The sequence below is a fragment of the Ahaetulla prasina genome, chromosome 2, assembly GCF_028640845.1.
Source record: "Ahaetulla prasina isolate Xishuangbanna chromosome 2, ASM2864084v1, whole genome shotgun sequence".
Taxonomy (NCBI): Eukaryota; Metazoa; Chordata; class Lepidosauria; order Squamata; family Colubridae; genus Ahaetulla; species Ahaetulla prasina.
In genome coordinates, this window is record NC_080540.1 from 75,349,491 (window position 1) to 75,483,949 (window position 134,459).

Here is a 134,459-nt window from a genome sequence, read left to right on the forward strand (position 1 = left end):
CATTGATGAGTAAAAAGAAGGAAATAATTTTCAATGCGTTTTTATTTTTGTCAGCAGCTTTGTTTTGGATACTATTTCTCAGGGGAAAAAGTGGCTCGCACACAATATTTTTATTCTCAAATGTTTAACAAACTATATTTTTGGAATAAGCCCCCTTGGATTAAGGAAATGCAATGAGAGCATGACTGAACCAGTCAGGAAAACAAATTATCAAAAATGCTGGCAAATAATATATTTAAGTTGCACTTCTGTTTATTTTTGCAATCCCAGTGTTAAGCAGTTTGATTTTGGCTTAACATATATGAACCTAACCTTATTGTTTATTCAACAATCCACAGTTAAATCGTAATATATCATAATTTATTCCACACTTAGGAAACTTAATTCAGACTTCTGATTTCCCATCAGTAAAACGAAATATTCCAGATGTCAAATGTTCCAGACTTCTCAATTTACAGCCATTTAGCTGAAAAGCCTGATCATCTTTCCATAGCCATGAAGCAAAGGACAGCTGAAGTAGGCACTTTCTGGTCTTGAACTGTATGCAGACAGCATCGCATTTATTTAATGTTCAAAATTAGTTCTTGGGTTTGTTTGTTTGTTCCTCCACCTGATTTCCTTTTGGTTCAGCCTAGAGATAGGAACTTCATTTTTCATTGATTATATGTAAGTAGCTTAGCTGGCACATTTTTAATTATTTATCATGAACTACATTGTGTATAACTGATTACCATGAGCAAAGGTCCAAGTTTCCCCTTCATGTCAGTCTCTGGAAAAGTTGGGGAAATGGACAGTTCACCACAAGAGGGCCTCATATCTCACTCCTCTTTATATTATCAAAGAATAAGGCTGAAGCTGACATGATTTGCAAACTAGCAGCTTCTACTCCTTTTTATGAATGGATGCTGTCTCAAATGACATCATAGCCTCTCCATTCCACCCCTACTTTGGAGTCGCTGCAGTTCACAGGTGTTTGGGTGCTCTTACAGTAAAGGCGGCTGGTTTGAGACAGAATAGTGGATATTCTGAAGACAGCCACACATTCTTGAATAGCACTGAATATAGGAATCATCAGGACAGGTGAGTTCTGCTGCATTTCTTTGAATGGGATTTTATTAGAAAGAACATGCTGGGCTAGTTCTCTGTGTTAAGCATTTCTCTTTATTTATCACTATATGAATTGGTTTGAGGAACCGATAGATTAGGTTGGACACTACCAATGTATACGAACATTCACTACTGGAATGTGTAATCTTTCCATTTTGAGGAGATGAGGTGCACTTTTATATTTCATGGCAACACTTTCTTACACTAAAGAGAGCAAGCAGTGTAAAACAATTATAGGAGTATCGAAGATCGTGGACTCCCTGTTAAAATTTGAGAGTATTTCATTTCAGGAAACATTTTTTAAACCAGCAATTGGGTTAAAATGTCTTTTACACTTCTCTAATTAGTATTCATAGAACTGGGAGATTGGTAATGCAATCTTATGCAGGTTAATTCACACGAAAATGCTTAGTGAGGTTTTCTTGCAAATGCATTTAGGAAGAGAGCCTAAAACTTCAGTCCCATGCGGGGGTAGTCAGAAGAAAGTTCAACTGTGAATGTATAGATGTATATGTGTGTAAGAGTTCACTTACAGTCACAAATTATCAGTTTTGTCTTTGTTACCACGGGTCTTAAGTATTCTGTTTCTCAAATTCTGAAAACTCAATCTTTCAACCCAGTTAGACCTAGTCTCAGCATGGAAGCTGAACAGCAAATAATCATGCTTTGATATGATACAGTATTAAATAGAAATGTGTAATAAATGTATAGAAGCCTATAACCTGCACATAAGTAATAGACAGATTGCATATTAAAAAGGCATATTTAAAGGAAATGTAACATTAATCATAGTATCCAAATTTCCCTTAAGCATGCCACTAAGAAATATTCTGATTCTGTGAGAGCTAACATTTAATATCTCTTTCCTACACATACACAGGGCAAACATAATCACTTACAATCTGACTACTAAGGCAGCCCAATTATCTACAAATATTGTAAATCAGCAGATATATAAAAAGGGATGAGTTAGAAATTCAGTATTTATTTATTTATTTATTGGTAACTTATTAAATTTGCTCTGCTTATCTTTTCCTTTTAATAGATATTTTTAATAGACATTTTTCCTTGTAACAGGTATTGTACACACACACAACACACACACACAATATTTTCTCTTTTTTATTCTCAATAGTCTAAGCTATGTAAATAATAGAACGTTAGTGTTTTCAAAGACACTATATAAACATCAATGTATGGAAACCAGACAATGTACTAAGATTTATAACAACTAAATAAGGGGAAAAACATGTAATAGTCCTTTTTTCCTGACCAAGTTACAAGCCCTTTGCTGATATGCATCTATGTTTGCATAGCTGAGCTGTGTAATGAGGAAAGGGGAGGTGTGGGGATCTCCAGAACAGTCAAGGGCACAGACCACTTTGGGTCTATTGGAGTTCTCCAACTGCGCTCCTGAACAGAGAGAGACATGAGTGTGGAAGCTAGAAACATTCACTATTTGCAGTTTCCAAATTTAGCCCTGGAAACACTCGCTAATAGACATTAGGACAAATACACAGCAGCTCTCAGTAAGAGAAAGTGACACATTTCCACAGCTGTTCTTACATCAACCTAATCATGGCTTGTTTTAATTGTGCTTTGTTGAATAAACCACAGTGGGAAGATTGAAGCCATGAATTGTGACTTATAAATCATGCTGACTTGATAACACATATTGTGCAAAACAAAAACTAACCAAACAGCATCTTATCTTGGTGTAATGGGTGAATCCAGCCACTTAGAGGTGGGTTCAGCAGGTTCTGACCAGTTCTGGAGAACCGGTAGCAGAAATTTTGAGTAGTTCGGAGAACCGGTAGTAAAAATTCTGACTGGCCCCGCCCCCATTTATTCTCTGCCTCCCAAGTCCCAGCTGATCAGGAGGAAATGGGGATTTTGCAGTAACCTTTCCCTGGAGTGGGGAGGGAATGGAGATTTTACAGTATCCTTCCTCTGCCACACCATGCCCACCAAGCCACACCCACAGAACCAATAGTAAAAAGAAAAAAACCCACCACTGGGTGGGTTTAGAATCACCACTGATTCTAAGTGTAAAACTGGCCTGTGTGGTTCAGTATTTTGAAAGTTCTGATCCCAACAGAAGCAAGAAAGATCAGGCTTGCAGGGGGGGGCAGGCACTAAGTGAATATGAGAAAGCAATGTTAGGAAGCAGTGAAAAAGGCCAGTGCAGTTCTGAACTACATTAACAAAAGCATTACAGATAGTTATTGAGTTACAACTGGTCGTTTAGTGACCGTTCAAAGTTGCAAGGTTACAACAAACCCCCTCCCCCCAAAAGGAGTTTATGACCCAGAGTTCCAATATCTGGATTTATTTTTTGCAGCATTCCACAGCCACGTGATCACAATTTACAACATTTTTGCCAGAAGCTGGTGTTTACTTCTGGCTTACAGCAAAACACATCCCATAGAGCACAATGGATGCACTTAACAACTGCAGTTTACGCTTAATGACCGTGGCATTTGCTTTATGACTGCATTGCTTGCCATAGCAAAACAAGGTTGTGAAATCGGGCACAGTGACATGGTGGCCCATTTTGCAACCGTCAGGACTTATGACTGAAATTGCAGGTTCAATTATGGTCATAAATCAAGGATTAGCTGTACTTCCAGGGAAGTGTTTCCTTTATATTCTGCATTGGTAAGGCTTCATTAGAGAGCTCTGTCCAGTTTAGGGCACACACTTTAAATAGGACACAGAAATGCTGGAGCAGGTTCAGAAGAGTTACCATGGAAATAAGAGATCCGGAAGCGAAGTCCTATGCAGAATAGTTAAAGAAAGGGACATGTTTTTACTCGCAAAAGAGAAGACAAAGCAGAGATATGGCAGGAGTCTACAAATATCTAAAAAGCTTTCACATGAAAGAGGAAGGAAGCCTGTTCTCTGTTTCAAAACGAAAGAAAAACCTATGAGATTCTGGCTGAAAATTAGGAAGACTTGTTCCTCTTTTGAAGCAGTGCTTGGAAACATGGCAGACTCCTCTTTATTAAAGGTATTCCAAGGGATTTAGATGGTCGTGTTGGGAATGATTAACTGGGGGTTGAAGTAGATGACTGGTGAGATCCATTCCCAACCCAGGCATTCTATGATACCTCCTATGAATTTGGAAATAATCAAATTGGGTAGAGTCAGGTGCAAACTATCTCCCAAAGTCCTTGTGAAACAAAAGATTATTTTTATCTTAGGAAACTGTAGTTATTTTCATTTAGAAGGGGAAAAAAATACAAGAGTAAAAACACTAAACCGGTGGCTAGTTTCTTCCAAGACATTCTAATAAAACAAGAAGCCAAAATTACAGTATACTCTCTGATCAGTTTGTCATATGATACAGTGGGGAATGCCTGGCTAAGTCTATTTTTATTGCTGTCTCCACTAATGCTTTTCTTTAGAGTCCTGCTTTTAATGATTAGGTTAAGAATGTCTATAAAGAGGCTTAGGAATCCTGCTACTCATACCAATCCCAATTTTATTAATAATTAAAGTGATTTTGTCAGGGTGTATAACTTTTTTAACGTTTTGGTTATTCCATTGCTAAAGACTGTTCCTTCTGACATCGAAAAATAAGTTAATGTCTTATCAACATTTATTAAGTTCCTTTTGGATTAGGTATAGTGCTGTAAAGTTTAAACAGCAGAGCAAACCTGCTCAGTCATACAATGAAGCAGTGCTGATATCAGTGCTATAGTCTGCCCTATCAGGCCCTGAGCTTGAAAATCTGAATATAGGGAACACCTATCATTTCACTAAATGGCTGGGTTTACACATTGCACTAAAACATAGCTGTATTTTGTGGAATAAGCCACAAGTGGCTGGGTTCATGCAACATATGAGACTGTAACCTGTTTTCTAAGGGCTCCCTGTACAAAATCAGCTAAATCAGTACCAGGGGTATTCTCTAAATTAGGCAATAATAAGTTCCAGCTGCAATTTATTATGTTTCTCCTTCACACTGTATTAATTGGTTGTGTTATCCTTTCAGAAAAGTATTAATGTATTATTTCAACCCTCCAGAGCCATTAATAATCCAAATGTAATAAAGTGTGTTTCTTAAAAGCTGCATTTCAACAAAGGTAAAAATCGAGGATGCAATGGCTTAGCAATTAAAGACGCTGAGCTTGTCAGCTGGAAGCTGCCAGCCAGGGTTTGAGACCCGAGCACAACACAAAGGGGTGAGCTCCCGTTTCTGTCCCAGCTCCTACCCACTTATCAGTTCAAAAGCATGAAAATGCAAGTAGATGGTAATCATTTTGGTGGGGAATGCTATAGTGTTCTGAGCACCTTTGGCATATAGCCATGCTGGCCACGTGACCAGGGAAAATAACAATAGCATTTAGACTTATATACTGCTTCACACTACTTTATAGCCCTCTCTAAGCGATTTACAAAGTCAGCATATTGCCCCTAACAATCTGGGTCCTCATTTTACCAACCTCGGAAGGATGGCAGGCTGAGTCAACCTTGAGCCGGTGAGAATCAAACTGCCAAACTGCTGGCAGCCGGCAGTCAGCAGAGTTAGCCTGCAATACTGCATTGTAACCACTACGCCACCGTGGCTCTTCGGACAACGCTGACTGCCTCAGCCAAGAAGCAGAGATGAGCACTGTGTCCTAGATTTGGACATGACTGGACAGGGAAGCCTTTCCCTTTCCTTTTTAAAAAATCCATCACCTAGAAAGCTTGGATTCTCAAACTTTGCATTGCCATAATGACTTTCTAAGCTTTCCATTAGGACTGACCTTTCTCATCACCCTGATAGCACAAATCCCAGAACCTGCTCAAGATTATACAGAAACCCATGAGAAATGCAAGAGTTTTGGAATGTAGGAGACATAAAGATATCCCCCACATAAAGAACTCCTCTTAAATTGGATAGCACTTCCTGATAATAAAAGGTTAGAAAATTTGATCCCGGTTGAGATCTGTAGGTATCAAGAGAAATAGCCTGATGGTGCAGTGGATTTTAAACGTGTATTAACTTTAATGATTGGGTCCCTTTCAGAAGCAGCATCTGTTTTTTCAGGCTCACCCAAATTACTGATGCTGTAGGATCTGAAAGATGTCTGTTTTTCACTGACATTGGAACTTAGTTCCTTTTGGAGTAAGCATTACAGAACTAAGTTGGCCTTGGGACAAATTGTACTGGTACTCAGGTAACTGGAGCTCCATTTGAATTCAATCACAGATAAAGGGCTAAGTCTGAAAGTACTTCGCCCTTCCATTCCATTCCATTTGCTGAGTTAAATTCTTTGCCCACAGACAACACAGCGTTTCAGCATTGCTGCCTAGTTGCACAGAAAGGCAAAATAATCTGTAGTTCTGTAGTGTTTCTCTGATTTGCAAGTACTTGCAGAAGCCTGGCCTTTTGGGAAGAATCCTGTGGCCAGAAATTACTCATCATTAATTCTACACAACACCATAACTATCAAATGTGAAATGTTTTATTGATCAAAATATGTGTTCATTTATCCTAACCACAATTCAAGTGTTCAGCAGACAGTAGAATCCTCTCTTAATGTTTTCTCCCAAGCACCTGGTTTTCTCTCCACCAGCACCCCTTTCTGCTGACCTCTTCTTGGTGATGGTTTACAGAAGAAGGAGAATTTATTGATAAACTTGGCACCTGGATTCTTTCTGCTGTCTCTTTCTTTCTAAATACAGACCTCTAGGGGATTACAGGGGGGAGGAACCTTTGAGGTAAGCAGTCTGTAGGAAAGGGAAGGGAAGTGGGGAGGGAAGGGAAGGGAAGGGAAGGGAAAGGTGTCAGGCACATTTGTCCAATAAAAACATCTCAGTGGACTTTTGGAGGCCATTGAAGAAGGCTGCCATGAAGAATGGCAGTGGGAAAATTCAGACAGCAATAGACATAAAAAACACAAGAGCAGCGCAAACTGATATCTATTTTCTCTTAAGTACAGAAGCTATGTTCACATGATGCTGTAGCTTAAAATGAAGCTGATTGGTTTGTGGTTTACTCTGTTGTGAGAACACACCCAGTAAGTTTACTGGTTGTGCACACTTAGAAAAGTGAGTTCATTAACAAAATGCAGGTTACAGTCATACTATAAGTAAAAGTGTTACATGAACACAGAACCCTGTGTTAACTGGGGACTTCCCGGAATAAATCAATTTCTATCTTAATTGTTCTTTATATAATTGTTTCTGATTGTTTCCCCTTTTTATTATTAAAGATTATAAAGGATGTTTCACATACTGCCAAAAAAAAAAGTATCCATTCAATGAACAGCAAGGGTGAGGCATTCTATAGAGAGTGAATATTTCAGAAAATAAGCATCAAAGATCAATGGGAGCTTGTACAAAGCAGCCTCCCTGACCCAGTTCCATGGCTACCTGAAATGTTCTTCTTTCTCACAGTATTTGCCTCAGAAGTCAAGGAAGCAAACAAAATTTCAGCTGGCACTTCAGGGCTTTGTAAGCGTTGGAGACCGATAGAAGAATTTAGCTTCAGGTTTGCAGGTCTCAGATCCGTTTTGGGCTTTGACCTTTTTCTTGAGAAGTCTTTGTGCATTAAGTTAAGCTTAGTTACCTCAGTTACAATTTGTTCAGCAAATCATTTTTAGTAGTCTGAATTCATAGCACACCCAAAGCCCAAGGCGTGATGTCTTTTTCTATCTCTGTCCATTATTTCATGCTCAACAAAGGTGTCTGATGCATTAATATCAAACAAAAAAGAGTTTGATACTGCTCTGGGCCTTTTCTTACATTGATTTTTCCACAAACCGGCTTCATGGATCCTGAGATCCCATAGTTTTAATCTTGTTTTGCTGCATAGGACATAGCTGATTGTTCACATATTATGTTGAGCCGTAAAATTTCATTCACAAACCACAATGGCCAGTCAAAACTAAACAAACTACACCATATTTTCTCAGTTTACCATAACTTACAAATGGCAGTGACTACACTGAAACAACCAACTAAGCTACGTCTTAGGTTCTGTTGTGTATCTAGCATTTACAGCAAAACATAAGGTGATTTTTCTTTGAATTAGCATGTTGTGGGAATGTCATTGGTTAATCAACTGCAGTTTAGTTAATCTCTTGTGCAAAGATAGCCATTATGGATTTCAGGAATATGTGAACCAAATACAGTATTCACTGAAAAAGAAACAAAATATGTACTATACAATGGTGGACTATCCATGAAAATAGATATTTGACTCTTAGCAGAGCCTCCTAACTTTCTAATAAATACATAAGGAAGAGTAGAAGCCTGCACTCAACCCTAGGTCAGATTTTGCATGAAGGTGGCTTCCATTCTTTACCTAGCCATAAAATGGCAAGAACTCCTGAATCAAAGGCAAGCAATGGGGATTCAACTCTTGCACCACCAGCGAAGTCTGGTCCAAGCAAGGAGTTTGTAACAACTGAGAAAATGCCTCTTATACAGCAAAAAGTTGCAAAACACTCTTACACAATGGCTAGACTCAAACTAGGTTGTGATGTGAACAAGAGTCTACCCCAGGGGGCTTTCTGACATCTGACTTCACCCAGCTTTCTTCCCACTGCCTCCACAGGAGGCAGGTCTAAGAACCTTGTCCCAAAATGTAACTCAAAACTTTGGCCACAGATTTTGAGATCTTTCAGAGACAGTGAAGTGGGACACTGAGGAATGATGCCTCCCCAGGGAGGGCAAAGGGCAGACAGGAGAAGCCTAGGCCCAGTAACAGGACACTGCTTCTAAGACTATGGAGCAGAGCAGACTGGCCCAGAAAGGGCACCTCCAAACCCAGGCCATTGTTTAGAGCCGTTCCAGATGAAAATATTTGACAAGAAACAGATAACAGAAAGATACCCTCCCTTTCTCCCTCCATCGCTCATTAAAATGCTTTCCCTAGACCTTGACAAGCCCTCCCACACCCACTTCTGCTATGCCAATTACTAGCCCAGCAGGAAGAAAGGGGGAGAACAGATAAGGGGAGGGCTTCTGATTAAAAGAAAATAAAGTCCAGCTTTCATGTTTCCAACCCTGGAATGAGTGGGCTCAGAGTGGGTTAGAAAAGAAATGGCAATGCCTCTGCAGATTGGCCACTCGGATCAAACACACTAATCATCTCCATACCATAAAAGGCTGGGGATTATATCTCCCCGCCCCCAGATGTTACCTTATGTTTGTTTGATTTTCAGAGGTCTTCCAAAATGCCTTTGGAGGGTACTGGCTCTGTCTCCACTCAGGATTAACAAAGTCAGTGGCAGGATTCCTAAAAAGAAAGGCAGGAGCACAAGGAGCTTTCCCTTCTCCACCACCTGCTCCACTTTTTCTCTCTAAGCTTCTTGTGTCCCAGACAGGCATCTCTCACAGCGGACATGATCTCCAGACCAGCTCAGCCTCTGTAGCCAAATGGGGGAGAGGGCGGATGGTGGATGGTGACCTGGCTTCCCTAGACAGGCGGCTGAGACCACCCAGGTTCTCTACAAAGGCCATTGTGCAGCCAGCAGACACCATCATGGGTTGACCTGATCCAGCTTTGAACAGATGACCCAGAGGGTGGGGGGTGGGGAAAGCTTCTGCATTTAAAAGCTGTGCTCTCTACCGCCTGCCCTTTCGATGAATAGATCACCCGTGACAGTGATGAGCAGATAATCTGATTTGGAAGCAGACCCACCTTCTTTCCACGGCCACACACAGTGTCATTGATTTGCCAAGCTTGTATTCTTCCAATCTTGACCAAATTATATTTTTCCTAAACCTCAAACAGTTTTCACGTCTACTATTAACAAGGTGAACGTTCTATTAATATGAATTTTTGGCTTCTGTCACAGGCTCGCTTCCTTAAAATAAAAAGTTATGCTCTCTGACATTTGAAACTTGCTATATTTAATAATATTTAAATATATTATATATATATTTAATAATAGCAAGCTGCTGTGGCCTAGAGGTGGAGCTCTTGCTTCACAATCAGGAGGTTGTGAGTTCGATCCTAGGTAGAGGCAGATGTAGGATCTCCTGCTTGGGTAGAGGGTTGGACTAGATGACCTGCAACTTCCCTTCGAACTCTGTTAATCTGTAATAATCTGCACTCTAATCCCAAATTCACCCCTGTTGAAAAGCCAGAAAAACTCATTGAATTAGAAATGACAATGCAACAAGAGAAAAGTATCCCTCTACCCTATACCACATTCAGCTTTTGGAAGAAAGCAATATTTTCTGCCTATCTCATACAGTCCTAAAGGGAATTGTTGAAAAATAGCAAAGATAGTCAAAAGCACAACCTTTTCAAGTCCCAGCAAAGCCAAGATCTTTGGTTCAGGTTTACATTATTCTTTTGTTTCAACCCTAATCCTTCAAATCGACCCTCATACTACTTCCAGCCAATCAGGGGTGTCCAAACTTGGCAACTTTAAGACTTGTGGACCTCAACCCTCAGCTTTGCTTTTGCTGGCTGAGGAATTCTCGAAGTTGAAGTCCACAAGTCTTAAAGTTGCCAAGTTTGGACACCCCTGCACTAAATCAACTGCAACCAAAGCCTGGCACACAATTCTTTCTGTCCCTGTGTGGCTGTGAGGTTTGGGCAACTAAGCCATTTTACTACTGGCTCAGTTTTGAGGCTTTTTCTGTAGCATTTCCTCTGGAGTGGAGGAGCAGGCAGTTTGTGTTATTCCTCGGCTCCTGGGTTTTATATCCTCTGCCTGCTGAAGGTACCCATCATACCTAGCTGTCTTTTATTTCTTTAGGTGGGTGGCTTTTTCACTCCTCTGGCACAATTAGCAAGGGTCATGGGAGGTATTGGCAAGACTGGCCATTTTTCTGTTCTTCCATTGAACAGTCAAATGGCCTTTGTATTCTTCCACTTACTGATTCTCCCCAAGTCCAGGGAATGGCAAAGAGGACACTTTTGCAGCTGCACGAAACTACTGCAGAGGGTCAAATTGATGACCTCAGTGGTTGTGTGAGCGTGCCCAGAGGCTCCTCAGGGCAAGATCTATGCTTATGTCAATGTCACTTGTTGTGGAGTACTTGCGTCTAAGACTGCACTGCAAAACTGACAATGCAAACAGCAATCGGACACATCAGATGCCATCAGGAATTTGAATTGTTGGACTAAATGTCAAGCCATTTGTTAGACAGGTGATAGGCGTCAGTTTCATCCTACATGATGGCATCCCTATGTAAAAGGGCAGAAGAATGTAGACCTTTCAAGGATTATGTTACCTTTGTTATCCTACTCAATTTTAAATGCACATATTTGCCTTTTATGCATTCCCTGTAATATTATTGATGCGTGTATTAATAATTTAACTCTCTTGGTGCTATTTTCAGCTGAGTCAGTGCTGAAAAAAGCAATATATACGCCACTGCTTTTTAGGCAAGACTGCAAGCAGTTTATTACCAAAGGGAATTGTCAAGACTATGACATGTTTAAGAAACTCATCTAGTCTTGTGCGAAGCCAATTTAACCTCTTGGGTTGTGTCATTCTCAAGATGTTCCAACACTGATCGTTTCTAATCCACTATGGGACGCTGCTATTAATATAATTGGAGAGACTGTGGCTGTTGCCATTTTGGCAGGCTACAGCTGCCATTCTTTGAACAACAATGGACTAAATTTGTAAGAGCAAGGTGTAATGATAGGGCATGGAGGAATGCCAATGAAAAAAGCTGTTATGATCCGGCTTGCCACTCTACCTTCCCTTCCAGCCCACTTGCTTCCCATTCACTAACATTTCCTTTTATGACTGTTACTTTATAAAAATAGATGATCTTCCTTAGTAACAGTAATGTTAATTGGGTATAGAGAGATTTCTCTCGACATAATAGCTACTTCCTACTATGGCACTGGCTTGTAAGTGTAATATTCTATTGCCTTTGATATCAATCAGCATGCATACATTTCAGGATAGCAGGCTTCTTATATCCAAGTATTGTCTGATGGTTATCAGTTAACCCTTAATAAATTGGATCGTTATACATGCCACCTTTCAACAGCAAGTGTTTTTGAAGAGCAATTGTAGCTGTAAAGATATTTGCGCCCATAAAATTAATGAAATGAGGATGGTTCCTACAAGCCCTTGGTACACTAGGAAAAGCAATTAGTTTCAGAGGAAGTGAATGAGTCAAGGAAAATGGTCTACAGAAAGAAGGAATTAATTTCCTTTCATTTCCAGCAACCCAGTTCAAAAGGGGCAAAGAGGCAGGTAGTACATTCTGACGGTGAAGGCTGAAGTATTCTCCTTTATGTGAGGGGTGGTCAAGGGAGAACTTTAAATTCAGCCTTTTGTCGTGTTGTTAGACGACTCGGCAGTAAAGACGGCTGTGTCTTCCAAAGCATCACCTTAAGAAGGAAATTATATGAAAACGGCTCTTCTTTTGTCAACTCTGTCAATGGATCCATTTTGTCAACGGATCATCCATTAAAGTGATAGGATAGGATAGGACTGTGATTGCTCCACACATTTACTGTATCTATGGTTATTATTATCACTGTAGTTTATTCAAAGACTGGGTTTGCACAACATTAGGAAGATCAGATGCATGGAAGGCTATGCTAAAATGGGGCTGGCTAATTTATAGTTTGGAATCTCATGCAACTGTTGAAATGGATCTGCGGATAACCATATAATCCGAAGACAACTGTTCTGGGTGACTAAGAAGCAGGAATTCCCAAGCAAATAGGGATAGGACTGTTGTCACTCAGACAAGGGTCAGTTCTTCAGTTTGTGTTTCTTTTTGGCTAAGCTCTTTTTCATCTCACTCATTGAGATACTAATGACTCACTTATGCAACTGTTGCCAGACATATTCTGTCTACAGTAGGTCTGATTCTGACCAACAGTAGTTTGCTGTGAGGCAAATCATATGGGAGGCTCCTTTGTAGTTTCTAGAATTTTAAGAGCAGTGATAATAAATCGGTGGCTAAACAGGAATCTAGGGAATGATGAATGGTGGTGACAATTCTGAAATAGGGACAGTATTAGCTGCAGCACTCTTGGAAGAAATTGGTTGAACTTCTTGCCAAAAATAACACAATCCCTTACTCAATGCAAGGGAGCATAAAAGAGCCACCAGTTTCTTCTCATGAGAGCAAGTCCAGGCATCAGTAAGTTAATCCCTACTGAAAAATAACAGCAATCAGGCTAATATTAAGTCTTTTAATGTAGAACAGGTAGAAGTGAGATACTGTTATTTGAAAAGCTCAATGTTGGCAACTTTTCCAGGTTTGTCAATCCAGATTTCATTTCTAGAAAGCTATTATTGTACCTTATCCCTCTGAAAAGTTCCTCAAGGAATAGGATCATATTTGTTGATCCATCTCATGTTTTCTTGTATTTGCATCGTCTGGGCTTCAGGTCCTCCGTAAGTGAAAGTCCTAGATTTGATAGAGAAATATGCTGTTAATATGGTTTTTATGATCAAAGTTTACTGAATAGCTTTTGAAATCATAGTCTTTCCACAGGTTCTACATCTGTATGTATGTCCAAAGTGTGTGTGTGTGTGTGTGTGTGTGTGTGTGTGTGAGAGAGAGAGAGGGAGGGAGGGAGGGAGGGAGGGAGGGAGGGAGGAAGGGAGGGAGATGCAAGCATACACACACACATTACTCTTTGCTATTTCTACTGGCTCTTTCCTGAACTACAGTCTGGAGTCATTGATATAATGCTTGAATTTCAGCACATGGTGTTATTCCTACCCATCTACAAGCTTGCAAACATTTAGGAAAGAATCAAGAAGTTAAAAGAATATTTGGAACAGAGGTAAAACTCCACTAGCATCAATGAGACCCTTGCATTAGTGATTGGTTAATACCAATAACATCCAGACTGTTTTAGGAGCACCTTTTCACCTGCAGTAAACTGAACAATGTGCTTTGAATATGAATATTACAGGCTCTAGTCTAGGCAGTGTATAAAGTCAAAATACAAGTCACGATTAAAAACTGCAAACATTGACAAATGCTACTGTAATGGCACAGATTCTCCTCTTGTTGCTTAATCAAAAATGGCATTTCCCCCAAAATAGTTCAACTATTTTCCAAAAGGCCATAAGAATGACACCATTGATGCTTCAGGGTGTAGGCTGTTTCAAAGGACGGGAGCAGCCACTGAGAATGTTTACTCTATGACCCATCATATTGTATCCTGACCCTTAGCCAGCCAGGTGAGAGAATTTACTTGGGCTAGACAATGTCTTCCTGAGTTAGCATCATATATGAACAGTGCTTTGATCCCAAAGCTGGAGGCAAATGATAAGAATTTGTGGGATATTGCACTTGCCTGGAATGAAAAGCTAAATGAAGCCTGTTTCCTAGGAGCATTTATATCTCTGTTTTATTGGTACAGCTATGAAAATGCCAGTCAGATCAGCATTTCAAAAGAGAAATCAGAAAAGAGCAAATCCTTTTTTTGTTAAGAAAGATGTGCTTCAATAGATCTATTGGGAAACATCTCATAAAGTAATATTCTCAACTTGGAACCTTTTCGAGTGGGTGGGAACTAGAACTCTTTGAATACCCCCAGGCAGCAGACAAGCACAGAATACAAAAAGCCATTGGGCTGCAGGAGCATTATCATGATTCTGATTAACAAAGGAGTTTTGTCAAAGTCTGATAGCTTATCAGGTTGAATTGGCCGTACCTTGATGCTTTCAGGAAGTGAAGTGATTTGTCAAGGCAGAATAACTTAATTAATAACATGTAATATGTTTTGAACTTAACAAAGAGACGGAATCCAACAATTGTGGTTTGTATACTATGGCCTTCTGGCTTAATATGTTGTGTGAGATCACGTGCCAGCTAAAATTAATATTGTTCTTAAATTAGACTTAGTATGATATACTGTATGAGCCCAATCAATCTTTCCTTTTTCAATTTCTGATTGGCAGCTAACCATATGCAGCATTCAGATCAAATTTAAGTAAATAAATAAGAGCATATTTTGGCTGTGTTCTCACAACATATTGATCTATAAGTAAGCCACATGTTGTGTGAAGCCAACCTATGCACCTTCTTTAATGGGTCACTAAAACATTGATTTCATTAAATACTGTTCAGGTAGTGCTCAACTTATGATCACAAAATTGGGGCAATAATTTCCATTGCTAAACAAGGAAATTAAATGAGTCATGCCTGGTTATACAATCTTTTTGCCACAGTTGTTAAGCAAATTGCTGTACTTGTTAAATGAATCATGCAGTTGTTAAGTGAATTCAGTTTCCCCATTGACTTTGCTTGTCGGAGCTAGATGGGACGATTGCAAATGCTAATCACATGACTCAGGTACACTCAGGTACACATCACATGACACAGGCACAATAAATACAGTATATAAATACATGATGGTTGGCAAGTGCCCAAATTTTGATCACATGACTTCATGGATGCTGCAACATAAGTTCACTTATTCAGGCCATTTATAACTTCAAACGGCAGTTAAATGAATGGTTGTCAGTCAAGGGTTACCTATAAACTGGGTTTGAATTAGCCTTGCATTTTTTATGCATATAAGGTCAAGAGCAACAAGGAAACCTTCCAGTCTGGGTAAACGCATTGTGTTTTAAAGCCCATTCATTCATACAGACAGGCAGAAAAACACACACACACCGAGAAATACAATTCAAAGCCCTTTTTTCCAGTGTGTCGATGAAGATTCTCAGCCATCAAGGTACCGTTGTCTGGAAGTTGAGTCAACTTCCAGCCAGACTTTTGGCCGATAAATTTTTCAAATACAGTTATCAGCACAAATCATCTGAATAAATTCAACAAAGATTTATTAAATATTCATACTGCTCCAATAATCTGGATGAGTACTTAAGAGTAATAATTTATTTTATCTCCTTGAATTGTTGACCAGAGTTTTGCAGCTCAGATCTGGAAACCCTACTCACATTTATTTACTCAGCATATGGCATATCATACATGGAGTAGCAATATACATTAACATTATTAGTAAATGTTAGTAAACTAGATTAGTAAACACAATAAAATATAAATGTTAAAAGGATCTACTCATAGTTCTGCACTGCTATACTAAATTTTGAAATCAATATTACATCAATCTAGTTTTTATCCCAAGCATATTCCCATTATTTTAGGATCCAAGACAGGGATGAAATTCAGCAGGTTCTGACAGGTTCTGGAGAACCAGTAGCGGAAATTTTGAGCAGATTGGAGAACCGGTAGCGGAAATTTTGAGTAATTCAGAGAACCGGCAAATACCACCTCTGGCTGGACCCAAAGTAGGATGGGAATGGAGATTTTGCAATATCCTTTCCTTGGAGTGGGGTGGGAATGGAGGTTTTGCAGTATCCTTCCCCTGCCACGGCCACCAAGCCACACCCACAGAACCGGTAGTAAAAAAAGTTGGATTTCACCACTGATCCAAGACTATCTTGGAAGACAACATACTAGTGACATGAGATATACGCTATGTAGTGATGGACTCTGGGCTTTTAAAATGTAATTCTGGATTACTGTGGTACTGAATAATATATTATCTGTTATAAGCTGCCCAAAGTCGCCTTATCAGTGAGTTGGGCGGCATCTAAATTTAACAAATAAGTAAATAATCATCAATAATATTTTTTTTAAATAATTCTTTTGTGCACTTTTACTGAAAGTGAAAGTGAAAAAAAAACAAGTTGTCTTACATCCAGGTTTTGAACATGCAGTAAAGAAAAGCATGGATAGAAAAAGGGATAATAAACCATATTACTATAAAATATCTGAACAAGGAGAAATGTAAAGACATTTATTTATTTATTTATTTATTTATTTATTTATTTATTTATTTATTTATTTATTTATTTATTTATTTATTTATTTATTTATTTATTTATTTATTTATTTATTTATTTATTTATTTGTCAAACACAACAATATATATAAATATAAGCATGAAATAACCATACAAATTGGATGCAACCAAACGGAACATTAGGACAGGAACGGTAGGCACGCTGGTGCTCTTATGCACGCCCCTTACAGACTCTTAGGAATGGGGTGAGGTCAACAGTAGATAGTCTTTGGTTAAAGCTTTGGGGATTTTGGGAAGAGACCACAGAGTCAGGTAGTGCATTCCAGGCATTAACAACTCTGTTATTGAAGTCATATTTTCTGCAATCAAGATTGGAGCGGTTCACTTTAAGTTTAAATCTATTGTGTGCTCGTGTATTGTTGTGATTGAAGCTGAAGTAGTCTTCGACAGGAAGAACATTGTACTAGATGATTTTATGAGTTATACTCAGGTCACGCCGAAGGCAGCGGAGTTCTAAATTTTCTAAACCCAGGATTTCAAGTCTGGTGGCATAAGGTATTTTGTTGTGATCAGAGGAGTGGAGAACTCTTCTTGTAAAATATTTCTGGACATGCTCAATTGTATTAATGTCTGAAATGAGGTGTGGGTTCCAGACAGGTGAGCTGTAATAGAGAATCGGTCTAGCAAATGTTTTATATGCTCTGGTTAGTAGTGTAATCTTTCTAGAGAAGAAGCTACGCAAGATTAGGTTTGCAACTCTTAAAGCCTTTTTTGTGATGTAGTTGCAATGGGCTTTGGCACTTAGATCGTTTGATATGAAAACTCCAAGGTCTTTGATGGAGTGAGGGTCATCTTCAAGGTAATGTCCATCAAGCTTGTATTTAGTGTTCTGATTCTTTTTTCCAATGTGTAAGACAGAGCATTTGTTGGTTGAGATTTGGAGTTGCCAAATTTTTGACCATTCCGACACAAAGTCAAGGTCTTTTTGAAGAGTAGCTGCATTGTTGGTAGTGTTAAATAGTTTAACATCATCGGCGAAGAGAACACAATTACTTATAATATGGTCACAGAGGTCGTTAATGTATAATATGAAGAGTGTTGGTCCTAGAACGCTGCCTTGGGGGACACCGCTATTGACAGAAGTAGGATTTGATAGGGCATTGTCTATTTTGACCACTTGTTTTTCTGTTTAACTGGAACGCAGTTATCCAATTATGGAGTGGTCCGGAGATGCCGTAGGATTTTAGTTTTAGAAGAAGTTTGTCATGTACCGCTGAGTCAAAAGCTTTACAGAAGTCTATGTAAATTGCATCTATTGCTTTGCCCTGATCAAGATTTGTAGTCCATATGTTTTTGCAGTGAAGAAGTTGTAAATTACAGGATAATTTTTTTCTGAAACCAAATTTTTTATTAGAGAGTAGGTTGTTTGTTTCAAGGTGGAGGGTGATGGACTGGTTGATGATTGATTCTATTACTTTGCAGGTGACGCAGCATAAAGAAATTGGTCTGTAATTTTCAACTACGCTGTGGTCTCCTTTTTTGAAGACAGAGATGACCATGGCTAGTGACCATAGTTTGGGAAGGATCCTTTTAAGGGTAAAGAAAGGCAGGGATATTCCATGAGAATTCTCTTATATTCATTTGTTTGTATAACTAGAACATAAAATGTTAGGCTCCCTGAAATATGGATAGTCACACACAGTGCATTTACAGTGGAAAAACCCTTGCTTTTAGCATTTAAGTCTGAAACATCTCCACTAAAATCATGGTCGTTGTCCCTCAAAATAAGAGTGATACTCCGAAAGCTAGTTAAATTGAAGAGTGAATTAGGAAAGGTACAAAAAAAGAAAAAGTACAAAATCCCCTTCTACATCACTGTGGTCCACACCTGTGATGTGGTTCACTTTTCTGGGGTTACAGTACACACTGATCCATAAATTGACCACATTTTACAGGATACTAATTTAAAACAGGAATGGTGATCTTAAGGTGATTTAAGGAGTCACTCTGTATGAGTTGGGTGGTTACATAAATTAGTTTAATGAATACATAAAATATTATTATAAAGTAACACTGGAGGATTTTAAGATGAGATTGGACAGCTATTTGTCTGAAATGTAAGGTTTCCTGCTCGAGCAGGGGGGTTGGACTAGAACAGGGGTTTCCAACCTTGGTCCCTTTAAGACTTGTGGACTTTCAACTCTGAGAGACTAGAAAGTCTCCAAGATCCTTTCTAACTCTGTTATTCTGTTATATGGTTCAGTGTATCATTTGAACTTAGGCCATGTCTTACTTAACTCATTTCAGATCTGAAGAGAAATCTACAGCGTTTTTTTAGATGAATTTTGTCAAAGAACTTAAGATAACTGCAGAATGCATCTATTGGCTTACTTTATACATTTGCTGTTCTATAGAAAAAAATCTGTTTATTAATGTTGTCTTCTACCATTTTTTTATGTAGGATCTATCTGAGCCTGGCAGAGGACCCAAAATAAAACAAAAACAAAAACAATTCAAAGGCTTAATTTCAGCATTTGCTAAAATGGGTCTATCGCTTTTATGACAAAGCTGATATTACAAAATGCTGTCCTAATGCCATGGTCAGCTGTGTCGTTACAATACCTTTTAAATCAGACAGACCTGCTTTCATACTATACTTTTAAATTCCTAAATTCATGAATACCTTCTAGTGTTTTCAATTCTATGAGCAAGGATGTTGGAAATGGAATGAATAAATGACTGAATGACTGAATGAAAGAAAAGTGACAGAATAATTGATAATATTTTTTACTAATTCCCTGTTTGTTTGTTTGTTTGTTTTTAAATCATGTAATATTTTGATTATGATATCTGTCAGTGTTTGGGTTTTTAAATCCATAAAAAAAAATAACTTTCTAAGAATTTATTTTCCTTTTCATTTCTGAATATCGCATAAGCATTGAAAATCATGCCAAGTTTGATAGTGCTGTTCCACTCATTCTTGGCTCCTGGAGAAAGCTAATGTATGGATAATATGGAAATGCTAATTGGCATATGTTATCAAGTACCTTCCTCTGTCCTAACAGCTTGTCCTCAAACACGATCTCATGTGTTGTGTTTATATTAAATGATGAACAGATGATAACATCAATCAGTAATGCAAAAGATCAGAAGCACTCTGCTCTTCCTGTTTCCTGTCTCCTTTTGAATAGAATAGAATAGACTTTTTTATTGGCCAAATGTGATTGGACACACAAAGAATTTGTCTTGGTGCATATGCTCTCAATGTACATAAAAGAAAAGATACTTTTTTGTCTGATAAGATCTGAACTTCTTTTCTTGCAGATTGAGAGCCAGAATCTATTTTCATTCAGAAGTCATCCCCAATACAAACTTAGGGGACAAACTTCAAAACAAACCTCATCCTTTCTATTTAGACAACCATTTTGTTTTTTTAAAAAAATTGGTAAGATTTTAAAAATTGATGTAATGGCATGCGGGAATGACCTTGGAAGAAGGGTGGGTGGGTGGCAGACTGGGGGGAAGAGATGCCGCCTAGAGAACAATCAAATTAAGGTGGAGAGGGAGTCTGCAGCTGCGTAACAGGCAGAGAAAGAAACTCAGAAAGGCTCCACCCTAACTTATCAGGCTGTAAAAGAGAAGAGGGAAGATAGACGATTTCACACTTACAAATTTCTGTTAATTTAGCCTTGCAATAAAATAGAATTAGCCCACCTGGTCATGTTTCCTGTTTGATCAGCCTAATAGCTGAAATAGCTTTAATATTCATTATCCTATATAAAAGAATAACAGGAATAGAGAGAAGAGAAGGAAATTACATGAGCAGAATGAGAAGCAGAATTTTGCCATGAAATGTCTCGCTCCTTCAATGGATGTCAAAGAATTTTGCCACTATGGGAGTAGATATGTAGAGAGATGCTCCCTGTGGAATAGAATGGAATGGAATGGAATAGAATAGAATAGAATAGAATAGAATAGAATAGAATAGAATAGAATAGAATAGAATAGAATAGAATAGAATAGAATTCTTTTTGGCCAAAACACACAAGGAATTTGTCTTGGTGCATGCGCTCTCGGAGTACATAAAAGAAAAGATACACTTGTCAAGAATCATATGGTACAACACTTAATGATAGTCATAGGGAAACAGTCAATATAAATCTTAAGGATACCAGCAACAAGGTTATAGTCATACGGTCATAAGTGGAGGAGATGGGTGATAGGAACGATGAGAAGATTAATAATAACGCAGACTTAGTAACTAGTTTGACAGTGTTGAGGGAATTATTTGTTTACCAGAGTGATGGCGTTTGGGAAAAAAACTGTTCTTGTGTCTAGTTGTTCTGGTGTGCAGTGCTCTATAGGGTCGTTTTGAGGGTAGGAGTTGAAATAGTTTGTGTCCAGGATGTGAGGGGTCTGTAAATATTTTCACAGCCCTCTTTTTGACTCGTGCAGTATACAGGTCCTCCATGGAAGGCAGGTTGGTAGTAATTGTTTTTTCTGCAGTTCTAATTATCCTCTGAAGTATGTGTCTGTCTTGTTGGGTTGAGAAACCAAACCAGACAGTTATAGAGGTGCAGATGACAGACTAAATCCAGGTTGTAAATCCAGGTTGGTTAAAGACAAACTCTGGCAGGTTAAAATTATTTTTAACTCCCTTTAAAGTAATGACAAAAATGATTGAACAAAAGTGAAAAAAACACAAGGAGAAAACAAAAACTATGATAAATAATTTTAACAGTAAACTGGTACAATATTGCATATACTTTATTTATTTATTTATTTATTTATTTATTTATTTATTTATTTTGTCATAACAGTATATATTTATCTCCTGGTTTGCCAGTTGCGCCCCTTCCTTGATCAGGATGCCTTGTGCACAGTCACTTATGCTCTCGTTACCTCTTGCTTGGATTATTGTAATGCTCTCTACATGGGGCTCCACTTGAGGTGCACCTGGAGGCTTCAGCTAGTCCAGAATGCAGCTGCGCGGGTGATAGAGGGAGCTCCACGTAGCTCCCATGTAACACCACTCCTGCGCAGACTGCACTGGCTGCCTGTGGTCTTTCGGGTGCACTTCAAGGTTCTGGTTACTACCTTTAAAGTGCTCCATGGCTTAGGGCCTGGGTACTTATGGGACCGCCTACTGCTACCCCATGCCTCCCACCAACCCGTACGCTCACACAGAGAGGGACTTCTCAGGGTGCCGTCCGCCAAACAATGTCGGCTGGCGGCCCCCAGGGGAAGATCCTTCTCTGTGGGAGCTCCTACCCTCTGGAACGAACTTCCCCCTGGTTTGCGCCAAATATCTGACCTTCAGACCTTCCGCCGCGAACTGAAAACACATTTATTTATTCGCGCGGGGCTGGCTTAAATTTTGTTGGTTTTTAAATTTATATTATGAATTTTAATGGGATTTTAGAATTTTAAACGTTTTTTAAAGTTTTAGGCCAATTGTGTAATAAGTTTTTTAACTCTTGTTTTTAATTGTATATTGTATTGTTTGTTTTTATTTTGGCTGTACACCGCCCTGAGTCCTTCAGGAGAAGAGCGGTATAGAAATCTAATAAATAATAATAATAATAATATAATCATTAACATGAAATAACTATATAATATATAAACATATATATGAGCATAAGTATGTAATAACTATATTAATTGGATATAATGAAGAGGAGCAATAGGACAGGGAACGGTAGGCACGTTTGTGCTAATGCTATTATTGGAATAGATATGTATTTCTATTACACTTATATAAACTGTCATATTTTGAACCCACTGTATTTTTTATAAACGAGTCCCATATTTCAGTATACTTGTTGATACAAAGTCTGTGCCTATAGGCAATCTGCTCAAAGGTAGCAAGTGTAATCTGATCCTTAATCCATTGAGTAAATGGGGCCATACACTTTCCAGGGCTGCAGTATCAGTCTTTTGAACATAGTTAACTGTTTACGTTAACTGTTAACTACATATATAGTTTAAGCAAATACTATCCTCTGAAAATTAGTTTTTGTCACATAATCATATCTATAAAACCTTTTTCCAAAAATTTAGCAAGTATTAGACATATGCTTTAAAGAAGCATTATCCTTATTGCATATAAAACATACAAAACAGCATTCAACAAAATGCTGCTTTTGGCAGTCCTTTTCTATACAAACGTAATAAAGGTAAAGGTAAAGGTTCCCCTCGCACATACGCGCTAGTCGTTGCCGACTCTAGGGGGCGGTCTCAAAGCTGAAGAGCCAGCGCTGTCCGAAGACGTCTCCATGGTCATGTGGCCGGCATGACTCAACTCCAAAGGCACACGGAACGCTGTTACCTTCCCACCAAAGGTGGTCCCTATTTTTTCTACTTGCATTTTTATGTGCTTTCGAAACTGCTAGGTTGGCAGAAGCTGGGACAAGTAACGGGGGCTCACCCGTTACACGGCAGCACTAGGGATTCGAACCGCCGAGTTGCCGACCTTTCGATTGACAAGCTCAACGTCCTAGCCCCTGAGCCACCGCGTCCCTACGTCACAATGTAATTACGTTATAACGTAATTACGTCACAAACGTAATAGAGCCCAATATATTCTAAGCATTAATTTTTTTGGTTGCAAATTGTAACTTGAGTTCCATTGACACTCTTGCTATAGAAATTAAGACTTTCCCATTGTTTAGGTAATACAGGAATTTTAATTCCTTATTCAATTCATTTCTTAGCATCTGCATATCAAATTGATTTATTGATTACAAATATCTATAAAAGAATAATAGGATTTTTTTTAGTTTTAAAGGATTTAATAGCTTCTAATATCTCAGGTATCTCAGAAGCTGAAAATACTGCTGGGCCAAAAAATGTTGTTAACAAATGTTGTAAATATTGCCATTGGATTACATCTGATAAAATATATCTTGACACAGCATATATTAAAAATTCATCTTCAGTTGGTCTATAGTCAATATCCCCATTTCCATCAAATTTTTTGATAACACTATCTTTTCCCCTATTATTTAAAGTAAGGTTGATTTTTCAATTTTGAAATATACATATGTAGCACCTTTAGTTGGATGGACATTATTAGAATTAAATATGCTAAAATTCTAGTATCTCTATAAATCCAGGTAGGTTAAGTAGAATTAGGAATGCCATAATCATAATCAAAAATATATTTGCTTTTGAATATACTTGCATTGGGTTGCAAGACTAATAAAGATACACGGATCCTTGTCTAACCTTGTACATTCTATAGGAAATTCTGTATTGCTACAATAGATCAGCCTTTTTTAAGGTTAAGCAAGGATTTCAGAAATAAGATGGTCCACAGAGGGAAAAGAAATATATAGTGATCAACTCCATTAAAAAAAAATCAAGTTTTGATTTAATGAAGAAGGTATGAAATTCAGGCTCAAAATAGTTGAGATATTAGCCAACTACCAGCATAATTCTAGTTCAGAAGCCAGCAAGCCCAGTGATGTTCCAGTAAGAATGACCAGAAACATCTGCACCATTGCATGTTCTCCTTTTGGGTATGTCCTTTGTAAGGATTCTTTTGTATTTCCCTTGCAGGTACTTAGCAGATGTCTTTCCTTGAGTAGAAAATGCATCTGTGAATAAGACTTTCTGACTGGTCTATGTGCTTTTGGCTGCAGAAGGGATGGTCAGATTGACTGTTAGTATGTGCTATTGCTTCATCACCAAGCTAGTCCTGGTGACTTGGTATGTTCTGCTAACGATTGAGAACACCTGTTCCTGGAGGGAAGGGGTCCCCCGCCTTCGCCTCTCATACCAAGGTAGGTATGTTTCATGTTACTCTTTCAGTGTGTTCTAAGAATTGTGGTTTAATTACATTGCAGAACACAATGAATTTAATGCAGATTGCTTCCCCTCTCTTCTTGATCTTACCCTTGTATACTGTTCCTCCTCTCTTTCTGGTGTTTACTAATCCCAACCTTCATTTTGTGACCTCTGCTGAAACTAAAACTTTCAGGAATTTGAAGATCTGTGTTCATTCAAGTCACAGAAAGGGATTTCTCTTTTTTCCTTGCATTCTAATTTCAGTTGGCTAGCAAACAAACCATGTGGGCCATTCTAGGTAAGTAGAACATAAATGTCACAATTATCAATTTTGTCCAGGTCCTTTCCAAATAACTGGACTGTGGCTAATTCCCACTCTTCCATAGTATTGTTATGTTCCTTGAGAGGAAATCTTAAGTCCTTCCTAAAAGAAATACTAGTATAACAGTTACAGGTAATCCTCGTTTAGTGATTGCCTCACTTAGTGAACATTTGCAGTTATGACAAAATGTAACTTTATGATCATTCCTCAATTCAAGGCCTTCATAGGTCCATAAAGGAAATGAAAGCTGAAGTAAAATCATAAGCAGAGTTGTAGTTTCACTTAGCACTGCTTCATTTAACGACTGAATTACCAGTCCTAATTGTGGTTGTTAAACGAGGACCACCTGTCCTTATATATGCAGTTCTTTTTCTGACATGCACACGTACATGCAAGCCAGCTCCTATCTGAATATAAATCCAAGTTACACAACTTTGTTATGGTACCACTGATTGATAAAAGGTCAGGCTTCATTTAAAAAAAAAGGAATTCAAGATAATGTTGGTTGATTTTTCTGCTAAAGTAAACATCAGTTAATTGGATGGAACATAGATACTTCGGGATGGCAGTGCTCTCTATAATTCTAGGGACTGCGTAGTAATTGATATGGGACTCAGCATCTGGAAGCAAACAATTATTGGAGAACTGAAAGTAGCTTGAGGATTGAACCATGTTTTGGACTGGGGAGGAAGATGGCAACCTGGAACTCAATATAGACAAACTTGGAACAACAACCTGGAATTCAGCTAGACACTCCAGTTATTGTTGCAAGCCATTGAGCTAAACATCTGCAAAACATTTGCTTTAAGATATATTGCTAAGAGTGATTTTGGCTGCTCATAAAAGAAATCAATAGATCTGGGTTTCTTTGAAAAGCATGAAGCTGAGGAGCAACCTTGGAGCCCCCCCCTCCCAATTCATGGTGCCCTAAGGTCTAGCAGATCATGTTAAAGATGCTTTCTTTTGATCTCTACTGAAGGAAGTTCCCAGCCTTAGGAGGATCATAGGGGCAGCCCAGACAATGGCAGGAGGTGTGACTCAGAGATATCAAGCCAAGTTCAAGGGTGAAAAGGATGACAGGGTTTACATTATGAAAGCTTCCAGTGACGCTCTCTGCCCTGGAGTAGAATAGGAAGGGGAGAGAGAAAGAAACAGATGGGCCTGCCAAGAGGAAATGAGACAACCCAAGGCAAGGGCTGCAAAGGAAAGATGTGCTTGAGAGAAGGAGGCCAAGAACAATAGCACACCAGGGCAGCGAAACAAATCCTTCCCAAGTGGCAATCAGGGAGACCACCAAAGCTGTAGCATGCAGATACAGAGATTCTCATGTAAGCGGCAGGCTGGCCGAGCAGAGGATGCTCTTTCTTTCCCCTAAACAGCAGAGGTGGGCTAGGAAAGCACACACTGCCAGACTGAGAAATGTTTCCCCATTTGGTTTCTGGTTTCACGGTCCAACTTTGTGGCCGTGGAAAGGATTTGACACTGTTCAAAAGCTTGCTTCCCGAACTTTGGGTCCAAATTAGTAGCAAATAATGAAAGGTGTCTAGCAGTAGCCCTCTCCAAGGCATTTGTGCAAGAGCCGTGGTGGCGCATTGGTTAGAATGCAGTATTGCAGGCTAATTCTCCCATCTGCCATCAGTTCAATCCTGACCAGCTCAAGGTTGACTCAGCCTTCCATCCTTCCGGGGGTTGGTAAAATGAGGACCCAGATTGTTGGAGCAATATACTGACTCTGTAGACCGCTTACAGGGGGCTGAAAAAACACTGTGAAGCGGCATATAATTCTAAGTGCTATTGCTATTGCTATTGCTATCCCCTATGCCCTCCTCCTCAGGTACTTCCTTTAGTAGAGCATCAGATCTGGGCTGTGAAGATTCAGACAAGCCAATAAATAGGATAGTTTTGTTCCACAACGACAAATGCTGTCTCGGGGTTGCCATACAGTTTAGGATGATGTATATCAACTGCAGTGCTGGATTCATATGTCTATAATAATAGCTTTCAATGAGTCAGCTCATTCTCAAGAGACATCCACTTCCACTAACAATTCCCTATGGAGCTTGCAACATTACTCTCTAATGGCCCATGGCTCTTATTTATTGTTCTTATGCTATCCACTACAGCTCACAAAGATGTTACTTTTAAAATTAGCTTTCCTGCAGTTGCCATTCTGGTGAAACAAGGCAGATCTCCGCCTTTCCGAGCTACTAAAGGGATAAAAACTTCAGGAATCTGTCATACTCAATGCTAGTGTATTTACAGAACTCTTTATTGTTGCTTTCCAACAATGGCACGCAATCAAGCCTCCATTGCTATTTTTAAATATTGTCTTTAGGCCCCTGGTAGGCTCCATGCTCTTTTTAGAAATAAAAATAAACAGATGCAGCTAAGGGTTTTTGTTTTGTTTTGTTTTGCTTTTTTTGAAAGGATGCCAAGTTTTCTCCCCTCTCTGAAAATATGATGGCAAGGAATGTCCTGCAGAAACGGGCTAGAGAGGAAGTCAGGTAGCAAAGCATGGATTGGTTTCCTCTTTGACCCCTGAATTGCTACATCCCCTGACCAAGTAGCACGTAGACCTTGATTGATACTGAATTCTTGATAGAAAGATTGGGAGCCAGGCAGTGGTGAAATTCAATTTTTTTTACTACCGGTTCTGTGGGCGTGGCTTGGTGGGTGTGGCAGGGTAAGGATACTGCAAAATCTCCATTTCCACCTCACTCTGGGACCAGCCAGAGGTGGTACTTGCCGGTTCTCCGAACTACTCAAAATTTCTGCTACCGTTTTCTCCAGAACCTATCAGAACCTGCTGGATTTCACCCTGGAGCCAGGGGAGAGGAGTGGGATGGAAAACAGGCCATTTGTTCTGTTTCCCCCTCCCAACACTTCCAACAAAAAGTCAGTCAAAGGCCTCCTTAAAGTTTATTTACACTTGGCTGGATTCCTTCTGGCACAGAGATGTTCTGGCCACGTCTCCCCAGGTGCCTGCCAAAATCCCTGGAGATAACTAGAAAATTATAGATAAAGCACGAGTCACTCACGAACAGATTCTTATATCCAGGAAACAGTTTGCCCGTGCAAATTCACTGCTTTGTCCAACACAAAAAGCCAGGAAGCTCCGCCTCCTGCTTTATAGCCCCTGTGGGTGTCACTCTGTGACTCATCATTCCCTTAGCCAGTCCCAAAGCCTCCTCTGCTGCGCGCGCCGGTCATGTCTGCGCAGTCTCGCATCAAGCCAAGATTGTTCTTAGGGCGTTGCCAAATCAGAAGAAGGTCCCGGGGGAATCAGGCCTTGCCAGCCCCTCCTCCTCTTCCTCCTGGGTTGGTGCCAGGGAGGGAGAGGGCCCAGGGGAAGCAGGCCTTGCCAGCTCCTCCTCCTCATTCTCTGAATCATCCTCCTCCAGGAGTCCGAGTCCAGGAACCTGGGTCACAACACCATTCAGAACTCATGATTTCAGTGCGTATCTGAAAGCTAATGTCACCAGGCCATTAAGAAATGAGTTTTCTCTCTGTGGAAAGGAAGAAAAAGCCTCCACTTTAGTAGGAGAGTGGAATGAAATGTCCTGAAATACCAAGTGCTGCTTAATCAGCTTGGTCAAAATTGAAAAGAACTAAAAGAGCTGAACTGATAATATCTTAAGAGATGAACCTCAAAAAATTCTAATGAAAAGCACCTCCTTCAAACTTTGTGAATTATCACAAGCGTTCCTTGGACTTGGGGCAACTGGCTTCTATTTGGAAGGAAGTTCATTTTATTGTATTCAAGGATTGCAACCTGAATGTCACTCGCAATCTGATGAGAATATATTGCTATATAATTGCAACCAAAAGGTTTGTTTTCCTTTGCGTAAGCAGTCTGCGGGCTTTAAAAAAACAAAACAAAACAGAGTTATTGATCCGTATGTTGATATTTTTAAAATTAATCTCTTTGGCCGGTTTTCAAAGATAAAGAAAAGTTAGATAAATGCCCATCCCTTTTGGGGGGACTACAAAGATAAAAATCACCATTTCTTTGTCTGTACTCTACCTTCTTAGATCTGCTGAGATCAAACAGCTCCCGCCTGCTGTTGAACTCAGAGACTGACCTCGCATTCCAGTCGCTCCTCCTGGATGAGAAGAGGGCTTGCCTGATGGTGGGAGCAAAGGACCGTGTAATTCTTCTGCACCTTGACAGTCCTAACAGGGAGCCTCAGGAGGTAAAAAAAAATTAAAAAAATAGGGAAGTTTACTATTTGGCCATGGTGAGGCTTTGCTTTGCTTTGCTTTGCTTTGCTTCTTAAATACTACAGGACATCTAATGTGATCATTGTGGTTAAATGCTGTGAGATGGATAAGCCCTTCCATGCAGGAGATGACGTAGTAGAACCAAGGTTCTCAGTCATTTATGAAATGGCGAATAGAAGAAGTTGGAATTCCTTCAGGTTATTCTGCATCATTTTTTCCCATTTTAATTCCTAAGAATTATGAAAAAAGGAAAAGAGAGAATAATTAAGGAGGAAATAAAGTTTGCACTTGGATTTGATTTCCAGTAGAGGTTTTTAATATTCCAAAGGCTTGGCAGGCAGAACTTAGGTTTTTCTGATAAGAAGATGCAATGAAGATTTTTTTTTTTTAAATGACTTTCTGAATTTCCCTAGTTCTCACTAAATGTCCATTCATTTTGCAACCATTCAAAGTTACAATAGTGCTGGATGAAGGGACTTAAGAATGATCCTCAAAATGCTAGTGGTTGCAATGTCCTTGTGGTCACGTGAACAAAATTTGGGCCTGCCTACATTTATAATTGCCCTTTCCTATGCTGACCTTCATTATCATCTTCGCCTGCCTCACCTCTGGCTCACCATCCTGGCCACTCGGGGGAAATGCTGTGAAAATTTCCACAGGCGGGTGGGTGAGAACTATGGGTGGGTGGGTGCCACACAGTATGCCTCACGCCACTACTGAAGAAGTCCTTCTTTTGTATTCCAGCCAGGTCCTTTTTTTTTTTATGCATGCCTGCCAGGACATCCTTTTGTGTGCCTGCCAGGGCCTCCTTTTGCATGCTGGCTGGATCCTTTTACATGGCAACCGGGTCCTTCTTTTGCATGCCAGTCATGACCTCTTTTTGTTTTGTTTTTTGCAAAAGAAGGGCCCAGTCAGCACACAAAAGACCAGTGCTAGCGCATGAAAAAAGGCTGACCCGAACGAAGCCTCAGCTGAACCAGCACAAAAAAAGACCCAGGCCTGTTGTGACATGTGGTGTGGAAGATGTGGCAGTGGGCAGGGCTGGACAGTGGGGGGGGGCAGCTGGTGGTGATGGATGGATGGACGGATGGACAATCAAAAGGGCAGAGAAAGGGGAGATAAGCGGATTGAGGGAGTTGGAGTGGAGGCAATCCATTGCCTTCTTTCAAGAATGGTTTGGATTCACTCAACAATCATGTGGGATTTACCCAACAACAGCAATTGGGGGTGCAAGAACTGCCATTGCTAAGTGTAGCAATCACATGACATTTCACTTAATGAGAGCATCACTTAACAATAGACTTGCCAGTCCCAATTAGAATTATTAGGTGAGGATTAACCATCTATTTACATGAGAGGAAAAATGAAAACATGGGGAACCTTTTGTTTAAACAAAAATGAAAACCATATGTTCTACGTAAGTTTTGGTTTGCCTTTTTTCTTTTCTTGTCTCTCCTGTAGCTCCATTATATCTAATGAATATATGAATAAATATTGGCTGTTCTCCAAACTAGGTCACAGATAAACTATTGGGCCAATCCAATCCCATTTCCAGCAGAGTCCAAATTAGTTTTAGAGCTAGACTGGAGATTGTGTAAAGCAATCCAAAGAGTTGCCTCAAGCTGGTACATGGGAACAAAGTGGCTGTGCACCTACATCCATGCAGCAACCGCTGGAACTAACTTCTGAAGCAACTGTGAGCTTCTGGAAACAGGACTGCTTTAGCTGTTCAAAACAAGGAGCTTGGTAGATGCTTCACATGCTTTAGAGGAGGGGTCTCCAACCTTGGCAAACTTTAAGACTTGTGGACTTCAACTCCCAGAGTTCCTTTGCTGGCTGAGGAACTCTGGAAGTTGAAGTCCACAAGTCTTAAAGCTACCAAGGTTGGAGACCCCTGTTGTAGAGCATCCATTTCTAAGCATTTATACTGCCCCACTAGATGTGGCTCTAAATGGCTCTTCATGTTTCACATATGGAGGGAAGGGCTCATAATGTTCAAGGAGTAGAGATTCTGTCCTTTTCTCATCCCCTGGAATCCTGAAGAAACATTCCTCTTCTGAAGCTCTTAGCACTGGAACAAAATACCTCAGATAGTATTGTTTGCATTTGGAGGGTTTATTTATTCATTTGTTTAATTAACAGATATTTATTATCTTCCTTTTGTTTTTATTTCCAGATTTTCTGGCCAGCTCCTAAGGAACAGGTGAAGCATTGCAGGCTGGCTGGGAAGAATCCTGAGGTAAATAAGGTTTTCTGGCCCATCATTTGAGCTATCAATCGGCAGGCTGAAGTCTTGGGGCCTATATATGGTCCTCCAAACCCACTTCTGCAATCTGTGAAGAACTGCTGCTTACTCAGTTGCAAAAGGCCAATTTTCAGTAACGCATTTTTTTCATTTAATTATTCCTTAGGATTGGTGTGATAGACATCTGTCCATCCTCCTTTTGAATCTGCCCAACATCATCTGCCTTGCCACACAGTTTAGTGCAGTGGCTGAAACAATGGAACTCTATTGGATAAGGAATGTAATGAGTTTAAGCCAGTGGTGACATCCATTTTTTTTTACTAGCGGTTCTGTGGGCGTGGCTTGGTGGGCATGGTGTGGCTTGGTGGGCATGGCTTGGTGGGCGTGACAGGAGAAGAATATTGCAAAATCTCCATTCCCACCCCACTCCAGGGGAAGGATATTGCAAAATCTCCATTCCCACCCCACTCTGGAGCCAGCCAGAGGTGGTATTTGCCAGTTCCCTGAACTACTCAAAATTTCTGCTACCGGTTCTCCAGAACCTGTCAGAACCTGCTGGATTTCACCCCGGTTTAAGCTCTATGTAACTTCACTGGGGTCACTGTTATGGCCTTCAGTGTAACATTAGTAAGACCCATCCTGCTTTCCAGCTGCATGGTACAAATGAAGAATGCCAGGCAGTTAACACAAAGGGTCTTCCCCCTGGGCGTGGAAGAGTTGATGGATTATCTGGGCAGCATCTGAAGTGTTGAAGTGAGAACAATTCTAGGCAATGTCTCAATCCTCTGGAGCAGATCAGGGAGGTCAACGGGATGCCAAACTAAAGGTACATCCCATTTGCTGGGAGATGCTATTCTCTTAGTAAATAAACCTAATCAGGTGATATCTATTAAGTTCGGAACTGATGACAGCCAAAGATACAGCCAGAGATACAGAGATACGGATTTTTTTCTCCCATGGAGAAAATTGTGCTCAGACAATAATCTGTTTAAGTATAACCTACCGATCTTTCTGTCCTTTCCAGACAGAATGTGCCAATTTCATTCGCTTTCTGCAGCGTTTCAACCACACTCATGTGTTTGCCTGTGGAACTGGCTCCTATCAACCTGTGTGTGCCTTCATCCAACTCAAAGCTGGAGCAAAGGTGAGTTTCACCCACCAGGCTGGCGCTATAAACAACAAGCGTGAAGCAAAAGCTTTTGGCAGTAAATTCTAAATGCCCTACTATAGTTGTACTATCTGCCCATCTATTTTCTCTCTTGCTGCCAACCTTGGGCATCATAGGTTATTGTTTGCAACCGTTGTTTTAATCTTTGTGCATTGATGTATGTATCAGAGGTGGGTTTCAGCAGGTTCTAACCAGTTCTGGAGAACCGGTAGCGGAAATTTTGAGTAGTTTGGAGAACTGGTAGTAAAAATTCTGCCTGGCCCTGCCCCCATCTATTCTCTGCCTCCCAAGTCCCAGCTGATCAGGAGGAAATGGGGATTTTGCAGTAACCTTCCTCTGGAATGGGATGGGAATGGAGATTTTACAGTATCCTTCCCCTGCCACACCCACCAAGCCACGCCCACAGAACCGGTAGTAAAAAAAATTTGAAACCCACCACTGGTATATATGTAAGTAAACCAGAGGTAAAACGTTACCCACCCACTAGGCCAGGTGTCTCCCAGAGTTCCTCAGCCAGCAAAGGAACTCTGGGAGTTGAAGTCCACAAGTCTTAAAGGGACCAAGGTTGGAGACCCGTGCACTAGGCCCAGTCCCTTTTCCTGAAAACTAGACAAGCCCCTACTACCTGCTTGTCAAACCTGGCTCAGAAAATGACCTGAGCATCTGTCCATGTCCCCTTTTCAGACCAGTGAAGAAACTTTAACATTTACAGACAAAACCAGTCTTTCTTGATAATCAATCTCCCCGGCAATGATTCTTCCCTTTCTCCTCTACCCCGACTGAATACAGTCCTGCAATCTTCTTGCCTGGGTTGGCTCCATAGCTGTCCATCAGATTCCATACTGTTTTAAGGGTCACCTTTAGCATTAGTATAATAAAAGGTTTTAAAATAAAAAAATATCTTCCTTTTTATTGTTGTAAGTCACCTAAAGTAGCCCCATAGTGAGATAGGTGGCAAATAAATTTAACAAATTAATAAAAGGAAAGGAAAAATAATGGATAGCATATATTTCTTAACGCTCATATTCCCTAATCTGCTTGACTACATGGCAGAGCATAATTAAATGCTGATTTATTTAAGAAAACTAATTTGAGTAGAATAGATAAGAATAAATAAATGCCAGCTGTCACATTAACACATACTAATGGAGCAGGATGAGAAAAATCGGTAAGTCAAAATCCCCATATTACAGGCCTGGATGATTTATCATTCAAATTCCTAAAACTTAATTCTTTTTATGTTCAAAGAACAAGGATGCTTCACTGCGAGAAAAAGATGGTTAGAAACTATGGGATATCACTTTCCTGTCTCCTGTTCAGAAAGTCTGAAGGCGCCCCTTTTGGACTATTGAGGGCCTCCAATTCCTTAATGCTTTTCTTAGTCTTCAAACCAAACTGAAGTGCTTTCTTATTGCAGGAATCAGGAATATTAGCTATGCAGCTGATGACTCACTCCACAGAATCTGGGAGAGGCAAATGCCCGTATAGCCCCCATGAGCATTTTGCAGGACAGCTAATTGGTAAGAGCACCTGTGAACTGAAAGCTGAAACAGAAACCTAGACAATGTAGTCATAGGAAGAGCCCACGCACACAGCATCTCTGCATGTGTGTATATAGCCATGAAATAGCTTTCCCTAACTTGGTAATGTCTAGTTACGTTGGATCAACACTCCTAAAACAGCATGGCTATTGACTTTGTTGATTGAGAAATACAGAACATCTGGTCCTATCCACACAAGGATCATCAGATTGGGGCAGTTATTAAAGGTAGCTTTGACAATGCATATATATTTTAGGCATTCATTCAATAGAGATTTCTGTTGTATTTTTCCCATGATACTGCGTCTTATCTCAGGAAACACTTCATCTGTTGAAAGCAAGGAGAAAGGCAACAGCTGTATGCTAGCTCACTTTACATTCCTCACTCAAAATATACAGAATAGAATTATGAGGGACATCCTTTTGTGTGGTGTGCGTGCAAGGCAGATATGCATATGCGTATACAGTGGTACCTTATTACTCAGCTGCTTTGAAACTCATTGAATTTTGTACTTTACACATTTTGATGTGAAAATTTAGTCCCGGTACTCATCATTTGTTTGGTACTCAATGCACAAGCTAGAACCTGTTGGTGTCGATTGCCTTGTGACTCACTACATTATTCCTTATAGGAAAAATTTGTTTGGTAACTCATCATTTTTGGTACTCATCGTGCCTCCCAGAACCAATTAACAATGAGTACTGAGGTACCACTGTACATAAAATATAGTCTATTCATAAGCATACGCCATACATCGACCTAATGATTTATGAATGACACCGATAAATGCACATATATAAAAGAAAGTATACAAGAGAAGGAAGATGCAAGGGTTTGATCCATGGATTTCTCTCCTGGTTTTCCTAGATGGGGAACTTTATTCAGGCACTTCCACTGACTTCATGGGAAGCAATGCTGCTTTCTTTCGAACCCATCTTGACAGGCCTGAACAAAACTACATCAGGACGGAGCAGAACCAAGATGACTGGTTAAATGGTATGTAAGAGAAGTTACATTTTTAGAAAACTCTAATTTTAAAACACTGTTATTTAGTGAACACACATACCCAGTGGTGGGATTCAGTCAGTTCGCACCACTTCGGGAGAACCGGTTGTAACTTTCTGAGCAGTTTGGTGAACTGGTGATTGGAAGAAATCATTAGGGCAGAGAACCGGTTGTTAAATTATTTGAATCCCACCACTGTACATACCCCCAACTATTCTTATGGACTCCTAGCAGTTTGCATAGCAGTCATAAAAAGATAAACATCAAGAGTAAAATAGAGAAATTCAGAAAGAAAAAAACCTAGAAAATATATAAATAACAATTACAATTATAGAAGGATACTAATAGTGAAACAATCAGTCCTCCGATCTCCTACAAAATTTTTTGATTCTCACTATTTTCTGGAAGGCAAATCATTCTAGCATTGGGAATTACAGAGGACTATTCTATCATCTTTTTAAATGCCCTGGATAAAAAAAAATTTCTGGCATCATAAAAAATGGGACACCATCAGTGAAGATGGTCTCAGCTGGAACATCTCAGTTTAGAGCAGAACAGTGATCCCATTGGCACTTTGGCACCAAGCTATGTTAGGGCTTCAAAAATTTTAGCAAGGGGTTCTCTGCCCAGTTGCTGGATGGGCATGGCCATGGTGGGCATGGCCTAATCGGCTTCCTGCACTACGGTGGGGGTCATTTTTGCCCTCTCCGGGCTCTGGAGGCTTTTCCTGAGCCTCTGAGAGGGTGGAAATGGCCTCCCCAGGCTCTGGAGACCCTCTGGAGGCTGGAAACGGCCCCATTTCAGGCCTTTCCAAACTTCCAGTAGGCCCATTTTTGCCCCCCCCCAAGCCTTCCCGCGTGCCCTGCACTTACCTGCATCCAAAACGGGACGCGTGGGGACTCCTCGGAGGGGAGGGGAGGGGTAGGCGCGGCCAGCCAGAAGTGGGATTTGGGGGTTCTCCGAACTGCACAGAATCTTAGCTAGAGGTTCTCCCGAACCCCTGCAAACCCCCAGCAACCCACCCCTGAGCCATATAGGGTTTATCAATCAAAACTGGCACTTGGAATTGCATCCAGAAATCTATTGCAATATGCATTCTTTTAATAGAAGAAACAGGCAGTTTAGATCTGAATATCCTTCCTTGCAGAGCCGGTGTTTATTAAGGCCCATGCCATTCCTGATACTTACAGCCACGAGGATGATAAAGTGTACATCTTTTTCCGGGAAACTGCAGTGGAAGCTGGACAGTGGGAAAAAAGGCGAATCCATGCTCGTGTGGCCCGCATCTGCAAGGTGAGCAATGAGAGCTTCTTATGTAGCTTAGAAGGCAGCTCTTCAGCTCTATTTAACTGATGTGCTATCTGAATATTCCTTGGGAAGCAAGCTCTTTCTGAACAATGGCATTTATCCCCTAGCAAAAGGTATTTAGCACCATAGATTAAATTAAGCATCTCTGTAGATACTATGGTACACAGTACTGCCTCTGGAAGATAGTTGTCAGCCAGGAGCAGACAATATTAGATCAGGGCTAAAATATGACTATTTCCTGCATTTGGAGGCATCTAGTCTGAATTTTGTTCCAGCTTTCTGAAACACAGCTGGGCATTTTGCCAGAGCAGAGGTCTTTCATAATGCAGAATTAGTACTCTAATTCAAAATAGCTACATGCTGACAGGGTGTCTGAGATTGTTCAGGCATTCTGAAATCTAGAGTGCATAAGTCATGATATCACTCAAATGATGACTGCCTTTAGAGGGCAGTTGAGTGCGACTGTCAGTCAGAAAAAAAATTTTTTTTTGCATACATTTGCATGTCTGTTGGTTTCCCTGTAAGTCAAATGCCTTCCTGACCAAGCTCCTGATTCTTGTGGCTTCGTTCTTGCAAATATCTGTGTTCAACATACAAGTATCTACCAGAAGTTCACATAATTTAAGGGGTGTCAGCAGAGGATGGATCATATCCCTACAATGTATGGTGAATGTTTACAGACTCAAGTGGGCTTTCTTAAAACACAAGAAGGTGAATGTTGTCCAATCATTAATAGACAGGCAGAGGTGAATGATGTGTATTTAAGAACACACCTGGATAAAACATCCACTGGAAAGATGTTCAAATTCCTTTAATTTAACTCTGCATCATTTCTCTAGGAAAAACAGTAAAAGTACAGTAACTCTAAGTATCTGCCTCTCTATTAATGGTTGGACAGCATTCACTACCTCGGGTTTTAAAGAAAGCCCACAGGGGACTGTAAACATGATGCAATGGATGCATTCAAAGCAATCACTTAACAGTACTGGAGAGCAGTTGTGGATGGACTTGAAAATTATGCTTGACCTTTTCCTGCTTCTATTTGGCAGAATGATATTGGTGGGAAGCATAGCCTTATCAATCGCTGGACCACTTTTCTTAAAGCACGGCTGATCTGCTCTATCCCAGGTCTCCAGGGCACTGAAACACATTTCGATCAGCTGGGTAAGGCTACTTGCGTATTAAGAGCTGCCATTTCTAGCATAGAGCCTGTGATCATGGGGGGAGGGGGGATTATTCAAAGCTCTTCCCTAAACTGGGCGTCTCCTGTTGTATTCTAGAAGATGTCTTCCTCCTTCAAACCCGTAACATACAGAACCCTCTGGTTTATGGCCTCTTCACAGTCTCCAGGTAAGCAAAAACATTTACAATGAATATGACAAAAGAAAAAAATTGCTTTTGCCCATGGATCATCAGGAATAAGAATAGTGTTTATTATGCTAATAGCAGGGGTGAAATGCTACCGGTTCAGACCGGTTTGGCCGAACCGGTAGCGATGGCTACCGGAGAACCAGTAGCGACAGCATCACAAGGTTCCGCCCACCCACCCAGTTATTGTTTTTTACCCTCTGCGCATGCGCGCAAGTGACGGCGTGCACGAGCGGAGCAAGCAAGCGTGCGGGGTGCGTGCACTTCCGAACCGGTAGAGAAGGTAAGTAGATTTCACCTCTGACTATTAGTATAAGTATAATTAGTATAATTAGTATTATATTAGTATAAGGTATAAGGTATTAGTACAAGGTTTCCTGCTTTATCAGGGAGTTGGACTAGAAGACTTCCAAGGTCCTTTCCAACTCTATTATTCTGTTATTTCAGTTATAGAAGGCATGCACATTAATCCATCTGAATGGCTTTGAACTGATAAACTGAAACAGGATTCTGCTGTAGCTCTTTCAAGTTCCTGCAGAAATAGTGCCTGTCACCATATCCTACCTGGAGGGATGAAGCTGAGCAGAAGATTTCATGCAGTTTTCAGTTGCTGGGAAGAACTAAGGCAGTGATCCCCATGTGTTGAATCTCAGCTCCCGTAATCTTCAGCTTTAACTGAGTTAAAGAATGACCTGGAAGAAAATTGATGAAAGCAAAGCTCCCCTATTAAAGATGAGAGAGCAGTGAGAATGCTTTTGAAATAAAACGGCTTTCTGAAGATCATCTTCTCTAAGGCCACCTCAGGCAATCATCTTCCAATTTCATGACCTTTAAATGAGTTAGAAAGTCTTTTCTAAGGCAGAAATCTTTCAAAGGAATGATTGGGCAGAATTGTACAAAGAAAGATCTCTTGGACTGATTTATGTATCAATACTCTCCATCTCCCTTTATTATTCTTTTCTTTCCCAGTGGCATTTTTAGTGGTTCTGCAGTGTGTGTTTATTCCCTGGCAGCCATTCGAGCTGCCTTCAATGGACCTTTTGCACACAAGGAAGGCTTCGATTATCAGTGGGCTGAATATAAAGGACGGATCCCTTACCCTCGTCCTGGAACAGTATGTACATAAAACTTTCCTTAGTCACTTTTTCTCTAATATGTTCATATAAAGACTAACTAGGGAAAATATTTGCTGCCGCTCAGAGTTAAACTACTGTAGGTTATTTCTGAGAGTTGTCTCTTCCAGGAGTCTCCAACCTTGGCAACTTTAAGACTTGTGGACTTCAACTCCCAGAATTCTTCAGTCAGCTTTGCAAAGTTTTAAAGTTTTAAAGTTGCCAAGGTTGGAGACTCCTGGTCTATTCCCACCTGGGCAACAAGGGCTCTTCAAGGCCTCTTTTTCCCTGCATGGTTCATTTCTGAGATGGCTAATCTGGGTCCTGGATCCACTAATGGGTTCAACAAATGGTCCTGAAGCAGTTTGTCCCAGGAAATGCCACCAATCTGTAAATAGGGAGGTTTCAGAAAAATGTCACATCCTAGGAAAATGACTGTGTTGTATGCTGTCATAGATGACAATTTATGAAAATCTGCCTGAAGTGTGATATTAATAGATTTACCTCAGTGGTGAGTTCCAATTTTTTTTACTGTCGGTTCTGTGGGTGTAGCTTGGTGAGCGTGGCATGGTAGACATGGCAGGGGAAGGATACTGTAAAATCTCCATTCCTCCCCCCCCAATCCAGGGGAAGGTTACTGCAAAATCCCGATTTCATCCTGATCAGCTGGGATTTGGGAGGCAGATTATAGATGGGGGCAGGGCCACTCAGAATTTTTACTACCGGTTCTCCGAACTACTCAAAATTTCTGCTACCGGTTCTCCGGAACTGGTCAGAACCTGCTGAAACCCACCTCTGAGTTAGCCGCCTTAAATCACAAGACTGTGTTTTGTGGAATTGACAGTTAATACTTTTGCACCATTCCTTTTTCAATGTCTGTTCTTCCTGTCAGTGTCCCAGTGAAACATATGACCCATTCCTGCAGTCAACTAAGGACTTTCCCGATGAAGTGATTAGCTTCATGCGTACTCATCATCTGATGTGGGACCCCATCTATCCACTCCACAGGAAGCCTGTTCTGATTAGAGTCAATGTGCCTTTCAATATCCGGCATCTGTTGGTGGACAGAGTGGAGACAGAGGCTGGACACGTTGATGTCCTCTTCCTTGGAACAGGTAGATGAGTTCAAGCAAAGATGTTCTGATCTTACTGTAAGTCACGGTTTGAAATGATGTTTGATTTATTCGACGGGCAAAAGAAAGTGAAGAAGGAACTAGACGGTAACATTAAGTGTACAATTTTCCCTGTTCAAAATGCTTTCATGTGATCAGCAACACTATGGTTTTTCTAGGATTGTTCACTTTCAACAGCAAATATTGCTTGAGACTTTAAAATAAAGGTGAGTAGAACCTGAGCCTCTGTGTAGAGATGCAGGAGCATTATCTAAATTGGGCAACAACTGGTTGATGATAATTTGAGGGAGACTAATGGTGGAAGCAACTCCTCCTTTACATTTGTACAGTGGAAGGAAAATCATCATCATCATCTTTGATTGTTTTGTCAATTTGAGCACTGCCATTGCCATTATTATGACAGATGTTTAGACTGGATTTACCATTTTTATGCACCTATCAAGCCCTTCCCAAAAAATTGGCATAGGCAATTGTAGTTGTCAGTTGATGTTAAAGGTATTGTTGCATGATGTAAGCTATTCTAAACAATGCTGCCTTCTGCAATTGACTGATGGTGATTTTGTCAACACCAATGGTATTGAAATGGTGCTCCAGATGTTTTGGGATTGCATGCACCTATTTTTGCTGGTACTATGTTTCCTCCCTCCCCCCTCCCCCCCGCCCAGTCATTCTACTATTTTTAAGTGTTTGTATTTTGTCATTTTCTCTACTTCTTTCTTTTCTATTTTCCTGTTTCTGGGTCCTGCCCAGGTCCACTAATTAAAAAAAAATAAAAAGTTGCCTGATTTTATTTTATTTTATTTTTGCTCTGGAATTATCTTCTCCCCACTCCTTTTGGATTGTAGAAGAATTCCAGTGATGAGTACAATGTCTTCCATCCTGCCATCATTGCTTCAGAAAAACAAGACAGTTCTGCTGTGATTGTTGCTTTTCCTTCTCCTTTACTGACAAGCTTAGCATGTATCTATCTTGGGTATCAGTTGGGATTGTTTGTGCGCTTCAATACTATTTAATTGCTTCAGAGGCCTGGTTACAATTCCCTTGTTAAGTAATTGGAATTAAATGGTTCCCCTTTAAACCAGACTATTGAAGTATTCACAGAGCCTCTAAAACATCTAATTCATTGTAAGCAATTAATAGCTGCCACTTTAAAATATATTAAAAACATAAAACAGTGCTAAAATGATAGCATTTCCTTTTCAACCAAAAAATATGAAAGCATCAATTCATTGCATTACGCCTAACAAAATATTAGGACTACTTCACAAAGACATAAAACATAGCAAAGAAAATAACATAAAGATTTTGTCCAGATACAATCAATCTTGAACCCAGAACTTTTTCTCCAGAAAATCTATGATAGGAGTAGAAAAATGTATAAAATGAGTAACAAAATGACCCTCATTCTGAAATGCATTTATTATCTCATGGCCCCTGTAGAATTACATAGCATCAGAAGGCATATTAGATGAAATTAATGATGTTGCTTTTTATTATTATTAAAACATTCTGGAAAATAACCCGTCACCTAATTCAAATGCTTTGATGAATGAAAATATGTTCAGTTTGCCCCTAAATTGTTCTAAAATTGGCATTTTAAAAAAAATCTCATGCAAAGATGCTGCATGTTAGAAATGGACCTCTCCCTGGGATAACTATACATATAATCCACAAGGAGTGGCCTCATCCTTCACAGCCTCAGCTGCGTAGCTAGAGAGAGCTATCTGGGAGAAAGCATCCTCAGAAGTCAGGATAATTCCAGCACCTTGGAGAATAAGCTTATCCATAGGTTTAGTCCTGCAGCTACAATCTTTTGAGCTGCTTCAATGTGCTAGGTCAGTGGTGACGAACCTATGTCATGCGTGCCGGAAATGGAAATCGGAGCCCTCTTTGTGGGCACGTGCCCTGTCGCCCCAGCTCTGTTTCAGATCTCTGCTGTGCATGTGCGCACGCCTCTTGCCGGCCAGCTGGTGTTCAGGTCTCTGCTGCGCATGCACGGGATGCGTGTGCATGCACAGGGTGCACCCACCTATGTGCCCGTGCCTTGCAGTTTGGGCGCACGTGCACACTTCAGGTCCTTGGTGCCTAAAAGGTTCACCATCGCTGTGCTGGGTGATCCTGAAACAATGAAAAAGAATACAGAAAATAGATCTATTCTGGCCCATCTCTTTCTAACACTGTGAGTGTTCTCTTCCAGGGATGGGTTTGCTCTCCTATTGAATCTCCTGCCTGGTAATGAACTTAATAACTCCCTGCAACAAGAATCCAAGGAGGTGCTCCCACCCATGGTCCTCTTCACATACTCTTCTGTTTGACTTCTCACAGATGAAGGCAAAGTGCTTAAGGTGGGCATCTCCAACCTAGAAGGCCGAGGGTCTCAGGAGATCAGCTTGGAAGAGATCCAGGTTTCAAAGGTAATCAGAATACCTCTGTTACTTTTAAAACTTTTGTGGGCTGGAGTTGTCTACAAAGGTCCAGTTTCCTGTAATACAGCACACTGGTTTGTGCAATTAATTTAATCCATGAGCCAGGAGTCAAAGTAATTATTTGTCAAGACAAGATATAAAGAAGTCAAGCATGATGTTGATGAGAACAATCAAGTATCATGTCCACATATAAAGAGAGTGAAAATGAAAATCATGAATCCAGCTAATCTTTCCTGTAATATCATTTATTTGTTTCTTGCGATATAATTTTTTCCCATATTATGGGCTGTGGTGCTAAAACTCAAAGGGAGAGGATGTAACAGGTTGTAAACCAAAAATCAATGAAAATTTAAGGACAAGAACTACGGAATGTGGATAGGGCCAATAACAACCAATTAGAATTTAATATACTGTAAAAAAAATTATGACAAACCTCCCGTCCCAGTTTTTTTAAAAAAACAACAACAACTATAGAACAGTGTCCCTATAACATTAGATTGACCCATTCTGCAAGACCTGAGTAAGAATCAGTTTTTACCTCCCATAAATGCCTCTTATGTAATCCTCTATGAATCCTCAATACCTCTGTGAAAGAATAACAGTGAAGACTATATCTAATTTTCATTCCCTTTAGGTTTGGAGAAACTAAATAATATCATATTTGTTAGCTGGACCCAGGATATCTGTGATGGGAGTTTTTTCTTGAGTGTTGGTAGCAATAATCAGTTTCCCCATAGAGGCTGCTCTTCATTTGCCACTTTCCTCATCTGCTGCTCCACCCAAATGGACATTGTTGCAGTGGTAGCCAAGAATGTGAAAGCAACATCAGATCAGGAAAGGATGTTACCCAATTAATGACCCAGGTTGTCCCAGACTGTCACAGAAAGTTTTCAGGAGGAGAAAAAAAGAATTTATAGCCCTACAAAAATCCAGATAATTACTAAATGGCAGCAGAGAAATCTAGAAAACTTCAACTCTTTGCCACCTTCTGGTTGTTGGCATGATTGTGAAGCAGGTACCAGTCTAAAGTTTGCATGGAACCCAGGGATGCGGGCATCCAATACAAAATGGAATGTAGAGTATCATTGCAAACTGCTGCTGTTTTCTATTCCTTGTAGGTGCCTTCAGCTATCTTAGACATGCAATTTTCTCTAAAGCGGGTAAGGCAACATTTGTTATACTAGTTGTATGCTATTTTCTTCAGGGCAAAGGGGCTCAGCTGAGTCCCCAAGGGTATCTTCCCATAACCCCAAACCTTGAGAGCAGCCTCCAGAGTCCTGCCAGAAGGTTCTAAGTAATCATTTTTAATGTGTCAGAAAGGGAAATGATTATTGTATGCATCACCAAAGAGTAATCAATGTAACTATATCTGCATGAGATATATACTAAATATAACTTTATCTCCATTCAATGAAATATCATGGGGTTGTTTTGGGTTTTTTTGTCCAATCCCTAAAATTACTTCAAGGAATCTTGCCCCTGACTCATTACTCAAAGGCCAATATTAAAAGATCATTTTAATATTTACAAAAAGAAACTGCTAAAGCATCTTCTCTATCTCCCCTTCCTGCTATTCTTCCCCCCGCTTTTTGTCCAAAATTTGTGGGGAAGGGAGGCTGTAGACTCCAGGGTGTCACAAAAAGTTGCATGGCAGTATTTCTCCTCTGTCCTTTGAGTAGCAGGAACTGCTTGTGAGCACTACCAAAGGGCTGGTGCAGCTTTCCATGTACCGCTGTGAACTCTATGGCAAAACGTGTGCCGACTGCTGCCTTGCTCAAGATCCTTACTGTACCTGGGATGGCAAGTCCTGCAGGGCTGTTCTGCTCACTAAGAAAAGGTGAGCAGCTTCCCCCTTCTGGCCCTCCTGCTTTGCAAAGGTAGCCCTTTCCCCATTTTATAACTGGGCCGCTTTCTTGTAACCAAGAATTGCATTTTTAATTATGGTCTCTAAGGACCATAAATATAACTTTGTTGGGGTAGACAGGTGCAAATTTCCAGATTTCTAAACATGTTTTTGGGAAGGTCAGTTTTCAGAAGCTAATGGGTACTTTTAAGTTTGGCCATTTTGCTCCATCACCATATGTAGGAAGATTCAGCCCAATTTTTCAGAGGCTTTCATGGATATGCAGGTTAAGACATTCACTTTGCTGCATAAATCACCCAAGCTCTTTTCCCCAAATTAAAAAAAAGCTTGAATATTTGGGCCTGGCAATATTTGGTGTGGTGCTCTACAGATTAAGCTTCCCAAAGTCTATCAAGTGTAGAGCAAAAATTAACAAGGAGTATATTTGAAGATATATTTATTATTGCCATCCAGAATTCTTCTTGGCCCACATAACCAACGAATGATATAGTTAAACTCATTTCAGCCTAACATGATCCATAAGAATCCACACCGAGTGTTCCTGCTAAGGATATCAATCCCAGCCTCTCTTTTTTTTTTCACCTACCATAAATACCTTTTCTTCTCTAAAGGTGTGGCTATCTTCCTGGCATTTATCTTTCATAGTAATCGTCATCAGGCTTCACAACCAATTGGTCAGAAAGGAATGCTTCTTGTTCACCTTGCTGACAGAAGATGTAGGGAGATGCACCATCTGCTGCAAAATGGAGCAAAGCAATAGTAGATCAACTTGTTGGGTAAAGAAGCACTGGGGACTTCAAGCAGCCAATGCCATTTTCTTCTGTTGACACATAGTACAGGCCACACTGCCTATTAATTCACCAGTTCCCCCTTGAGAAGGCACCTGAGCAAACTGGCTAAGTGCATGCATTAATGTCTCTTTTGCAGGCGAGCGCAGTGCCCAAATGTGCTGAAGACCAATCCAATCAATCAGTGCCTGGATGTTTCAAAAGGTGAGTTGAGGAGCCCTCCTTGGAAGCAGCAGGAAGTCACAATCAGAATGTACAAAGAGCACTGGATAAAATTTGGAAGCAGATCCCTGCGACAGCTCCTCTTCCCACTCTTTCTTAGCATTTGTTTTTATAAGCTTCAAAAGACTGGGCCGGGTGAGGCTGCCTCTGGTTGACAAGCCCCTCTTTGAAAACACCAGGATGTGGCTCAATTAGCCAGCAGCTGGAACACCAGCTTGAATGCCTGTGAGTGCACTTCTGAGGGAATGGAGGAAAGTTTGAGTGAATATGGAAGTTTATTTGCATGACTGCAGCTGCTTTTGAAAAGAGCAGAGAGCAACCACAACCTCATTCCCTCCTATATTCCTATTATATCACCTGCAATTATTTTGTGCTAGTAAGTTTCTGTTGGACATGAGTGGAGGGAGGGATCCACCAGCCAACAGCAAGAAAACCCATGTAATGCTTGCTACAGTTCAGTCCTCAGAGCTGAGAAAATAATATAATGGATAACAACAGCCTTGAATATCTCTCTCACTGTAGTGGAGTTGCCTCCTTAACCTCTTTACAGATATTGAACCTAGTACCATCTATATAACACTCCGGACTTTATCTGATGATGGGCTGAATTCTAGGATACTGGTCAGCAGGATGCAAGGTGTACCATAAGGTCAGGGGCCAGGAAGGTTCACAAAAATCAAGATGGTGCACACGCTAAAAGGGAAGGTTTTTGTACCGTCACCGCCACCATCTTTACCCTTTGCCTTGCAGAAATGTCTAAAAATCTGTCCAGTTATTGGAATCTAAATGTCTAAAAATCTGTCCAGTCATTGGAAAAATGCATTCAGTTTGGAAATTTGCTCTGTAAGGATTAATTCATTCAAGCTCAAAGTTTAAATATTACCTGAAAGGCTTTAAACACTGACTGGATTCACCCATCGTATTAAACCAAACAATTTATTCTTTAAGAGTATAGTGAAATGCGTTATATAGGGTTATATATAGGGTTATATGCAAAGCAGAGCATCTGACTGCTTAAAAAAACATACTTCAAAAAGACTCAACGAAGCTTTTGTTATATAACTTGCCACTCTTACTTTCCTTACATTGTTTTTGTAAGACATTCTGTATCTTATGTATTAAATGTTATGCAGACATTCTGTATGTTATGTATTAAATTCAGAATAGACTTAGTAAAGAATACAGTTTATAAATATAGTAAAGCTATAGAAATACTATACTCACAGCTAAGCCAGGAATTTTACCACCCCAAAATGGGTTTGACTTGTCTGCTGAAAAGTTTATCTGCAGGAGGTACATGCATACTTTTTAAAGTACCTGCATATAATTGCAGATAAGCTAAACAAAAAATACCAAATAAATTGTGCCATCCGGGGATAAGCAAATTGTGAATATTTTAAATGGAATATGTTCTGGAAAACATTTGTTACAAAATATGAAAACAAGTGAAATCCTTCAGAAAAGAATTTCAGAATTCAGGGGGGGGGGGGAAACGTGCATTTTTAAAAGGCTCAGCTGATCTTTGGATGGGCTTATCCATGAATATCATAGAATCATAGGGCTGGAAGGGACCTCGGAGGTCGTCTTCTTCTAGTCCAATCATCTGCTCAATACAATTTCAGATGCAATTGGGAGGGATGTGCTCTCTATGGGTATGGCAAGATAACTCTACCAACAGAGGCAAATGCAAAGCAAATGTTGTGCCCTGGGTGAATTAAAATATTTGTTTGCTTATTAAAAACTTCTAGTCGAATATTTTTGTTCCTGCTGGTTCCCTGCAGGCACCCCCATGGCAGAAGAAAAGGTGGTATTTGGTGTGCAAAACAACTCAACATTCCTTGAGTGCCATCCACTTTCTCCTCAAACCAAGATTCGTTGGCTGGTACAGCGCAGCAACACAATAGCTCTGGAGGAGGTACTGGGGAAAAGCAAAATTAATGGAGCAGTTGGGTGGCCTCTTTGGAGCCTGGGATGCAAAAGGGAGCCAGAGTTGCCTTGATGTGCTGTAAAAGGAAGCTGAGCTGGATGGATGCTTTAGATGCAAGCAGAAATCCCTCCATAGCAGACTAATGCTGCAGGTTATTCTGCCTTTCTCTGTGGCTGTAGCCGGCAAGCAGATTGAATATTGTCTGGTTTCCTTGCAGGTTGGGAGCACAGGTCGCTTTTCAGTCTTAGAGCAAGGGCTGTTGATTAATCAGCTGATCCAACAGGATGCTGGACTCTATCAGTGCCAAGGAATGGACAGCTCTTTTTCTCAAACCCTTACCTACTATAAGCTACGCATCATAGGTCAACAGGCCATGGAGGCTGTAACCTCTAGGCTTAGCAAGAATACAGAAAACGAAGGGAACCACCACAGTGTCACTCCGGCGTCAGGCCTTCAGCTTCCTTACAAAGGCTACTCCTGGACACCTGGTACTAATTTAGTTGAATTCTGCAATGCTCTGCAACAAAGGAAAAGATTGAGACAAAAGGTCTGGACCTCAAGGTGGCAGCAGCAGCAGCATCATTCAGAAAGCAAGAAAGGCCGAGTACGTCGACAGCCTGGCTCCCGGAGAGAGGAAGGGCCAGTTTGAATTCTACCTTTGACACCAGAGATCCCAAATGGGCTCTCTAACTAGAGTCTCCTGGCCTCTTAAGCGACTCAGTCCTCCAGGCACACTTGTAGATATTTACTGGGATGTTCTGTCCTCTTCTGCTTCAACAATCAAGAAAGCCAATCTCTTCTTCCCTCATTTGAAATGCTAGGTGTTACTTTTTTTCCTCCTCTTGGGTAGCAAAGGAAACTGTACCATAGCAAAGAATGTGGTGGTCTCAGATCATACTGACTGATTGATGGCAAGATTATTCTCGTGTGAAATGAGCAAGAGGGCTTTACACACTTCTAGCACATACGTGGTACAGTCCTCTTCATTTTCTTTTTCTAATAAACAATAACCATTACAGTGTATGGTATCTGCTTTTAATAGAACAAGGTCTTCCCCTTGTATAATGGAATTCATCTAGGGGTGAAATGCTCCCGATTCGGACCGGATTGCCTGATCCGGTAGCAATGGCGGCAAGTGGTTCGGAGAACCGGTAGCAAAAATCTCCCATGTCCAGCTGAGCCATGTGATCAGGTTTTGGTTTTTTTACTTTTAAAAGCATTTTTTCTTCGGCTGAAAAAAATGCTTTTAAAAGTAAAAAAAAAGTCTCTGATGATCGCGCAGCTCAGCTGGGTGTTAACCAAAAAACGGTGGGGGGGAGTCTGTTTTTCCTCCCAGCAGGCTCTGCAAGGCAAACCAAAAATGGAGGTGGTCCATTTTCCTCCCAACAGGCTTCAGGAAACTTCAGGAAGCCTGCTGGGAGGAAAACGGACTCCTCCCATTTTTTGGTTATCCTAGCAGAGCCTGCTGGGAGGAAAAACAGGGTGTGTGGGGGGGTTCGTTTTTGAGAGAGAGTAAGAGAGAGAGAGAGAGAAAGAGAGAGAGGAGGGAGGGAGGGAGGGAAGAAAGGAAGGAAGGAAGGAAGGAAGGAAGGAAGGAAGGAAGGAAGGAAGGAAGGAAGGAAGGAAGGAAGGAGGGAGGGAGGGAGGGAGGGAGGGAGGGAGGGAGGGAGGAAGGAGTACAAACCTGGCACTAGAGGCAGCTTCAGAAGATAATCCAGGGCTGGAAGGGACCTGGAGGTCATCTAGTCCAACCCTGCTCCAGCAGGACATTGCTAGTGAGTTTCTGTCTTTTGATCACCTAGTCACATAGCCACGCCCACCAAGCCATGCCCACAGAACCTGTAGCAAAAAAAATTAGATTTCACCCCTGAATTCATCTGAATCAAAGTAATCTAAATCTAAGTTAGGCAACTTTGAAAAATCCAGTAAAACAAGTCGTCTCCAAAAATAGAAAGTTGAGTACGACTATGAACATGTTCCAGGAGTCACTGCAGCATTTTCAATTTCTTCCTTGAATACCAAGCACACCTCAGGATCAACGTACCATGAGAGACTGCATAGGAGCAATCTGGTGCAAGGGGACCTCATCACATGTTCGTTTCAGGCAGTGACCAAGCCCTCAGGTGATCTGCTCAGATACTCAAGGGGAAAAACCCCAAGCCGTTTCTGGAAGCCAGTAGGATCCAATAGTCTCCTGGGATGGATCCATCTAATAGAACAGAGGTCTTCAACCATGGCAGCTTTAAGACTTGTGGACTTCAACTCCCAGAATTCTCCAGCCAGCACAGCTGGCTGGAGAATTCTGCGAGTTGTAGTCCACAAGTCTTAAAGCTGCCAATGTTGAAGATCTCTGTAATAGAATGTACTTCTCTATTTGGGTGTGGGCAAAAACAATCAGAGAATTCACTGACAGCAAAAAGACTAATGCTATATCCTCTTATTACCAGATCACACCACAACCACCCCAGGATAAAAACTAGCATGCAGCACCATATGTGTCTTGGGCTCTCAATGACTTGGGTCAAATCCATGGGTTGCCATGAATATGGGTTGTCCCAGATTCCATACATCTGGGTAGGTTGAAGTCCTCCACTGCCAACCCAGCAGCAGGATTTCAGCAGCGCAGGCAGAATGTGGGGCATGAAATGTCAGCTTCTGATGTTGCTGATTACGAATTGAACCAAAGTGAAATTGGTATTGGATGACCAGATATTTAGCTCAGTGCAAGTGTTCTGGATTGGGTACTGATGAGCCCGTGGTCCCATTTTATCCAATGCGTCACGTAATAGGACAGCGATACACACTACTGCAACAAGGTGGAGGGAAGTCATTTAAGTTTATTCTTTCCTATTCAAGAATCAATTTGACAGAAAACATCTTCCACCTATCCTTTTGTAACACTGAAACCCAAGTTCTATGACGTGTACTGATTTCTGAGAATTTGTTGCCAAAATAATCGAGGGGAGAGAGCCTTTCTTATCCCTCAGAAGAGGGGGAGGGGAGAAATCTCTTTGGGCACAGACATCGTATACCTGCCTGGTTCATCTTCGCAGAAGGGAGAGTTGTGCCTGCAAATATTAAAATTCTAGTAATATAAAAAAAAGGTTTAGTAGAAGTTTTTCATTATAAAGCCATCTAAAATCCTTTACTAACACTTTATTTCACATAAATACCAATGTAACTACTTACAGATGACACGTCCATGAGTGGTAGAAGCTTTGGGTTTCCAAATTCCACTTCAGATCTGGTTTAGTCAGTTTGGTTCATTTCCAGTCAGTGCAACTCAAATTAGGCTCTGAACCAAATCTTCATAATTGATGGAAATTCATATATAAAAAGAGTGATGGAACTTCAGTCTCTTAATAGTGTAAGTTGGTTGGTTATAAGGTCTGATTATAATACCCATTTAAATGTCGCATTCTGTCTAGAAATTGAGGGTTTAATTAGCTTTAATTAAGCTAATTAATTAATTAGCTAGTTAATCGTGCCTGAATATCATTAAAACCAATGCAAGAAGTTGTTTGTAAAACATGCAAATTCATGATGTCAAACTAGTTTTCCTTTCGGTGAAAGAAATCATCAGGAGGGAAAATTCAAACTAATTCCATACCAAAATTACCAAATTCTTCATAACATTTGAAGTTTATTTTTTTAAAAAGGAGAGACAGTTGATAGGCATTATACCAACTTACAATTTATTTATTTTATTAAAAAAATGACATGAAACACAAGTAAAAATAAATACATCATATAAACAACAAAATTGTTCAATGTCTCTGCTCTGGGAGATTGGGTGAGCACATCCCATTGGACAGAGAGATGAGGGAAGCACATATCCCATGCGTGCAACCAGCCAACCAACTGACCCTGCTACAGAAATGTCTTTTTATTTCAACCACAAAGCACAGGCCACAAACTAAAGGCAGAACAAAAAACAAACCAAGAAAACCATTCAATTCATTTGGCTCCCCTGTACAAATAGATTTAATGGAGGGACAGAGAACATAAACAGGGAAACTAATAATATAGGACCCAAGAAGCAATGCAGCTGTGGGCAGCTGTTAGTGGTCTTGTTTCAATAAAGAGCACACACACACAAAAGACTCCCTTCTCCTTCTCTGCCAGCTCTCAATTTCTATTTCTGTTGATCCTCCCTAAACTTGCAAATATCTTCCCTACTACTTTCCTGATTGAATTACAAGGAGCAAGCATTCTCAAAAATGTCCTTATAAATCCCCAGACTTGATATAATAAAGGTTTTGGTATTAAATAAGACACGATTTTGTTTTAATCTACTGGTGTATATTTCCCTTGGTTTAATGGAGCTAAGATCAACCATTCTCCAGTTTAATAATTATATTTACAATGCCTAAATCAGGATTTCAGTGCAAATATATGTAATTATAGTAAATTTTCATTTGATTTGAGATCTTGCAAGAAACATTTGCACTGCTGCCATCAATTACATAATTCGGATAGAACAATCAATAGGCTCATTATTTTAAGAGAGGAAGCTTGCGTATTCCTGGGATTCCTTGACAGAGATTGTAAGCAGATTCTTTTCTCTCCTTAAACTGTCCCTTATATGTCCATATAACTGTGTCCCACAGAATGCAATGCTGTAGGAGCACTTCAATATCAAACCTGCCCTCTACGGACAGCGCTTCTCCACATTTCCATATCTTGGTCACATGGAGATGGAGAGCAGTAATTAGCAAGCAGACATGTGGGCAATTCTTAACATGGTTGGGGAGAAGTCCTCCAGTGTTATTCTCATCAAAAAATAATTCATCATAGAAAATCGATGACTAAACAAGATGATCTTTTGTCAGTTTTAAATTGTATACTGCCAGAATTGGAGTGAAACTGAACGTAGTAGCAAGGTCTGTAAAATATCACAGTTTAAGGTCACCTCTTTACCCTAAGCATTTATTAAGGGGATCAAGTGTTGTTGTGTACCACACCAACCTGGTACAGTACTGTTGCTCTAAAGCTCAGAGAAATATTGCAATGTATGGTTTATCAAGGAAGATCCAAAGATTACATGCAGATCCAAAACACCGGGGGAATGCAAGAAACTTCCTAAGTATCCCAAGACCTTAGCCAAGCACATCAAACAGCTCCAGCTGTAAATTCAGAATACATGTATTCCTCCTCCTTTCTTTTGTGATCTGAAATTTAGCAGTGCACAGACCCTGGCAAGTAGATCTAACACAAAGCCAGCAAGAGGAAAAAATTATCCTTGAGATAAAAGGAATAGTTGAATTCAGAGATCTCACAACACAAACACATATGCTGCTTCTGAGCAGCCACTACATTCTTGGAAATTACAGTGCATCAAGGAAGGGACCATTCCAACATACGTAAGTCACTGTGCTGTTCTGACTCAGCTCCCAAGTCAAGCATTCTCTGTTCTTCACAAACAAGGCACAACAGCCACCCTTTGTTTCTAGAAGCCACACCTTCCAAAGGATGTTGAATGTGTGGGAGAATTCATATGTGAGAAAGAGGGTGTTTTTGATGCTCTCTAGAAGCAAGAAGGGTGCAAAGCAGAAGAATGCGGTCTTCATTGCCAGTGGCAACACTGTTCTCTCTTGGCAAGTGCTGGGAATGCATTTTAATCTCTAGGAGACCAATTACATTTAAACCCCCTATTATTAGGAAGGAGACACAGGTCAGGCACTTGCTGAAGTAGAGGAATCTGCCCCAAATGTGTTTCTTTCCAAAACTCACAGAAAGTAGCTGGTCTAACTGAAGGTAGATGTGTGTGTGTGTGTGAGAGAGAGATAGAGAGGGGGAGAGGGAGAGGGAGGGAGGGGGAGGGAGAGTGTGGGAGAGAGAGAGACCCCGAATGGACCCTGTCAGTGGAAGAATTCTGTTCAAGCAATCCACTAACATAAACATTTTAGGGGAAAGAGAAATGACAAGAAAGAAAGAAACAAGAAGAGAGGGAGGGAGGGAGAGAGAGAAAAGAAAGATGTGCACAATCAGACTTACATGTTTATACTTTTCTCACCCAAGTACAAAAGCCAATTTTTAAAAATATTGTATTGTTAAAATCTAGTAATAATCCAAGTGATGCAACATTGCCATCCAGTGGTCAGACTAGTAAGTTACAGGTGTACACCATTTCCTACAGCTAATACACCTTTATCTTCCATTCCTATTTAAAAGATGACTATAAGAGCCTGGTCTACTTAATCACAGCTGCATCTATTCTCCTAATCAAACATCCCATATTTTATAGTAAGGATGTCCTCAAAGCCCGTCATGTCTGGTGACTCTTTTGTGATCAGCTATGATGGTCAAAAGAGACAAGAGAATTGGGAAGCAGCAGTCTGAAGTTAATAGTATATAAAACATATTAGCTTGTCTTGACTGGCCCATTACTCCATGAAAGTCAAGACAGGAGCTAGTAGGATTACTCGAGTTGTTATCAGCTTTGCTGCCCAAAACTCACCATACTGAATAATGAGTCTGCCTGAAACCTGAAGGAGAAAAAAATAAAAATCCTTCACCAAAAATTGCTTAGCTGCTTCGGCATAAGCCCCCTTGCCTAGATCCAGTTCCCGAGTCAACCTAGAGGGTTGCAGTTTACAGTACAATCAGTGCCGTCATTATTTTGCATGAGGTGGACACATACAAATCACAAAAGGGCATGACTCACAGACGTACCAAGGCCAAGTCTTTGGAGAAACTCGAATGGACACCATCAGTTAATTTGCTTTGTTATTTTTGTGGGGGGGTTGTGTTTGTGTTTTGTTTTTTTTTAATCCCATGGTGCATCCAAAGACAAGTTGTCCAGAAGTTTGCTCAGAACCCCTCGGTTTTCAACTCCTAGGATATGTTAAAGAAGAAAGCACTATTTTAATGTTTTTATTTTAAAATAATTAAAGTAATTTGCATAGCTAACTTTAAATCTAAGGCTTCTACAAATGGTGAAGTCAGGCCTGACAGACAGTGCCCAGTTAGCAGAGAAAGATAGTCAGAAAGCCCAACTTTACATGCTTTTTTAATGGTACATAAAAGTATACACATACACACAGTCGTACTCACGCAGCGCTTTCTCTCAGAATCATTTCGGATTCACAATATGAAAAACAAGTAGCCACGACCTCTTTAACTAAGGGGTCTGGTAGGTCTTTTATAGGGTGAGCAAAGGCTCAATTCTCACATTACCTCCATTCAAATCATGTGGAGTTCAAACTTTTCACGGAGAGGTATGATGCACGAAAGAGAGAAAGTTCTTCATGATTGCGGGAGGGGGGAGGGGAGAAGCCTGGCAATTTTAGCTACTTCAGTGGATCCACCGTCTTCTTTGCAGCAACCACATAACAAAGATAAGATGAGAACAGGATGTGAACCACTATCCTGGGAAGGTTTTCTTAGCAACGCTCTCACTGACTCCTTGTCATGGGAGTGCAAGTGCCTCTCCCCTTGTCTTTGGAATGCCAATGTCTTATAAAATACCAGTTTAACCGGAGTAATCTTTTAAAGACAAACGGGGGGAATTATTCCATCATCCACCCCCCACCCCCCCGAGGTACCACCGTCTCCCTTTCCTGCACAATAGAGAAGAAGGCAAATGTTGATTTCTATGCCGAATCTCTGCAACTTCCTTCCATTGTTAAGCCTTCTATGAAAATAAATGGCTTCTCCTTCCACACTTCTGTGGCAACGTATTATAAAAACTTGGGCCAGATACTAGCAACAATATAGAGGGGACTTTCCTCTGCAAAGCTTTAGCTTTTTTACTATTAAACCACTGGAATGGCGGGATAGCCTAGTTTAAAAAATCCATGTCTCTGACTGATGAGAGCGCCACTTCAAACACCAACCTCCCTGTTGCCCGCTGTACGGGAAAAAGCTAGAGAATAAACCAAGCTCTAGCCAAATAATGCCCCTAGCCCCCAGTCTCCCCAATGAAGCACAGGGGTGGGGGTAATTCTGCCTTGGCCCTATAAAACACCCCTGCATTTGTCAAGCAATCTACTTGTCGCTTTATTCCTTTCTCAAACAGGCCAGACTCTAAACAACCTAACTGCTTTTAGCAAGGAAGAAGCGGGAAATAGTTCCCCAATAAATACTTCACTTTCATGAAATAAATTAAAACAAAGAGTTCTATGGAGGAGGGAGATCATCCAGTCAGTGTCAATAAAAACTCTGGCAGCAGGTACAAGGAGCTCAAGCAAATCCCTTTAGCAGGAAGTCCACTTCATTCTGGTCAACAGAAATCTGACAGCTTGTTTCTTTTGCCAGACCTGCAGGCTCATCATCGCTTCAAAGGGGGAGGAGGAGCAGCAGGAGAGTAGTCACTAAAAAAAGCTAGGCGGGGACCTGGGGAAAGCCTTAAAATGTCTCCATCACGCACTACCTCACTAAACGATTGACACAAGTCCTAACCCAATGGTGATGAAGAAACCAGAAGAAACTGACCCACCAATGGCCCTCCCTGTCTTCAAATGCAACTCTTAGAGAAGGCGGTAGGGCAGTCCATTTCGGCACCCCATGTCTCCAACTCCTGCCACCACTCCACGAGGGCCTGGATGAAGGGCACTGGACTAATTTGCCTTGAACGTTCAGAAAGATGAAAAATTCATTTTCACACAGACCCTGCCCACCCCTTCCCTCCCACCTACATATGACATGTTGCCTGTGCCTTCCTTTCCCACCTCCCTCCCTCCATTAAGAATGCAATTCATTCTCAGGTTTCTTAGGGCACAAAATCTCCTGCTTTTGATCATGGGACAATGAACTTTCTCAGATAAGGCCGTTTGTGTATGAGTGTTATTCCATAGACACCAAAAAAAAAAAATCAGCCCGATGTCTCCAGTCTAACAAAGGGCACTGAAATATTAATGGCAAGTCTTCCTTTTGGACAACACAGACAGCATGGGAGGGAAAAGTCAAGGAGGCACTCCTGTGGTTTGCAGTGATACTTCCCTTGGCCAACTCTTGTTTCTCCCCACTCCTAGGGGAGGGGTGTCCATTTAATTCAGTTCCCATACAAAGCAGATCTTTGACAACTAAACATGCCATTTCCTTTCCAGCCTCCTCCTTCTCCACTTCTGCTGTGTTCTAGATATAAAATCCTGACCCCAGAAAGGTCCAGCAAGGAATTTTTGCCTCCCAACCAAAGATGCAATCTATAAGAAGTGACTAGGCCCATTACTTCCCTGTGATTTCTATTACATCATCATCTTTGTCCTCATCCTCGTTGGAGCTGCAGCCCACCTCAGAGACCTCACGGGTGTCAAATGGAGGCACCTGAGACCGAAGGAGGCCCCCCGCTGGATATCCCGTGTGAGGTGACATGAAGCCAGGGTAGGCAGATGCCATGCTCCTGGGAAGGCTGCTGGATAAGACAGGGGTTGGAAAAGGAGCGAACATCCTGGGCTCAGAGAGGAGTGACTGTGAGAAGGGCAGCGAATAGTTGGAGAGCACCCCCGTCATGGAGGGGTTTAACATGAAAGAGGGGACACTGGCGGTGGCTGAGGTAGCAGCAGAAGAACTAGCAGTGCCCGCTGTCAGCAGAGGGTCAGTAGTCACAGGGAACATCAGATGAGGATCTGATAGCAAGCTAGGCAGCTGGTAGTAGGAGGAGCCTGTGCCCATGTACAATGAGTTGCCTGCTTGGGGAGCAAATGGATGGGTTAAGTTGTGGTTTAAAGGGACAGAGGGCATGGTGAACCCACCAGAGACAGGGTACCCACTTTCATATGGTTGACCTGCTGTTGGCAGTGAGCGTTTCTTCTGCTGGCGATGGGCTTGCTCATCTGGACCAGATGGTGAACTTGACTTACGCTTGTTCCCTCGTAAGTCCAGCACTGAGTGGCTGTCAACATGTTGACTAGTGGCTGGCAAGGCTGAGGAAGAAGCCAAACCATGGGTCCCTACTCGCTGCTCAGTTCCACGAGCTGTCGTGTGGGCTGCATTGTCTTTCCGAGGGGGGTATCCAGGTGTAGTATTGGTGGTAGGAGAATTGTGTTTGGACTCACGGGCAGCTGCTGCCTCTGCATATTGCTGCAGTTCGCTGATGATTTCTGGGCTGTCTGGCGAAATAGGCCGAGTGAGCTCCTCTGGGTTGGGAAGTTTGGGTGATGAGGCATTGTGTCTGCCATTGCTTGTGGATTCAACAGATGGACCCTGGGACCCTATGTAAAGCAGAATATAACCAGAAATGTCACTAAAATATCAGAGGAGGTTGTAGGGGAAAAAAAACACGCAACAGCCTGATTAACAAGGATGTAAGCTATTTTTATTTTTCAGTGACTCATTTCAGTAGCAGCTGGGGAACCTAAACTATTACTGTATGGGCAGTAGGCAGTGGTGGGATTCAAGTAATTTAACAACCGGTCTCTGCCCTAATGATTTCTTCCAACAACTAGTTTGCCAAACTGCTCACAAAGTTAACAACCGGTTTTCCCAAAGTGGTGTGAACTGGCTGAATCCCACCACTGACAGTCGGGTTTAAGAAATGTTTACAGTACACTGAATGGTGATTGTCCTCCAGAAGATAGGATTTAATGCCTAAATCCCTGATGTTTTTTTCTGGACCAATCCATTTTTTAATACTACCTATTACAATATCCTTCTGAGCTGTATAACATCAATGAACTTTTTCTCAAGTGATACTAAAACTAAAAGCTTACAGGCAGAGATTCCAGGACATAGCTCTTGATAAACCAGTTTCATTGCAAGGACCAGAAAAATCTTTAAAGAAGAAACCCAGCAATTTCCAAGAAAAGGAAGGGAGAAAGGAAGGATTCAAAATTCCGTTTTAAAGCTTTTTCTCTCAACACAACTTAATGAGGTGAAAATTTGCATTATTTTGGCAGGACGGGGGATGCATACCTGTATTTCCTTACTGTAACAGATCAATCTTGTCCCAAACTCTCTGCTTAGAAACCACATCTCTAAACATTTGCATTACGTGCAATTACCTGTATTCTAGTGACAAAAATGGAAGAATAGTGCTCCAGTGTTGTGTCTTCTTCACTATTTGTCTTTTCTTTTCCCTAGTCAATTTAAGGGGCTGATTTTGGCATGGGTTTTGCAAATTCTCCTGTCTGCTTTTGTTGTACATGATTTTTGACAGAGGAATATACAGATCAATTTTCTTTTTCACATCAGTTTCAGGCTGTCGTGTGTTTGAAAAAAGCTACCATATTTTTCAGTGTATAAGATGCACCCCCCCCCCAAAAAAGTGAGTGGAAATGTCCGTGTGTCTTATACAGCGAATGTTGTTGAAGCCCCACCCATCTGCCGGCCCCTACTGCTGCCTCCCAGCAATTTGCCTCCTTGCAGCAAACAGCAAACAGCCTGGTCAGCTTCAGCACAGCCTGATTTAGCACAAGCAGCTGATTGGCAGTTGGATCTGCCTCCCGGAATCCTGCCTATCAGCGGTTCCAGGCTGCGGGGATTACCCCTGCCTATCGCCGCCTCTGTGCGCCCCATTTTCAGTCTCCGTGCATTCCGTTTTCGGCCTGTTCCAGACAGCAGGGATTGCCACTGCCACCTATCTCCGCCACCTGGAACAGGCCGAAAATGGGACACACGGAGGCCAAAAATGGGGCGCATGGAGGTGGTGATAGGCGGCAGTGGCGATGGGCGGCAACAGGGGCAAACCCAGCAGCTGGTAAGTGGTATTCTGGGAGGCAGATCCAACCACCAATCAGCTGCTCATGGTAAATCAGGCTGTGCTGAAGCTGACCAGGCTGTTGCTGCAAGGAGGCAAAATTGCTGGCAGGCAGAGGCAGATTTTTTTTTTCTTGTTTTCCTCCCCAAAAGCTAGATGCATCTTATTGTCCGGAGCATCTTATAGTCCGAAAAATACAGTAATTCTTAAGTGATTTTAAAAAGTTATAAAGCATGGTAGAAATGTATTATGTGAGTTCAAAATATATTCAATGTCTGTGATAATTAATGATATAAAAAGTCTATAAATTAAAGATTTAGAATCTTAAATAATGTGTGAAAGAAGCATACTTAAGTCTTGTTTATTTAAAACTTCTAGAGATTTTGTTCCAGGAGGTATATAGCCATTATTTTACCATATTATATATGCCATATTTCAATGCAGCACCTTACAGAAAATGTAAGCACCTTACACCTATTACAATCCAAAGATACTTTCTCTCTTAATTTTTGGTAGAATAAAACTAAAATTAAAACCGTGAAAACCATTTTTTAAAATTTCTTTTGTATAAATGGAATAACTCTGGCAAAGATAATTTAACTGGCTGTTACAAAGAGTTCCAAGATTTATTAAATTGTTAACACTTAGCAAAGTATAAAAGTCATAATAGAATATCCTCCTTGTAAACATTGTCAGTTCTTCCTCCTTCCTCCTTTAACATTAACTTAAAATGCTAAATGTTTATTAATTTTTATTTGTTTCAGCTTGATTCTAATGTGATTTTCATTTGAAAAGAAGGACTAGGGGTGACATGATAGCAGTGTTCTGATATCCCAGGGGTTGCTACAAAGAACTATTTGCCAAAGCACCTAAGGGTAGAACAAGAAGCAATGGGTGGAAACTAATCAAGGATAGCTCAGGCAGTAGAGAAGCCTGTTATTAGAACACAGAGCCTGCAATTACTGCAGGTTCGAGCCCGGCCCAAGGTTGACTCAGCCTTCCACCTTTTATAAGGTAGGTAAAATGAGGACCCAGATTGTTGGGGGGGCAATAAGTTGACTTTGTAAAAAATATACAAATAGAATGAGACTATTGCCTTATACATTGTAAGCCGCCCTGAGTCTTCGGAGAAGGGCGGGGTATAAATGTAAAAAAAAAAAAAAGGAGAGAAGCAACTTAGAACTAAGTAGAAATTTCCTGACAGTTAGAGCAATTAATCAATGGAACAACTTTCCTGCAGAAGTTGTGACTTCCAACACTGGAAGTTTTTAAGAAGAAATTAGATAACCATTTGTCTGCAGTAGTGTAAAGTTTCCTGCCTAAGGGAGTTGGACTAGAAGACCTCCAAGGTCCCTTCCAACTTTGTTAAATTAATAATTACTATTGCATCATTTCTGTAACTGAATGCATTCTATTCTTTTAATATACACTCTTCTAATAGCTACATTTTATTACTGTTGTTAGAAAAATATCTAAAATAATATAATAGAAGAGACACTCAGAAATGGTGCTCACCTGAAGCAACCATGCGATGATCTTCACTGCCCTTTGGCTTGCCAGTAGTTCGGATAGCAAAGATCCGCCCATCACTGGTCCTGATGTATGTTCCTGGGAGAGAGAGAGATCATAATTTATTTATTTATTTATTTTTCAAATTTATATACCGCCCTATCTCCCTAAGGACTCAGGGCGGTTCACAGGCAGTTAAAATACATATAAATACAGATTAAAAAACAATTAAGAAACTTATTCTATTGCCCCAAATTTAAAATAGTATAAATAATAAAAACCCCTTAAAACCCATAACTTTAAAATCTAATCCAGTCCCGCGCAGATAAATAAGTGTGTTTTAAGCTCGCGACGAAAGGTTCGGAGGTCCGGAAGTTGGCGAAGTCCTGGAGGGAGTTCGTTCCAGAGGGTGGGAGCCCCCACAGAGAAGGCCCTTCCCCTGGGTGTCGCCAGACGGCACTGCCTAGCTGACGGCACCCTGAGGAGTCCCTCTCTGTGAGAGCGCACGGGTCGGTGAGAGGTATTTGGTAGCAGTAGGCGGTCCCGTAAATAGCCCAGCCCTATGCCATGGAGCGCTTTAAAGATTGTCACCAGCACCTTGAAGCGCACCCGGAAGGCCACAGGTAGCCAGTGCAGTCTGCGCAGGATAGGTGTAACACGGAGCCACGAGGGCTCCTCTATCCGCCGCGCAGCTGCATTCTGAACTAACTGGACCCTCCGGATGCCCCTCAAGGGGAGCCCCATGTAGAGAGCATTGCAATAATCCAGACGAGACGTCACGAGGGCGTGAGTGACCGTGCATAAGGCATCCCGGTTCAGAAAGGGCGAACTGGCGCACCAGGCGAACCTGGTGGAAAGCTCTCCTGGAGACGGCCGTCAAATGGTCTTCAAAAGACAGCCGTTCATCCAGGAGAACGCCCAGATTGCGCACCCTCTCCATCGGGGCCAGTGATTCGCCCCCGACAGTCAGCCGAGGACTCAGCTGACTGTACCGGGATGCCGGCATCCACAGCCACTCTGTCTTGGAAGGATTGAGCGTGAGCCTGTTTCTCCCCATCCAGACCCGTACGGCTTCCAAACACCGGGACAGCACTTCGATAGCTTCATTGGGGTGGCCCGTGTGAGAAGTACAGCTGGGTGTCATCAGCGTACAGCTGGTACCTCACACCGAAGCCACTGATGATCTCACCCAGCGGCTTCATATAGATGTTGAACAGAAGGGGCGAGAGAATCGACCCCTGAGGCACCCCACAAGTGAGGCGCCTCGGGGCCGACCTTTGCCCCCCTGTCAACACCGTCTGCGACCGGTCGGAGAGATAGGAGGAGAACCACCGATAAACGGTGCCTCCCACTCCCAATCCCTCCAACCGGCGCAGCAGGATACCATGGTCGATGGTATCGAAAGCCGCTGAGAGGTCTAATAGGACCAGGACAGAGGAACAACCCCTATCCCTGGCCCTCCAGAGATCATCCACCAACGCGACCAAAGCCGTCTCCGTGCTGTAGCTGGGCCGGAAACCGGACTGGAACGGATCTAGATAGACAGTTTCATCCAGGTGCAGGGGAAACTGATATGCCACCATACTCTCTACAACCTTCGCCGCGAAGCGAAGGTTGGAGACCGGACGATAATTACCTAAGACAGCCGGGTCCAGGGAGGGCTTCTTGAGGAGGGGCCTCACCACCGCCTCTTTCAAGGCGGCTAATAATAGTTAATTGGGGTGTGTGTGTGTGTGTGTCAATAGAGCATTTTACAGGTATAATAAGGCAGCTACTATAGTTCACAACAACAGACTCTAGGATTCTCTGTAACAAATTTTCTTGAAATTGGTCTGTCTACTGGCTAGATGGACATGCCTCCAGCCACTCATCATGTTATTTTCTATGAATGTCTCTGGAGTCTATAAGGAGACTAGGGATATTATATTATATTATATTATATTATATTATATTATATTATATTATATTATATTATATTATATTATATTATATTATATTATATTATATTATATTATATTATATTATATTTTATTATATTATATTAATTATATTATATTATATTATATTATATTATATTATATTATATTATATTTTATTATATTTTATTATATTATATTATATTATATTATATTATAGAATAGAATAGAATAGAATAGAATAGAATAGAACAGAATTTTTTATTGGCCAAGTGTGATTGGACACACAAGGAATTTGTCTTGGTGCAAATGCTCTCAGTGTACATAAAAGAAAAGATACCTTCATCAAGGTACAATACCTAAAACACTTAATAATAGTCATAGGGTGCAAATTTAACACTTAATGATACAACAATTAATGATAGTCATAGGCTACAAATAAGCAATTAGGAAACAATATCAGTATAAATCGTAAGGATACAAACAACAAAGTTACAGTCATAAGTGGAAGGAGATGGGTGATGGGAACAATGAGAAGATTAATAGTAGTGCAGATTTAGTAAATAGTTTGACAGTGTTGAGGGAATTATTTGTTTAGCAGAGTGATGGCGTTCGGGGAAAAACTGTTCTTGTGTCTAGTTCTTCTGGTGTGCAGCGCTCTATAGTATTGTTTTAAGGGTAGTAGTTGAAACAGTTTATGTCCAGGATGTGAGGTTGTCTGTAAATATTATTGGAAGTATTAATTATGGTTGTGACTTGTGCTCTGCATTGTAACATGCTAGTTCCCTGTTACATTTTCTTATTCAAAGAATATGTAAGAAGGATTTAATTAATTGGGGTGCAGAATCTAGCAGCAACCAAGAAAGGTTGTATCAGTTATACAGGGACCTATATGCAAATAGCATTAATTCCAGGTAGTCGACTCATGATGTTTGGCTGTGTTCTACAGTTCAACATGGGCTATTTTCAAGGCAGATATATCTCTGAATATCTCCCCGAATATTTTCCAGTGAAGGCAGCACATTAGAAGAACTGCCATTGTTGGAGACATAGAGGAATTTGGTAAGCAAATATCTCTGAAATAATAATCCAACTGGTCATGGGTTGTCTAATACCCCCCTAATGAGGTTATTGGTTTTTCAACTCCATTTTGTAGGGAGTTACAAAATACAAATTTTGTATTCAATACAAATTCATTCACTAATAACTCTGGTGTGTTGTACAAAATACAGGTAGACCTCACTTAACAAATGCCCTGTTTAGCAACCAACGGTGCTGAAAAAATAACTTTACAAGTAAACTTTTCATTTATGATGATTGCAGCATGTGACTGCCATTTGCACACTTTTACCACCAGTTTCCTATAAACAGAGTTAATGGAGAACTTGGCAGTAAAATCACAAGCCACGGTCATGGGATGTCTTGCTTAATCTGTGATGACTTGGTTAACAACTGAGTGAAAAGTGACATAAGTTTGTTGTGGTCACATGATATTTCACTTAGCAATTGCATCACTTAGTGACAGAGTGACCGACCGTCGTGGTCCTTAAGTGAGGACTGCCTGTAAGAGGTGAAAGAAAGGTTCTTTATATCAGCAAAATAACTAGGCCTTATGAACAATTTACTATCAACTCTCCTTCTGCCTCTTGTAAGTGACTATTTTTCAAATACTGTATTTTTGAAAGGCCAATGAGGGGATTTTAAAAAGCAGCTTGCACAATAAGCAACATCCAATATTTGGCTAAGATAGTACTGAGAGGATGAAAGCAGACTATTAAAATAAAGATTTCTGGCAAAAATTGAAATGTACTATGTTAATTGCAGATCACACAACAACAATGTACAGAAATCCTTACTTGGAAAGGACAAAATCTCCTTCAACCATTCTGATAAACTTAATTCTATCTTCAAAATATCTTTATAAAAGCGTGACATGGCTAACTACATTACAATCTCTACTGTAATCTCAAACTACTATCACAATGTCTATATTAAAACAGATCAATAACGAACAAATGCATGATCAAAAACTATTAATGAACATGGCCCATCTGAACTAAGGAAATAAATCAATTAAAATATGTTAATTTGTGGTAGAAAACCATGTGGAAATTCTTTATCGTATGGAGATTTTTTCCCAATGGCATTTTACTTTCTGAACAAGAGATGACGAATAGAGAAGAAATACAGAAGAAAAAGAAAAAAACTAAAGTCCACCCTCACCCCACTTTACAAACTAAAATCTATAATGGAAAACTATCTCAATTACCGTATATACTCGAGTATAAGCCGAGTTTTTCAGCACGTTTTTTGTGCTGAAAAACGTCCCCTCGGCTTATACTCGGGTCTATACGGCTTATACTCGAGTTTTGTTTTTTTTTAAGCCCCTCGGCTTATACTCGAGTATATACGGCTTATACTCGAGTTTTTTTTTTTTTCTTTTTTTCACATTTTACCGGACGGCGCGGGGAAGCCCTGCCGGTGCAGTGAGAGGGCGGGGCGGGGGAGCCGCCAGCCTTCTCAGCTGAGGGAGGGAGGGTTTCCCCAACCGGTAGGTGCCTCATTTCCCACCCTCGGCTTATACTCGAGTCCCCAGTTTACCCCAGTTTTTGGGGTAAAATTGGGGACCTCGGCTTATACTCGGATCGGCTTATATTCGAGTATATACGGTACCTTTAGTCCCACGGATAATATGTATGCTTTCACCAGCGCTGATTCTTGCCTGCACATCTGTGGAAGTGTTCGTACCTGGAATCACTATATCTAAAATGGATAAAATAATAGGTATATGAATCACTGTATGAGGCTTCAAAGTAGATTCAATTAAAAATATTAAATAAAATAACATCTTCCAAGTATTTAGTTACTTTTGGCTGGGTATTATATAAAACACAGAACCAATACGTATTTATATGTTTTAAAAGTGCAGTAGGAGACAAAAAGCCAGTAAAAAAAAATCTAATGGATAATGCTCTACATTTAACTGTTAGTTCAAGAAAATGACGAGTTAACAAAGGAGGCTGCAGCAGTGACATTTCAGCTACTCTCCTTTGTCTTTTCAAGTACTTTGTGTTTTTGTAAAATGAAAAGAGAAACGCATGTACAAAAATGACTAAGCTTCCAACACTTTTGGTAGCTGGGTAGAATGCAGAATTTTCATTAGGCACATTATGTCTTTATGACCAAATAGTTTTGCCAATGTTTCTCTTTCATAATGGAAAAATATTCTCTATTTCCCCTAGAGCAAATATAAGGAAGATAAACATGTAGAATGAATTAAAGTAATGGCAATTAAGTCTTGTTTTAGACCTATGTTAGGATTGAGCCCTGAGCCTTAGAAATGTGTGGCTGTCCTATTTAAAACATAGCAATGAAGGGTCAACATAAGAGTCTGTTATCAGAGGACTAACCTCAATGTGTTCTTGAAAAAAAAAACACCCTCTCTGTTCATTTTTGGTGCAATCTCGTTTCCTAAGAAAGGTAGACTATAGTGTAATTGCCAAAGCAACTGACCTGTTGTGGTGACAATCTTCTGCACGAGAACACCAGCTCGTTGCAGGTAATTGATAGGGAAATTAATAGCAGGATTGGAAACCGAAGCTGCTCCCATACTGCCTAAGGGGACATGACGAGGCATCATTGGAATAGGGGTGGATTGAACAGGACGCACACTTGCCACTGGCCGGTCCTCACCTTTCAGGCTTGGTCGCCTATAAAGCAAGGGATAAGTCAATATGATTACAGAATTTGAAAGAACCCAACAGCCTTTCACAAGCAGGACCTTCCACTCTATCACCCTGTTTCTGCTTGCTGTATTTTTCGGCGTATAAGACGCACCGGCATATAAGACGCACCTTAGTTTTTTTTTGTTGTTTTTTTTTGGGGGGGGACGACAAGAAAAAAAGAATTCTGCCTCTGCCTACCAGCATCAGGATCATGGTAGGCAGAGGCAGAATTCTTTTTTTAAAAAAATGTGTGTAAAATCTTGTGCCAAACTGATTTAATTAATATGATTGCTATTCACAATTAAGATCAATTAAAATATAACTGTTAATATTAATTATGTAAAAATGCAGTTCCTAGTTTGCTTATCTCTATCAATGCTGATTGGTTTTGACGGGGAGTGGAGTTCAGAAATATCTGGAGAACCTGCAGGTTATTTAAAAACAATAAAACACAAGGGCTGCATAGCTGTGCTTTCAAAGTCCAGAGACCCCCAGAAGGGAGTTCATAAAGATTTCAGCAGTTCAAATTTTTGCAGCCCAGATTGGGTAGCCTGAAATACCCAATTCCGCCGCCTGGTGAAATTTCTTCCCACAACTGGACCACAACCAATGCCATCCCCCTCAACCACATCAAGTATAAGGGCGTCCTGCAGGCCATGCTGCTCTGGATACCGCCGGCTGCAGGAGCTTGACCGCCCCCAGAAGAGGCTGGAGAGCCAGACGATTCCCCCTTGCCGTCTTTCCCTTCACCCTACGTCTATCCGCCACCCAGCCCACAGTATGAAGCTCCGAGACCCCCTCCGCCCAAGCCAGTCCCGCCTGCCACCACCAGAGCCTCCGGCAGTGCTCCTACGGGGACCTTCAGGGATATCGCAACAGCTGGGACTCGGTGCCTAGCCTGATCCCCGTGAGTGGGGAGAATGACCATTGAACTGCCATTACTCAGCTCTGCCACCCAGGCCAGTTGGAGATCCATGGCCAGGAACTCCGGCTGGACTCGCAGCGCCCTGCTGCCTACCACCTGCGTGTCCCGTTGCTCTACGAAGTGGATGACAGCCGTGGGCGGGCCACGTTCAACAAAGCCCCGCGCCCTCCTCCAACTTTTCTGCACATTGCTTCAGAGAATTGAGAAAAAAAACCTGCCGGAAATGCTATGCAGGGAAGCAACACTTTGGGAAATGGGGGGAAAAAACGCGAACACTCTTTTTCCTCCCCCACTGCCCGAAGCGTTGCTTCCCTGCATGGCGTTTTCTGGCATTTTTTTCCTCAATTCTCTGAAGCAATTTGCAGAAAAGTTGGAGGACGGCGCGGGGCTTTGCAAATTGCTTCGGAGAATTGAGGGAAAAAACGCCGGAAAACGCCATGCAGGAGGCGACGCTCTTTTTCCTCCCCCAACATGACAGCCAAGCCGGCTCCGAAAGTCCGCTGCCCCTTCACTCCCTCGATTCCCGACCCATGGCAGCGACTCCCAAAGCAGCGATGAAGGATGGCTTTCTCTTCCGCCTCGGCTCCTCAAAGCCAAGCGGCGCCTGCAACCATTTTCCAAGAAGCAAGCGAAGCGGAAATGCATCAATGACGCCAAAAGGGGAAGAAGAGGGCCCGGATCATGTCCTACAGCCAACCCACAGCACAACCCACAGTGGACCTGCTTTCCACAGAGGATTTTCAGCTGACAACCTCTGAAGGGTGGGGGGCGGCAGGGGGGAGCTACATTCGGCATTTAAGACGCATCCAGATTTTCACCCTCTTTTGGGGGGTAAAAAGGTGCGTCTTATATGCTGAAAAATATGGTAAATAGCTCTTCCTGGATCTTTCACAAGAAGGGAATAAGTACACTACAAAGGGATGTCTATGAGCTGCCAATCATACATTAATTTCTCTATATGCACTCACCTAAGGAAGATCTATAATAAGTGACATACTAAACAGAAATACTTTCATTTTCTCCCACATTGTGTCAAGTAATCAACAGTAATGAATTTAAAAAACATACCTAATATCCTAGGTGGGAAGTGAGTACTACTAAGTCTGTGTGCTATGGCCTGAATGTGCTACTGGCACTTTCAATACTGGTTTCCCCATCGCAATAAGATTCTATTCAATGCACTCTAAGTATTGACTCATTTTCTGTATCAGCTTCAACTGTTCACAGCTACCAAGACAACAATACCCTACTTTGTTTTACCTATATTCTGGGGACCAGGTAAACACTGCCAAGGGGGGAGAAGTGGGAGATACGTTTTGCTACTCCTGTTTTAACATCATGGAAAGGAACAAGATACCCACCAGTTCCTTTGATTGAAGGCAGGAATATTTGTCAGATTCTGGTCAGTGGCTGGGTAATACTGAGCATAGGAAGGACGGGTATAAGGGACAGATGCACGCTTTTCTTCCTCATAGCTCTTTTTTGCAGCTTTTTTCTCTGCCTTGGTGAGCTTGTGCTCTTTACGATCGATTAGCAGGGACTCGTGCTGGAAAGGCTCCTGTGGTGATTAAAGCATAAGGAGGTTGGTTTACTGAAAGTATCACAAAACAGCAAGAAGTCAAACATTATCCCCCCTCCCCCAAACAATCAAAATAAACCTCCAAATGTTCTAATGAAATAATTAGGACCATTTTGATATTATTTTATAAGTATTTAATCCCCCTTGATAATATCAGGACATTAGGTATCTCTATTTTAGGAGTACGTATTTAGCGTTATGCCACAATTTTAATCTAATGTAGGAATGGGAAGGAATCTTATCCTACATCAGTGTATTTTTTATTTATTAAACATACTGATAGTCCTTGATTTATGATAGCAAATGGGATAGAAATTTCCACTGCTAAGTAATGCAATTATAAGGCACCTCTGCATTGCTCAGTGATAGCAATCTCTGTAGCCCTAATTGCAGATGTTAACCAAATCCAATGCTTGTTAGGAGCTTGTTGCTGCTGACTTCCCACAACCAGTATCAGTGGAGAAGCCAGCAAGAAGTTGCCAACTCCCAGCCTGCAGGGACGTCCACAAATGCCAGCCCTCCATATATATCCTGGCTTCAGTGACTTTGGGGAAAAGCCAGGTCTTCATCTACAGTAGGGACCCCCAAGCGCTTCAGCTCATCAACCCTTTCATGAAAGTTTTAGATTGTTCGATCCCCAAACATTATAAGAAAATACAGTATTTTTCAGAGTATAAGATGCACTGGAGTATAAGACGCACCTTAGTTTTTGGAGAGGAAAATAAGAAAAAAGTTGATTGGCAGGTGGATTGGCCTCCCGGAATACCCCCATTCAGCTGTTCCCAGAGGTGAATTTTAGTAACAAGCTCCTTGGTTGTGAACTCTGTGCCTTGCTTTTTTTTTGCTTTTGTTTCTGCCTCTGAGAGTGTTATGTCCTCTTCGCCTCCATCCGAACGATGGCTTAATTAGCCGGCTCTTATCAGCTCTGGCAGCAAAAGAGCCAGCATCTGCCAAGAGCCCTTGTTAGCTGCCAAGACGCTGGTGAGTCACAACCTTCAGCTCTAGTCAATCCGTGGATTTGCCTGATACAAAGAGACAAACCAGCTCTTGCTGCCTTTTATATCCTGTGGGGTGTAGCTCCATGACTCAGCACTTCCTAGGCCTGCCCCTCCCCTGCTTCTGTTGTTCCCTTCTCTCCTGCCTACGAAACCTGGGATTGAGCCAAGCCTGATTGCTGTCCGCTGGATCTGCAGGCGTGGCCTGGGGGGGGGGAAGAGTCAGGGGAAGGATGCCTCGTTATCTCTTTCACTTGGCCTGCTTCTGGCGCCTGGAGCTGATCCAGGGAGGCCAGTGCTTCCGAGGTAAGTCCTGACGGCCCTTCCCCCTCACTGTCCAAGTCACTTTCTGGCAGCAGGCCCGGCTCCAAGGCACTTTCAGGCATGGGGCCAGGTTCGGGGGCGGGAGCCACAACAGAAAGTTCTGAAACTCTGTTTCAGAAAAAAAAAATCTGCCTCTGAAAGCCTCAGAAACAGCTTCAGAAGAAAAGCCTCTGAAGCTCTGTTTGGGGGGCTTTTTTTCTGAAGCTCTATTTGGGAGCTTCTTTTCTGAAGCTTCGTTTCTGATGATTTTTTCAGCCTCTGAACCCTCTGTTTGAGAAGCTGGGCGGGGCTACATTCAGAGTATAAGACGCACCCAGATTTTCACCCTCTTTTTGGGGGGGGGGGAAAGGGTGTCTTATACTCTGAAAAATACGGTAATTTAATAAATATTATGTAAACTAATAATACTATACAAAAACAACAGGAATGGATTGTCCCATTGACTTTGGTGATCAATACTGACGATTTTAAGGAAACCTGATCTACAGCCACTTGCCTTCTTTATTAGCCAGATAGATAATCAAGCAATAAGACTGCAAAAATTTAGAGGCCAGTCCTTATGCTAGACTACAGTCAATATTAAAGTAGTAGATTCTACCTACATAATAATACATTCTACCTCCCCCGCCACCCCCAATCTACCCCACCACCACTTCTCTCCACGCACTTCAGACTTGATCTGGAGACTCCTCCAACTCTTTGGAACATAGGTGGTAGTATAATATGAGATAAAACTAAGGAATTTGTTGCAAAGGGGAAATGGTATTTACAATGAAGTAACACTGCTGAATCCCACCTATGATGAAATATGTAAGCAATATATTAACCCTGGGCTTTCCTTGACATAAACAAGTACTCCGTTATATCCTATTCCTTGAATACTGGGCTTTCCTTGACATAAACAAGTACTCCGTTATATCCTATTCCTTGAATACATTTCATCTGATAATCAGAAGCAGTTTATAATAAAACAATGAGAATCAGACATAAGTAATTTGAGGAGGCAAATTTTCGTGAATTTAATTTCTTGCAGGCACCATATATTCTTAATATACTTTATTAGAAGTAATTTTTATAGACAACTTATTAAAATAGCATGGATATGGGGATTTTACTCTTTCCTAACCTTGGTGATGAGGTGAGGGTACTTGAGACAGGCCAGCTGTAAAACAGATTCCTTGATCTTACTGGGGTTAAATGAAAGCTGGGCAGGCTCAGATTCCTCTTCCACGAAGTGCAGCAAGTTTTCCACCTCTCTCCTGGTAAAGTTCAACACTGGATTCAAATCATCCACAACACGATCTAAAAGAAAATATACATTGATCACCAAAGAGGAAGAACTACAGTTCCTGCTTCATCTGTATCTCCAATAACATTCCCTTAACCTGTGATATTAGCAAATTATTGCACCTTTAAAAGGGGCGGGTGGGGTGAAGATGGGGAGAGCTGGAAATCTTATCCCAAACCTAAAAGCAAAGAGAGCCAAATTCAGAGACCAAAAGAAATCTGCCTACTGCATGGCAAGATCTGCCTAAGGCAAGGCACGATCTACCTGACATCCCTTGCTTGGAGATCTGACGGTCATAAATTTTCTTTTCCAAAGTGTAATCAGAAACTAGCCGGTAGATGTGGCAGGGCTTCTTCTGTCCATAACGATATACCCGACATACTGCCTGTGCATCGTGGCATGGATTCCAAGAAGCATCAAATACTATCACTCTGTTTGCACCAATAAGGTTCACACCTAAACATCCAGCTCTGGAGGGGAAAAATGAATAGTTATTTGCCTGGAAATGTTGCCTTGGTATACTGCAAATCAAATATTCATTGGGATTTACTGCCTTTGTTCAAAGCTTTATAAAAATTAATATGATGTTAGTATTTGAAGATAACAGATATGGGAAAAAAAAACCAACTAAATCCAAATGGAATTCTAAATGTTCCTTAAATGAAGTAGATTCCATCCTCTTTCAGGATGAACATTATCCACTATTCTTCATAGTCAATCGCATGTCTCTATCCTTAGTAAGTACTCGAACTTACCTTGTTGAAAGAAGGAAAAGACAAACAGAAGTGTTGCTAGGATCATTGAACTGGTTAATCAATCGTTCTCTCTCTGAGGCAGAGGTACTTCCATCCAGTCCTATGTGAGAAGAATTAGATTATTACAAACATTTCTGTATAACTTCTATCAAAATAAAAATATGTAGAGTACAAAAAGTATGATGGTTTGAGAGATGAATAGGGCAAAATCCATTTAAAGCTACTTCTAACCAAAACATTATTCAAAAACCTTGCAACTAATCATATAAATAGGAAGAAGACCATATGCTTCTAGCATGAAAAAAAAAAGCAAGGAAAGTAGTGTTTTTCAATGCTGAAGGAGAGTTAATGTATAGTAGGCAAAAATCAGAAGGCCCCTGGCAGCAGTTTCTCCAATATATATATTTGGAGAAACTGCTGCCAGAAGCATTCTGATCTATATCTATATCTATATCTATATCTATATCTATATCTATATCTATATCTATATCTATAGGTCTTTGGTTATTCGGGTTTTCTCCCGCGTAAAATTGGAAGTGTCTTGGCGACGTTTCGACGAAATCCCATTTGTCATCTTCAGGCTAGGTGTTTACAGCTTCGTGCTTCTAAGAGAAATGAAAGATTTCTCCTAGAAGCACGAAGCTGTAAACACCTAGCCTGAAGATAACGAATGGGATTTCGTGGAAACGTCGCCAAGACACTTCCAATTTTACGCGGGAGACAACCCGAATAACCAAAGACCTACATACAAACACCCGCAAAAACCTCAGAAAACATCTCTCTCTCTCTCTCTCTCTCTGTGTGTGTGTGTGTGTGTGTGTGTGTGTGTGTGTGTGTGTGTATGTTTTCTGAGGTTTTCGCAGGTGTTTGTATGTAGGTCTTTGGTTATTCGGGTTTTCTCCCGCCTAAAATTGGAAGTGTCTTGGCGACGTTTCGACCAAGTCTCATTCGTCATTTTCAGGCTTCAGCTTCGTGCTTCTGGGAGCAATGTGTGCAAAACACATTGCTCCCAGAAGCACGAAGCTGAAGCCTGAAAATGATGAATGAGACTTCGTTGAAACATCGCCAAGACACTTCCAATTTTACGCGGGAGAAAACCCAAATAACCATGTGTGTGTGTGTGTGTGTGTGTATGTATGTATGTATGTATGTATGTATGTATGTATGTATGTATGTATGTATATATATATATATATACACGGGAAAGAAAAACTTGACAACTTCCTCACACACCTCAATAGCCTACACCCCAAAATACAGTTCACCATGGAAACAGAAGTTAACAACCAACTTCCCTTCCTAGATGTCTTAATCTACAAGAAACCCAATGGCTCCCTAGGACACACCATCTACCAGAACAAAACACACACAAACCGCTATCTGCACTCACTCTCACACCACCACCCAGCACAGATCAACTCCGTAGCCAAGACACTCATCTCTAGAACAAAACGCTTAGCTGACGAACAACACCTAAAAACCGAACTACACACTCTCACAAATGTACTAACATCCAATGGATTCCAGAGAAATAAGATTACCATACTAATCCAAAAAGAACCCCCCACTAAAATCCAAGACAGAGAACAAGAAAATGGCACAGCCCTCCTCCCATATATAAAAGGCACCACAGACAGAATCAGCAAGATCCTCCACAAACATAACATCAAGACAGCATTCTGCACAAACCAAAAAAATATCCACCATCCTAAGAAACCCCAAAGACAATATTGAGTTAGAAAATCAAGGAGTATATGAAATCCCATGCACCGCCTGCCCCACCACATACATCGGACAAACCAACAGAAGAATAAGTGCACGCATTGAAGAACACAAGAACTCAGTCAAAAAAGAGGAACCAACTTCTTCCAGGTCCAACACCTTAAAGCCACAGGACACGATATTGACTTTAAAAAGACCAGAACTATCGCCAAAACTGAACACTTTAACAACAGAATAATCAGAGAAGCCATCGAGATAGAAAAACACCCACACAGCATGAACAAACGAGATGATACCTCCCGCCTACCAGCCATTTGGAAACCCGCCCTTATTGACAAACGAGTCCCTAACACGAGGAATGACACCAGACCCACACTCACGAGGTCCACACAGGATGTCACCACCACACATCCACCCAGAAAGCAGACCCAAACCCACACTGATCAGGAAACACGACCAAGGACCAGAAGCCAGACCGCAGCTGCAACATTAGCCATTTCAAACCCCTCCAACCCATACATATAGCAGACAGACACCCACTATGAAGATGTAGCACGACCACAAACACGAAGCCAAACAACAGCAATGCACTCACCAGCTCAAATCCCCCTGGAACTCAAACTAATCTGAGCACAACCAAGCTCCCACCCAAACAGGACACACCCCCAGCCAATCATAGCACAAAAAAACCCCATCCAATCAGAGCACAGCCAAGCTCCCACCCAATCAGTTCAAACCCCCACTAGCAGTTAAAAAGGAAGAAACAGCTGCAATCACACATTGCTCCCAGAAGCACGAAGCTGAAGCCTGAAGATGATGAATGAGACTTCGTCGAAACGTTGCCAAGACACTTCCAATTTTACGCGGGAGAAAACCCGAATAACCAAAGACCTACATATATATATATTTATATATATATATAAAAGGATGAGTTTTCAGAAGCTTGGTCAGGTGCACGGAGTATGTCATTCCATGAATCTGGTGAAGTGAGCTGTTTTCACACAAGCTTATGCCTTTTCATTAAATTTGTTACTTTGAAATCTTTAGAGACTGAAGAACATGCTGTACTTACTATAATAATTCACATTTCGGATCCAGTTATGGATTCCTTGTGCATCCAAGCCTGGGGGAGAAGGCACTGGCCTTTTTGACAAGAAATCTTCAATGACAGACAATGTGGAAAGGCTTTGGCTATAAAAAGACAAGAGTTTCTTTCAGACTGACAAAAAACACATAAATGCCTGACAGTACAGCTTAAGTGGTAAAGTTTAGACTCTGTCCACACTGTCAGCCAATTTTACACATGATGATTCCATGTAAGTTAACCCATCCTCACCGTCATATGCATGGCCCAATGGAGGATTAGGAATAGGGCAACTATTTCAAATTGAAAGAAGAGGGTCGAATTAATTGTTAATATATACGTAAAAATAATGATGGCAGGCAGAATAGTTTCCATATTATCAACTGAAGAAACCCAACAATGGAGCTATACTGAGAGATATAAAACTCTAGCAGATTTTTTCCATATTTTTCTAGTTCTTTTTCTAAATTGTTATAGTTCTAAATTTCTCCCACAAAAAAGTAGGCTCAGGTTGTTGTATACTACAGATTTTTGCTTGTATCGTAAAAAATGGTCTGCAATAAAATCAACAGTATGCTAGCCAACAGAAACATAAAATATATCTTTAATCCCAAATTCTAATTGACTAGCTTTGCTACTTTACAGAATATCATCATTTTACGAAAAGTGAAGTAAGAGTTCAAGCACCCTTTATTGATTAGTCGATGTTCTACAGTCAAAAGCAACTGTATCTCAGATGTCAAAAACCTTATAAAATCATGGAAAAATATGAAAGCAACATTAAATTGCATCCAGATCTTTACAACTTGGAAAACTATGTTGAAAAATGCCTCAAAATCAAATGCAACCATGGTAAATCTTTTAAGGTAGGGATAATAATATAGCGCTCTTTGCTAGGCATTCTCCAGTTAGGCTGAACCCACTGTCATTTTTAAGCATCTTTTAAGGGTAATCTTAAAAATGTAGGAAATCAACAAGGGGTTTATTATTAGCTAATCAGCAGAAATTTAATGAACATTCTCTTTCTACGAGGTAATGTTTTAATGAATAGTTCAGTTGTAATCAATAATATTTATTTATTCACACTGCTTTACAATATATTTTAAATGTTTTCCCATAGTCCTTTTACCTGAACACCAATAGTTTATCCCCAAGTTTCACACTTTCTTCTACTAGATGAAACAACAGCACCATCTTAGGTGAATTTTGTAAGACTCCTGTCTGATAATCACAAAGGATATCTTTAGCCTGCAGGTAAAACAGAACATCTCTCAGTGAGACTTGCTACATACATCACAATTCAATTTATAACTCAGGATTTCCCTAATATCTTGTGTGTCCTTACAAACATAATCAGAAACAAATCCATTCATAAGCAATATAATGCTAAGTCCTTCCAAAAAATAGCAAAAATCTATTTCTCATAAAACATATCCTTTGACAATTTCTTTATTATCCATTTAAATACCATAATTACACTAGGATTTGATTTTAAAAACCCTAAACCTTCTCATATACTGATGGAAACTAATCAAGAAGAGAACCAACTAGGTTCTCTCTAGGAACTCTCTAGAAATAGGGAGAAATTTCCTGACAGAACAATTAATTAGCAGAACGGCTTGCCTTCAGAAGTTGTGGGTGCTCCATCACTGGAGGTTTTTAAGAAGAGACTTGACAATCAAATGATATATAGGGTCTCCTGCTTGAGCAGGGCACTGGACAGGGGATTGGACTAGATGACCTTGAAGGTCCCTTCCAACTCTGTTATTCTGTTATACTGCTTCTAAACTACAGTGATACTTAAAGGTTTGTTTATCTTTTTTGATTGTTTAGTATTTCTGTATAAATACAGAAATACTTTTGGACTTGAATGAAAAGTATTAACATTTGGCAAAAGGCAAGGATTTGCATTGCAGCATAGGAAAATTATTCTTTAAACAAGTATAATGGTTTTACTCCATTATTTATTTGAGTTCCCTTTATCCAGTTTTAGGACTCGTGGGGAGAACAGATAACCTTTTAGGTCATATGTATGCAAAAGTATTGACAATGCAAAAGGATTTGTAAAGTTTTCAGCAACATAGAACCCCAGTGTTCTTAGCTTCCTTCACTATACCTAAGCTCTGGGATATAGCCCATATTCTCATTCTAGTTAGATAATCCTACAAGCAAATCAATTACCAGCTACATTCTACAAAAACACAGATAACAAAGATCTCCAGATAATGCAAGATGATCAGAGAATTGCTATAGAATAATAATAGCAGTAAATGATGCAATCCCATTTGAAGCTGCAATGAGTAAAATAGGAAGACACGAGATTTTTCACAAAAATGAAAAGAGGAACCAAAGGTAAGAAAAATTCTACTCAGAACTATTTCATCCATAACAATGACCTTTAAAATATTCTCTATGGGAAATGAGTCCCTACATAGCATGAATGTAATACATTTGTGCACAGGTAGATGTAAGATACTGCTTCAAACATCCATCATGCTGAAGAGAAAAGGAGGAAGAAGTTTAAAAAAAAACACCAAGAGTTTTGATTTTGGTACTCACCCATTCATACGTTACAACCTGATTGGCTCTTTCCTGAAATGGACTGAAGCCAATGCCCTGAATATACTTGCTATTGGTAGCCTCCCCAATTGTAGATGGCAGAGCATTGCTCTCTGTTTTCACTTTTATGCCCTGTGACTGGCAGCGTGAATTGGTACCAGCTGTGCCAAGGTCATCTACATCCAGATCTTGCTCATTTGCCAAATTTTCTTTTTGCAATGCTTCATATAGCACATCAGGGTGATTCCATATCTGAGAGAGGATGGCAAATTACTTGGCAATTATTATCAAATACTTAATTATTATTTATTATTAATTCTAGGTGTTTTTCATTCATGAGATTGGTGACTATTTTCTTTACCTACTGTTATGGTTGCCTCACTGAAGGGGATGAGCATGAGCAGCAGTAATTTTACCAAATTCCAGACGGACAGCCACATTAGTCTCTTGCAGCAAAAGCAACAAAGAGGTCTGTGGCCTATCTTTTAAATAAATATATAAGGGCTGGGGAAACACAGTAAGGCTTTATGTAAGAAAAGTCTACAAGTTGGAAAAGTTTATTTTCTAAAATTATTATGATTAAAAATACAGATAGTCTTTTCATGTCATTAATATTGCTGTGTCCAGGTAGTCAAAGCACTCTAATCAAAATACCCTATGCCAAATTGCAATCTAATCTGGCATAAATAGTTGTTTTTAAATTGGGGTTTTAATAATATTTTAAATTTTAAATTTTTTAAATGTTTTAATTATCGGCCGCATAGTAATAGTTCATTTTAAATTCTTTTAATTGTATATATTCTGTGTTTTATTTTGGCTGTACACCGCCCTGAGTCCTTCGGGAGAAGGGCGGTATAGAAATTTAATAAAATAAATAAATAAATAAATAAATAAAGCTTTGTATCACTGGTAACCGGTATTCAGAGAATGTTTAGGGATCCTTAAAAGATGGTAGTATTCTCTATTATCATCATATTGTTAGAAAAAATTAGACACAACATTCAAGATGTAGAATGAAAAGAAAGTGACTTCTAAATAATGCTAATACATCCTAATAGTTATATTTTCATAAAACCCTACACAAAATACTGTTCCCTTTTTATTAAAAACACACCTTACAACAAACACAGAAAGCTTTAAGTGGGTTCAGTCCCAGCCAGCCGCTGTTGCCTGCATCACGAAACCTATTCATGAACTCAGTATAAAGAGCCCGCTGGATTTTTGACAAACGCACTAAGATAACGTGTTCTTCCTTATAGGGAAGCTGAACTTTCAGCACATTGTGCCCTCGTCTACAGAAACAAGAGAGAAAAGAACATTAGGAAAGAAATTCCTCAAAGTCTGCTCTCCATTCCTCTATTAGGAATGGAAAGGAGGAAATACCAATTTAGGTATTATTATTAATAAGTGTAAAAGAACAAGTGTGATCAGTACTTTATATGTGGAGATTAATTTTCCACAGCAGATATTTGCAAATTCTTAATGTTTAGTCTGTAACAAAATATGATCTCACAAGTATTTCCTTCCACATACTATACTCTATGATGAAATTACATTTAATTTATATACTTCAAGCATTTACATTATCAAGTCCTCATAAGTTATTTTCATATCCCCAAATGAAAAATTCTACCAAAGCAGTCTATTATTGTGAAACTAGATTTAATGACACATGTACCAAAATGGTATTGCTAATCATGGTCTAAATCTAATCCATCAACCCGATGAACCAAACCTTCCCATCCTCTCATTATTTAAATACTTCTTCCAAAGACTGAGAAAGTGGCAAATGGCCTCACCTTTGTACAAAGCCTTCCAACAGGCTGTGCAGGACATGACTGCGATACCTCATTAGACGGACATCTTGGGGAGTGCTGTCAATACACTGTCCATTCAGGATAGGGCGCTCAAACATATTACTAAATTCCTGTCGGGTACCAAGAAAGTCGGGGCGTACGAAGTCTACCATACACCAATATTCAATTAGATTGTTCTGCAGAGGATAGCCAGTCAGAACTACCCTTCGCCGAGATCTGATGTTTTTCAAAGCCTGAGAGGTGCTTGCATGACAATTCTTTATCCGGTGTCCCTCATCGCAAATGACCACATCTGGTCCAGGCCGGGATAAAGCTTTCTCAATTCCTAAAAGGAAAAGAAAATGTCTCCAAGGAAATCTGTTCTGCTTTAGCCTTAATTGAAGTTGCATAATTATAAATTGTGCTAAATCCAGTAAGGCATTCGGAGAAAGGAAAATGAGCTGTTCAGAAATTATTACTGGATATCAGAAATCTCTGCTTCAGTTTTCAAGACAACACTGACAAGATAAAGACACTGATCACTTCCCTGTCTTGGGCTAGATAAGTATCATTTACAATTCTCAATGACATCCTTCACTGAATACAATGGCAAGTGAAACTAGAATACATGTTCATAATGTAATTTTATTTTTTTTTAAAAGCAGTGAACCAGTGAAAAACAGTGAGAACTGGGACAATGTTAACACAAAATCTTTCCACAAAAAGTTGCATTACAGTAATGAAACATGCAGCAAAACAATTATATACATACTAGAGAAACTCTTCTTCCAAACATTTTGTGTTAATAAAGGAATTATAAATTAATTAAACAATTCATACAAACTAGAACATTTTTCTGATGAAACTGGAAATATATTCCTTAGCACATGGCTTTCCAAACTTGGCAACTTTAAGATTTGTGGATTTCAATTCTCAGAATTCCCTAGACAGCCATGCTGGTGGGGAAATACTGGGAGTTGAAGTCCAGAAGTCTTAAAGTTGCCAAGTTTGGAGACCCCTGCCTTAGTGGATTCCTAATTTCAGAATATCTGTCTGTTCATGTGCAAATGCTAGTAAAAATAGTTGTCTAAGGATTGTGTCATTTAAATAGAAATGAAAGATATACGTAAAAGGAGGTTTGTGGGTTCTCACCTTTTAAGAGCTCCTGCTGACGATCTTCTTCATCCACATCAATAATGACAGGGCCAGTTTGCTTTTTGCTTTTCTTCTTTCTGCCTGTAGCAAAGGATTTCTTCAATGAAAGCAAGCGGTACATCTCATAGCCCATCAACAATACACCACCATCTGTCACCCACTCAGTTACCACTTTGGCACGTGCTGCAGTGGTCCTGGAAAAAACAACAACAGGTAGACAAAATATAAATGGGACAGTCTTTGTGAAAAAGGAGAATTTAACTTTATATGCATGTTATGTATATTCAAAGTCTATTTGGAAAGTCAAGCTAGTTCAAAATACAATGGATAGGACACATCCTGCTATTAACTATGGCTGTCACTAATCTTAGACTCTCAGTGAGCCAAAACTATTTGCATTCAAACAATGTCCCTGGCTTCACTCACATTAAAATGCAATACGGTTCTTTCTTTTTTCCCCCCTCCGTGAGCATAATTTTCTTCCTATATGCTTAATTTTTCTGGGAAAGTTATTTTCTTTTTTTATATTTTGTAAGATAATAAAAGAGGACAGCATTGTAAGATTCAGAATGTGAGCAAGCCGAGGTGGCAATTTAATGGATGGTATCCTACTTATTTTGGCAGTGATACTTATTGTAACACTGAAATTAATCAGAGGTTGTCATAAAGAGATCCGTACAAATTGGCAAGAGAACTTTCCAAGATCCATAAACAGGGCACAAATGCTCTAACAGCAGCAATTATAAATAACATCTCCGAAACAGAATTAATTCCCCTTACTTGTGTTCATCATTCAAAATGTGGACTTTAAAAGTGCGAGGCTGAATCTCTTTTGGGTCATAGTCAGCAGGAAGTGCTTCTGGTGCTGGAAGCCACATGTTGAACTCTGCTAACCAGTTCTGAAGAGTATTTACCTGTAAGAAAAATGGTAAGAAAGGGATCCATCATCAATTATGTATTTCATTCTACCAATATCTTAAACACTGAAAAAAAATTATACGACTATTTCATGGATATTTCAAAATTTAAAGAGGCAAATATAGAAGTTGAGGAAAAGCAAAACTTGCTAAGGACTTTTAAACAGTCTTAAGTAAACATTTTTGTACAGCCTACTTACAGGTACAATTGCCAGGACGGTCTTTGCTTTAATATGACGGAAAAGTACTTCCAAAAAGGAGATGACTTGCAGAGTCTTGCCCAGCCCCATGCTATGAGCTAAGATGCAGCCAAACCCACTGCTGGTTTTAAATCTATCCAGGGATTCCACCAAATTATCATACAGGAAACGAATACCACCAATCTAGAAAGAGTAATAAATGATATCAAAAAGATTATGGATGGTTACTATCAAATTAGTGGTTAAACATCTAATCTGTAGATGCATATACACATATGCAGACAAAAAAAACCCCACCGAAGTTTACACAAACCAATGATATGTCACAGTAAAATTTCTAGAAGACAATTTGGTGACAATTATGTACATTTCTGCAGAAGAAATTTCAATACCTGGTGAGGCTTTACTGCTCGTGCAAGTTGAGGAGCCAGATATATGTCTTCCTCATTTGGTGGATGATTGATGTTAATAATCACTTGCCCTGAAGCATCTAACTGATTTAGAGCATCATTCACGTGGGCACCACTGCTCTCTTCAGTATCATCATCCCCTTCGTTGCCAGAATCACTGCTGTCTACAATATGGAGGGCTTCATCGTCTCCTGAACTTAATTCTATCACTTCTGCAACACAACCAGATGTAGAGGATTAGCATATCCATTATATTTTATAGCTAAATATTAGGTGACTTATGCCCCTCTGTCTTCATATTTTATACTCTAGTAAAAAATGGGAAAAGGTAAATAGAAGAAATAAAATAAAAATAAAGTATGAAAATACAAAAGTAATCATATTGGCTGATTCTGATTAGTACTGAGTTACTGAACACTTTGTAATTATTTGATATAGCATAATTATGCTGAGTCGATTTCTTAAAATTTTATAAGTTTGTAAAAATATTTTTTAAATTGGGAATGTTAGAGGGAGTTACTGATTATTAGAATTCTTTAGAAATAACATTTACGTGTATTTTTTTTTTAAAAAAATTCTACTGACTGCAAGATACAAAGATGTTGGAAGCCATAACGCAGGAATAAATTTTCCATTGGTTCTTACCATCTTTAATGCTGTGAAGTCTTCCTTTGGAGTCATCCTCACTACCACTGCTGGTGCTGTCTAAGCAGATGACCTCTTCATTTAACACTTGAGGGGGAAGCTGAGCAACTTCTGCAGTTCGTAAAGCAATTTCCTCTAAAAACAAAGCAATAAATTCAGTACATCATGGATGGAGAGAAAATCAGACTAAAAATTGTCCTCACTTCACTCATCAATGTGTGATCTCACTGAAGTATCTTGGTTGTACCAAATTCGATACCACTGATTATATAAGAAGTTACTCTAATATGCTTCAAGTAATGTTTTGCCTGAAGTTAACCAGTACTTCTCTTACTGCATTCTAATTTTTTTTGGTAGGCTATACTCATGAGCCTCTATTTCAGACTCCAATGTTAGAAGAACACATTGTTCAAATTATTATCAGGACCCTTAAAATCAGTTTGAAAAATGTCATTATATCTGGAATCAATAGCATAAAACTGAAAATGAATTAAAGATGTATATTTTCATTTATATTTAACATTTAAACATGATATCATCCACTCCAAACATAGCACAGTGATCTAAACATAGCAAACAACTTTCTTTCTGTTTCGTCTTCAATAATTATTAGTACAAATGATCACAATTTGACTATATTAATTAACATGCCCTGAACTTGTTCTATGCTGCAGTGTATCTAAACAAAATCTGAATAAATGAAACAGAATTTGTGAGATTTGTTGTCAAGACTTTTGCAGTTTGAAGACGAGCAGCAAGTTTGGCTAATATTTTTGTTTTCAAATTGCAGAGAATCTTTCTTCATTTGCTAGCATAAAAAGTAAACTCTTTCCATGGAGCATTTGGATGTCATCCAGATTACACAGAATAGATGCAAACAAAATCTGCTTGCTCATTAGTCCTGCTGAATAGCCCAGCATTGAGAAGACCACCCACCCACTTACTTCCGTGCTCCAAATTTGAAAGAGGATAAGAAAGGTGAACTTTAGATACTGTAATCTAAAGGTACCACGGAAAGGAGTCAGAGGATGGATAGACAGGTCACCTCAGACACAGTGTACTGCCTCCTAAGGCCAGCTTGAAATGATGGATATTGGAAAACATCAAAAGCTTTACTACAAGCATTTGCATATATGGCTCTATTTTAATGTGGCCTGAATCTATTATAGGTAATGCTATTTCACTGGGTTGACATACAGATAATTCTTGCTTAATGACTGCCCTGTTTGGGGACTGTGAGAAGTTTGATGGCGCTGAAAAAAAGTAACTTTATGACTGATTTTTGCACTTATGACCCCACGAACATGTGATTGCCAGATGCACATTTTACTATTGACTTCTGACAAGCATATTCAGTGTAGAAGCTGGCAGTAAAATTGCAAATCATGATCATGTGATACCGCCATGGGTGATTCACTTAAGGACACTGCTTAGTGACAGAGTTTCCAGTCCCAATTGTGATCATTAAGCAAGAACTACCTGTATATTTTTAGCCTCTTCACAAAGTTTACAATGATTTTAAAATGTTGGAATACAATATTTAAGAGGAATTAATAAAAGAATAGTTCGCTTAACATAGAGAAGACACCAGGTCTTCATTCCTCCCTATTCTCCTCAGCAAAGGATAAAAAAGAATGGGACACTTTTGAATTCGTGAAACTTGGAACAATTACTAATGGGTTTTGAGATACTGTACATTTTCTATAAATATAAATAACAACTTTGATCAAAATGCAGCTCAGACAATAAATAAATACAAGAAAAATCTTTTAAATTATGAATTCATCGATTATATTTCCATGTTATAGTTATATAGTTATATTTTAGAAATATTATTTTTCAACCTAGTAGTTATATGACTTGATCCTGAGGAATATCAGAAGTTTAAAAAACTGTTCTTAATGGATTAGTTGTGACATTGTGATTGAGAGGGACAAGGAAAATATTATAGAAATATGGAGTTTTCATGACATATTCAGAAAGAGAGGGAACTGATAAATATGCAGAGAAAATAACTCAGTTTGGCTTATTTTTGTGGTAGAAAGCATGGTTTCTCAGAGTTAAAATAATGGAGAACAAAACTGTTTATGTGAAGCACCATTTATTTCACACTGGAATTAAGCAAATGCAGCAACTAGTAGTTAGAACCAATTTGTTCCAACTAACTACAAATGCCTAATTTTTACCTGTTTTCATTAATTCTTTTAAAGCAAGTATTATCTATCACTTCCCTGAATGGCATAATAACATAGAAATCAATTTATATTATTAATATGATACACAATTCAGATATCAAAAGGAAAAATATATTAGAGAAAAACAGACACATAGTGAATCACAAAGGTACTTATGAGTTACACTTATACTGTCCTTTTTTCCCCCCCTTGGGGGGATCAGGCAGGGCATGAATGTAAGAATAAAATAAACACTACGGAACAAAGTTAGTATGCTGACAGGATTAAGCATTATTATTTGTTACATTTCGCTTCAATTCAGCTTTTGGCTCAATACTTTGTGTAAAGTTTACCTGGGAGAAACTCTAAAGGTACAGTGGGGATGCTGGCTTGGTAGTCCTTCCTTTGCTGCTCCAGCCGTTTTCTTCTTTCCAGTTCTTCCTGCTGTGCTGCTTTTGTCACAGCCTCCAACTGGTCTTCCCGCAGCAGCTTTCTGAATGCACAAATTCAGAAAAAACACATTATTTCCAAGAAATATATCAATGCAGTTTCAATTTGGTTATGTCAATGGCAAATGAAAACTGATATGCTCTTCTTCGAGCAAAGAAAATGACAAATCAGAAAAACTACTTATTTTTCACTTGTAGGTGAAACATATACATATGCAGTGGCAAGTGTATATTCCATGAACTGGGGAGTGGGAGGGGGGTAATATTAGTTTTTAGCCTAGAGTAGGAGAGTAAAATGAAACTAAGGAAGTTGCCAGTAAATATGTACCTACATTGTTCTATACCATTAAGGACAGGTGACAGTTTAAGGCAACAATAGAAGAGAATGTATACAGTGTGTAAAAAGGAGAGGTTCAGCCCATGGCCACTCTTCTGTAGTATGTCACAGGGCTCGATACCCTCTCTACTCTTTTTTAACATCTACATGAAGCTTCTGGGTGAGATCATTCATCACCAGGGGTTGAGATATACCGTATTTTTCGCATCATGAAACACAGCGGACCATAAGAAGCACATTAGCTTTGAGGGGGGGGGGTGAGGAAATCTGAGGACTTCCGTTTGACGTCATAGTGAGAACGGCTTGGAAAATAGCAGGCTCCACGGAGCCCTGCAAAATCCAGCCGGCAACTGCTGTTGGGAGACCATACAGGATCAAAGCTGCCATGTTGGGGAGAAGCGCTTCATGGATCATGAGGAACAATTTCCTCATTAGGTCTGAAGCAAGCTCTCCCGAATGGCAGCAGGGACGATGGCCATTTTTGGCAGTCATAAGCAGGGAAAACCGGGACCATAAGATTTGTGCTGGAGCGGTCCATGGACAGAGCATTGAAACTGGGTGAGATAATTTCCAACTCTTACTCTAAAGATTTAATTTAAGTGCAAGAATTTTAAATCTCCAAGCATTAAGGAAGCTGCAATTAGACACATGGAGAAGATTAAAGACTGAAAATTAAGAGGCAAAATAAATGCCCAAGGGAAGCTTTAAAAAACAGAAATCCTGGAAAAAACCTTAAACAATTTGAAAGATGATTTTTGGGAGAAACTTTCTTGCTCATTTGTATTTCTAAACCCCCTGGACTTATTGGATAATCAGCTGTTTTTGACATACTGCTTAATATTGGACTTGGGAACAGGAGAGCCATCTACTTGAAAAGTGGAGCACTACAGCACTATAACATCAGTACTCTTAGTGAAAGTGGAAGTGAGCTCCAATAGACATAAAGTCTAATACACAGAATAGAAGAAACTAAATAACACCTGGAAGATGGCCTGACTATTCTAGAAGACGATTTGGATATTTTGAAAATACCTAATGAATTTCTTTTCCCTCTTGAAGATTTCTAAGATGAACTAAATTGCAAATAATTAAACTTTATTGAAACTGGCTATTGGCTTATGGATTTGAAAGATTGGAGGAACCTAGTGGATTAATTTGGATTTGGATTATTAATACTATTTGACAGAACATTTTATGAGGCAAAAGAAGAAAGGTGATAGAAGAAAAGAGAAAAAAAGAAAAGTTAAATAAGACTTCAAAATTTGGACAATTGGGAAGAACTGTAATTGGAAAACCACAAGGCTGTAAATTACTAAGGAATTTTAAAGATTAGGGGATTTGGAGGTATAACTATGTGATTGACTGAATTTTATTAAGTTGGAGTTTTCAAATATTGAGACGTTGGAACCAAAGAGGTATACTGAGTAATCTTTATTAAATTGTTAAAAAATGGATCTACAGGGGATAATAGAGGCAAATGAAGAAATAATTTTGATGCTCAAAAATATGCATGAAACTATAAAGAACAATATGGAGACAAGGGGATTGTCTAAAGATAAAGAAATGAGTGCAGAAGCCACTCAACAATTGGGGGGAAAAGATGAACATGATATTCAGGAAATAGATGAGAAATTAGAAGAAGCAGTGGAAGGAAAAAATCAAAAACGAGATGCAAGAAGATAAAGATAATTAAGTAAAAGGATTAATAAGTAGGAATCAATTAGATAATTCCATAAAAGCTTATAATAGAACAGAGGGGGGGGGGAAGAAATGTTTAGAGAAAAAAAGAAAAATCTCTTTCAAAAAAAGAAAGCCTTATTAATGGGTGTTCAAATAATACAGCAGAAAGAGACAAAGGGCAACCCAAAGGGAATGTTCAGTAGGTACAAAAATATTAAAAAGGGTTATAAGACTCCAAGAGAGAGAAATAAAAGAGTGATTAAAAATTCAATAAATGATGGAAACGCTAAGAGATTATGGATAATGATAAAATATATTAATAAAATGAAAAAATAGAAAAAACAAATAGGAAAAATAGTAGCATACATATTAACAGATAATAGAATCTATTATAATTAAAAATAAACTAAGCTTAGTAGGGGACACAGTGGCTCAGGGGCTAGGACGTTGAGCTTGTCAATCGAAAGGTTGGCAGCTCGGAGGTTCGAATCCCTAGTGCTGCCATGTAACGGGGTGAGCTCCCGTTACTTGTCCCAGCTTCTGCCCACCTAGCAGTTTCAAAAGCACGTAAAAATGCAAGTAGAAAAAATAGGGACCACCTTTGGTGGGAAGGTAACAGCGTTCTGTGCGCCTTTGGCGTTGAGTCATGCCGGCCACATGACCACGGAGACATCTTCGGACAGCGCTGGCTCTTCGGCTTTGAAACGGAGATGAGCACCGCCCCCTAGAGTCGACAACGACTAGCACGTATGTGCGAGGGGAACCTTTACCTTTACCTAAGCTTAGTAGGTGGAAGTTTAGGATTAGGTAATCTAATTGTATTATTAATAGTGTGTTAAAATATATTGTGAACTTACAACTTTTAAGGATTAGAAATTGTGGAGATTTTGAGATATATTCCCAGGATTGATTAAATTTTGTTAATATTTGGCCTTATTGTCCAAGACATTTGAGATAGATAGATAGATAGATAGATAGATAGATAGATAGATAGATAGATAGATAGATAGATAGATAGATAGATAGATCTCCTTTGCAGAATTCCAAGTTTCAAGAAAGAGAATAGTCAGCATAAGATTCAAGTACAATTGACTCTCATAGTTTCCTGCCTCCACTGATTGGCAACCCAACTATTCTAGAAATAAGTCACAGAGAAAACTCTAATGTGTCAGATATTGCCCTTCAACCTCAACCCGGTCCATAGAGCTACAGGGCAGAGTACTACCCATGGCTGGAGTCACGAGTCCCAGCAGGAAAAACACAGTTGTATGTGCAGATGCTCCATGATGACCATCTGATTTCACTAGTTCTGCCACCCAACATATTTAATTATGGGAACATATGGAAGGCAAACATAGAATGCTTGCAGGAACTAATTTTGCAGCATTTCTCTATCCAGGCAACAGTAGGATAGCCAAAGCAGCTTACACTCTTGGGGAAGAGGTTGAGCTTAGGGGAAAACAAAACAGAGACATGTTCAAAAGTCAGATAGGCTTGGTCCAAGTGGATCAGATCAGGCACATGGGTTAGAAACTTTATATCACTGGTATAAAGGGAAAGGGATCAACTCTTTCACAGGGTATTACAGAAACTGAAATCTCAGTTCAATTATGATCAGTTTTCTTCCCTGGACCGATTAAAGCATTTTCTTAGAAAAACGCCTGCAATAACTCACCAACCGAAATACCTCACCAACTGGATTTTAGTTCCACTTTGTCTAGTGCTCTTGAACACAGACCATCGTAAACCTGGATTCAGGAAATTATGCCTGAATATCGTGTCAGTGAAAATATTAAAACTCTCAAATGTTTTTAAAAAGCATCTTTACCTTATGTTCCTCCTCATGTGAGAAGGTTTCTGAGCCCTCTTCTTTTTGGTGTCCTCAGAGGCCAGGCTCTGGTGCTGGTTCTGCAACAGTTTCTCTGCCTGTTCACTCTGAGATGAGGTAGTTGAAGTAGAGTGCTGCCATTCTCCATCTTCCCCATGTTGAACAAGATCACTTTCAAAAACTGCTTCACGGGATTGATCTGTAAAGACAATGTTAGAATAAATTGTGAGTAATTTTCTTTCTTTTCACACCTATAACAAACATGGATCCTACTGAAAAAACAAATGATTTCTCAATCATTTGACCATGCACTTCATGTTTACTTCCATCTATTGGAAATGCTGAGGAATCAAAACTCTCCAAATTCTTTTGTGAACCTCTCATACACAACCACAAAAGTTCTGATATCATGTCAAACCACAGCTGGAAATGTCAACCTGCTCCTTGACACAATAAATAATATGTGACTGCAGCAAATAATTCCAGTGTTGGTCAAGTACTGCCAAGTGAACAAACTGTAACAGAGGAATTTCTTACAGGAAAAGAAACAGGGAATGCCGGTTTGGACAAAATGTCTTGGATATTTAATATAGCAAAAAAGGCTATTTTTTAAATACATAATCAAATAGCAGCTTTTGGAAAACATTTCAGTGAAACTCCATGAAACATAAACAACATGGATGGAATGCTACTGCTTCCTAGATCTAGTGTTGTGGCAGCTCAACTTCCTTTTCTCCTGTTTTTCCAACTACTTATGACTAGTTTAGTATGAGATTAGACTACATGGAAGATACTCTTGTTCCACATTGTTTGAAAGCCCATGTATCGGTACAAATCCAGAGGTCTGTAGAAGACCAAGTTTATCTATATCTGTCAAAAGTCACTGTGTACCAAAACTCTCTTTTAAAAACAGTGTGATTACTTCACACTGCTTTTTCAGAGAACTCTCTCTATTCTGGCAAAACCCTTTAAAAGAAACAACTTGAAAGCAAATAGCTGCTATTGTACATTCACCTAAGTAAGATGTGTAACTGAACCAAAACTGACCCCTCCTGGTTTTTTCCTGGAAGCACAAGTCAGGTCACATTGTGAACTTGATACATTTTCTAGAACAGACAGGGACTTCAAGGATTCACGTGGAGTGAAAATGTCACAACAAATGAGCTCATATTCATTTAACAGGAAAACTCCTAGTACTGAGAACAGACTCTGGTTTCCTTGAATTTTCTCAGAGTTGTTTATATTGAGTAGCATTGTTCCAGCATATCATATCAACCAAGATTTCATAATATGATATGGAACATTTTTACCCCACTGGCTTTTCTGTTTCATTCACAATTATGTAACTGGATCAAAAGAGTGCTAAAATAGGGCAATAGGAAGTGGTAATAGCAATCCATGTGATTTCATTCTGCAGGCTGAGTCATCACACCAATGACTTCCCCAGAATTAAAAACAAAGGCAGAATTCAGGCAGAATTCAAAAGGCTGAAAAATCAAGCATTCGTGAGAGGAGAGGGAGAAAGTCATAACTCACATACATTTGCTAAAGTCTTTGTGCTGCTTGTATGCATTAAATGCATTATTTAATTTTCAACAAAATTAAATAAAAACATGGATTTAGCAGAATATTAGGTATCTCCAGTGTAGTCGTGCCCTTCAACTATGATATGATACACCAAATATTTTCTGTGTTCCCAGTTTATTAGCTTCTTATTATTAGTATACCCCAGCCTGTTTCTAGTCAGAGGTCTCCCAAATCCATTTATTTTTTTCTCTCCCAAATTCTCAATATCCCTTAAAAAGCCTATATATCCTAAAATTTAGTTAGTTAGCAAATATATACAGAAAATGGAACAGTTGCATTATTATTTTGAATGTCCTATATGCTAATAAAACCAGTTCTGTGATATAATGAATTCTGGACAACATGATTCATGAAACAGATTAATGTGATTAAAATGAAAGAAAATCAAACACAAAAACTCCATGCATTAAAAAACTAGTATTGTAAGGAGTAGCCTGAATTACACTCTTGTCATCTATTCTATATGTTACTTTGAAGAAAGGGTGTTATGTCACATGTAAGTAAAACTGGTACCATCTTTTTATATTATGATATAATATCAGCAAACAAAAGTACAAGAGTCAACTTCTGTCTGATGAGAACATGAATCCAGGTAATATCACCACTCTATATAAACAATATATAAGAACAGTTTCTTTTTGTTTCTGGATTCAAACAAGCATCCATCCTAGTTACAGAAAAAATTGCTCTACCTTATCAATTGAAAGGGATTATTAAAGATGACATCTCAAGTTGAGCTTGACATCTAAAAACTTCAGGTCTTTATCTATAGTTTCCTTGGTAACAGTAAGGAAATGATTTATCATTGTTTTCTGAATTGGGTGCTTTCTGAATTCCCAGGTATTTGGGGGTTAGTCTTATTCAAATACTAACAGTCTCATCATGTTTAGGGTGTTTGTTTGTTTTTGAGATCAGCTAAATAAGAGCAAGAATGGTATATCCTTCAATTTCCTTTATTAAAGAAGTCTATAATTTATTTTAAACGGTATATGAAAAGAAGACCAGAAATGATCTTCTTCAACAATTCATCAATCTCTACTTCATAAAATGCAACAAAAAAACTTTAGCAATTTATGTAGAACAAAAGTGAAGAAAACAACCATTCATTGCTGTTTTATTATCTGTGAAAATACATTAATTCATCTCCCGCCAAGGATGGCAAATAAGAAATTTCTGGCAAATGTCAAAATGCCAAAGCCTTTTTTAAAAAAACTCTGCACTTCTATAAGACTGTCTAATCAAAGTATAGTCTCACTTCTCCAGACAACTCAGTAGCTTTAGGTTCCTCCTACTCTGGAGAGAGACCTAACAAAGAACTAATTATATAAAGATTACATAAAGTGACACACCTACCTGACCCAGATATGCTCACAGAGCAATTCTTTACAAATACTCTAGATGATAATAGAGTCAAAGAAAATCTTCAGTATGGTGCTTCTCTATATATGAAATACTGCACCATCATCAATAATTTTGATACTAAAAGGAGGATCAAACTAGATTAATTAGATTCATCATCTCATTGTCATTTCATCTTCACATCTCATAAAAAAAAAACTTAACAGTAGTTAAATTTTGTAGGATATTTTTTAAGCTTGTGTCACTACACAGAATTGCTGAATGTGTCCCTTAAGAGCTTTAACTATTAGCCATTTAATTTGGAAGAAATAATCTGGCACACTAAGGTAATGCCTCCAAAATAGAAATGCCGAATTTTGTACCAGTATACACAGCATAACTAAATATCAAATCATTCCATTTGTTCTTTATTTTAAGTTGCCTTTTTATTGCAATAGCTAAAAATACCCCACCCTACCATTATACTACAATGAGGGTGTTCATAAAGGTTCTCTGGAAGCATTCTTTCTAAACATTCTCTGGAAACATTCTTTCCATGTGTCCTACACACAGCAGCAGAATTTTAATAGTTTTCCAAATTACGTTATCACAGGCAAGACAAAAACGAGGATATTGTAATGCACTCTACCTAGGGCTTCCCTTGAAGGGCATTCAGAAGCTACAACTGGTACAGAGTGCGGTGGTGCAGGCAGTTCATGGGGCCCAAAAAATTGCCAATGTAGCATTAACTGCTCTGCGAGCTGCATTGGCTGCCAGACTACTTCCAGGTACAAATTCAAGATGCTGGCAATCCTCCTTAAAGCCCTTTGTGGCGGGGTCCAGGCTACTTGAGGGACTGTCTCATTTCCCTGGGATTGGCCCATCCCACCTATTCTGGCAGAGGAGCAAGCTGCAGGGCTCATCAGCTTGATTATTCTGGAGAGGGGCCTTCTCTGCATTGCACCTGCCCTCTGGAATATCTCCCCCCCCCCATTTTAGGTTGGCTCAAACCCTCCTGATCTTTTGTTAAGGGCCTAAAGACATGGCTCTGCCAGTTAGCTTGGGGCCCCCATTGGGAGCATCACAGTGGAGGTGGTTGATCCCCCCTCCCTGCTCCCAGATTTTATATATAAAATCTTTTATTATTGTAAGCCACCCAGAGTCACCTTGTTGGTAATATGGGTGGCTAATAAATTTTATAAATAGATAAAATAATTACATAAATATTTCCTATATGCTTCTCATACTGCACTCACAATCATTATTGAGCACAAAATAACTGCTGCCTGAGCTAAAAAAAATCAAAAACCAATTGACCACATACATGCATGCATATCAAGGTGCTATTTGAGAGTGAATGATAGAAACTTGGCTGGATATAATGGATGAGAATTTGAGCCACAGGTGCCAGTCAGTTATTTCTGAGTGATGTAGATCTTTAGTTAGGGATAAGTGTGGAATCAGCCCAATAAAAACAATGGGATGAAACAGAACAACACTTCCCACCAGGTGCTAGACCAACCAAACTATCTCCTGACTCAATTTTAATCTAGCCCAGTGCTTGCAGGAAGAGCTAGGTCTTCACAATCTTCCAGAAGGCTGAAAGGACTTTCTGGACTGGGAATTTCAGATTAGAGGTTATTCTAAAGGACTGGGGCAGCTAGAAAGTACATGCATCTCTAAGGTCCCATCAGTTAACAGCATTTAGGGAAAAGGAGTTCCCTAAACCTCCCAGAGGTTCATATATCGGCTCCAAAGTTCTCTTTTCTGATCCAGTGTTTGCAGTGCTCCGTAATAGAGCTGTTGCAAGCAGTGAAAGGTGAGAGATAGTGACTGAAGCAAGTGCAGGGCACATGCAGGGAAAAATCTGTTGGAACATGATGGAAGCATCATTATAAGATTTATAATGGCAATTGAGTGGGGGGGAGTAGTGGACTTCTTTCCGTAGTATCCACAGGATCTTGTTAGTTTCAAAATAAAGAAAGCAACACTGCACCATTTTGCCACAATCTTACTCTTTTGGGGACATGGATGCAACGCATGTAGAATAGGCACAGGGCTTATATCACAGTAATTCGGTGCTTTCATTGATACTACTATTCACTTCCTCCCTGCTCTGTGGAAACCATTGATTTGCTCCCTGAGACTAGGGCTGTTGGGAACACAATAAAGAGCTACCCTCCAGTAGTTTAGCTTTATGTTTTTAACATATTATTTGTTTATTGGATGTCAGTGATGCTTACTCTACTTCTTAAAAGTCACCCAACAGTCAGAATATAACTTTTCAAAATGAATACCATAATTAATAACCATAATGTTACATTATTATATATCTTATAATATTCTAATAATCCATTGTTAATTATTTATATCCTGCCTACTGGGTAAAAACATTTACACAGGACATTGGCTGTAAGCTGCTAGTGTACTATTCTGAACGCTGTAAAAAAAAAACTCTTAAAGAGTGCTAAAGAGTACTCTGTATTCTCAACTGAAAAAGCATTTGTTCCAAATTAAAATGCTAGTACTTCTAGTTGTCTTGTTTTTATGATACTTTTAAAATTCTCTTGACAAAGAGGTCTATGTGGTTTCAGGGAGGGAGGGAGGGAGGGAGGGAGGGAGGGAGGGAGGGAGGAAGGAAGGAAGGAAGGAAGGCAAGAAAGATCACAGATTTTCTTTTTTAAAGAGAGAGTCTAACAGAAAAAGCAGCAGATGTAGCACCCACTGACAATCTGGAACATCCAAAGATCAAGTTCAGTGACAGGCAACCTCTCTTGGAATTCCAAGATTATGCAAGCAGAACAATGCCCCAAACACTCCAAGAGCTCTTATTCTGACCTCAGTGCTGCACACAGGAGAAACTGAATTACATAAATGCTGAAGGCTTCTTATATAAACTTTTTATGAATGTGTCCAAATGTCAAGACGTACAATCCAAGAGACCAACTTGCCAAACTTATCAAGTATAATAAAAAAACCTCACAACACTAACCCATGCAGCAGATGACAGTTTCCCACAAGAGTTCAGCTAGCATTAAGAAATGCAGTTCAATACTATGAATTTTATTTTCAGCCTGGCTTAAATATGTTAACGTACATGGATGTTTCCTTAAATACTTCTCTACAAAATAATATGAAAGATTCATGTGGAAGGAAAATGACAATGGAAATGGCAATATTCTACTTCTCCCAAAACTTTCTCCCAAAAATCTCTTCATTTTAATATGATAATAATTAACTCATAAATATTAGAAGTCAACCAAAATCTACAAATTTAGACTTTTAATGTTGAAGCAACTGCTATAAAAACTGACATTTTTACATTCTGTTCTTCTCTTAATGTTCTATGAATAGCTTTGGTCACGATGACCCAAATTATTTTCCAGTCTTCTTTGCAATGAAGTTTCAGTGACACGCTGCCACTACAGATACATGCTAGATGCTTCTCAAAGCAATTAAGAAATTTTTTCAATTAAGTACCAAAATACAAAAAAAAAACCAAAAAAAAAAACCCCCATGAAGAACTTATTTGGCTGAAGTAATTTTTCCATGCCTTATATTAAAAGTCACAACTGTTTAAAGTTGTTTTTACTTCTCTCTATTCATACATCTTTGCTGGGTCAATGTAGATATTATTATTTATTTTACAGGAGACTGAAATAAAAGGGGAAGCAGGTAGTTTGTATTATGCAATGATTACAGAAGGCTTTGTTTTAAGTAGGCAGATATTACTATATTATTGGCTGTTTACTATAATAGACCAATGAAAGATAAAGAAAAGGTTATTAATGTATGTATTTCCAAGCCATTAAAATTATTTAAAACAAATAAATGTCCACACACAACCTGTGTAGCACACTTTAGTACACAACTGTCATAATCAAGAAATCTGATACTTGATCAGCAAAAGAACTGAATGAAAGACAAATTATATTTGAGCCCTCAGTTATCACATCTCCCTTTACATATGGTATTTTTTGTGGTGAACAACATTTGATTTTGAAACAACTGTATTATACTTTTAAAGTTTTTTTTTTCAACAGCTACTATAGCAGTTCAGTTTTGCAGCTATTTTATAAGAATAGATATTCTTATAAAAACAATGACATCTTTTTGGGAGATTAGATTTTAGGGAACACTTAGTACATGATACTGCTGTGTTACTCCAAGCCAGCGTGCACATTATACTACCACATATAATAAGCCTCTATATATTTCAACACATTTCTATGAATTTTATATGTTTGATCAGTCACTATGTAGTAGTTCAATTTGAAGTCAGTGATAATTTGGACAAAAAATTAATTATAATATAGAGAAGAAACAGAATGGTCTACAGAAGGAGCCACTGTATGCATACACGGAGCAATTTCAAATAAATGTTATAAAAGCTCTTCTGACAGATAGATTGACTGACAGCCATATAGCCATTTGTTGCTATAAGTTTGAGGAAAAAATAACCCACGTAAACATGAAGAGACAGGTTTTTAGGATTAGTAAAGATCTTGAAAATAATGCTGTTATGCAACTACATCAGTATAAAAGCATTTTATACAGCTTGTAAAACAAAGATATTGGGGTCATTTGACTTTAGGATCAGGTTAAGACATAAAAAGCCCCAAAGCCCATTTTAAAGCCACTACACTCAATCAAGTTTCCATTTCATGCTTAAAAACATTGTGAAGAAACAGTTTCTTTCCAAGTTAATTGTTACTTTTATATTCCAAAATCAATAAAATTAAATGAGAAGGTCAATACCTTGGAAGAAGATAGTAATCTATATAATAAAAGCAGAAATATAAATATAGTTTGCTGTTCAAATACTAAATCTTTTTCAATATCAAGATTTTTTTAAGTCATTAGGCTCATCTTGTTTACTCTTCCAAAAACTAAGGAAAGAAACACCATAAGTGAACAGGTTTCCTTTTAAAAGTTTTATGACTGATACTAAGTTTTTCCTACAATTTAGAACAGCCTTCTTATGTACGGTAAAATCACAGAAATGGTTCCAGTAAATAAATATATAATGTAACAATTAACTATTTCATAAGACAGTGGAACTAAAACAGTTCAGGTAGCAATTTGCAGATACAGAAACAAATCACAAATATTTATTATCCAGGATTGTTAAACGTCCATTTAGTGATTATTTGATTGCCACACTGCAGCTCAGGGGCTTCTTGGCATGCCATGACTCTGGGCTTCAATGTATCTTGCTCATCTTCACCTGGTCTTAGGAGGAAAGCACTGTCTGCAACTTGGAGAAAAAGCCTCATGTGACCAGTAGCTGCCTTGTAAAGGGCCAGGTTGGTCAGCAGTGAGCACAATATGGCAAAGAGGGAGATAAGCAAGTAGGAGGAGCTGAAATGCCCCTGCAGTCATAACTACAGACAGACCGTCCAACACCTGAATCTTGATCATGTGATCACAGGGATGCTACAATGGTCATAACTTTGAAGATCAAGTTGAAAGTCCCTTCATTCAATGTCACCGTTATTTTAAACATCACTGAAAGAATGGTCGTTAAGTCAAGGACTTTCGTTAGGTCAACTATCTTTATATGATATGCCCTGACCCAGGAAATATAGACTGTATGAGAATGCTCACAACTACACAAGTACAATTTTTAAAAAGTGAGAAATGAACAAAATATTTATATGTTATAGCATACTGAATTTTAATTAAAAGTCAAGGACTTGATAAAAACATGACAGCTTCAAATATTTAAGAACATAAATAAAACAGATAAAACAGATTAGAATTTATTTTGTTAGAATCATTATATTTAAGTAATTGCAATGAATCATACTTAAAATGATGCTGTCTGAATCTCATGTCAATCAAGATGATTAATTTTCACTAAATTATTGTGTATTAAATATCAATTTGTATCACTAAACATATTATTTATCATAAAGAATATCAAAAACATTCTTAAAACATCATCTTTCACATTTAGGTTACCATGAAGGGTCATTTGTCAGACCAATCAAAATGATGTCAGCTAGGAAAGAAGACATGCTCATTTTTACCACCATGTACAGCTGACTTTATTACAGCTTTTTAAACAGTTGGTTGGAAGAAAGAACTGTGGTAATGCAATGCAAATTATTCTAATTGTACATCAAATATGTGAAACCACTGTAAAAATTTATCCCCTCTAGTTCAAATATTGTAATCTAAGATATCATAATATGATTTCCATTCATTCAAAAGTGTTGTAAGAAAAAGACACATACATTCATAGAATTCCTGGTAAACAGCTGTTGGCATTCTATCGTATACCCTACCTTAAGTATAGTCAATTCAAGTATAATATTTAACAAGCATATAGCTGAGAAAGTTATTTACACAACTGATAAATATACCTGTTTCTCCATCTCCACCCCCAGTATAACAATGGTATTTATCTTCCTTCCTTATTTACAAGACTTCTATGGCCATCTATCTCATATAGCAACTCAACTCACAGTATATAATGTATATTAAAATAAGTTTTAGTACAGGTCTCCTGTTGCTTTTCACATAGCTCTATTACAATGAGCAGTAAATAAACAGAAGCCAGTCTACAAACTATCTATACCAAACAGTACAAGAGACTCTAAAACAAAGTGTTCCCTTCAAAAATGCAGAGCAGATTTTTTAAAAAATGTCATCACTATGCTGGTAAAGAACAGCCCGTTCCAAAGTGCTATAAGCCCATAATTAAATTTACTGAGACTATCCCAATAATTAATCCCTACAGAACAGTTATGTTTATGTCATTCTTGCTTCTGTTTCTATTTCCTATTTCCTTGTACTGTTAAATGCAATAAATGTTTCAAGTTAACATAGTTCATCATACTAAACATACTTCCACATTTCCAACCTATAACTGGAAGCATGCCTATGAATAATAGTGATAGTATTATGTGGAGTAGATTATTCTTTCTGGTCAATGTGTGCCAGCACACACATAAGAAAATGTGTATTTACTTATTTATTTTACAATATTTATAGCCAGATATTATACATAACTTTTATTATACATCCACAATGTCTCCTTCAACCTTCATTTCTTTTCAATAGCTATTTATTGTGGTCCTTAATTGTTTTAAACAAATACACTATTTTTTAAAAAAAAAATTAAAAATGATGAGATTTTTTTTGTTTTTATTTTTACATGCATTAGACTTTTTGTATTGTATAGTATATACATATTGTCAACAAATAAAACCACAATAAAATTTTAAAAACTCAAGCATCTTTAAATAGGTTTCTCTCACCTAGCCCTTAAAAATCACACATCTTCAACCAGTCAATTTTGTCTTATTTTTCTTTACCATAAAAAGCAGGCATAAAGCTATAAGTGTAACAAGGAAGTATTTATTACTTAGGTTTTTTTCAGCTGCCTCGGCACTAAAACTAGAAGATTTGCCTTCTCTCTTTCTGAATTTTTAAATCCTGGCAGTAACTATGTAATGATTCTGAAAGGATGCCAAGGATACAGATGCAAAAGAATGTGGACAATCATAGCTTTCATTTATCTTGAACACCAGCTGGTTACGTCTCACCTACCCATGTGCTAACATCCACTGCTAGTCAATTGCTTATGGCAATCTGCCTACCACTAAATTATTTTTTCCCCTCTGGTTAGAGGATGGAAACAAGAGGCAGGCAGGAAAATACATTTTAAAGAAGCTAGGTGTGGGAGCTGGCATAATCATGGACATTCACAGATAACCATAAGCTCAGCCAATATTACTGAAACACTCCCAAAAAGTCGTACTGGATTTTAAAAACATCAAAACAAATTTATCAAAGATACAACTATCAATCTGAATTAGTTACATAGCTTTAATTGACACCAATACTTTAATCTACCATTATACTAGATACAATGAAGGCCACCACATTCATTTTTTGACTGTAAGATATTTTGGAATCATCTGATAGTCCAATACTAGAATTCTATGCTTCAATTCAAGGAATTCATCTTGCATTTTTTACTGAGTCTTATATCTCTTCCCAGAGATACCAGAAAAAATGAATAACATTTCCAAAAGATGAGGGGTGTTCAGTGCTTTACAGCATTTCAGATTTCTGTATTGAATAATTACCAATAAGTCAGATCACAAATTGTTTAGAATAATCAAAAACAGTAGAACTTTATTCTGATATTCGCATACTGAGAATATCAGCATACTCTATATTTTAGTACATTTCCATGACAGAGATTTTTTAATAAAAGAAGCTACTTACAACTTTGGTTGTAATTTTATTTTATTCAAATCTTCTTTTTAAGTACCATGTCAACTCGTGAAGCATTCCTGATCTGCTCTCAAGTTGCCATAGGCAGGGAGATGGGGAACCGAGCCTCACAGCTGCATCAAGGAACTTGTACATCAGTCAAAACAAAGCACATTCCAGCCGGCAATTGTTAAGGCTGTCTCCAAGGAGACTCACAGTGGCTGAAGAGAATGACTTCTACAGCCCGGATTGGGGAATGTGACTGATGACCCTTTGGGAGGAGGGGGGGGGAAACAGGGTCAGAGCCAAGGTGAACTAAGTGAGAGCAGAGTTGGCTTCACTTTGTTTGTGCCGACATGGCACTCCTAATAAATAAGTGAATTTCTTTTGAAGCTTGGCCTGGGGCTCATGATTTATTAAGGGCATCGTCGGAACACTACATTTTACAGGAAATATATCATAGATATTGTTGTGTGAATTAAAAGCATACCATTCCTTTGGATATTTTTGCAAGATGTAGGCTTTCTTGGCTAAATGGCTCTGTCCAGATTACAAATTTGACATATTGTTTTAGTCATAGCAGTAAAAGTTACCAACCCAGGACATAGCTGTTCCTTATATAAATTATCAAAACTATGAAGTGTTCCAAAATTGCATCAAATGTTCCAGAATGAACAAATCTGTATTTTGTATAAAATTTAAACAATTAAAACTATATTTTTGTATAAAATTAAAATCACCAGAATACACACTTCCAGCAAAATGTTCATTGCTTCCCAAACCCATTAACTCACCATTCTCATCAAGTAAATCTTCTTCATCATCTCCATCATTGTCCTCCTCCATTGCTTCCTCATCATCTTCTTCCTCCTCTTCCTCTTCCATATCCTCCTGCTCCAAATCTGGGTCCACATCTGGATCACTCCCTGAGACTGATTCGTCCGACATGATTCCCAATAGCACTCCTTGTGCATTACCTGCTCATGATCTATATTACAGCAGCCCTACAAATTAAAACAGAGGAAATAAACATCAGTTAAAATTACAAGCTGTAAGGTATGATGTAGCACAAGCCAAGTTTGTTGAAAATTCTCCAAATTCTTCTATTACTAACTTAGAACTTTTATTAACACATCACTTTTTAGAATTATGATATCCTTTTCATGGCAAGGCATGGGAATAATGACAAAGTCTCTAACCATTTATTTAAATTTACAGCTGAAAATATATGGTAACATGATAACAAGCACTTTAAATATCTATGCATGTCTATGACGATACAATTCCAAACTGAAGCAAGTTTAAATTGTCTTAAAGCATGCAGGATTATAATCTACGGTATTATATCTGAATCTTTCCTGATTAATATTTTCCAACGAATGTAATATAAAACATGCATACATTTGCTCACTTTATAATAAAATATGCTAAACATTTGAAAACTCTTGTGACTTCTGTTACATACACTTTTAAAATAAATAAGACAAATACTGATAGTTTAATGTTGTAACTCATGCTGTTATTAGCTATAATGGTTTACAGAATTTTCTATAATAAATTTTAATTACAAGTCATATATTTAATGTAAACAGGGATATATAATCAATTAACATTTATAGAATAAATGTTAAATGAATAAAAGCATACAGTATGTGTACAACCAAAAGAGCAATAATAAGGTAAGCAGATGAACAACATAAAATCAAAATTAAGTAGTGGAATAGATTGAAGAATTGAAAAGCTAACAAGTTAAGGTGTTAATACCTGAATTAGTATAGATTTACACCTTTTATTAAACTGTTTTAATGTATAATTAATTTTTAGTCTTCAGTTCTGAAAAAGCTTCTTGAATGAGAAGTGAAACATCTTCAAGCAAAAACAAAACAGTTCAGTTGCCTTTTGAAAAAAGCACCTTTGGGACATCCCAATAGAAAAATGGTTTATTACTGTAGTTTAACGAAAATGTACTTCTCAATAATATATTGATTGAATATTAAGCTTATAGTAACTCTTATATGATGCAAGAAATGTAACCCAGTAATATATGAACAATTTTCAACTAGTACAAACTTCAATTTGACTGGAGTTCTTCCAGAGTAAATTCTGAGGGCCAAGGGAGGTTGGATAGGTAGGATTAGAACTCTCCAGATTAACTAGGGAAAGTATTTCTTTCAAGAAGGTATATATTTGGATTTTATCCATAAGCTATTTTTGACTTGCAAAACCCTGAACAGATTTGATCCTACCTAAAACTATAAATGTACAGGATACTTAAATGATTGAGCAATGAATATAGTCTTCTCTTATTGGCTACACATATAAGAAGCCAGAGTGTCACAATTCACAATAATTATGTGAACTCAGTCAGGGATGCTAAATCAAGAAATCATCGGTTAGTATTACATGTGAACCCAACACTGTAGAGCTATACTGGAAATTATTAAGAGCAAAATAAGGGACCTAAAGTACAAGCCAATCCAAATTGAGCACTGTTTAAATATATACTGATTGCTTCCATTTCTTCAGGATTGATTAGATTTCTAATCTAAATTTAATCTAAGAAATTAGATTTCTAATCTAATCAGATTAAGTATAGGAAGAAAGACAGAAAGAAAAATAAAGCCAGAGAGCAAGAAGACAGTTACATAACAGCTCCCTTAAAATAAACATAATGTTAAATGTGACGTCTGTGCTTCCCAAAGCTTGTTTATTTCCTTTTTAAATTAGGTCTAAATTTATCTTCCCAGCAAATAGGAATATGTTCTATTTTTTCAACTTAAATAACCAGTTTGGCTACAGACCTTCAATTGTGGCTTCTCTAATAAAATTCAATAAAAGATCAACATAACAAAATCAACAAATTCAGTCAGATTTAAGGATTTTTCTAAATTATTAAATAATTGAATAGAATACTTTTAATGGAAGATTTTTATTCTAATAATGTGTTTAAAGCTATCCATCCTTAATTGACAAATAAAATATGTATAGAATGTAGCAAAAGTCAGATCCTGTAGGCAATGTATCATATAAATTACATTAAATGTTGAAATTGGTTGCCATTTTTTCTAAACACTTCCTTACTCCTTTGATGCCTTTGAACATCTCTATGTATAGTAACATTTTCTCTGAAAAAAAATATTAATATTATGATTGGGCTCCAGGGCCAGACTTTTGATACATCCTATATACAATAAAAATCTTATCAAATCCAATTTTATTTTAGGAAAGCTCATACCCAACCAGTGCCAACTTACACTGGTGAACTGCTTATTGGATCAAGCAAAGTCTGCTCATAAAGCCAACCCTCTCTCACCTCCATTACCTATTTCAGTATCATATAGCTATCTTATTTTCAGTTATATAACTAAGTACTACTTTAGAGGGCTATTTGCCACAGGACAAACTTGAGATATAAAATATGAATATCCCAGCCAAGTAACCACAACAGACATTAGCTTCCCCTCATTTTTCATACAAGCCTAACCCAGTTCAAAACCAAGGAAAATTACATAACACACCCACCTCCCTAGTCCAACCTTAATCTCTCTACACACACAAATCAGCATTTAATCAATGGTGGTAGCACTCAGTTCAAATTGATGAGCAAATTATTTTCAAATGATTAATTACAATATGTTGACAGCTTAGAATTATCTTTTAATAAAATCATCTTCTATTCTCCTTAACATAATAGGTACCACATAAAAAGTTTTATTTTTGATGCATTACTTTACACACACAAATTACACAAGATTGTATGGGTCTGAAGAAAACATGACCTAGAATAATTGTGATAAATCACAAGGTTAAGATAAAGAAAGAAGAAGCAGTAGGAGAAATATAAAAAGTAGAGGAAGAAGAATTCTATTACCTTACATGAGAAAAGGAGTCAAGTATTTATTCCAACAAACTACTGTATAAACATCAGCCTCATATTTGTGAATGTCTTTTACTAAACTACAGCCCCTTATTATTCCAGTATTTACCAATGGGAAGCAAGATGAGAATAGATATTTAAACATTTTTAATAAAGATAGACATGAAAATCAGGTCTAATGGTTTTTAAAGTAATATTTCCATGTAAGTTTCTCCATTCATCCAATAATTTTAAGAATTAAATTTACTTAGTTTTTTGAAACATAAGATAACATCAGATAAATATATAGATCAAAAATCATTTTTTACCAAAGAAATATTTTACTATTATCAATAAAAGGGCAAATTAAGTTTATCTGGGAGCATAATATTTCTTAAATACAACAGAAAATCAATTTAGAACCAAATCCCACGTGATAAGACTGACAAATAAATTTGATTTATTGTATTTTCATGCAAAAATCATCCTATTAAAATGACCTGTACAGTTTATAATTAACAATCATGACACAAAATTTCAGATAACTCCCAAAAGTAGAGAAGATTTGTATGAAAGAAGTATCCACAAAGGAATGAATTATCCAGAAGGGTACAAGCAATCACTGCAATTAAAAGCTGATGTACTATCAAAAGAAGATAAAAGCCAAACGGTATTTGTTGTATCTTTTAAATTATTTCTTTGGTAGATTAGTAAAAAACGATAAAGTAGCAGAAAAATTTGGCAAGCAGAAATACACAACACACACACACACTTGGGATGAGAAAAGATGACCCAGTCTTTTACCACCTCCATTATATTGGAATGGAGTAGAGTAACTCAGTATCCATTCTAATTCTAGAAAAGAAATAATTACATGGCAGTATCTGATGATAAGTATAGAACAAAAACTGCTGGTGACAGAACAGGTTGCCTCATTTACAATATGAGTCAGAAAGTTCCCAAGCTATGCTATCCACCAAAGTAACTCTAAAAGCCTATTGCATACAATACTCCAATAAATATTTTTAGCTGTAGGCAAGGTTCAGATTCCATAATATCATAAATTACTATCTAAAATATTAGCACGTGAGTTGCATTACATATCTGAGTGGGTGGCAAACATTTGCTTTTATTTATTTCTTCTATTTCTCTAAACTATAATCCTTATTCTAATTTAGGCCTATCTTGATGTAGAAAATCAACTTGACATGGGACTTGGCTGAGTAAGAAAGAGGATTACCTTTGCTGCAATCTAAGAACAACCCAAATCTAACCCACTTTGAATATCCAGATAAATGGTAAAACTGTTATATAACATCGGTAACTTATTCTTTTCAGCATAGCTATCAGTATGAAATCTGATATTACATAATATTGCCTTTTCAGAAACTTACCCCATATTTAAGAACATGCTTACAGCAAAATCTAATTAACTTCTAACTAACTAGGCTAGGCTTTTCTTTGTTGACTTTCTGAATCAACAAAACTGCTCTTTGGCTTTGAAATGGGTAAGTCCTGCCTTGCTAGCTAGCTGTTTTTACAACAGCACTCAATCATACATTAAGAACATTGTGTAAATTGCAAGATACAGTCTCCTCTTCGTCAAGCATACAAATTAAATACAATAACTCCCAAGTAGAAAAGTCTATGGTTGAAAATAAAGCATCTTATACCAAATGTATAAAGGGATGTGGTGGCTAAGACGCTGAGCTCGTCAATCGAAAGGTCGGCGGTTCAGTGGTTCAAATCCCTAGTGCCATGAAATGGGGTGAGCTCCCATTACTTGTCCCAGCTTCTGCCAACCTAGCAGTTCGAAAGCATGTAAAAAATACAAGTAGAAAAATAGGGACCACTTTTGGTGGGAAGGTAACAGCGTTCCATGCACTTTTGGCATTTAGTCATGCCAGCCACATGATCACAGAGACGTCTTCAGACAGCGCTGGCTCTTCGGCTTTGAAGCGGAGATGAGCACCATCCCCTAGAGTTGGGATGACTAGCACATATGTGCGAGGGGAACCTTTACCTTTACCAAATGTATAGATAGTCCTCAACTTATAACAATTCATTTAGTGACCATTCAAAGTTACACTGAAAAAAGTGACTTATGACCATTTCTCCAACTTACCATCATTGCAGCATCTCCATGGTCACCTAATCAAAATTCAGATGTTTCGCAACTGACTCACATTTATGATGGTTGGAGTGTCCTGGTTTCGCAACTGACTCACATTTATGACAGTTGGAGTGTCCTGGGTTCATGTGATCCAATTCACTTTTGTGACCTTCTGACAAGCAAAGTCAATGGAGAAGCCCTGATTCATTTATTGAGTGTTATTACCTTAACAACTGCAGTGATTCATTTAACTGTGGCAAGAAAGTTTGTAAAATGGGGCAAAACTCACTTATTAAAGGTCACACTTAGCAACATAAATTTTGGGTTCAGTTATGGTTGTAAGTTGAGGACTCTCTAATGCAGTTCATATTGAATACCACAAATTAGATTATGAATAGTTTGTAATTCTTGTCCAGAGTTGCAATACTTTTCCTGCAAATTGGAATTTGTCCTGAAGGTGAAAAAGCCTGAATGAATAGCAATATTCTGGACTAGTACATACATAAACTTTTTGCACTAGGCTTTTTTTCCTGTTCTCCATATACTCTATATCTAAATCTAAACCTATATCTATCTATACACACACACACACACACACACACACACACACAGAGAGAGAGAGAGAGAGAGAGACACAAGGAAAAACATATTTTCAAAAATATTATAATTTGGAAAACAAAATTATTTTAAAAATATTTATAAACATTTCCAATAAGAAGGGTGTCTTCAAGTCACACTTTAATCTTTCTAGAAAGAGTCAGAATGGCTATTTAAGCAGAAGTAAGAGACATGACTTAAAACATTAATTTATAAATTAGTGACCAGTTGACTAACCTCAATATTGACTTTACAAAGACCTATCTTCATGAGTCTTTCCTGGACGCTGTATTGTTATAAACTGCATTATTCACCAGGCAATACATTATTTTGAGTCTTTTTCTATCATTTCAATGAAACATTTTCAGTATATCACTTCTGTATAGCTATTTATGTTTTTAAGCACTTACTCAGAAAAGATAAATGACTGTATCATGCTTAGCTCTTCTGAGGGTATAAGCAAACTTCAGAATAAATATAAATAATAAGGCTATGTATTGCTTTGTATTTGTATTGCTTTGATAAGAGCAGTTTTGGAACACAGGGGAAGGTGGATGCAACGCTGGCTCAATTCATTAAAGCAGCTATTTCTGTTTCCAGGAAAACCATCTATTTCCAACTGAATCCAAAAGACTGCACATTTCTAGTTATACTTACAGTATGTCACTTTCACATTTTAGAAATGGTAGATATGTATGATTTCCATGGGAAAGTTTGTACTAATGCATTCATGTGCTACTTACCCAAACCCACTTTTGTGTGAGTTAGCAAACCTACCAAAAGCTGTCACTTAACTAATTACTTGTTCTTTCATAATTGAAATATTATTATATTTGCTTTGAAAATCTGTACAGAAAATAACTGCCATGTAATACAGAAATGCAAATATATATTATTTGGAGCTCAACAAATATTCAGTAGATACAAGATGAAGTAGCATTAGATATTTAACCTCATAGGGCAATGATACTATTTCCTGAATTTAATAAACTAATATTAACTACCATAAATACATATTTTTTTTTATTTTTTTTTATTTTTTTTTATTTTTTGCAGATCCCTCGCATCCTGGACATAAACTGTTTCAACTTCTACCCTCAAAACGACGCTATAGAGCACTGCACACCAGAACAACTAGACACAAGAACAGTTTTTTCCCGAAGGCCATCACTCTGCTAAACAAATAATTCCCTCAACACTGTCAGACTATTTACTGAATCTGCACTACTATTAATCGTTTCATAGTTCCCATCACCAATCTCTTTCCACTTATGACTGTATGACTATAACTTGTTGCTGGCAATCCTTATGATTTATATTGCTATATTGATCATCAATTGTGTTGTAAATGTTGTACCTTGATGAACGTATCTTTTCTTTTATGTACACTGAGAGCATATGCACCAAGACAAATTCCTTGTGTGTCCAATCACACTTGGCCAATAAAATTCTATTCTATTCTATTCTATTCTAAATACATATTTTAAAACTTATTTTATAACCCTGGAAAAAATAGATGCAAGCATTGGTCCTTCTCTTCTTTTTATCAGATAAATCTTAATCAGTTCAAATAATGGGAAGATAGGTTTCTATAGGATTGAAAACTGAGTATTGATTGGAAATATATTTCTGCTGATATTTTACAAAATCATTGGTTGATTATGTGATTATTGGTTGATTGGTTGTGGAAGGTGTATTCTGGATCAAGGCTACAGTTTCTACATTTCCAATCTGTATAATAATGCAGTCTTGCATTGCTCATTACTGTATATAAATATGCAAGGGACACTAAATATTAGCTCTTCAACAGAGAATTATTTAGGATTATTATCTTACAAGCACTATCTTACAAGCCCAATAATCAAAAGGATTGTCTACTTCGCAAGTACGAATATTTATACTGGAAAAATCAAGATGATACAATGTTGCAAATGCACTTATTTAAAGTAAACGATGCATAACTCAAAAAGACTAGCAGATAGCTATGGTTTTTTTTTTTAATTTGAATTTATATCCCGCCCTTCTCCGAAGACTCAGGGCGGCTTACAATGTATAAGGCAATAGTCTCATCCTATTTGTATATTTATATACAAAGTCAACTTATTGCCCCCCCCAACAATCTGGGTCCTCATTTTACCTACCTTATAAAGGATGGAAGGCTGAGTCAACCTTGGGCCTGGTGGGACTCGAGCCTGCAGTAATTGTAACTACAGGCAGCTGTGTGTTAATAACAGGCTACATTAGCCTGGTGAGCCACTTCCCAGCCCTTTTTAGGCTCAACAATTTCAAACTGTCCTATTATAATACTGTAGTTTTACAAACTATTACAGATACTAGATTCTCAGTGATTTAATATACGATGTACATTCAATTCCTTCTTGTCTGTACTAGTCTAGGATAGTATTACTCAAGGAATAAATAAAGACACATTCTTAACATATTTACAAAGTTATATAAGATTATATTAGAGAAAATGATAATCAATGATTATACTTGACTGGTAATAGACACTTTCGGCCCCTGGAAAAAAAATGGGCCAATGTACAGCCAACTGGTAAAAAGGCATGCTTCAATGAAGGACATGCTAACAGAGGATTACAGAGGATTTACTTCAAATCAGGATCCACCAGAGTAATAACATATACTTTGTATGCATTACTAGTACTTCCTATCAGAATTAAGAGAAATGATATTGACAGAGAATACGCTGAGCAAATTCAGATGGTTTTCTTCACCATTGTCCAGTTCCCCCCGCCAAAAAAACCAGAAAATTGAATTTCTAAAGGTTAATTTCTAGTTAAGTATAGTTTATAAATCTAAAGTTAAACTAATATAATTCTTTAACAAAAGCATTAATAAGTATTGTGTTGGCCAGCATATATAAATTACAGAAATAACACCATCAACTGAAGTTTACTGTTACTTGCAATAATAAAGACAGTAGAATTCACTATCATTCATGTTAAAGGATTGCTCAAAAAATAATATTCTAAAAATATGACCCTAATACTACAGTGCAGATTAGATTCCTGCTAGGGCGACTAGATCACAGTTGCAAAATTTCAGATATCACTTGGTTATCACAAACAGCAGGAATTATGATTTTCTATATTTCTTATCTACAATCAAATAATTATGACATGCAGCCATGAAATAAAAGAGACATCTCCTATTTGGGAAAAAAGATTTTTGACCGGTTTGGAAAATAAACTGTAAAATAACAATAAGCAACAAATATTGACATTCTAAAGACTATGGTCTTTCCACCTATAACACATGGTTCAAATGTCTAGACCATTGGAAAAGCTAAATAAATTAATGCCTTTGAATTACGGTGCTGGAGAAAATTGGAGAATACCTTGGATCAGAAGAAATTAGTCAATTCTAGGTGAAGTAACACCAGTCTTCTTCCTTGTTATATATCCCTGAGATATTAATAACAAAACTAAAGTTTAAGGCACATAAAACCCTAAAGGCAAAAATTAGTGAAGAAGTCCCTGATACTAGGAAAAATTGAAGGCAGTCAAAAAAGAAGCTACCAGAAGACATAAACAAGTGTGCAGAACTAAAGAAATAATTGCTGACAATCAATCTTGGTAACAGTATTTTTATCAAGATATGAAGAATCAGACTGATTCTTCTTTGGGATTGGGTTTTTTTCAGCTTTCAATCTAGAGAAAAACCCTAAAATTTTCAAGTGGTCATTCAAGTATTAATTAGAGATGAACATGTTTACTTTTCAAGTTAGAAGGTTCCGTTGGATGTTATTACCTGCTGAGATGGCTGCATTTTACTTTGTAAAGCTTCATGCACATTGGTAAATGGAAATAAAAACCTTTTAAAATCATTTAGGAAAAATAAGGTTATTCATATATGTATGCAAAATACATATTTACAACTGTTCCAATATTTCATATGAGACATGGATGACACCCACATTCCCTTTCCATTTCTGTTTCATAAATTAATAATTTAAACTCAGCTGTCTTTTCCCTCTTAATTATTCTGAACATTCACTTTGCTGACCTGATTTACATGTAATGTAAATCTACAGTGTAGCTTTCTTGTTTTGCTTACTTAGAATACTAAACCTATCCTAAGGGGGGGAAAAATAAACTTAAATTTTCAAATCATGGTAGATGGATTCACATACAACTTCCTTATTGATTGATTTCATAATCACACCTCTTGGTTTGGAAAGTACAATGATAAGCTTCAGAGAAAACCTGACTGAAGCATGTAGATGAAGACCCAGGAAAACTCAGACTCACTAACAGAATTGAAACAACTAGCCCATAACCAACAAAAATAGAAGAATATGCTACTGAATATATCTGATATCCTGCCTTTCTTCCAGAACCTCAAGATGCTCTAAAACAAGGGTCTCCAACTTTGGCAACTTTAAGCCTAGTGGACTTCAACTCCCATAATTCCCCAGCCAGCTTTGCAACTCCTTTTCTGGAAGTTGAAGTTCTCCAGGCTTAAAGTTGCCAAGGTTGGAGACCTCTGCTCTAAAACATGGGTGTCAAACTCACCACATCACGTTGCAGTCACATGATGTATCACAATGTTTTTCCTTTCGCACAGCTGGGGTGGGCATAGCCTGCGCATGATGCATCTGGCCCGCAGACCACCAATTTGACACCCCTGCTCTAAAAGCATCTTCTTTACTTTTACTCTATAATCACAATCTTGTAAATTAAGTTTGTGCTGGTTAAGAATAGACCTGAACCCCAATCTAGCCCATCCTAATCCTATATCATAATCAATAAATTATCCTGGCTTAATGTGTGAATTATTATTTCACTGAATAAGTCTTCTTTGTCTAGTCAAGCCTTACTAAACTCAAACTTCTCTGAACAATTTCTGACATGCTCCTGCACAAGATACAACATTCATTTCTCCTATTTCCCATTTCTCTACATCTCTGTCTTATTCAAATTAGAATTTTCACACTCTCCAGGAAATTTTTTAAAAAGATGCAAAAGCTATTAATGTATTAAAAATCTGTATACCAGATGCAAAAACTGCACTTCGGATAAAACTGAAAAACTGGAAGAAATACAAGTCAATTATATATATTTCCCTTCCCTAGAATATAAAACATCTCTTGACAAATCAGCCCACGGTTCTCATATGAGGCATAACTTACCAGGCTCTAATTTTTCTACTTTAGACACATTATACGAAGATGCTCTGGAGAAGGTTTTAATGCTCGGAAAGGTAGAAGGAAAGAGAAAAAAAATACAAAGTGGATGGACTCAGTTATAGTGGTGATCAGTACACTCTTGGGAGTCCTGAAATAACATGTTAGGATAGATCATCTGGAAGAAAATCTATGTATGTAGTCTCTAAAAGTAAAAAATGACTTGATGGCACATAATCAATCAGTCTCTATACAAACATTTGGCTATCAAGCTTCTCTCTTCCCTTTTTTCAAGTTTTGCTTTCAATCATGCTATTAGAATAGAATAGAATAGAATTTATTGGCCAAGTGTGATTGGACACACAAGGAATTTGTCTTGGTGCATATGCTCTCAGTGTACATAAAAGAAAATCCTCCTTATCCTTCAGTTTTCTGGTTACGGCATTAAAAAAATCTTTATTAATTCAATTTTTGGTGTCACCCAATTACCAACTGATTCAAAGCTTCTAACAAAGGAGATTAAAACAAAACCAAGAGAATAAATTGTAAAGACTTGAGTTAATAAAACAGCCATGCCAGGAGAATCTCTTGATAATATGATTGATTATATGTCATTACATAGGTGTTAACTTTTACTGACCACATAGATAGATTTTCTCCAGGAGGATATATCTGCCACCTGATCCTTCAGACCTTTCAAGAGTACACCTACCACCACTATAATTGCGTCTCCCCACTTCACAGGAGAAGACAATACAAATACATACTACCCTCTGAGTTCACAAATCATCCCAGCCCAGTGCTGGAGGAACAGGTTTTTAAGACTGTCTTAAAGGGCAACATAATTGGAGCTCTATGGACAGGGTGGGGAGAGAAGGGGCATGCTATCCCAGCCATAGCAACAGAGAAGGAATTACTCCTTGACCCCATCACTGACACTTCCTTATTGACAAGACCCTGTCAGATCTCATAGAGCAGGCAGGAACCATGAGAGAGAGGTAGTCTCACAAGTATCCAGATCCTAAGCCATGAAGGACTTTATAGATCATCAGCACCTTGAATTCAACTCAAAAACCAAAAGCTACATTCTGCACCAGCTGAATGTATTAGCTTCCAACTAATCTTTAAGATAGCCCCATTCATTATGATCTCCTCTTCTAATACAACCATATTTTTCAAAAATCTGTCTCTTGTCCAATCCTCCAGAACAGATGCACCAGTGTACTGGGGGTAAATCTGTTCCAGACAGATTCTGTTCCCTCAGTAGACACAGTTAAATATACAATGTATCATCACATTTTCCTACAATAACTTCATTTAATATGTGACATAGCTATCCTAATTCATATTTTCTAGTTTTTCAAACTCTGATTCTCTGTGTCAAATGCAATCCATGGAGGCAAAATAAATGCAACTTTAACCACCTGAAGTGTCTATTTCACTTTAATACTCAGTAGTAAGAGTAATTCTAATTTAAATATACATACATATATATATATATATATAATGACCTAGGTGTATATATGTTAACATAAAATATAAAATATTAACTTTTTTATGTACACATAAAAATAAAATAAAAGCCTTTATAATTTAAGCAAACCACAAGTTACACTTGGAGAGTTAAATAGAATCGACATAAAACAGCAACTACCAGGTGTTCTCACTCTGAAGTTTTCAAAGTGTTATCACAAGACTTTTGTTCACAACTGATTAAAATGGAAAGCAAGCAGCCAAATATAAAGTTATACCATTCTGGCCAAGTCTTTCCACAGCGCGCGACTAAATTACTGTGCTACTTTGGCACCTTCGATATTAACTTCGTAATACTTTAGTCTTTTTAAAACGATCCAAAGATCCTCCAAAGAGTTGGTGGTATTTTTGAACTAGCCACGCAAACAAGGCAAGGACCCCGTATTCTCTGCAGGAATAAGCCCTCTCCCTCGGGAGGACAAACGACCGATCACCCAGCACCTAGCTTTACAACCTTATTCTCATCTTTGCTCCCGGTACATTACCCGCCGCTTCCCTCAGGACCCTGAAAAGTCTCCCAACCTTCAAGGCAGCGAAACGCTAAAGAGAAGAAATCCCGCGCCTTTATTCCCTGGGAACACTCTTTCCCTACACTAGTTTCATCAAGCTTCCCTCCTTCCTTCCACCCAGCCGCCGGCCCGCGAATCCCGATCCCCGATCCCCTTGCCCACACCTCCCCGTGCCGGCCTTTCCGTCCCACGCCAAAGCCTGGCTGAAGCAATGCAGCGGCCATGCATTCTCAGGGCGACCGCGATGCGATGCCTGGCCTTCTTTCTCTGGCGCCACGGGGAGGCGGGGGCGGAGGGCTTCCCATTCTCTGCCTCCCACCCACCCCCTGGGCCCATCCGCTCCCCCGGCGCCTCCATTGGTGCGCGGTCTCTTCCTCCTCTCATCCATTCATCCCTCTTGGCGACTCCAGCCAGAGTCCGGGCTAGTCTCACCTCCTAGCGGGGCTGCGGGCCAGGGCCGCTGAGGGAGCCCGAGGGGGAGGGGGGAGGGGGCGCTGAGGCGCTCCGCGCGCGCGCTCCTAGTGCGCGCCGGCCCCCGTTTAACGCTCGTCGTTGTCGCCGTCACCGCCTCCTCCACCACCACCGCCTCCTCCTCCTCCTCGTCGCTCCTCAATCCCTCCGCTTGGGGTACGCAACGGTAATACGTCCCCTTAGTCGGAGCTACTTGGAGGATTTCCCCGGGCAGCAACAGGCACACCGACAGCAAAGGTTCCGAGAGTGTACAAAGGTTCCCACGTCCCTTGGGACTTGGCACAGTAGACAGAAAAGAGGCGAAAAGAGAAAAACGGAGGGTTGGAGGACCTGCAGAAGGAACTCATTCGGGACAAAGATGGGGGCGAGTCGGGAGTGTGTGTGTTACACCTAAATGGTTAAAACAGAACCCGAGACAGTCCGGGCCTAGGAAGAAGCAGGGGGAGTTAAATCCCAGCGTCTTATCTCCTTGTCCTGTCAGAGCTCTTAGCAAGTCAAATCAAGCAACTTCGGTTTGCTTTTTCGCCGTTAGCCGCTATTGTACCAAAAAAAGGGGGGTGGGAGGTGTCCACGTGGTCCTTGCCATAACAAAACAGAGAGTTAAAGTGTCAGGGTTTTTTTCCCCCTGCGTTCCCCCCCCACCGCCGTTTGTTAATAAAATAGCAAAATGTAATGTAGGGTTTGCATATAAATAGGAAAAAAAACAAATATTGTTCTGAAGATCGACTGAAATGTCATAAGGTGACAGTGGAGCAACCCCAAGAAGTTTAGAATGTTTTGCAAGATTACTGACTGAAAAGTTGAGAGAAGAGCAAGAGGAAAAACATTAAGTGTGCAACCTGCAACTGAGGGCTGTATACAACCTTCAGCCTAATTTCATGGTGGTGAAAAGGAAATAGCTGGAGCAATTGAAGAAGGGGAACCAGGAAAAAGAAAAGATCTGAAAGCATGAAAGCAAAAACTAAAGCACTGGAGAAGGATGGAAGGAAAGGACAGAAAGTTCTCTATAATTTACCAGCTAATCTCTTAATAAATTGTGTCCTCTTCCTCTTCCAGCAGTCTGTGGAATCATAAGAGAATGGCAGAAAAATGAGAAAGAATGGAAACCATGTTTAGCACTCCCCAAATTATCCAAGCTCTAGCAGGGTCCACTGAGGCTATTCCTCGATCCCTCACTGAGGAGTTTATTGTTACTCTATAACAAAGGTATGGTTTGAACAAAAATGTATCATAAATCAAAGCTGAAGTAAATTCTTTATTCTCAATCCCCAATTCCTGATTAATTTAAAAATTCCAAATACAATAGTCAGTAAACTGGATATAAAAACAATGCTTTTACAACGATGAACCTAAAACTAGAATTAATTAACATCTTATATATTTGTAATCTGGATGCTCTGCACTTCAGATTAAACAGTAATATAATACAATATAATAAACATTGTTATTTTTATTCAAAGACAATTCTTTATTTAAAAGAAATATGGCGCTTGAAAATTGAAATTATGTAGCAACTGAACACTGCCATTCTATCGTATGACCACACTTTTCTGGTTCTTTGATAAACTACTTAGGAAGGTAATAAGAGGTTAAATATTTTCATACAACAGTTCTCATAAAGGGGAGACAGGAGGTTAGTACTGGCTGATAAAATGAGACAGGTGATGAATCATGTTAGACTGAAGAGTTTTGGAGTTGCCAGAAGTTTGTTTGCACTAGAATGGATCAAAATATTCCAGAGTGGATAGAAGACCACTGAAGTATTCCAGAGTGGTCCAAAGACCACAAAGAGATCATCCATCATGAGATCATATTTTGAAGGAAGAACAAGAGAAAATGTTCTGCTAACTTGAGAAGCTGCCAATCATCTTTAACTCTAAGTGGGAAGGGAAATGTAGACAAAACTATACACACAGATAGCCACAAGCTTAACTTAAGCACGTGTCAAGCAGAGAAAAAATAATCCAGAAATTGTGGCTCATGAAGGACAGGACAGAAAATGCAGCTGAAATATGAATACTCTTAGAAATCAATAGAAAGCAGAAGGCCTCACCTAGATAATATTGATCTAAAGTATCATCACCATCTTGGACAAACTAAAGAAGTCTCATTTGTTGAAGCTTAGATGTAGATCTGCAGTCAGAAACAGAAATTTACTGTTAATTCCATGAAAAATCTAGCATGCAGAGTAATTATGATACTGATATTGCTAATATATGAGTACCTAATAGTTGGAGATACTGCACTGCAACAACAGAAGCAGAATAAAGTAGTAGAGTCATTATCAGACTTCAAGCTAAAAAATAGCAAAAGCAAGTAGAAGAAAGGATAACAGAAGAGCTATCTCCAGTTTTAACATCTAGCCTGGATGTCACTGATGTTGTAAAGTAGCCGTATAAAGAGAAAGATTTTAGGTGGATAGATAAAAATAGAAGCCAGTCTTTAGAATACAAATGGGGTGTGGATGTAAGATATCTTTAACAAAAAGGTCTTTCGCTGTGAGGAGGCAGTAAGGATGCTGTAGCTTTTATGAGAATCTTTATAAAGTTAGAAGAGCCCCTGGCAGTGAAGAAAAGTGAGGCAAATAGTATGCTCCACAGTTTCAGAGCAGACTTAAAACTCACCTATGAAAACTCATAGTCAGACTACGTAGCTCAAGAAGAAAACTCTGATGAGATTTAGAAGAGCTGGCAGAAACAGATACTGATGAAATAACTAAAGATAAGAACATTCACTGTCAATCCTACCGAGATAGTCAGGATGTAAAACCCAAAGGGAAGCATGACAAATGCTCCAGGGTGGGTGGGTGAGAATCTATTGCTCCTCTCCTATTTTCCAAAATTTCCATGGGTATAGTTGAACCGTTATCAAAATCAGTGAAAAAGAACCATTATACAGTATCCTGGTTTTATGTAACTATGCACTCGATACCCTGAGGCAAAACCCCTGCGCACAAAAACAACCATAGTAACTCAACTGAATTGAAGAAGACATTCAGTGAAGAGGAAGTACCTAATGAGATTTAGACAGATCATGCTTCAAGTTTTCAGCTCTACTACTGAAGCATTTGTATTTAGATATGGCCATATCTGGAATTAGAGCGGGTCTGTACTACCCTCAAACAGATGAACTAATGGAGTGTCCTAATCAGACACTGAAAAAACTATTGAAGAAATATATACAGGATGACCTTAAGCATTGGGATGTCTGTATGTTTTTTGCATACAGGTATTCCTCAACATACAATCACAATTGAGCCTGTAATTTTGATCATAAGTTGTTGTGGTCACTAAGCACATGACCAGACTCGATTGTGTGACTTTTTATGATGGTCGCAAAGCGAGTGACCATAAGTGTTAACAGAAGGATGTGGTTATTAAGCGAATCCAGCATATCCAACAAGCATTTTTGTTTCTGTTGGAAAACAGAAAAAAAATGGCAAACCGCAGTTGTGTGGTCATGGGATGCTGCAACAGTTGTAAATGTAAACACCAAGCATCAGAAATGTGATCATGTGATCCACATAATTTCAAGCACAGGTTGTAAGTAGTTTTTTTAAGTTCATCATAATTTCAAATGGTTATTAAGAGACTAGTCATACATCAAGGTCTGTATTGAGAAGTTCTACAATCTTCCACAGAATATTTCTTTATTTAAAAAATATTTCTTTATTTAAAATATTTAAAATATTTATATAGACACTCATTTTATAGTGGACTCAGATTGGCTTCCAATCAACAAATAAAACAAATAAAACATCAATAATGAAAAAATAACACATGTCTGTTAAAACCATAAACATTAAAAACCTGGCACCAAAGGAATTGCCTTCTGCATGAGGAGAGCTGTCCTCTTTCAGTTCTCACCTAAAAGTTGTTGTGTAGGCCTATTTTGTTCTTTCACTATCATTACGTGTTGTATCATTAAGTGTTAAATTTGTACCCTATGACTATCATTAAGTGTTGTAAGTGTTGTACCTTGATGAACGTATCTTTTCTTTTATGTACACAGAGCATATGCACCAAGACAAATTCGTTGTGTGTCCAATCACATTTGGCCAATAAAAAATTCTATTCTATTCTATTCTATTTTTTTATTCTTAACACTATGTGCATATTTCTTCAGAATGTAGAGGTTAACTGAAAACTAGCCTGTTAAGGAAGATTGTGTGTTCCTTTGTCTAATTAAGCAAAATGTTGCAAACAAGAAATAGTATTGTTTATTTCACAGGCATGCCTCACTCAAAATCCAAGCAGGATTCCCAGCCTTTGAGTATATAGTTACATTACAGATTGTTCCAAGCCTTCTAGGGTCTCCCCCATCCCTCTGAGGCACCTCACACTCCTTATCTTACTGTGCTGCCTCTGTGCTTAGAAGCTGAAAATCCAAGTTGGATTTTGGCTCCCTTTCGTCTTTAAGTACTAGCTGAAAGAGCTGCCTGCTTGGGTTTCAGTGATGTGGTGCAACATTTTGCAATAATTGGAAATGCTTTATCAGCTATAAAGCATCATTTTTCAGGACGTCGTTTATTCAAACCATTGATAAATGAATGGTCATAAGTCGAGGAATACCTTTAAAGTGATTGATAGTGCATGCACATATATGTGGAGATAGTTGAAACATTGCAATGATTTGGAAAGAGATGCATAAGAGCACCAGCGTGCCTACCGTTCCTGTCCTAATGTTCCCTTTGGCTGTATTCAATTTATGTGGTTATTTCATGCTTATATTAATATATATTGTTGTGTTTGACAACATAAATAAATAAATAAAAATAAAATGTTTTGGAACCTGCTTGCATAGACTGCAAGCAGTTTTTTTCAAAGACTTTGCATAGCTCTATTGTGAACGTTATTCAATGTGACTCTGAAATTGCCTATAAGAGTCTTGGGACAGTATGTAGCATATCAGTGCCAGCACTGTGATACAGGAAAGAACACCAGGGAATTTGCCAAGAACCAAGGGCACAGAGTGGTCACCGAAAACAGAAAAAGCAGACATAGGTAGATCAATGAACCAAAGTAAACTTGTATAGTTACACTAGTAAGTGCATAACAAGGGGATCCACTTATCCTGTCATATATGAACTAAATAAAGTATATAGCAGATTCAGATCAAATGAAGATCTTAGTGAGGCAGATTCACTTTCAGTGTTATTGAAATGGAAGAGGCATAATGCATATTAATTGAGCACAATACATATATTAAGTTATTAAATTATATTTTTCACAGGTAGGTAGGTGGTCTTCATTTAATGACCATTCATTCAGCGACTGCTTGAAATTATGATTGCACTGAACAAAGGGACTTACAATCCATGTTTGAAGTTATGGCCACTGCAGTAGCCCTGGAGATTATTTGAATCCATTGCGCTCATGTTTTAGGCCTTATTAAGTATGAAGACAGCACTAATCATGCTTGTAGGTGATCTGGTTTGGGACCCGGGTAGCATACTCAATCCTGATTTCTTGGTGGTTTTTGATACCATTGATCATGATATCCTTCTGGAACAGTTGAAGGGGCTAGAACAGGGCTGTCAAATTCAGGGCCCAGATGCGTCATGTGCTGGCCATGCCCACACCCAGTTTAGCAAAGGGGGAGAAGTCACAATATGTCACGTGACACTGCCATGACAATGTGATTTTGACACCCTTAGGTTATGTTGGAAGAAATATCCATCTGGGTTCAGTTCCAAGTGGGGAAAAAGACACTAGAAACATGGAGACTGCTTGGAAAGATGGTTTAATGGTGGTCAGGATCACATGGCTTGAGTTCCTGAACAGAAAAGGAATGAGATCCTGTGCGCTCCCTGGCTTTATGCTTTTTCTGAGCTTTGAACTTTCTGGGGCACAGGAAGAGTATCCTGATTGGTTGTCAGACTCCCAGGGGGTGGGGGTCTTAGCTAGCCTTGCTGGCTGATGTAATCTTCCCAGGTGCCATGTGGTGAATTTCTGTTGCTAGATGGGTCCTATTGTGTTGCAGATGATGGTCCCATTGACAAAGGTGGGGAGAATGAGTTTCTACCTCTGACCCATTGACAAAGGTGGGGGAGTGAGTTTCTGTCTCTGACCCATTGACAAAGGTGGGGGGGGAGTCAGGAAGCTGCTTTGTCTTTAAAACATGTTTCTCCATTTCTCATCCAGGGAAATATATTCTGCCTTTTAAATATTTTCTAAAATATTTCATTCTTCTAGGAGGGGGATGGGTGCCAACTTCCTACAGTTAGAAGGTAAGTTCTATAAAGCAGGGGTCTCCAATCTTGGCAACTTTAAGACTTGTGGACTTCAACTCCCAGAATTCCTCAGCCAGCAAAGCAAAGCTGAGAGTTGAATTTTGAGAGTTGAAGCCGACAAGTCTAGGTTCTCCTTCTTCCTCTGAATCCAGTTCCAATCGGTATAGTGATGGGAGAAAGATCCAGCTCTAAGCGTCTATTCCACAGGATGCTACTTCTGTTTAACATCTACATCAAATTTTTGGCCAAATATGCCCTCCCCAGTGGAGTTAAGTATCATCAGTATGCTATTGACACTCAGGCTGTCCATTAAGGTCCTTCTCACATTTCTATTCAACATACATTTGCTATCACCACAAACATTCATTGGACATTTATCCATAAATCACCAAGGAGACATCAGCATCTTTTTTAAACTCCTTGGTCAACAGTGATTCAGAAGTCCCAAAGGTGCTTTTTCAGGATGCAACTGTAGTTTCTTGGTTTTTCCCTTTGAAGATATTTTGCTTCTCATCCAAGAAGCTTCCTCAGCTCTGGCAGGATAGTGGAGAATGGAAGGATTTATATTCCTTGCAGACAGCTGGTAATGATTAGTGATTCAGATGCTCAATATTCTATCTATTCCTGTTGGAAGAAATATCTATCTGGGTTCAGTTCCAAGTGGGAACAAAGACACTGGAAACATGGAGGCTGCTTGGAAAGATGGTTTAATGGTGGTCAGGATCACATGGCTTGAGATCCTGAACAGAAAAGGGCTGAGATCCTGTGTGCTCCCTGGCTTTATGCTTTTTCTGAGCTTTGAACTTTCTGGGGCACAAGAAGAGTACCCTGATTGGCTGTCAGACTCCCAGGGGGTGGGGGTCTTAGCTAACCTTGCTGGCTGATGTAATCTTCCCAGGTGCCATGTGGTGAGTTTCAGTTGCTAGATGGGTTCTATTATGATGCAGATGATGGTTAACAAAGGTGGGGGGGGGAATGAGTGAGCTTAGCTGAGGCCTTAATTGCCCATTGACAAAGGTGGGGGGGAGTCAGGAAGTTGCAGGGAGCTGCTTTGTCTTTAAAACATGTTTCTCCATTTCTCATCCAGGGAAATATATTCTGCCTTTTTAAATATTTTCTAAAATATTTCATTCTTCTAGGAGGGGGGTGGGTGCTAAATTCCTACATTCCCATCATGCTTTATAGCCATCTTATACTTACAATACTTAGTAATAAATCTTCAACCACATAGTTGTGCAAAAGTACTGTTTCAAGCCTATTCTTTTAACACAATCTAAGTCAACAAACAGAATAAACTTTCTTTTTCAAATCCCATACTTGAAATTCTCAGTGACCTACTGAAGAAAAATTTGTTCTGCACGCCCCCATCTGGCATAATATTATATTGCACTAGGGAAATGCAGAGTAATTAAAACATGTAGCATACTTTAACCCAGTGTTTCTCAACCTTTTTTCACTTGTGGACCTCTCCCAACCTTGTTTTTCTCCTGTGGCTCCCGTGGTTCCATTGCTGTAAATGGACATAGCACCGTAACTGGTGCATTTTCTGGCCAAGATAGTATATGCCGTGTAATACAATTTTTTTTTCTATGACCGTCTCAGCAAGTGCCCTAATCGCTGTTACATGTTTTTCACCCTTGGCCTCCTTGAAATATCCTAGGGCCCCCAGGGTGCCATAACTCCCTGGCCAAAAAAGCTGTTTTGCTCAAGCTGCTGTCATTAAGTAGTAATGAAAGTACTTGAAAGAAAATCATTTCTCACTCTTGTCTATATCCTGCCACTTTGATACGTTTTTTGGTTTCCAATGGAAGGTGTTCCTCTCAAAGAAACCATCAGCTGAGCAAAGAAAAATCTAAGCAAGCTTCCAAAATAATATCAGGAGAGTTGTCTCTTTAAAGAGATAATTTATTTAGACAACATTATCCCGAATGGAAATTCACTGTCACCGTTGAAATTTGAAGCAATTTTTAAAGTATGTTGCTTTGATTTTAAAAGTGACATGTTTTAAAAACGTTTTGATACTAAATGATACTAATACTAAATGTGACACTCTGTCGTGTCCCACTCCTCCGCTGACGGCTGGGTCAGGGAAATCCGAATCAGGCGTGCCTCTGCAGCTCTGCCAAAGTCCTAGCAAAGTTCTCAAGGCAGGCAGGAGACCAGAAAGTGACTTCAGCAAGATAAGGTAGACTTTGCCTGACTCAGAGAATGCCAGAAAGCAGATCCTTTGTATAGGCCATGGGGTGTGGCTCCATGACTCAGCACTTATCCAGGCCTGCCCCTCCCTTCCTTCTGTTGCCGCCGCCTATCAATTCTCCTGAAGCGAGGGTCACTCTAGTCTGCAGCTGTTGGTAATTGACCTTCCTCAGGCTCACATGCTGTGGGGAAGGGGGAGGGGTCTAGTTGCTCCGTTTGCCTGGGCATGGAGCCAGGGCTGGGGCCGGGAGGCATGCTAGGACATTCCTCAGCGTTCGGAAGCAGATAAGATGGGCCCGGCTGCGGGGAAAGCGGAGGAGGCACAACACACTCCCTTTTCCCTCCCTCCTATTCCTCTTGCTCTTAATGGTTACGAGGAAATGTGTCGGGGCTTTTGCCTCCCAGGTTATAACAATTACTTATGCCTCAGTTATTTCCTAGATTAACTACTGTAACACAGCTTACATCAAGCTAACTTTGAGCACCGTTTGGAAGATACAGTTAATGTAAAGGGCAGCAGCCAGGCTTCTAAATGATTCACAACACTACGAATATATTATCTTGTGGTCAGAGGTAGGCCTTGCATACTGTACAACCGGTTTGCCCAGAACCAAAAATGTGAGCGCCTAAATGTAGAACCTTACTTTTTTCACTATTGAATTTCACTTTGTTAGATAGGGCCCAATGTTCAAGTCTGTCAAGATCCTTCCACTTTCAGTAAGAAATCAAAACCTTCCTTTCCGTAACCCAGGCCTCCTTTTAGTTAATTAGTTTGGTGATGAGGTTAACTATTTTTATAACATTTATCAAGTTTTGTATTGTATAAGATATATTATATTGCATCAGAGCTTTGTATTGTAATCTGCCTTGAGTGCCCTATGGGCAGAAAGAAGGATAGCAACCGTAACTACCTTCCCAGAGAAAGAGCCAAAAGAGAAGCTGTAGGTCAGAGGGCGTGACCCTTAGAGAGGAAGAAGTAGAGGGTTTCAAAGAGTAAAGTGATGCAGGACTCTGAAATGTTCTTGTATGCCTAACTGGCAAGTTGGAGCTATTTTCTCTACCAGCAGAAGATCTACCACCTGTCTGAAAATCACACCAGATGTTACAGAGTTGTGCTTAAGGAGGCATAACAATAGACAATTGCTCATAAGCATTCTAGGCACACATGTACAATACAACAGAATAACTAACTGAGGCAAGGCAGGGTTTTATAAAAATGGTATAATGTGTTCTTAGAGTAGCTACTCTGGAAAGATTTTATTGTGAAAAATAGGAAATATATGAAGAAATTCATTATGCATTTTTGCTCCACTTTTAAATATTGTTGTTGTACAATCTAAATCTCACTTACAAAAGAACCACAGTCGGCTGATATTTAACAATATATGGAGAACCACAGGGTTTATACTCCTTAAATGCCAAGTTTTGTGAAATTTATTTTTTTGAGAAAACGACCTATAGTATTTAACAGCATAATAATGAGTGTTACTTGTTGCACAGGGCGATTCCTGTTGAAGAGGGAATACTTTGCTTTGGAAACAGTTAACACACACCTCACATATATAAATCAAATCAGAAAACTTTTCTGTCCCTTTTCCTTCATGCTTTTTCCTTTGTCTCTTGCATTGTTGGACCCAGTCCTTGGTGGTATTTTTCCAGGGGTGAAATCTAAATTTTTTTGCCATCGGTTCTGTGGGCGTGGCTTGGTGGGCATGGCCTGGTGGGTGTGTGATTGGTTGGGCATGGCCAACATGTCATCACTCATGTCTTTCTTTCTTTCTTTCTTTCTTTCTTTCTTTCTTTCTTTCTTTCTTTCTTTCTTTCTTTCTTTCAGTCTCTCTCATACACACAAACACATATACATCTGGTTTGAGCAGCAGGTGCTGCGGGAGAAGGAAGAAAGTGTCCCCTGTCATGGGCTGGATGCAGGCAGGGGCACCTGAGGCGGAGGGGAAAGGAAGGGACCTGAAAGACCGCTGGGAAGGCAGCGTGTAAAGCAGTCAGGCATGGCAGGGCTTCAGGGAAGGGAGTAAGCGGGCCCTCCACTGCTTTACCACTCTATCTGTTCCTCCTCGTCAGCAACATCCACTCGGCCAATATCCCTGCAAACTCATCCGACATTTCCACACCTCTGCATGCTTCCTTTCCTTCCTCCCCCCGCACGACCTCCCCACACCTGCACAGCATCTGGTTCTGCAATAAGGCAGCCGCGGGAAACGTTCTCTTTTCTCATCTCCCCAAGAACTGAATGTTTTTTCAGCTGACTCAGAGCTCCCAGGCAGCCCGAATGTCCTGCAATGAGGTGGATCTGGGCTAATGCCATTGCGATCCTGACCGTAGCCTGGATCCTAGGCACTTTCTAGTAAAAGTAGCAGGAAAGCAAGCCTCATTCGGCTGCGTCCAGCCAGTTTCCCAGCAGCATTGGCGTTGGCGGCATTAAGAGTGAGCAGAGAAGAGTCCAGCAAAGTTGAGCTCCATAAAGAAGAGAGGACCACCCCCCTTCTTGTAAGTGTGGCTTTCCCATCTTGGGCTCCCGGTGCCCACCGATGGATTGGCGATTCCCACGGCTGCCTGATTGCAGAACCAGATGCTGTGCAGGCGTGGGGAGGTCATGGGGGGGGGGAGACAGGAAAGGACGCATGCAGAGGTGTGGAATCGTTGGCCGAGTTTGCAGGGATATTGGCCGAATGGATGCTGCTGGCGAGAAGGAAGAGATGGAATGGTAAAGTGGTGGGGGCGGCAGCTTACTCCCTTCCCTGAAGCCCTGCCATGCTTGACTGCCTTCCACGGGGGCTTCTGCTTTCCTGCTTTCGCAAGCTGGTCACTGGGATGCCAGGAAGGCAGCATGGAAGGCAGGCAAGCATGGCAGGATTGCAGGCCATGGATCGGTTCGGGGGCGTAGCCAGACAGCCATTGCTCCCCGTTCGGCGAACCAGCCCCAGTCTTCGCTACCTACTCGCCCAATCCGGTCCAATCTGGTAGCACTTCACCCCTGTATTTTCTAGGCTTTTGCTCCATTTTCCTCTTTTGCTTTCATTAATGAAATTGTTGAGGTGTTTTTCAATCATATCCTTCATGAGATCTACATCTTATCTTCTCAGAAGTCATTCATAAAAATAATGCAATCTATGGTAGTCCAGAAACTTTTCTTGGTAGCTAAGTCTATGTAGCCAGTTGTTTGCTTCCAAAATCCAATTCTGTTTTAGGTGGAACAATTAATTTGAAAAATAAAAACCCTACTTGTACTCTCTGTTTCTTTTTTGTTTCAGTCCAGCTCATACTCTCTAGAGATCCATTCAAGATATTTCTGGCACAGATAGGCATCACTGTCCTTGAAAAGTTTTTGCAGCCTTAATGGCAACACACTTCTATAATCAGTGGTGGGATTCAGCCAGTTCGCACCACTTCGGGAGAACCGGTTGTTAACTTTCTGAGGAGTTTGATGAACTGGTTGTTGGAAGAAATCATTAGGGCAGAGAACCGGTTGTTAAATTATTAGAATCCCACCACTGTCTATAATGTATGTCTGGCCTGCACACTATACTATAGCATTTATTATAACATACTGTAGCCTCTTATTTTTCAAAGCAGGGACTCACTGTTAATTACAATGTGTTTCTTCTTCCTCGAATTGGTTCTTGAGTTTCTTTTACCCAAAGGAACTCAAGTGGCAGACTCAGAATGGGGGTGGGGGGAGAGAATGCAATCATTCTGAATCTCCTTGATTGAGATTTTTGATACCATCGAACACTGTTCCTTCTGGACTTACTCCAGGGGTTGGAATTGGGAGGCTGGGAGCTACAGTGGTTCTCCTCTTTTCTGTAGGGCCAGTTTCAGCCAGGGTCAGGGAGGCAGTGCAATCTACGGCCATAGGTACCCTATGCTCTCTCTACTTCTGTTTCACTCCTACATGAAGTCACTGGAGGAAGTCATCAGTCTGTATGGAAGCTGTATCATAAGTTGATGATACACAGCTGTATCTCTCTGTCCCTGGCTTGCAAGTGGTGTTGTCAAAAATTGTTGCTAGAGTGTAGAGGCTATGGGTGTCTGGATAGGGAAGAACAAGTTTCAGTTCAACTCCCACAACACCAAATAGCTGTGAATTTAGGGCCGGCCAGGTCTTGGGGGTGGGGAGAGATTTTCCATTTTTGGTTCTCGTGGTGTGGTATTTCCCCACTCAGGGCGAATGTGCAATCTGTGGTCCTCCTTGAGTCATAGCTTCTACTTAACAAACAGGTAATAGCTGTGACTAGGAGGGTCTTTACACAACTTTGTCTTGTTTGCTAATTGCCTCTGTTCTGCAGCAAAATGCTTTGCTTACCATTAATCATCTTAAGTCATCCCTTGGATAAACTACTGCAACATGCTGGAAGATAATCCAAAAACTACAACTAGTCCAGAATGCAGGTAGATTTGCATACACATCAGTATGACCACAAAACATGAGCTGCACTAGCTCCCAATAGGCTTTGAAGTAAAATTCAAGATGTTGGTTATTCACCTCTAAAACACTATATGACAGAGGACCACTATGTCTAACAGTATCTGCTCATGTCACACACTGTACAGAGGAGCTGCCCAGGTTGCATGCATGCGCCTGAAAATGAACTTCTGGTTTCCAGCACGAATATACGCGCCAGCCAACTACTTTTCTGGGTTTCTGGCGTGCGTACGTGCGTGACAATCACCTAGTCAGCGCATATGCTCACGCAGGAAAACAGAAGACCAGCTCTTCCAGTTTCTGGCACTGCTGCACGCAAAAAGAGGAATGGGATGCCATGTGTGCCAGGCGACATGGCTCTGCGTGCCACATCGGGCATGCGTGCCATAGGTTCGCCATCATGGCTCTACAGGATGGACATGTTTCAAGTCCTTTTCTTGAAGCAACATCATGTGGCGGGACCCAGCAAATGTGCCTGGTCTGTTGCAGTACCTGCCTTTCCAATATACAGTTGGCCCCAATTTTCTGGCCTTTAGAACAGCATTAAAAATTTGGTCCTTCCTTGGGCATTGGGGCCAAGTTGACTGGAGTTTTTGCCTGGAGGAGTATAAAATAAATTGGGGTTCTGATTTCCTTTTAATTTCTGTTGCTATTCTTAATTATACGGGATTTGTTGCTTCTTACTTTATTATTGATGGTACGACACCCACAGTCAGAACTGTTTGAATTGGGCAGCCATAAATAGAGTGTCTTCCCACCCGTTCTGTGAGGCCAGGTTTGGTGAAGATTCCTCTGATAGCTTATACATTGTTTTCTAGACAAAGAACTTAATATCAGTTGCTGTGTTCCATTGATCCTGGGTACCTCCTGATCCTTACCTGAGACACATGATTCCATTTGTGTCCTTTATGTGTTGGCTTCCTTCCCTGTCTTACCCAGAAAATTCTCACTGCCCGTTATGTTGCAGTACAGAAAATTTTTCCTCAAACCCTTGTACCTTCTTCAGTAATAATGTAACTTGGACTTCTATTAGGTATAATTTGAGTTCTCTTCATGTAGTGGGATTAACACTGCACATATTTTAGAGATCTTCACAAAACCTCCTTCACTGTCCATGTTGCTTAGTCTCCCTGCATTTTCCCCTTGCTAACCGCCCACTACACTCTTACTGTATTTTTCTCTCTATTTTCAGATTCTAGTTTCCTTTTATGTTCCTCCAAATTGTTCCAACTAGGTCAGCAGCAACCAATCCTCCAATCACACACAATGGGCAATCAACAGCAGTCAGGAATAGCCAATAAGAGACATCAATAAGCAGTCTATCTCCTTGACTTTTCCATTCTCTTCCTCATCCTTTTTCTTTTCAATTTCTCATGAAAAACACCCATTTGCTCTCCTGCTTTAATCACTCAAAATGCAATCAACTAATTAAAAACTCTGGTGAATTCTAGCAAACCTTAAGATTTAATTAATAAAATCATGTATAGAAGTTGTTGTATTACTAGTCAGGAAAAAATGGAACAATAATAATAATAAAATTGCTATAAATTGAATATAACATAGCTTTTATAGCATTAGTGAGAGTATGCAGAAGAAATTATTTGGTAAATCCAACTAAAAATACTCTAATCTCATTTCTACATAACATAACATTTTAAGAAATTCTCCTGCACAATACAACTACTGCGATATATATATAATGCCTACACATACATATCACTTTGTCTAGGGCAAATAAAGAAAAAAAGTGCTTTAATGGGAATACCTGTCTGGTTTATGACATCAGAATGGAATCTGATGATAAAACACACTGTTAAAGAAGAAAAAGTGGTTGTAACAGATGATTCATCCAATGAAGCAAATTCACTTACCACTAGAAAAAAAACATTTGGACCATTGAGTCATTGTTGACGCAAAATCATCAACATGAATCATCAGATGCGTCTGTAAAGGTAAATAGAATTTTTCTGTGAAATATTTTGAAAATAGTCCTATAAAACTTTCACACATTTCAAAGTTAATTTAGTAATTTAGTTAATCTTATCTGCAAAGCATCCCTTTTATGATTTGTTCATTCCATCTCCATTCTGAAGGCTACATTTTGTCACACAACTATATAGATTATTTTTTTAGATATGTGCTTGAAAGAAAAGACAACCACTCCGAAGAAGCTGTTCTGTTCCAAAAGCAAATGAAACTACCATCTTGAGAAACTGTTCTAACAACAAAAATGAATTTTGCTTTCTAAGATTACAGAAATGTGAAGTGAATAAGAAATTACAAGTAGTCATATATGATTGTATAATCTTCTGTGTTTTTGTATTATTAATAAAACATTAGTAGCAGATATTCCTTGATTTTTCAGAATCCACTTTTGTTGCATAAGGTAAATCTCAGATTTCTGCTATGGAAGTAATCAGTTTACTTGTATAAGGTGACTAACTAAATTTCCCAAGAAAAGCCTCCTTAGGTAATACTAGGAAAACTTAGCAGAATAATGAGATCTCTTTAAAGCACATATTCTTCAAATCTCTAATCAGACTTCCTGTTTTATCATGCATCTGTTGACATTTTTTTTCCAGAAATTGGCATGGAATTTTTTTTTGTAAAAAAAAAAATTCAGACATTTGGAATCATGTTCATTTAATAAATACTAAGCTCCTTAGTGATACATGCTGATAATTTTTCAGTGGACTTGATCTTTGGGTATGATAGCATAATTCCAAATGAACTGTGTAGATCCAGAGTACTGAAGATAAGTTAAGAAGTTTATTTACCTACTTTAAAGTGAGTAAAAATACTGTACACAAATATTAGAGCAAAGAAAGATGAAATCATATTTGAAGTTCTAAGACTTTTTGAAACTCTAGAATATTGCTGTAGTAAGCTGTACTTTTTTTCTTCAAGTTTGCATGAAGTCTTCAATTCTAAAGTAAAAAAAAGGTTCACCCATCTTCCTGTACATTTACAGGTATTAATTAAATTTATATCATGTCTTCCTGCTCGCTCAGGGCAGCCAGCTAGTTTTAAAACCAGAATGCAAACTAATATAAAGCAACGTTATTTAATGGACTGAGGGAACAGTTATTCACACCTGATAGAATGAAAAATGGAGATGGGGAGAACATCTATTCTGTTTTCTTATTGCCATATAGAGGATTAACGTGGTTTGATTTGAAAATAATTTTGCATTCAACTGAAAAGCCAATGGAGACAGGAAATGTTTGCAAGTACTAGAAACTACCTCATCACACAAAAAAACCCTTCCAAATAATATCTTGCAGAGGTTTTGTGTGTGTTTGTATATGTAATTTTTATCTAGGATTTTTAGGAAACTGATTTATGGATTAACATTAGTACAAGTATAAATGCATATAAATGAAGGTGTTCCCCTTTTTATTCATGGAAAACTGATTGCCCCATTTTTTCTGAGCACCCTTTGATTTTTTCTCTCAAAAATTATCCCCTTCTATTATTTTGTCTTACAGTGGAGATAAGTGCCGTTTTGATCAAAAGATATATTTCTGTTGCTCCTTTAATTTCTTACCGATTTGAAATGTCTGAGATATAGGGGGAATGAAGACACTGAGATTTTTGCATCTTGCTATTGGAAGGGATTCTGATAAACATTTAGCACCAACTGAGAAAATGCTTCTAGAACTGCTTGGAGAATGAAATGTTATGTGGACAAAACCTAGACAAAGGAATGTAGAAATAATTAAGGGAGGAAAAAGGACAGTCTTGGTAAAAGAGAAAATGTGAGAAAGAAACTCAAATTACTCCAATGTACAAGAGTACAAAAAACACCTTGAAGAAGGAATGCAAGAACTATTAAGTAAATATGAACTTAACCCAAACAGAGGTAAGAGGAATGAGAAGGAAACATAAGATAAAATGGTCTTGATTTGAGTTAGTGTAAGAGGAAGCAGAATTTTTTAAAATTAGGTTACTATATCTTCCAACAATAAAGTACAATTCTAATAATCATTATGTCTGTTTCCTGAACTAATATACCTTGAAGGATTGACACCTGTCTTGATTCTGCTTGGTATAAGAGAGATCATAGGGCAGGCTTTTAATATTCTGTTATACTTTACAGTGTGTTTCCCTGAAAATAAGACCCAGCTGGAAAATAAGTCCTCCCATGATTTTTCAGGATGCTTGTAATATAAACCCTACCCCCAAAATATGTCCCAGTTAAGATTGGCAGCCAACAAACACATTTAGTACTGTATTTCCCCGAAAATAAGAACTAACTGGAAAATAAGCCCTAATGCATCTTTTGGAGCAAAAATTAATATAAGACCCAGTCTTATTTTCAGGGAAACATGGATAGGAACCTGGTAATCCTTGCAGTTTCTGTTTTCTGATCTGGTGTATCTCAGAGGACAAAGGGTGAAGACAGTGCTGGGTTTCAAAAATGTTTACTACCGGTTCTGTGGGTGTGGCTTGGTGGGCATGGCTTGGCTTGGTAGGCGTGGCAGGGGAAGGATACTGTAAAATATCCATTCCCACTGCACTCCGGGGGAAAGTTATTGCAAAATCTCCATTTCCTCCCGATCAGCTGGGACTCGGGAGGCAGAGAATAGATGGGGGCGGGGCCAGTCAGAATTTTTACTACCAGTTCTCCAAACTACTCAAAATTTCCATTAACGGTTCTCCAGAACTGGTTAGAACCTGCTGAAACCCACCTTTGGGTGAAGAAGAATCAGTTCCTCATGTTTATTGTATCCACAGATTCTGGCTCTATTCAGGATGGCAAGAGATGCCTGAAGGCTTTCTGGATAATTTTGCATGTTTATTGTAAATAAGACATTTGTATTTCCTCTGGTTTGGATACAAACTGGGCAGAATTAAGTGAGGTGAGAGAGGTGATTTATTCCACTATAAATTGTGCATCTTGTGGTACTTAAAGGAGTAGATAAAGTCTTTGTAGTACAAGGTCTGCCACCTGTTAAATTCATGCCCATCTTGTCTCCTTCTGAGTTCCCTGCAAATTTTGGGAATTAAGGGCACTGGATCAGGGGTAGGTTCTACTTACCTTTACTACCGGTTCGCAACAGGAGTGTGCATGCTCGCTTTGCTCGCACTTCTGCGCATGCACAGATCATCAATTATGACGTCCGGATGTGTGGGCAGAGCCTCCTGTTGCTAAAGAACCGGACAGAACCAAGAGCAACCCATCACTGCACTGGATAGAAAATTCCAGTTGGTAGTTATGCAGGGAGAGTGATTAAGTCCTTGGTTGCTTCAATTACAGGATTTGATCCTTTTCTAATGTACCTTAGCACTTATATGAAATAGGTGATCAATCATTAACTTGGGATAAAGCATATTGATGGTACATTGCCACCTCAGGCTAGGAAGGAAATGTTGTGGAAGTCGTCGTCTTCTTCTTCTTCTTCTTCTTCTTCTTCTTCTTCTTCTTCTTCTTCTTCTTCTTCTTCTTCTTCTTCTTCTCCTTCTCCTTCTCCTTCTCCTTCTCCTCCTCTTCCTCCTCCTCCTCCTCCTCCTTCTTCTTCTTCTTCTTCTTCTTATTACATTTGTATACCACCCTTCTCCCGAAGGACTCAGGGCGGTTCACAGCCAATAAAAACAACAATACATATAATACAGATTTAAAAACAGTATAAAAATCTAATTCAATATATGGCCTAATTTTTTTTAAATACAATTAAAAAGCCCATTTAAAACCCCAGTTTAAAACCTCAATTTAAAACTACGTTTAAGCTAGTCCTGCACGTCGAAACAACGTCTTCAGCTCGCGGCGGAAGGTCCGGAGGTCGGAGAGTTGACGAAGCCCTGAAGGCAGCTCGTTCCAGAGGGCAGGAGCCCCCACAGAGAAGGCCCTCCCCCTGGAGGTCGGCAGCCGACATTGTTTGGCTGACGGTATCTGAAGGAGGCCCTCTCTGTGAGAGCGCACTGGTCGGTGGGAGGCTACTGGTGGCAGTAGGCGGTCCCGTAGATTGAATTGAATTGGTATCTTGCATACTATAAGAGACTGGATAGAGAGAGAGAGATTTAGACTAACTCTGGCCAGATGGACTAGCTGCTCCTCCATAAAAATATTTTTCTTTCTAATACTGGCCATGAAGGAGCTGATCTGTGACTTGAGTGAACTGTGACTTGTAATGATAAAGGAAGGGAGTGGGTTCTGAAACGGAGAGATAGAAAGAATTACCTGAAGCTATGATGACTTATCCAGGGTCATAAGTGATATAATCTTTGATCTAAAAGCCTGAAGACGCAGTAGCAATTTCATATATTACTCCAGCTTTAAAAGATGTTGTCTTTGTTTCTTACAATGACCTGCTTGGAAGATTTTGTTACAGCTCAATAATACATAGAATAGAAATTCTATTTAATCATCACGAAACACTAAGGGATTTTTTTCCAGCCAAAAAGTGATAGGGATTAGACTGTATAGTATAATGTGAAAGAAAGCAACAAACTACCTATTTTGTGATGTAATGCTAAAACATCCACTAGGAGAATGATTGATGCTGGACAACTTGATACTGTAACTTTTTATAAGAGGAATGCAAGGCCTTTTGAATCCTTATTCTTTTGAAGTGTGAGGACTTTCAGATATAACAGTACAATGTTACTGCTATAACTATTTGCAATCGTTATGAACCTGAAGAAATATTGAACTGCAACACAATGTTGCAGCATAGACAGTTTATCTAGTGGTCCTTCACTTAGGACTGTTTGCTTAATGACTGTTCAAAGTTACAATGGCACTGAAAAAAAGTTACTGGCACTTACAGCTGTTGCAGCATCCCCTGCAATCACTCCGGAATTGTGATTTACGGGATTTATGCAATTTACAGTTGCCGTATCCCAGAGGCACACGATCACAATCTGCGACCTTCCCAATTGGCTTCCAAGAAGCAAAGTCAATGGGGGAAGCTAGATTCACTTAACAACCACGATTCACTTAACAGCTGCAGTGATTCACAGACATGGCAAAAAGGTTGTAAAACTGGGGTGACTCAATTAACAGCTACTTTCCTTAAGCAACAGAAATTCTGGTCTCAACTGTGGTAGTAGAAATCGAGAACTACCTCTACTTTGTTCTTCCGCCACGATGCCAAATTAAATTCAATAAGCAGCCTTTAGAGAGCTGAATTTACTTTTTTGATGTAAGATAGAAGTCTGTATATTATTTACCAAGAAGTCAGTCCAATCGAGATCAGTGACATTTGCTTTTGTGTACTAAGGATTTCAAATATAGACGAATTAGTTCAATGTCTGCAGCAAATTCGTGCCATATGCATCCTCGGCATACTAATTGAGAAGTTGTGCTTCATTTTATGCAGTTTGAGGCTCTCA

At 39.2% G+C, this 134,459-nt stretch overlaps 2 protein-coding genes across 15 annotated transcripts; one reads left to right on the plus strand and one right to left on the minus strand.

Annotated features, from left to right (window-relative positions):
• The first annotated feature begins 927 nt into the window (after window positions 1-927).
• LOC131190057 (semaphorin-3D-like) lies at window positions 928-48,305 on the plus strand. Its single transcript, XM_058166929.1, has 18 exons — window positions 928-1,080; window positions 24,389-24,612; window positions 28,971-29,131; window positions 31,336-31,398; window positions 32,429-32,548; window positions 33,990-34,092; window positions 34,981-35,109; window positions 36,266-36,411; window positions 37,476-37,590; window positions 37,707-37,776; window positions 38,764-38,908; window positions 39,799-40,021; window positions 42,365-42,453; window positions 43,584-43,625; window positions 44,145-44,302; window positions 45,257-45,321; window positions 47,121-47,254; window positions 47,484-48,305. The coding sequence occupies exons 2-18, from the start codon at window positions 24,477-24,479 to the stop codon at window positions 47,913-47,915; spliced, it is 2,331 nt and encodes a 776-aa protein (XP_058022912.1). The 5' UTR covers window positions 928-1,080; window positions 24,389-24,476; the 3' UTR covers window positions 47,916-48,305.
• On the minus strand, window positions 41,509-114,401 carry RAD54L2 (RAD54 like 2). 14 transcript variants are annotated; one of them, XR_009153210.1, is made up of 27 exons: window positions 114,217-114,399; window positions 100,825-101,034; window positions 88,877-89,075; window positions 84,936-85,075; window positions 82,409-82,543; window positions 81,746-81,975; window positions 81,354-81,536; window positions 81,017-81,150; window positions 80,234-80,430; window positions 79,085-79,427; window positions 78,400-78,577; window positions 77,286-77,537; window positions 75,856-75,974; window positions 74,715-74,833; window positions 71,921-72,020; window positions 71,430-71,635; window positions 71,004-71,179; window positions 68,341-68,537; window positions 65,843-66,039; window positions 65,003-65,092; window positions 60,420-60,512; window positions 56,962-57,420; window positions 53,942-54,103; window positions 50,456-50,572; window positions 48,951-49,105; window positions 44,916-45,062; window positions 41,509-42,157 (listed from the first exon to the last, which is right to left on the minus strand). XR_009153210.1 is itself a non-coding variant. In XM_058166924.1 (23 exons), exons 2-23 carry the CDS (start codon window positions 100,976-100,978, stop codon window positions 56,435-56,437), a joined length of 4,275 nt encoding a protein of 1,424 aa, XP_058022907.1. In that variant the 5' UTR covers window positions 100,979-101,034; window positions 114,217-114,401; the 3' UTR covers window positions 50,632-56,434. The 14 variants fall into 14 exon arrangements, 8 of the variants coding, with proteins under 8 accessions (XP_058022907.1, XP_058022906.1, XP_058022905.1 ...); XR_009153211.1 differs by having other exon boundaries at window positions 44,925-45,065; XR_009153209.1 differs by having other exon boundaries at window positions 44,916-45,065.
• Window positions 114,402-134,459: the final 20,058 nt, after the last annotated feature.

Bases quoted from the DNA above. Each gene is read 5' to 3' on its own strand.
- RAD54L2 (XM_058166920.1), bottom strand. From the start codon at position 100,978: ATGTCGGACGAATCAGTCTCAGGGAGTGATCCAGATGTGGACCCAGAT. The intron at 81,537-81,745 runs GTATTGAAATTT...TACTCTTTCTAG, and splicing joins GAGCAGTAAAGCCTCACCAG to ATTGGTGGTATTCGTTTCCT. The intron at 71,636-71,920 runs GTAAGTTCGAGT...TTTCCCCTCCAG, and splicing joins CTTTTCCTTCTTTCAACAAG to AGCTGGATGTTTAGGTGTGA.
- LOC131190057 (XM_058166929.1), top strand. From the start codon at position 24,477: ATGGTCAGATTGACTGTTAGTATGTGCTATTGCTTCATCACCAAGCTA. The intron at 35,110-36,265 runs GTATGTAAGAGA...CCTTCCTTGCAG, and splicing joins CCAAGATGACTGGTTAAATG to AGCCGGTGTTTATTAAGGCC. The intron at 40,022-42,364 runs GTAGATGAGTTC...GACTTCTCACAG, and splicing joins TGTCCTCTTCCTTGGAACAG to ATGAAGGCAAAGTGCTTAAG.